The 115,046-nt window shown below is 43.0% G+C and overlaps 1 protein-coding gene and 65 non-coding genes across 66 annotated transcripts; all 66 read left to right on the forward strand.

The window, feature by feature from the left end:
* The first annotated feature begins 11,880 nt into the window (after positions 1-11,880).
* LOC133456295 (beta-1,3-galactosyltransferase 2) lies at positions 11,881-12,873 on the forward strand. Its single transcript, XM_061734765.1, has one exon. It carries the CDS (start codon positions 11,881-11,883, stop codon positions 12,736-12,738), a length of 858 nt encoding a protein of 285 aa, XP_061590749.1. The 3' UTR covers positions 12,739-12,873.
* Positions 12,874-51,904: 39,031 nt separating this feature from the next.
* Positions 51,905-51,977, forward strand: trnav-uac (transfer RNA valine (anticodon UAC)). The gene has a single exon. It is a non-coding gene; the product is annotated as a tRNA-Val (tRNA).
* Positions 51,978-52,217: 240 nt separating this feature from the next.
* On the forward strand, positions 52,218-52,290 carry trnav-uac (transfer RNA valine (anticodon UAC)). Its single transcript has one exon. It is a non-coding gene; the product is annotated as a tRNA-Val (tRNA).
* A 240-nt stretch (positions 52,291-52,530) lies between these two features.
* Positions 52,531-52,603, forward strand: trnav-uac (transfer RNA valine (anticodon UAC)). The gene has a single exon. It is a non-coding gene; the product is annotated as a tRNA-Val (tRNA).
* Positions 52,604-52,843: 240 nt separating this feature from the next.
* trnav-uac (transfer RNA valine (anticodon UAC)) lies at positions 52,844-52,916 on the forward strand. Its single transcript has one exon. It is a non-coding gene; the product is annotated as a tRNA-Val (tRNA).
* Positions 52,917-53,548: 632 nt separating this feature from the next.
* On the forward strand, positions 53,549-53,621 carry trnav-uac (transfer RNA valine (anticodon UAC)). Its single transcript has one exon. It is a non-coding gene; the product is annotated as a tRNA-Val (tRNA).
* A 240-nt stretch (positions 53,622-53,861) lies between these two features.
* On the forward strand, positions 53,862-53,934 carry trnav-uac (transfer RNA valine (anticodon UAC)). The gene has a single exon. It is a non-coding gene; the product is annotated as a tRNA-Val (tRNA).
* A 240-nt stretch (positions 53,935-54,174) lies between these two features.
* On the forward strand, positions 54,175-54,247 carry trnav-uac (transfer RNA valine (anticodon UAC)). The gene has a single exon. It is a non-coding gene; the product is annotated as a tRNA-Val (tRNA).
* Positions 54,248-54,957: 710 nt separating this feature from the next.
* Positions 54,958-55,030, forward strand: trnav-uac (transfer RNA valine (anticodon UAC)). The gene has a single exon. It is a non-coding gene; the product is annotated as a tRNA-Val (tRNA).
* A 318-nt stretch (positions 55,031-55,348) lies between these two features.
* trnav-uac (transfer RNA valine (anticodon UAC)) lies at positions 55,349-55,421 on the forward strand. Its single transcript has one exon. It is a non-coding gene; the product is annotated as a tRNA-Val (tRNA).
* A 318-nt stretch (positions 55,422-55,739) lies between these two features.
* On the forward strand, positions 55,740-55,812 carry trnav-uac (transfer RNA valine (anticodon UAC)). The gene has a single exon. It is a non-coding gene; the product is annotated as a tRNA-Val (tRNA).
* Positions 55,813-56,443: 631 nt separating this feature from the next.
* Positions 56,444-56,516, forward strand: trnav-uac (transfer RNA valine (anticodon UAC)). Its single transcript has one exon. It is a non-coding gene; the product is annotated as a tRNA-Val (tRNA).
* A 631-nt stretch (positions 56,517-57,147) lies between these two features.
* On the forward strand, positions 57,148-57,220 carry trnav-uac (transfer RNA valine (anticodon UAC)). Its single transcript has one exon. It is a non-coding gene; the product is annotated as a tRNA-Val (tRNA).
* Positions 57,221-57,460: 240 nt separating this feature from the next.
* trnav-uac (transfer RNA valine (anticodon UAC)) lies at positions 57,461-57,533 on the forward strand. The gene has a single exon. It is a non-coding gene; the product is annotated as a tRNA-Val (tRNA).
* A 240-nt stretch (positions 57,534-57,773) lies between these two features.
* trnav-uac (transfer RNA valine (anticodon UAC)) lies at positions 57,774-57,846 on the forward strand. Its single transcript has one exon. It is a non-coding gene; the product is annotated as a tRNA-Val (tRNA).
* A 631-nt stretch (positions 57,847-58,477) lies between these two features.
* Positions 58,478-58,550, forward strand: trnav-uac (transfer RNA valine (anticodon UAC)). The gene has a single exon. It is a non-coding gene; the product is annotated as a tRNA-Val (tRNA).
* Positions 58,551-59,181: 631 nt separating this feature from the next.
* On the forward strand, positions 59,182-59,254 carry trnav-uac (transfer RNA valine (anticodon UAC)). Its single transcript has one exon. It is a non-coding gene; the product is annotated as a tRNA-Val (tRNA).
* Positions 59,255-59,494: 240 nt separating this feature from the next.
* Positions 59,495-59,567, forward strand: trnav-uac (transfer RNA valine (anticodon UAC)). The gene has a single exon. It is a non-coding gene; the product is annotated as a tRNA-Val (tRNA).
* Positions 59,568-61,459: 1,892 nt separating this feature from the next.
* Positions 61,460-61,532, forward strand: trnav-uac (transfer RNA valine (anticodon UAC)). Its single transcript has one exon. It is a non-coding gene; the product is annotated as a tRNA-Val (tRNA).
* A 318-nt stretch (positions 61,533-61,850) lies between these two features.
* Positions 61,851-61,923, forward strand: trnav-uac (transfer RNA valine (anticodon UAC)). The gene has a single exon. It is a non-coding gene; the product is annotated as a tRNA-Val (tRNA).
* A 318-nt stretch (positions 61,924-62,241) lies between these two features.
* trnav-uac (transfer RNA valine (anticodon UAC)) lies at positions 62,242-62,314 on the forward strand. The gene has a single exon. It is a non-coding gene; the product is annotated as a tRNA-Val (tRNA).
* Positions 62,315-62,945: 631 nt separating this feature from the next.
* On the forward strand, positions 62,946-63,018 carry trnav-uac (transfer RNA valine (anticodon UAC)). The gene has a single exon. It is a non-coding gene; the product is annotated as a tRNA-Val (tRNA).
* A 631-nt stretch (positions 63,019-63,649) lies between these two features.
* Positions 63,650-63,722, forward strand: trnav-uac (transfer RNA valine (anticodon UAC)). Its single transcript has one exon. It is a non-coding gene; the product is annotated as a tRNA-Val (tRNA).
* Positions 63,723-64,353: 631 nt separating this feature from the next.
* Positions 64,354-64,426, forward strand: trnav-uac (transfer RNA valine (anticodon UAC)). Its single transcript has one exon. It is a non-coding gene; the product is annotated as a tRNA-Val (tRNA).
* A 631-nt stretch (positions 64,427-65,057) lies between these two features.
* On the forward strand, positions 65,058-65,130 carry trnav-uac (transfer RNA valine (anticodon UAC)). The gene has a single exon. It is a non-coding gene; the product is annotated as a tRNA-Val (tRNA).
* Positions 65,131-65,370: 240 nt separating this feature from the next.
* Positions 65,371-65,443, forward strand: trnav-uac (transfer RNA valine (anticodon UAC)). The gene has a single exon. It is a non-coding gene; the product is annotated as a tRNA-Val (tRNA).
* Positions 65,444-66,074: 631 nt separating this feature from the next.
* Positions 66,075-66,147, forward strand: trnav-uac (transfer RNA valine (anticodon UAC)). The gene has a single exon. It is a non-coding gene; the product is annotated as a tRNA-Val (tRNA).
* Positions 66,148-66,778: 631 nt separating this feature from the next.
* Positions 66,779-66,851, forward strand: trnav-uac (transfer RNA valine (anticodon UAC)). Its single transcript has one exon. It is a non-coding gene; the product is annotated as a tRNA-Val (tRNA).
* Positions 66,852-67,482: 631 nt separating this feature from the next.
* Positions 67,483-67,555, forward strand: trnav-uac (transfer RNA valine (anticodon UAC)). Its single transcript has one exon. It is a non-coding gene; the product is annotated as a tRNA-Val (tRNA).
* Positions 67,556-67,795: 240 nt separating this feature from the next.
* trnav-uac (transfer RNA valine (anticodon UAC)) lies at positions 67,796-67,868 on the forward strand. The gene has a single exon. It is a non-coding gene; the product is annotated as a tRNA-Val (tRNA).
* A 631-nt stretch (positions 67,869-68,499) lies between these two features.
* trnav-uac (transfer RNA valine (anticodon UAC)) lies at positions 68,500-68,572 on the forward strand. Its single transcript has one exon. It is a non-coding gene; the product is annotated as a tRNA-Val (tRNA).
* A 631-nt stretch (positions 68,573-69,203) lies between these two features.
* trnav-uac (transfer RNA valine (anticodon UAC)) lies at positions 69,204-69,276 on the forward strand. The gene has a single exon. It is a non-coding gene; the product is annotated as a tRNA-Val (tRNA).
* A 240-nt stretch (positions 69,277-69,516) lies between these two features.
* trnav-uac (transfer RNA valine (anticodon UAC)) lies at positions 69,517-69,589 on the forward strand. Its single transcript has one exon. It is a non-coding gene; the product is annotated as a tRNA-Val (tRNA).
* A 318-nt stretch (positions 69,590-69,907) lies between these two features.
* trnav-uac (transfer RNA valine (anticodon UAC)) lies at positions 69,908-69,980 on the forward strand. Its single transcript has one exon. It is a non-coding gene; the product is annotated as a tRNA-Val (tRNA).
* Positions 69,981-70,611: 631 nt separating this feature from the next.
* On the forward strand, positions 70,612-70,684 carry trnav-uac (transfer RNA valine (anticodon UAC)). The gene has a single exon. It is a non-coding gene; the product is annotated as a tRNA-Val (tRNA).
* Positions 70,685-70,924: 240 nt separating this feature from the next.
* Positions 70,925-70,997, forward strand: trnav-uac (transfer RNA valine (anticodon UAC)). The gene has a single exon. It is a non-coding gene; the product is annotated as a tRNA-Val (tRNA).
* A 240-nt stretch (positions 70,998-71,237) lies between these two features.
* Positions 71,238-71,310, forward strand: trnav-uac (transfer RNA valine (anticodon UAC)). The gene has a single exon. It is a non-coding gene; the product is annotated as a tRNA-Val (tRNA).
* Positions 71,311-71,941: 631 nt separating this feature from the next.
* Positions 71,942-72,014, forward strand: trnav-uac (transfer RNA valine (anticodon UAC)). Its single transcript has one exon. It is a non-coding gene; the product is annotated as a tRNA-Val (tRNA).
* Positions 72,015-72,645: 631 nt separating this feature from the next.
* Positions 72,646-72,718, forward strand: trnav-uac (transfer RNA valine (anticodon UAC)). The gene has a single exon. It is a non-coding gene; the product is annotated as a tRNA-Val (tRNA).
* Positions 72,719-73,033: 315 nt separating this feature from the next.
* Positions 73,034-73,106, forward strand: trnav-uac (transfer RNA valine (anticodon UAC)). Its single transcript has one exon. It is a non-coding gene; the product is annotated as a tRNA-Val (tRNA).
* A 633-nt stretch (positions 73,107-73,739) lies between these two features.
* On the forward strand, positions 73,740-73,812 carry trnav-uac (transfer RNA valine (anticodon UAC)). Its single transcript has one exon. It is a non-coding gene; the product is annotated as a tRNA-Val (tRNA).
* A 240-nt stretch (positions 73,813-74,052) lies between these two features.
* Positions 74,053-74,125, forward strand: trnav-uac (transfer RNA valine (anticodon UAC)). The gene has a single exon. It is a non-coding gene; the product is annotated as a tRNA-Val (tRNA).
* Positions 74,126-75,382: 1,257 nt separating this feature from the next.
* Positions 75,383-75,455, forward strand: trnav-uac (transfer RNA valine (anticodon UAC)). Its single transcript has one exon. It is a non-coding gene; the product is annotated as a tRNA-Val (tRNA).
* A 631-nt stretch (positions 75,456-76,086) lies between these two features.
* Positions 76,087-76,159, forward strand: trnav-uac (transfer RNA valine (anticodon UAC)). The gene has a single exon. It is a non-coding gene; the product is annotated as a tRNA-Val (tRNA).
* A 240-nt stretch (positions 76,160-76,399) lies between these two features.
* trnav-uac (transfer RNA valine (anticodon UAC)) lies at positions 76,400-76,472 on the forward strand. Its single transcript has one exon. It is a non-coding gene; the product is annotated as a tRNA-Val (tRNA).
* Positions 76,473-77,103: 631 nt separating this feature from the next.
* On the forward strand, positions 77,104-77,176 carry trnav-uac (transfer RNA valine (anticodon UAC)). Its single transcript has one exon. It is a non-coding gene; the product is annotated as a tRNA-Val (tRNA).
* Positions 77,177-77,491: 315 nt separating this feature from the next.
* trnav-uac (transfer RNA valine (anticodon UAC)) lies at positions 77,492-77,564 on the forward strand. The gene has a single exon. It is a non-coding gene; the product is annotated as a tRNA-Val (tRNA).
* A 633-nt stretch (positions 77,565-78,197) lies between these two features.
* trnav-uac (transfer RNA valine (anticodon UAC)) lies at positions 78,198-78,270 on the forward strand. The gene has a single exon. It is a non-coding gene; the product is annotated as a tRNA-Val (tRNA).
* A 240-nt stretch (positions 78,271-78,510) lies between these two features.
* trnav-uac (transfer RNA valine (anticodon UAC)) lies at positions 78,511-78,583 on the forward strand. The gene has a single exon. It is a non-coding gene; the product is annotated as a tRNA-Val (tRNA).
* Positions 78,584-79,527: 944 nt separating this feature from the next.
* trnav-uac (transfer RNA valine (anticodon UAC)) lies at positions 79,528-79,600 on the forward strand. The gene has a single exon. It is a non-coding gene; the product is annotated as a tRNA-Val (tRNA).
* A 631-nt stretch (positions 79,601-80,231) lies between these two features.
* Positions 80,232-80,304, forward strand: trnav-uac (transfer RNA valine (anticodon UAC)). The gene has a single exon. It is a non-coding gene; the product is annotated as a tRNA-Val (tRNA).
* Positions 80,305-80,935: 631 nt separating this feature from the next.
* trnav-uac (transfer RNA valine (anticodon UAC)) lies at positions 80,936-81,008 on the forward strand. The gene has a single exon. It is a non-coding gene; the product is annotated as a tRNA-Val (tRNA).
* A 240-nt stretch (positions 81,009-81,248) lies between these two features.
* On the forward strand, positions 81,249-81,321 carry trnav-uac (transfer RNA valine (anticodon UAC)). Its single transcript has one exon. It is a non-coding gene; the product is annotated as a tRNA-Val (tRNA).
* Positions 81,322-81,952: 631 nt separating this feature from the next.
* Positions 81,953-82,025, forward strand: trnav-uac (transfer RNA valine (anticodon UAC)). Its single transcript has one exon. It is a non-coding gene; the product is annotated as a tRNA-Val (tRNA).
* A 315-nt stretch (positions 82,026-82,340) lies between these two features.
* On the forward strand, positions 82,341-82,413 carry trnav-uac (transfer RNA valine (anticodon UAC)). Its single transcript has one exon. It is a non-coding gene; the product is annotated as a tRNA-Val (tRNA).
* Positions 82,414-83,046: 633 nt separating this feature from the next.
* On the forward strand, positions 83,047-83,119 carry trnav-uac (transfer RNA valine (anticodon UAC)). The gene has a single exon. It is a non-coding gene; the product is annotated as a tRNA-Val (tRNA).
* Positions 83,120-83,359: 240 nt separating this feature from the next.
* Positions 83,360-83,432, forward strand: trnav-uac (transfer RNA valine (anticodon UAC)). Its single transcript has one exon. It is a non-coding gene; the product is annotated as a tRNA-Val (tRNA).
* A 240-nt stretch (positions 83,433-83,672) lies between these two features.
* Positions 83,673-83,745, forward strand: trnav-uac (transfer RNA valine (anticodon UAC)). The gene has a single exon. It is a non-coding gene; the product is annotated as a tRNA-Val (tRNA).
* A 944-nt stretch (positions 83,746-84,689) lies between these two features.
* Positions 84,690-84,762, forward strand: trnav-uac (transfer RNA valine (anticodon UAC)). Its single transcript has one exon. It is a non-coding gene; the product is annotated as a tRNA-Val (tRNA).
* Positions 84,763-85,002: 240 nt separating this feature from the next.
* trnav-uac (transfer RNA valine (anticodon UAC)) lies at positions 85,003-85,075 on the forward strand. Its single transcript has one exon. It is a non-coding gene; the product is annotated as a tRNA-Val (tRNA).
* Positions 85,076-85,315: 240 nt separating this feature from the next.
* Positions 85,316-85,388, forward strand: trnav-uac (transfer RNA valine (anticodon UAC)). The gene has a single exon. It is a non-coding gene; the product is annotated as a tRNA-Val (tRNA).
* Positions 85,389-86,019: 631 nt separating this feature from the next.
* On the forward strand, positions 86,020-86,092 carry trnav-uac (transfer RNA valine (anticodon UAC)). The gene has a single exon. It is a non-coding gene; the product is annotated as a tRNA-Val (tRNA).
* Positions 86,093-86,332: 240 nt separating this feature from the next.
* trnav-uac (transfer RNA valine (anticodon UAC)) lies at positions 86,333-86,405 on the forward strand. The gene has a single exon. It is a non-coding gene; the product is annotated as a tRNA-Val (tRNA).
* A 240-nt stretch (positions 86,406-86,645) lies between these two features.
* Positions 86,646-86,718, forward strand: trnav-uac (transfer RNA valine (anticodon UAC)). The gene has a single exon. It is a non-coding gene; the product is annotated as a tRNA-Val (tRNA).
* Positions 86,719-88,694: 1,976 nt separating this feature from the next.
* On the forward strand, positions 88,695-88,767 carry trnav-uac (transfer RNA valine (anticodon UAC)). Its single transcript has one exon. It is a non-coding gene; the product is annotated as a tRNA-Val (tRNA).
* Positions 88,768-90,897: 2,130 nt separating this feature from the next.
* trnav-uac (transfer RNA valine (anticodon UAC)) lies at positions 90,898-90,970 on the forward strand. Its single transcript has one exon. It is a non-coding gene; the product is annotated as a tRNA-Val (tRNA).
* Positions 90,971-115,046: the final 24,076 nt, after the last annotated feature.

Here is a 115,046-nt window from a genome sequence, read left to right on the forward strand (position 1 = left end):
GGATGTATGGAAATTGGATAGGGATTTGAAATTATGTAGAACCTTAACCTTATTTAAAAAAACATTGAAAAGAAGGATGATTTCTTTATATCAAATTAATGAGTGGTGATGCTTGCTATGTTGATTTGGGTATTTATTTAATTGGTGATTTGATTTGATTTTTTAAGGATGAAGGTGACATGTAGACTGCACCTTTATTTTATTTATTTATTTTTTATTTCTTGAGGAATTTTTGTTATCCCCATGGAGGCAATTTGTTTTACTGACAGTCTTATCTCTTACTTCTTGCTTTTATTTCATGAATTTAATTAAACCTTTTGAGGGTAGGCAAATAATAAGCTTTGCTTCAGCCTACACCTTTTTCGGTCTAGATGTTATTTGTTTATTTGTATGTTGGAAACTTTTTTGTAATGTTTTCTTTGAACAGTGTATTCGTTTTCTTGTTGTCATTTTTATTCTTTTTTTTTGTGATGTCATGACCGAAATAAACTAAACTAAACTAAACTAAACTTCAAATAAATCCAGAAGGCAATCGATAAATCGACGACTCCTTACATTTTGATAAGTAACATAAAAATGTACATATACATATCTGTCTAAACAAACATACTTGTTACTTCAGTTATCTACCAAATGTAGGGTTGCCACCTTTCAGAAATAGAAATAAGGGACGCCCCGATTTCAGCATCGCAGGCGCCAAAAAAAAAGGACATCCCTAAAACTTCTAAAATGCATAGAAATGTATTTATTTTATATGAAAAAACAAAATGCTTTGATTTAAAGTTTAAAGTGCTTTAATAGCATTGAACTTGCATGACTGTACAGACAGCCAACCATACTAGCGTTTATTACTATTTATTTCAATAATTCAACTTAAAGGGTGAAACTAATATATTACATAGTCTCACAGTCTTACATGCAGGACAGGGGCCCACGAGGACCAGGATTGAAAAACACTGGTCTAATATAAAATGAAAACAAATGAAATTGAACCTCAAATTATGAATGAAAAAATGATGAAGAAAACAACATTTTGTCCTCCATCTTCCCACAAATGTCAATTAACTTAGATAACTGGTCATCCCTCTTCCTTTCCCTCTCCTCCTCCTTTTCATCCAGCTCCCTCAGCCTCTTTTCCTGTCTTTAGTGTTGAAGAAAGTCCAAAACGTCATTTGTCCTTTTTTTGGTTTTCTTATGTATGTATGTATATATATATATATATATATATATATATATATATATATATATATATATATATATATATATATATATATATATATATATTTAAACCAAAGAACAATAGTTAAATATGTTTGTTGGTCGCTCCTTGTTTGTAAAGGAAATAATAGGGCCGTTGAAAAATCATCACGGGACAAGAGTTTCTGAATTTAAATCACCAGTGGGCTATGTATTTATATTTACAGGTGAACTTTCTTCTCGCAGTCGCACATGTTCCTTTTCCTCCGCCCCCTGTTTTGTTTACATTCTCCCTGGTAACCTCCTTTCATGTCACAACGCAATGAACTGTGGGTAATTCCCTTTCCCAGAGTGTGCTGGGATGCTGACTTGCGGGAAGGGGGCATGGATGTATTATATAAGGGGGCAGTAAGGGCTCAAAATGTCTGCCGGGAGCCCTCGCGCACTTGACCACTTGAGGAATGGGACAGCCCTAAGCCCTTACGCAAGGTGCGGGAGCGCGCACGTAAGTCTACGAGTCTGCGAGGGTGGAGATTGGGATTGGGCCATTGTCTTTTTTTCTGATGAATAGTGGTGCTTGACATTTGGTCAGGGTTGCCACCCGTCCCTTAAAATAGGGAATCGTTACTTAATTGGGAATTAAAAGTTGCGTTCCGTATTGAACCAATACGGACATATATTATGCTATTATTTATTGATGTCATAATATACAGGTGAAGGTCGGAACATTTGAATATATTGAAAAACTTCATTTGTAGTAAATTCAACTAAAGGTGAAACAAATATATTATTTCCCACTACATTCAAAGTGAGATATTTCAAGCCTTTATTTGTTATCATTTTGGTGATTATGGCTCACAGTTTATGAAAACCCCAAATAAAAAATCTCAAAAAATGTGAATGTTTTATGAAGTCAATAAAGTAAACAATTCAATCATCAAAATTGTAACAAATAAAGGTTTAACATATCTTGCTTTGCATGTAAGACTGTGAGACTATGTAATATATTAGTTTCACCCTTTAAGTTGAATTATTGAAATAAATAGTAATAAACGCTAGTATGGTTGGCTGTCTGTACAGTCATGCAAGTTCAATGCTATTAAAGCACTTTAAACTTTAAATCAAAGCATTTTGTTTTTTCATATAAAATAAATACATTTCTATGCATTTTAGAAGTTTTAGGGATGTCCTTTTTTTTTGGCGCCTGCGATGCTGAAATCGGGGCGTCCCTTATTTCTATTTCTGAAAGGTGGCAACCCTACATTTGGTAGATAACTGAAGTAACAAGTATGTTTGTTTAGACAGATATGTATATGTACATTTTTATGTTACTTATCAAAATGTAAGGAGTCGTCGATTTATCGATTGCCTTCTGGATTTATTTGAAGTTTAGTTTAGTTTAGTTTAGTTTATTTCGGTCATGACATCACAAAAAAAAAGAATAAAAATGACAACAAGAAAACGAATACACTGTTCAAAGAAAACATTACAAAAAAGTTTCCAACATACAAATAAACAAATAACATCTAGACCGAAAAAGGTGTAGGCTGAAGCAAAGCTTATTATTTGCCTACCCTCAAAAGGTTTAATTAAATTCATGAAATAAAAGCAAGAAGTAAGAGATAAGACTGTCAGTAAAACAAATTGCCTCCATGGGGATAACAAAAATTCCTCAAGAAATAAAAAAATAAAAATAAAATAAAGGTGCAGTTTACATGTCACCTTCATCCTTAAAAAATCAAATCAAATCACCAATTAAATAAATACCCAAATCAACATAGCAAGCATCACCACTCATTAATTTGATATAAAGAAATCATCCTTCTTTTCAATGTTTTTTTAAATAAGGTTAAGGTTCTACATAATTTCAAATCCCTATCCAATTTCCATACATCCACCGCTGCCACTGTAGCATCTCAGTTTGGTGTTGGTTCTGATTGTTGATTTCCTGTATCTGCTCTCCCCTCTGAGGTTGTAATGGCTTTGTCTTAAATTTAACATATTTTGAATACAGTCTGGCAGCATGTTATTGTTGACTTTGAACATAATCTGTGCAGTTTTGAATTCCACCAGTTCATTGAATTTAAGCTCATTTGAATCTATAAATAATTGGTTGGTTGGGTGCTTGTATCCAACTTTGTTTATGAGTCGCATTGCTTTTTTTTTTGTAGTAAAAATATTTGTTTCGAGCTGGAAACATCCCATTTCAAATTTTAAATCCAATTTCAGTACAGTTAAACACCGGGAGCCACCCTTCACCAATGTTTTGTCGCTTTAATCTCAGAACATCTCTGGATGGTTGAGCAGCCATAGGGATGTCTCCCTACCAGTGAGAAATCTAAATCTAAATCTAAAATCAATGCTTTCCCCACAGAGTGTCCTTTCTGAGGAGCAAGAGCCAGAAGCTGCTCTGGTCTGCCTCCTCTGTGATGTCCACAATGGTCCTCTTCAAGTTGGTACCGCTGATGCCCAGGGACTTAAATAAGTGGTGAGCTGATCTTCCTTTGTAACCTCTGAACCCCGCCTCCAGCAGGAGTGAGAATGCCTTCCATCCTGCATGTAAGCATGCAGCTACCAACTCTGCATACTTGTCCTTCTTTCTCTCAAATGCAGCCTCCACCCCTTCCTTACATGGAATGGTCAACTTAACCATGATGACAGTCTTGGTAGCACTATGTCAGGTTGTAAGGAGCTTGGTGTGATCTCCTGAGGGAACCTGAGCAACTGGTTAAGGTCAGCCATTAAATTCCACTCGGCTCCCAGTGACAAGAGGGACTGCGCCCTAGTGGCATTGGATTACTTGGATTATTTGCTTCAGGCCTACAGGCCTACGTGCCTCCAGGATTTCCCCCAGGATGCAGGACCTGGTCACGCCACCACCTATACTGACCTTGTGTTAATGATGTCTTGTAACTGGAGAGGATGCATTGCAGGCTTGCAACAAAGATGACAGTTCACCTCAGTGCCATACCAATTGATGATGTTCTGGGGGATTGGAAGGCTGCCATAAATTGCCTTGATCAAAAAGCTAGGTTAGGCTTGGGGTATATGTTGGCCCAGGTGATTGTCCTGTTTATCATTGCCTCCCAGATTGTCCATCTCCCTTGCGGATGCAACCAAAAACATGTTTGTTAGGTTAATTGGTGAATCTAAATTGCGATAGACTGGTGAACGTCCATCTTGAAGAAGCCTTGGATAGGTTCTACCAAACACCCCCATGACCATGCTTTGGAATAAGTGGGTATAGATAATAGATAAATGGCTCATAGGTTAGCATGAGCCAACTCAGCCACGCTAAAATGGCTGTGATTGACACAAGGTAGGCATGTCCAGGTCTGTTTCTTCACTTGTCTGATTTACAGCATGGCGCTACACTTCTCTGCCAAAGAGCTTATTCTGCTATAAATTCTAACAATTCATAAATTTAAGAAACAGGGACATCAGTAGTATCTTCATGGGTGTTACCCACATATTCAACTCACAAATACGTATTCCTCACACTTGTGGCACAATTTAAAGGGATATAAACAGGCCTTCCAACTGTGTGAGTTACTGCCAAGAACAAATATGAAGTGACTCGTTCAGGTGCTCCAGCCTAACCTTAACCACCTTACAAAACATTTGATGTGTCATTGTTTGTATTTCTTATCTGGTTTTTACATATATCTGTTTTAAGCCACTGGTTACAGATAAGACCAGCGGTGTGAGGTTTAGCATAACTAATACTGTATTTTATTGCAACCGTAGCCTACTGTTAGCTCTTGTGTCTTCAATCTTCCAGACAATCTCTGTGGTTGACCACAGTGTTTACTTTCCATTCTTCACTGTCAGACATGCAAATACATTTAACCTGGTTATGCTAACAACACCAGACATTACTGCTTAAAGATGGAACTTTTGAAGTAGTGGATGCCTTGGTCAAAGAAAAAGCAGTCTTTTTTAACACTATCTAAAGATTTACTTTGTACCTTGAGAAAGAAAAGCAGCTGGATTAGGACACTAATACCATACTTTGAATTTGTTGAACAGTGTATTAAGGTAGAGAAACAGTTGAGAATCTGTTTCTCTACCTGTATGAAAACCTGTATGAAAACAAGAACGTATTCTACATCAAAGTAATCTCAACAAACAAGATCACATGTCTGTTTGTATCTCATGATTACACAAGGCTATCTCATAATGTAGAACAGGACTCTTCTGGGTTGAAGCCAATGCAGAAATAAGTAAACTTACAGGTCCTCAACTGAAATAACTAAAATAAACATACGTACAGAATAGGGCTGTGCGATTAATCGATTTTAAATCTAAATCGGATTTATTAATCAAAATCGATGTTAAAAAAGGAAAATCGGAAAATCGATTTTCCTTTTTTGCAGCTGGCTGCATTACAGACAGAGCCCATCTAGTCTTTGTTTGGTCAAGAAAATTGTAAATGTTGTGACTTTACTAAACTCAAGGGAGATTTACAGTATCTTTCAATTGCACTTCATTCCCAATAGGGAAATTTGTTTGCTATTTTTCTTTAAAAATAAAGATAAAATATTTGAAACAATTTATTCCATTGTCTTTTGTAGTTTTACCAAAAAAATCGAAATCGAAATCGAAAATCGGGTTTTCAGAGAAAAAAATCGGGATTTTATTTTTGTCCAAAATCGCCCAGCCCTAGTACAGAAATAAACATATTTACAACTTAGTTAAAAAAAAACAGTGGGTACATTTTTAAATGCCACATTGGGTAAATTCCTATAAAGCTATAGATTTATGCACAATTAGAAAACTGGACTTTCAGCCAATCGCTCTAAAAGGGGACACGCTGGAGATGGTGTCAGACTTCAGGTTCCTGGACATCCACATCAGTGAAGACCTAAGCTGGACTGCTAACTCCACAGCGATCCCAGAGAAGGCACAACAGAGTCTCTTCTTCCTGAGGATTCTCAGGAATAACAACTTAAAAACTGAGCTCTTTTTGTCCTTCTATGTTGCTCGGTGGAGTCGATGCTGAGCTGCAGCATCTCGCTGTGGTTCTCTGGCTACACTGTAGAGACTGTATGGCTCTCCCATCTCTGGAAGACATTTATAACACCAGTTCTCTCAGGAGAGACCACAACATAATCAGGCACTCCTCACACCCAGCTCACCACCTTTTTGAAGTCCTATTCTCAGGGACACATTTCAGAGCAATGAAGATAAACCAACTAAAAAACAGCTGTTGTTGCCCTGAACGCCTCAAACTCAACCAAAGCCTACTCCTGTCAACTTTCAATCTACACTATGCAATAATCAATCTGTTTCTTACATATCAAGTGCACTATTTTTTTCTCTTTTGTTTTGCATTTTTTTTATGAGAGCTATTTTTTTAAATATTTTTTAAAATTTCGTTTTGCTTCTGATGGGACAATGAAAATAAAAAGACTTCTGATTCTGATTTGCTCAGCACCACTGAATAATAATTAATGATTATAATAAACGTAATTAATATAATAATTATTAAAAAGTGCTGCACATATAGTCAGACTAGAGATGGGTTGGAATTGTGACATAAAAAAAAAAAGTCAAAATTTAATTTGTTGTACTAAACATATTTAGGGTTGTTTTTTTACTCCCGTTTTATGTCTCCCACAACATTATTCCTCTCTTCTACAGCATCAAATAAGGCGATGAGGTCATTTAGGGACTTCTAGCAACTTTTACGACAACTAGTAATTACTTTCATCACTGAGGACTGGAGTTGGCAAAACTGCAACCAACACGGCATCAGCGTCTGACCACAGACTGTAAAAACAATGGACGTAAGTCTAAAGTTAGCTGTGGCTACCAGATCCTTTCAGCTGATTCCTGCTGAAATAGCTGCAGAGTTAGTAGTCTCAGGGCGTTTTCTGGGAGCGAAACAGAAAAGTGCATGAAGAAGTGGGAAGAGATGTGTAATGGCACGATCAGTATGAAATCAGCTTTGGACTTTCTGGACAGAATCAAGTCCAGTTTTTTTTTAGCACCTTTGTGAGTTGGAGGACAGCAAACCAGTTTGATGGCAAATTAACTTGGGATGGACAGAAACTCCTCAGCATATGGTTTGTCTAAGTGGATGTCCATGTCACCAGTCTATATCTGGGATGGAATACAGTAGTATATCTAAGTCATCCATCAAAGTCACTATGTCACCATAATAGGATGATATTCAAGTATATGGAATATGTGCATTTGTTAAATGATAGTGCAGCTGGTCTAGCAGTATTCCAGGTTTTATCCAGGTTTTTGTGAGTGCCGGAAGATCTAATTTTAAGCTGTTGGCATGAGGAGCAATGAAATCAGCTTCGTTATCTGCAGAGTGGCAGGCCCACAACCTAACAGAGAAGGATGTATGCATGGATGTGGTCTCTCTTAACCACCTGAGATTAGACAGATTTCTTTTCCTTCTGGGGGAGAAATGTCAGTTGCTGGTGCCGGTGATGACATGTATTGACTGAATACACATTTTCTTAGAACAGTGGGTTTCGTGCTGTAATTGGACAGCTTGCTTTGCTGGTGTCCTTGCTCAGTGGACTTGCACAGGTAGACTCGCTGGTCTTTACCCACGTTGGTCATCACACAAGCATGGCCAAACGCGTTACTTCTCCATGCAAGGAAGTTTTTTTGTGTAGCACATTTTATGTACAAGAAAATTCAAAGTGCTTTACACACAAAAAAATACGTTAGAAAGTAAAAGATTTTAAAAGCAGAATTAAAGACAAACAAGAAAAAAAGCAGAATATGTGGGTGCTCCTGCCGGCGCCTCCTTCAGGCCTGGAGGAGAACTGCATAGACCTGAGGAGCCACAGCTCAACTGAATCCCCTATAATTATGTTTGGTTTTTGTCTCTTGTCTCCATACACCCTGAGGAAGGCGCAAGCCGACACGCGTTGGTGTTTTTTAGATGTAACCCAGTCTAAATAAAGGTTTTTTAACTTCTTTCAAGCTACCAGAGTGCCTGCATTTTTTCTTTTGTGTTCACTGTTGCACCCATTGCAAGAGCACCGGTGGTTGTGGGGACACCAGCAGCGCTCCTGTTATCATGTTTTTTGTGCACTGTTGGAAATAAGTCACTTATTTGAGACAGGTTCCCAAGTCTTTATTTTAGAGTGCTAGCATATTATTTCAGTTTTTTTCAGGTATTGCAGTCACCTTAATAATAATCTGACACAGCTCAGCTTGGAAACCAGGAACACGTTATTAGACGCTTCCTTAAAACTGCTTTTTTCACTACAAGCAACCACACAAACTATGAGCATTCTTTGCCAAACCACATCCTGCCTGAATGTACCAGCAGGCATGTAAACCAAGCCCGAGGGCTTATTAGCGTGTCTGCGGCCGGCAGCTGCCTGTCCTGCGAAAAATCACGATGTCCCCAAAGAAATATATTTAACTATACTGTACATGCAGTACATTACCATACAATTTATTACAAACAGAGCTACGTAAACGGTTCCTGCATGTAACACTTACTATTAAAATAACTATAATATTAACCATATATAGATTTTTTAAAATCTAATAATAATAATGATAATGAATTATCATCTTTTATAGTAATAAGATTTAAAGTAAAACTTTACTATTGAGATGATGCTGTGAGAAAGTGAGCAACCCCTCCCCTTTTCACCATCACAGGACCTTTTTTTAATGTGTGTGGCAGAGTGGAGGATTGGGCGTGGTCTGCGGGGGAGCAGCACACAGGTGTGCCTGGTTCTGCTGATTGTGGCACACCTGTGTCCAATCAACCTCTCCACCCTGCCTGGGTTTATAAACAGCAGCTGCATACCAGAAGAGGGGTCTGCTGAATGGAGGAAGCTTGTTGAGAGGCTATGCCCCATTGTGCCTTTTTTTTTTTTTTAGAATACTGATTTTGCCCTCCGCCTGTATGTGGTTTTTTTTTTTTACATAAAATAAAAAGCCTTATTTTTTTTTGGCATTCTATGCTCTGCGAGGTTTTTTTTTTTACACCTCATCTCCTATGGAGCAAAATCAAGGCCAAAAGTTTTGCTAATTTGAAAATAAAATTTGAACCTGAAAATTCTTTTTTACAGTTTCAATTTTATTTTTTTCAGTATCAGATCTTTTTTTCAGTTTCAAATCTTTTTTTTTCAGTTTCTCATTTTTTTTTTTTCACTTTCACTTCTTTTTTTTTCAGGTTCAGACTTTTGGCCCCGATCTGGCGTGGGGGGCGTGGCATCATGAGTGACAGCATAACAGAGAAGGCGGGGGACGTTCCTCAGTTATGTTGCCTTCAGGAATCGTAGGTTGCAGAAGTTATCAGTAGAATTATGATTCAACACTGTATATACACTATATTCAGGTGATTGGCAGTGGAAAAAACGTATAGTGACACATTTCTGTTTAAAAAGCTGTTTTAGACCGTACTTGGCACCAATCGCGAGAAGTCCTTGTTTTGCCAGATAGCTCTTTACTGACTTAATCCCCAGTCACGGTACCTGCAGGCGCGCAGGAAGACGTTTTTGCCAGGGGGTGCGGGGTGCGGGGGTTCTCCCTTAAGAAATCACTTGCCCCTCCCCTGCATGAAGAACAGCTGACAGTGCGCACAAGCTTTACCAAAACATAGCGAACCAACCATCTACAGTAAAAAAGGAACATGACTATAATTATTATCATAGTCACATAGGCGGCGGGTGACAGAAAATATTTGGTGAAGCTAGGGAGGAATCCTCGCGCGAAAATTTTGAAGTTTTTTTTCACCCAAAACAGTTGCATAACAAGGATTTGAGCATAATTTGACCAATATTACCGGCAGTGCAGTCTCCTCCTCCTCCCGGGTCATCGCTGCTCATATGGCCGGCTGCACCATCAGGTGAGCCGGTGTTAGACACTGGGGGGGTCGCTGACGCGGTGGCTGCAGGTGCAGTCGCTCTCCTCCGACTCATTGTCACATTGGCAGCAGCTTCGGCAATGTTTTGTGTCTGTTTCTCTTTTGGTTTAAAAAATGAACGTATATCCATCTTGGTCTTGACTTGGAGCTTTGTGTTGTGTTTTGAAAGGAGCGCTGCTGGCTCTGCATTTGTAATTGGCGGACAAAAATGCGGATGTTTAAAAACAAAATTTGCGGTTCTGATCACCTGAGCGGTCCGCAGACCAGGGGGGTGTGACTGGCTACTTTTCATTTTTTTAATTCAAATTACCCCTATATTCATCCTTCATCTCAAATGTGGCTTACAATGTTGTGGAACAGAAACAGCAACCACAAATATTTATATATTTATAATCTTTTATTGTCATTTCAATTTTTCCAGGGGGTGCTGCAGCCCCTGCCGCACCCCCACTTCCGGCGCCTATGGGTACCTGATTTTTCCTATCTGCATAACAAACTCTGCGCATTTGAGTTGTACACACACACACACCAAACAAGCTTAGTTTATATGTAAAGGCAATTTGAGATTACTCTATTTTCAAATATTGTAACAATCAGATTTCCTTTTAATTCATGTTTTTCCTCCGATTTTACTAAAGGAGCTTACTAAAGAGGGATTTTAGATTTGGTCATAAATGAAAATGTGTAAATGAAAAAGACAGACTTTCAGTTAATAGACAATAAATAACCAACTTTGTCAAATGAATGTCCAGAGCAAAACTAAGCTTCAACTAACCATTATCAGGAAGTTATTTACTGCTCACTGACTAGCTCAACTGCCAAGCCAAATCAGCTAAGTAAACGCCCCTGAAATAAGACAGCTGTGATAGCGAGAGGTGTTCCCAGACCCTCTCCGGGATTTAAAGCTAACAGAGGTGTGGCTGGCTTGCAGGTAAGAAAAACCTATCACAAATCCATGCTTACCTGATTGGAGAAGACACCAAAATCCAGGTCTAAGGTCTGGAATGATCATTTTACCTTTGCTGAGCAGACCTGAATCAACGGACTGACGAGGCTCACAGCTGTCTGCACCTGAGCACCCTGGGAGCTCTTCACCAGGACGACATTTTTTCCCTCCTGCTTCTAGTGGAAAAGGTCAAAATTCCACATTTATAGACACGGCAGAGCCAAGGCCAGACAACGGTATGATATTACGTTACTGTTTTTCTTTTACATGAGTCCCTTCATTTATTGCTGTTTCTGTCTCTGAGCAATGATTTAAGTAGGTAATCAATACTTTGTTTTATTTAGAAGAAATACGGAAACAGAGACGGGGAAGCGTGGTTGTCTGAAAGGTTAAAATGGGCATTTTTTTAAGTTGAATAGATGTGAAGATAAAAGCTGATCTTACTTGTGAAATAGTACCCACGGTGTCAGACCCGTATCAGCCACGACAATTTATGGCTAAAGTGATTTAAAAGTAAATATATTAAACTTCAATTAAATACTGGCCTGTTTCTCGTCTTAGACAGGACACGATGAGCAGCAGATGGTTGAGCCTCCTACATCGCCATCACCTCTTCTTGATTCTCATGTTTGGAGTGATGTTTTTTTTCTACTATTTAAACCTAAAGGAGATGCCACCTGACTTGAACTCTAAACTGAGGATACAAAATCATTCGACTATGCTGTTTACTCCAACCAGAAGACCAAACGTTGTTTCCCTGAACACATCTGCTACCCCCACTGCTGCTGTGAAGACCACTGAGGCTTATTTAGCTATGTTTGACCAAACTCAAACAACAGTAACCTCAGAGGTGACTCTGCAAACACAGAATACTAGTCAAATGCCAACTCCTTATGTATCAACTGCGCCGTATTTGGTGGAATACCCTTATGAGTATCACTTTGTGATAAACGAAGCTCAGAAATGTGAGCAGGACAAGCCATTCATGGTCCTTCTAGTTCACGTTGCGCCACTCAATAGACGTTACCGAGACGTCATCCGCAGCACATGGGGAAGTGAGGACCTGGTTCACGATAAGGTGGTAAAGGTGTTCTTCCTGCTGGGGGTGCAGACCGGAGAGGGAACGCAGGATCTCCACCAGCAGCTGCTACAGGAGAGCAAAGAGCATCGAGACCTGATCCAGAGCGACTTTGTGGACTGTTACAAGAATCTAACCATCAAAACCATGGTAATGCTGGAGTGGCTGAACTCGTACTGCAGCAATGTCTCTTATGCCATGAAAATCGACTCAGACACGTTTCTGAATATGCCCAATCTCATCAGTATACTCTTAGAAGCTCCAAGGACAAACTATATGACTGGTTTGTTGGTTCATGCAGCTGGAGCCATTAGAAATCCCACATCCAAGTGGTACATGCCGGAGCATGTTTACCCTCGGTCATCGTACCCCACGTATACTATGGGTCTGGGCTACATTTTCTCTCTGGACCTCCCTAAAAAGCTAATTGAGGCATCTAAACATGTCAAAGCTCTTTACATTGAAGATGTCTACTTAGGGTTGTGTATGCAGCACTTGGGCATTGCTCCCACTAATCCCCCAGGCAACGGTTACTTCCATGATCATCCTTTGGAATACAGTCGCTGTGGTTATTCCAAGATAGTAGTCACCACGATTCACCCGTATATTGATCGTGTGTGGCTTTGGGAAGACTTCAAAAGACCAGATCCATATTGCTGATATATCAAACAAAAAATAAAATGAAACACCAACTTGGGAAAATAATGTATTGAAAACTTTGTGAGGGACCTGTGGATATGTTAAGTGTATACCCAAGCTCCAACTTTTTAACTTCTGTGTGTAGGAAACGTTGCAGTTCTTTGACTGACCACTGGGGGCTGGCTCCAAAAGCGAATCCGTCTCCATGTTAAGATGGTGAACTTTGATTTGATTGGCAAACAGCACAGCCAAGGGCTGTGTGAGCAGGGTGGGGGGTGGTGTGGTGTGTGTCGTAGCGGGTAATATAGTACTTGTTTCAGCTCTGGCAGGGCCAATTTCAGATATTTCCACAGCTAAATTTGAAATTAGGATGTTTGGACAGTTTTGATGTAGAGTAATACTAAGTAGACTTAGACTTAGATTCAGTTTTATTGATCCCTTCGGGATGACTCTTTCTGGGAAATTACGTAAAAGTAAAATTAGCAAAGTTAGCTTGAGTTCAGTAAGCCAAGCTAAGATAGTTAACTTCAAGTGGGCGTGTCCCAGTCAACTTGCCAGTTGTGTCAGTTTTGCTCACCCATGGGTGACATCATGGGTTTTTTTCAAGTTCTACCTATGCAGACTATGACCCCGTCCACACGTAGCCGGATATCTGCGGATATCTGCTAAACCGGAGATATTTTCCTACGTTTTGACCTGTCACCAACACGAAAACGCAAATAAACGAAGCTTTAAAAAAACTCCGGGCAAAGTGAAGATTTTTGAAAACTCCGTTTATGTAGATGCGTGTAGACACACACAACCGGAGTTTTGCGTTTTCGAACGTCACATTATGCGCCAAAACAACAACAAATCTGCTCTGACGTGCGCCTTTTGTTTACTACAGAACTACAGATGATCCAGCATCTGTTCTCCAAGCTATTTATTAAATAAATGGTCTCTCGTCTTGACCACCGCTTACTGCGATACACCGACACAGAGCCTACAACCGTAGGGTACGCGGCGACGCGCACCCTACGGTGCCCGCGGAGCCGCGGAGGTGCTGCTTCCCGGGAGCCGCAGATGATCTACAGGTTAGAATGCTTATGAATGTGGTCGAAAACGCAGATTTCGGTTATGTGTGGATGCAAATTTTTTTTATAAATGGAGGGGGGAAATATTCGTTTTTAAAAATACCCGGCTACGTGTGGACGGGGTCTATGTATCCGCCTCCAGGGAATTCTCGGTATGCCGGATTACCAGTCCAACCCGGGATGAAGTTACATACTTTATACTGCTTTATACTGAGTATGTAACTTTGAGAAACAACCAACACATTTACATTATTATTTTATTATCTCAGGCCTGCTTTTACCATATCGGCCCTCGCGGTCCCTGAGATCCTCCCGTACTGGTCTTTTATCTGTTCCCAAAGTTAGAACCAAAACCTTTGGTGAAGCTTCATTTCACTTTTATGGCCCACGCCTGTGGAACAGCCTGCCGGAGGAATTCAGGACCGCAGAGTCTGTCGATGCTTTTAAAGGCTGGCTCAAGACTCACCTTTTTAAATGAGCTTTTAACTGAGTCTTCTTTTACTTGTTTAGCACTACTTACAAATTTTTTCCTTTATGTCATTTTATTCCTCTTAAGTTCCTCTTAAAGCTTTCATTAATTACTTATTTATTTTCTTACTTATTTACTTATTTATTTTTTAATGTTGCTTCTACTGCCTTAGTGCCCATAAGTTATCTTTTATATTAACATTCATTTATGCTGTTTTTAGTATGTTTTACACTTCTTTTAGTTCTGTTCATATCTTGTTTATTGTTTCTTAGTTCTCAGCTCCAGTGTTCTCCTCATGGGGTCCTCCACGGCGGGAGCTTGGTCTGATTACGGGGGGCTGTCCTGGATAGTTGGGGGTCCTGCTGTCCTGGCCTGGATAGTTGGGGGTCCTGGTGTCCTGGTCTGGATAGTTGGGGGTCCTGGTGTCCTGGTCTGGATAGTTGGGGGTCCTGGTGTCCTGGCCTAGATAGTTGGGGGTCCTGGTGTCCTGGTCTGGATAGTTGGGGGTCCTGCTGTCCTGGTCTGGATAGTTGGGGGTCCTGCTCCAGGCCTGGATAGTTGGGGGTCCTGCTGTCCAGGCCTGGATAGTTGGGGGTCCTGTTGTCCTGGCCTGGATAGTTGGGGGTCCTGCTCCAGGGCCTGGATAGTTGGGGGTCCTGCTGTCCTGGCCTGGATAGTTGGGGGTCCTGCTGTCCTGGCCTGGATAGTTGGGGGTCCTGCTGTCCAGGCCTGGATAGTTGGGGGTCCTGCTGTCCAGGCCTGGATAGTTGGGGGTCCTGCTCCAGGCCTGGATAGTTGGGGGTCCTGCTGTCCAGGCCTGGATAGTTGGGGTCCTGCTCCAGGGCCTGGATAGTTGGGGTCCTGCTCCAGGGCCTGGATAGTTGGGAGTCCTGCTGTCCTGGCCTGGATAGTTGGGGGTCCTGCTCCAGGGCCTGGATAGTTGGGGGTCCTGCTCCAGGGCCTGGATAGTTGGGGGTCCTGCTCCAGGCCTGGATAGTTGTGGGTCCTGCTCCAGGGCCTGGATAGTTGGGGGTCCTGCTCCAGGGCCTGGATAGTTGGGGGTCCTGCTCCAGGGCCTGGATAGTTGGGGGTCCTGCTCCAGGGCCTGGATAGTTGGGGGTCCTGCTCCAGGGCCTGGATAGTTGGGGGTCCTGCTCCAGGGCTTTATAGCCGTGGTGTGGGCCCCTCTCTGTCTGGGTCGGGGGGGTCTCTGCGGCGGCGTCCCCTGTAGTCGTGGGTTTGGACGGCTCTTGGTGTGGATGGCTCCCATAGGACGGTGTTTCCTCACCTGGTCTATCAGTGCTCAGTCATACTCCATTTTTATCACAAGGGTGGGGGGTGCCGGGTGTGTATGCATCTATATAGTATGCTGTGTGTGTATATGTGTGTATGTCGTATGAATGAGGGTACGGGGAGTGGGGGCGTTAAGGGAGATTGTTTTTTTTATGTATTAATGTAAAGCACTTTGTGTTGCACTCCAGCTGCATGAAAAGTGCTATATAAATAAATAAAGTTTAAATTTTAAAGTTAATTTCATTTTGTAGCGATTTTAAGGATAGATAAACCTGAAATTTATAGTGCAACCAAATTACTACTTCCTACGCAATACTTGAAGGCACTCTATGCTGTAATACCTCTGACCACGTGGTGGCCCACAGATCTGCGATATTAATTATTACAATAGTGCGCCAATGAGTGGGGATGGTGCATTGTTGTGTCTTCTAGGCTGACAGGAAGTTTCATGTGAGATTGCAACGTAGAGTGCTGAGCATTCAAGGCAATCTGTCCTGAAGGAGTGTCTTTGGAAACAAACACAAGATACTTCCAAGGTAACAAGGACACAAACATATTTATTTTCTTTTCATTTTTCTCATACAGTACTTTTGCCAGTAGATATCACTGAAAGCTTCAATGTGAGCTCGATAAAATTTCAGCAGTCAAAACTTTAGCTGACTGTCGTTCAGGACATGGAGTCAGTCAAAAGATCAGAACTTTGATGTCCAGGTTGCCCCGGTTTCATATTTTGAAGCACATTTAGTTACTGAGGTGTGAAACTTGCAAATCCGCTTGAATTAAAGATGAAATATAAACCAAAAGAACAGTTATTAAGCTAACTTTATCTATAAAGTCCTTTAAGACAGCAGGCAGCAAAGACTGGCCAAAGTGTTGAGCATGTATAAATACATTAGAGTGAAGCTAATATAAAGTAAATAAAATAAGTAACTAAAGGTAAATGTTTTCTATGTATTTATAGTTTTTTTCTTCAAAGCTGTATTTCCAAGTACTGCAAGTACAAAAACTGTGATATGTTTAACATGTTTTCATTAAATAAAAATATATTTGTAAGAAGTTTAATTCAACATAACATTTCTTTTAGTTGTGCTCTACATTCACCAAATATCTTTTGCAGCTACTGACCACTTGGATGTTACTCAAGGGAAAAGCTACAGCTTCATATCAGTTTTAATGATTCTTAGACACACACTACCTCTATAAGAACCACACTAAAGAAGCATTACCGCTCAGATGCAGGGTGTAAGTCTGAAGCAGGCAATCCACGGCACAGCTTGAACTTAAATCAGAACTGAAATTTAGTAGTTTCCAATCATTTTAAGTTGATGAACACTTTAAAAAACAGTTTTCAGACAGTGATTGACTCATGAAATGTGCAGGGAAGTGACAAGCCATCACCTCCTTTAAATAACGACTTGAGTCACATTTTCTCAAGTTAAAAAGAAAACAGCAGAAAACCTGAACCGAGTTCTTGGTCAGTTTTTTTTTCCCTTTCGGAAAACTTTACAAATGACTGAAGTCTTTATTTTAGGCTGAAGCAAACTTGAGTTGTGTCAAGTGTAGCTACACACTGACACCACGTGGACACTTTGTGCTCTGCAGTTGAACAACGGCTGAAAAAACCCCAGCTTTCAACAGATTCCTTTATTGCTAAATGGTAAGGTCTGCACTCGTCTACCACCAAGAACAAAATGAGGGAAGTAATTATTGCCCTTCATCATGTCACTGTTTTACAGAAGTACCTGTGTCGAGTTAATCCAGAATGACGTGCAGAGCTGCAGTCTGTTGCACTAGTTCCTAATAAATAGTTAATCATTCACATGGAAGTGTGAGCCCATTTAGTGTGAAAACTGGTTGTTTTTTACTGCTAGCTCCAGCTTGTTCCAATGAGTTTCAAAGGTTTGTTTTTTTGCTCAGGCTTTGATATCTAAGTTAATATTTAGGTTTTTCGCCCAGACAATCACAGCTGTAAAACAATAAATAACACTGATAGACTGTCCAGGTTAGCAACGGTAACTAAGGACTTACTGATGGGTCAAGTGATCCTCCGCAGCTGAGTGTTTGCAACGAAGGAGGGAACTAGGAGACCCCTACAGAGCTTGTATGGTCATAACGCACTGAAGGCACTCAAGAAGAATCCAGGAATCACCCCGAGAGGTCGGAGAGCCTTCAGAAGATCGGAACAAAAATCACTGGTTCGTTCTTATGAGGGTGAGCAGAACCAAGAACCGGCAACAACATCCAAGTTTATTCAGTTACAGGTAACATATGCCAGAGAAAGGTTCTTTTGAACTGCCTCGGCAGGCCAAAAGAACAGTTTCCAATGATATTACAGGTCATTACAGTGGACGTATGTGTCATTTACACTTTGAAATGTTTTAAAATCAACCAAATTAGTACATATTGTGAATAAAGCAACCTTGGTGTCATTTTAAACACATGTCCACTATGTTGATGAAAATACTGAAGATACTGTGCTGACAAGTGGAGACGGCCCACCAAGTGCCACTTTAGCCCACCGGGGAGGATATAAATGATTGAAGCCTTCAACACTGAAAAGAAGAAGAGTAGTGTATGCTGGCTGAGGTTCTCTCCAGCAGGGAAAAGCTCTGACTGCAGACTGTGGGCTAGTGGAGCTTGGGTCCAGACCAGAACCATGACTGCTCCAGTCTGTGGAGCACCTGATATCCCAACCACTCCAGAGGGGAGGTCACATGGCTTCTTAGGCTTCTCCTTTCGAAACAAAGCCTGCTTCTCCCATTGTGCTAGGAAGCATCTGGTAACATCAACATTCTTGCCTCTGCTGGATTATGGTGATGTGTTGTATATGAATGATCTGCTGGATTATGGTGATGTGTTGTATATGAATGCATCTGCCCAGTGTCTGCGGTCGCTCGACACTGTGTATCATTGTGCCTTGAGATTTGTCACTGGCTGTAAACATCTTACCCACCACTGTACCTTGTATGCCAAATCCGCTTGGCCATCTTTATATGTACGCAGGCGTATGCATTGGTTGCGCATTATTTATAAAACCCCTTCTTGGATTCGTCCCTGTTTACCTATGTACATATCTCCATAGAAGCCAAAGCCATTATGGCCTGCGCTCACGTGATGCTTTGCACTTCATTGTTCCGCGTGTTCGCACTGAGTTGAGAAAAAGAGCTTTTAAATTTGCTGCCCCCTTTTCTTGGAACACCTGTCAGAAAGACTTAAAACTGACGGACCTGATATCTTTCGATGACTTTGGTTCGATCCTGAAGGACCTAGAGCCTAAACGCATTGGACAGTGTCTCTGTACCTGATAGTAGTTATGTCTTCCTCAACATCTGCACTTTATATGATTGATGTGATTATGTATTGTTAACTGGATGTGACCTCCTATGCATCTGTACTTTATAAGATGTGGTTTTATCATTTTATTGCTACTTTGTTCCTCTGTTATTGTTTTGTATTCTGTCTTTTAACCTTGTGATTTTATTTGTTTTGACGTGTGCTGCTGCCTTCTTGGCCAGGTCACCCTTGTGAAAGAGATCCTTGATCTCAATGGGCTATTACCTGGTTAAATAAAGGTTAAATAAAAAAAAATAAAATAAAAACATGTTTCTGGTCTAGAGTGGAGTGCTATACTTTCTACACAGTCTGCAGCCGGATCCTCCTGTCCATCGGAGGGATCCCAATAAGAGCCGGCCTTTGTCTGGGGGCTCGGCTGTCATCGGATGTGTCCAGTGGTCCAGGTGAGGCACCGAGCCGGAGCACAGAGCCATCGAACTCCTCCAAAGCTACCGCGGCTTCTGCTCCAGTACCGTGGCTCTGTGCTCCAGCTTGGTGGGGACCTCGCCTGGACCATCGATTCTCATTTCGGCCCCGCCAGCCTTCCCTTGAGATGTTGTTTCATTAGATTAGGATTGATGTCAGGTAGCATTAGTTAGCTACGGTTGCTAGGCAGAGTCAGCTCCCATGGAGACGCCGCCCCCAATCAGTCCAAAACAACAGTCCTCCTTTGCACTTTTCAGGACCCTTAGGGGGACTTTAGAGGATTTGTCCTTCTCTGGCTTACAGCTCAATGTTTACTACTTGCTTTTGTTTATGAGACAAAACCGCCACCAAGACAATATGTTACTATTATATATATATATATATATATATATATATATATATATATATATATATATATATATATATGTATGTGTGTATATATATATATATATATATATATATATATATATATATATATATATATATATGTATGTATATATATATATATATATATATATATATATATATATATGTATATATATATATATATATATGTATGTATGTATATGTGTGTGTGTGTGTGTGTGTATATATATATATATACCGTATTTTCTGGACTATAAGCCGCACCTGTATATAAGCCGCACCCGCTCTATTTTTAAAAAAACAATAAAAAAATATATATGTGTGTATGTATGTATATATGTGTGTGTGTATGTATGTATGTATATATATATGTATGTATATATATATGTATGTATATATATATATATATATATATATATATATATATATATATATATATATATATATCCATCCATTATCTATACCCGCTTTATCCTTTGCAGGGTCACGGGGGTCTGCTGGAGCCTATCCCAGCTATTTTCAGGCGAGAGGCAGGGGTTACACCCTGGACAGGTCGCCAGTCCATCACAGGGCCACATATATACAAACAACCAGACACACTCACAGTCACACCTACGGGCAATTTAGAATCATCAATTAACCTAGTATGCATGTTTTTGGACTGTGGGAGGAAACCGGAGTAACCGGAGGAAACCCATGCAAGCACGGGGAGAACATGCAAACTCCACACAGAAAGACCCTGCTGGGCCTATATATATATATATATATATATATATATATATATATATATATATATATATATATATATATATATATTAAAATACAATTAAATTAAGAATAGTTCATCTTAGATCATTTCACTTTCTACATGTATTCATAGAAAAAATATACATAATTAATATTCATATAATAATTCTTACTTTAAAAATAAATATATACTAATACCACCACTGCTACTGCTACAAAAATGATAATAGTAATTAATAATAATACCCCCCAAGCATTATAGAATCTCTTAATCTAATTTTAATTAACTATAATTTTGAAATACTAAAATACATTCAAAAAAGTTTTCCATTACATTTTATTTTTATTTTTTGTACCTATCCAAAGAACACAGTCTCATATGTTTTACTTTTTAATATGTTTAATCACAGAAAACTTGACATGGCAGTGACACCTGGAAGCGGCGCTGTGGCATCTGGGGTTAATCTGAGACGCTGGCGCTGGGTTGAGCTGGATCAAGGGTCTCAGGACGGCGGGTCAGGGGGGTCAGATCTGCAGAGGAGACCACTCTGAAAATATTATTCCAAAAGTGAAAGTTTACTCTTCAAACTAAAATTGAGAAATTCTGGCATCAGTTTTGTATAAATCAGGGAGAGTCGGTGAATAACGTCAACGGAGCATTATTCTCCAGCAGAGCGGAGGGGATGTCACACAGCAGAGAAGAAAACAGCCCGCAGGCTGTAAACTGGAGGAAAATACAGGACTGTAAATGTCTTTAATCACATTTCTCTGACAGCAAATGAAAAAAAATGCTTAACAAAAGCAATCCTACTCTGTTTCTGATAAAAATGTGGGTGAAATACAGTTTTACTTCCTTTTTTTCCCTTCTTGCTCAGTTCTGAGAATCAGAATGGTAAAAGCGGCCTCTTCACAACTCTGTGCTGCTTACAGCTCATACAGAGTACCACCTACCTAGCACACGAAAACATCCGGGTTTGTCATGGTGAACTTACCCGGTCGCCTGCCAGCCCCGGTCCTCTTCATTTACTTCTAACCTGTAAACTTTATTTACACTTCTGTTGTCGTCTCATGTTACCTTTGATTTGATTGCATTTCTTTGTCCATTAGACCTTCGTTTCTATGATGTGTTCATTGTAAATAAGTTTAGTAGCAGGAATTTGAAAATAGATGGGTCGATGTTCTGTTAATCAGATGCATTTGAACTTCAACAAAGAGCTTTATCACCCGTCTCTGTTGCACAAACCTTTTTTTTAAATCACTTTTAATCACCTTTATTTTTACAATCATGCCTGGATGAGCTTATCAGCAGCTGGGATTCCTGCAGAATTCCCATTTCACCTTGTATCTACTTATTTAGAGGAATTTTCCATTATTTTATACTCATCATTATTAATTTGACAAATAAGATTCAAACAACTTCAGGAATGTTTGGGAGATATTGTGCTTGGAGGGTTTGAATGCTATGATTTATTTTCATTCTTTTTTTCAAGATCTTGGAAGACTCGTTCAACCAAATTCCTTTTGTCCTTGCATGATTTGATAGCTTCAGATAACAGTCTGAACTCAGGAAACAGGACCGATTGCAGCTGTAAAAATGATGAACGATAAAACCTTCCTGAAACGTGGCTCCCTTGGACGACCATGCGTAGTTGGCTGAAGATAGGATGCTTTCTGGTCATAAATGCGTCACACGTTCACTCTTAAAAAACAAAAGACTAAAGACTTAAGTATTTCTTTAAGGGTGCTCCTGCAGGTTGATCCTTCTGTCATTTTCAGATCTGCTGCTTCTTTGTTGTGGAGTCCACCGACAGCCTGAAGATAATGTCTCTCTCTTTCCTTTTATTATTTGCTCATTTTAACAACTCGGGTCAAAGGTCAGTGCTGATGTTTAATAATCACTAATGAAACAAAGTCCTTCTGCAAGCTCAGGGATTCAGATCTGTGAAGGTGAGAGGGTCCGACCCTGAGCTCAGACCGTTTTCATCTCAGTTAGAAAGAAACTGATCAATAAGATCCTGATAAATTAACAACAAAGAGCGTGAAGCCACACAAAAGTCTGGGTTTACTTTAAGCACAAGTGCAGATGATGAAGCCGAGACGTATTTCAGTGATCAGAAGAAAGAGACGCTGCTGTCAGAACAACAGTCAACGACAGACTAGCAGCTCAGTTCAATAATTCAGCGCTGCTCTGTACGTATGAATTATTGAGTCCTCAGACGACGTCTAGCGCCGTGAAACCACTCTGGTGAATATTTCTCTTCTCATCAGGACCAGCTGGCTCTTCTCAGATGGTCCACTTCTGGAGTCAAACAGGGTTTGGTCTTAAAGCTCAACTTCAGTGAGTTTTCAAACGTAGATACCGCTGTTCGTTTGCCAACCACGCTGAGGTTTTTGTTCCTATCATCAGGAGAAAACATGAGCGCGGTCGCGCTAAATTAGGAGGTTGGAGTTCAGTAGCGTTTCCTATCTCTCATCCCATCTCCAATACCATCCCAGGTCTCTAGAACTGGACGTCACCCGCAGGTTTACGTAAGCAGAGAGCTTTTGAAGCCTGCATTATGCCATGTTGTAAATGGGCGGAGCAAACAGGCCTGGAGGTGGGCTTACCTGTCACCTGTCATATGCCTGAACTTTATATACACGGCAGTGCTCATTCATTTGGGGTGGGGTTTGCTTTTTTTCCCCACTTTTGTGTGTTCTCTATGTTCTGTTTGTCATGAAATTATAATATGTATAAAAAGTCATCACCTTCAGTTGTGTCTTCTTAAAGCTACAGTTGTGTACCTAAGTTGGTTTCTCACCTGTCCCCCTGTTGTCCAGGAGTGACCTCGCCAGAATGTGCATCTGAGCTGTTGTGCGCGAGCACGAGGAACTTGTGTTGCGACAGAAACCAGTGGTGTCAGAGAACCAATACTTGAGCTTCTCAGTACTATAATTAGCTAAGATTGCAATCTTCGTCTTTTACAAAGAGCAGGCTGGGATGGTAAAAACTGAGTCTGTTTTCTAAATGCCAAAAAAATTAACCGGAGCCAAGCTAAAATTTGATGATTACCTGTCAAGAAGAAATAACTGAAACCATTTCACGTCCTGCAGCTCCCACCACCCCAATAGTCACCAGAGTTTCACTTTTGGAAAGGTCAGTTTTTTTCTTTTTTTTCTAAAGCTTCTGCAACTGTCTTTTTCTGCTTACTTTGCTTACATGTGTAAGCAGAAAGAAATCGGAAACTTTGCCTGCAGCGTTTGTTTGTCCTCAGCTTCAATAAAGCTCTTACAACCGCTTCATGGTTAGCTGTCCTCAAGCTGGCTGGCTGATGTTTACATGAAACAGGGGGCTGGAGGGGAGGGGGTTGTCCACGGCATGTGCAGGACTTTGTGATTGACATTTGGCAAACACACCTCCTGGCTGTCATTGGAGGAGCTGCAACAGGATTTGTTTCTTGTAATATTGTCAGAAAATTTTGGTAAGTAAAGCAAATATGATAAAAATAGACGTACAAACTGTAACTTTAAAAACCACACAAGCAGAAATGACGGACGGAGGTATGTGGGGTCGCAGCGTAAATACAATTTGGAACAGACAATTACAAAGAAACAAAATTAAACATACAAATATGGAGCATAAACTAGAATTTAGACCTGTTGCACTCGGGCGAGCTTCAAGTCATCTTGGGGTCAGTGAGTCCCAGCTGACTTCTACCGGAAAGCGAGACAAGTTTATTTGTAAAGCGCATTTAATGTACAAGACAATCCAAAGTGCAGTAAATAAAAACATTAAAAAGTGCATTAAAAAGTAAACATGCAAGTAAATTATGTCCATTTTTGCTATAAGCATTGTAATTAATGGACTGACTGTTGTAAAGCCACTTGCCATTCAAGGAACCACATTTCCTCCATTTGGTTAAAAAAAATTAATTCAAAGGTTTCCTCAAGTTTAAAAGATTCATGTTGTTGAAACAAGTTGCCTACAAACCTGTTGACTGTTTTTAGTTTTACAACAGCAGGAATTTATCAACAGCGAAGAAGTGCATCTGTAATACAGCTGGAGACAATCATTAACGCTCAGGGAGACTTTCAATAATGAGATAACACAAAGAAGCATTCATTTAAATCCTCAGTTTTTCCTGCTGATAACATTGCTATAATTTTGTTGACCGCCAACAAACCAGCGTTTCTTAGTCAGATATAAACCTCCTCTGATGCTACTGAAACTGAACCATCTGCGCAAGGTTTCGTTTCTACATGAATCACTAATAAAGTGTCACAACAGTTTCATCACACTCTGCACTGATGAAACACAAACTACAAAGGGAAATTTTTAAATTATAATGACGTGCATTAGTGCTCAAGGAGTGTCTCAATTTTTAGCCAGATGCATTTTAATAAGTCACACTGCATAAATTTGCATTTTCAACAAACTCCTTTTTTGCTCCAAGTATTGGAACGTGGACAGCAGGTGAAGAAAGAAGCAGAGGTTTTTAGATAATGATATTAAGGAGGGAAAACGTTCACTTTCCGGTGTCTGATAGAGCTGTTAAAAGTCAGCATGCTGGATGGCTAGGTTGTTTCAAACTCTTTGATATGAACTAAATACGAGTTGTACATATGTTGCAGTGATGATTCAACCACCTAAATGTGATTATTCCAAGTGTTGTCATTTTTGTCATGTTGCTGGAGCAGCTTCTGTCATGTCTGTGCGGATGTTAGGAAAAGCCGTTGAAAAGTTTCAATTCGAGCTGTTTAACCTTTAACATAACAGCTGAAGATCTGCTTCTTTCACCTCAGACTCTATCTGAAACCCTCTTCACGGTGTTTTCGTCATAGTTTGTATGAGACGAACTGGAAAAACCCCTCTATGATGTCACCTATATGTTTTATGAACAGTTTGAAGCTTGAATATTCAAATATTCTGGATAATGCCATATGGCCCAGTGCTTACTCCACCAAACCCTAGTTTATCCAAAAATTGGCTAATGAATGGAACAGCTATGATGCTAATCACTATTGCTTTACATCACGCTGAGGGTGTAGCAACAATAGTCTGGACCAAATGGCACGACTCAAACACAGCATTAGGCAAGGAAACAGAGAAAACAGGTTCGGTGCACAGGTAATCTGTCAGCGAGAGCAAACAAAACAGATAAGGATTCATTATACATAAAATGTTGCTTAGAATCATTTTACCTGAGAAATAACATAAAAATCTACAGTATCCTTGTACAGGTTTCATGGGCTTGAAGTCTAACTATAGAGACTAAAACCATTTTTTGAATCAGTACATTTTTATTTCTGCTGTAAAGTTGGACATTTTAACGTGGAGGTTAATGGTTGACTCACTGGTGGATACAGACTCTAGTGGTCAGTAGAGGACCTGCATGTTTTCTTCCTTCAATGTTGGCTTAAACCCAAAATTTTGACTTTTGGCACAAAAGTTCACAAAATGATCTCTTTTGCTTTGGAAACTTGGGAGAAGATTTTAATTTTACTCACAGACCCTAATGTCTTAAAACTTTCTAGCTCCGTGGGTGGTTTATAAGAAAAACGGGGCATTTTCTTTACAGTTCAACAAATTCGAAGCAAGTGAAACGTGAGCGCTCTTGAGGCTCTTTCCTGCAGGCGAGCGAGGAACTGCCAGCCCTTTCAGCCCTCTAAATAATCACAACATTCAGCTCTTTCATTTCATCTTAACTAATTAAGATGATGAAATGTGGAGCAATATTCTCCTCTTAAAATGATTCAGGCATTTTGAACCTTTTGGCAAAAAGAAAAAACTGGTGATAGAAGCAGCTGATGATGAAAAGGTGGAGAAGTACCCAGCAAGACAGCCAGCAGGCTTCACAGAGACGAAAAAGACTGGAGGAAAGTCTGCAAATGAGACGAAAGCAAGCCAGCGTCTGGTCGGTCACGACGGGGTCAGATCAAATCATCCTGTTTTTATTGTAGTGAAAAAGGTTCCTAGCTGAAGGAAATAACCCGGAAGCAAAGGTGAATGATGAGATCTGGCCAAACTGTCTAAATGTGAGCGATACAATCCTCTCTTTAGTAACCATTTTCACAAAAGGAAACTCTGGAGCATCCTTTATAAATAAAAAGATTTAACTCTACCCCAGAACAGTCAAAGTTGTTTTTATCCATCCGTGCTAACTATGCTAATTGGGATTCAAGTCACAAAACACAACAACAGAAAAGTTTAAAAATGTATTAAACAATTTATTTCTCTATGGTGGATTTTTCTTTATATCGTATAGTTTAATAATAAAGTTGTACAATAATTATGCTGTAAATAGTAAAGCGTTTGTGAAATGATTGGAGGAACTTCAGCACTCTGCTCAATGAGCAGCCTTACCTCCACACACCCATATCAGGGTTTCCTGTCCAACGAAGGGAGGTCATGATTGGAATAACAAACCATGGGTCATCGTTAAACGACCAAACATCCAAGGTCTGGCGGTTTCCTGAAAACTGTTGTATGCTGTAAGTTTCAAACCGCTAGAGTTGGCACGACGATGTTTCCAGATGTGTTTTATGGGACTTCTGAACTGAAACTTTTTAGCGTTGAAATGTTGTGTTTAAGACAGTTGAAACGGATGATAAGTTCAATTTAAAGTTATTCATACTGCATCCACAAACCTACCACATTCCATCCATCACTTTTCTTCTGCTTATCCGTTACCGAGTCGCGGGGGCAGCAGTCTTAGCAGAGATGCCCGGACTTCCCTCACCCCAGACACTTCTTCCAGCTCTTCTGAGGGGACTCCGAGATGTTCCCAGGCCAGCCGAGAGACATATGGCGCTTTTACACTAGTACCTACTCAGCCTGAGACGACTCGCCTCAGTTTTGCGCTTCTCCACTAGAGGTCGAGGCGGGTGGAGGCGAGTAGATACTTTTTCTGTATCTATTCTGCCGAGGTTCTAAGCGGGCTAAGTTCGGGCTGCATCTGGGGTCATCACACTACACGCCACCGATTGGTCAGGGGGCGGTGCCGTCAGACGTCTGTGTCAGGAGGCGGAAATCAGCGAAAGAGCGACTTTGACGGCGGCTTCTTGTTCATTTTATTCAACAGGCAATGGCAGCGCAAAAGTCTTTTTCATGATCCAACTCTGAGGTGCAGATGTTCATAAACCTGGTGGTTGAGGAGGGAATTAAAAAGGGATGTAGACGGGCGATAAGGAACGACAAGATCCACCAGGGGGACAGCACGGTGGCTTAGTGGTTAGCACTGTTTCCTCACAGCAAGAGGGTTCGACTCCCTGGCCCGGCGGGGGGTCTTTCTGTGTGGAGTTTGCATGTTCTCCCCGTGCTTGCGTGGGTTCCCTCCGGTTACTCCGGCTTCCTCCCACAGTCCAAAAACATGCGCATTAGGTCAATTAATGATTCTAAATTTGCCCGTAGGTTTAAGTGTGAGTATGACTGGTTGTGTGTATATATGTGGCCCTGCGATGGACTGGCGACCTGTCCAGGGTGTACCCCTGCCTTTTGCCTAAAATTGGCTGGGATAGGCTCCAGCAGACCCCCGTGACCCTGCAAAGGATAAAGTGGGTATAGAAAATGGATTGATGGATGGAAGATCTACCAGGAGCTCTGTCACTTCTCCCAGCTGACTTTTCAGCAGCGCCGAGACAAACAAAAAAAAAGCATCGCTGCTTGAAGCTTCTTTCACTCTCATTTTTAACTTGATATCGAACGCAAGTCACAGACCCAGCAGCACATACTGTATATATAATCTACTCCATTTTCTACATCTTTAGCGTTGTTGTCTTCTTCGTTTCTTCGCTCCGACCCGCCTACTTCTCATCTGGGTATTGAAAAGAAACGACGGTAAGGCGAGTCGAGTCCAGACGAGGCGTGGCGAGTCCAGTCAGGCTGAGTAGATACTAGTTTAAAAGTGCCAATAGTCTCTCCAGCGGTCTTCCCCGGGGTGTCCTCTCTCCCTCGACTCTGAGCTCCTCCCGATTGACTGAGCTTCTCACCTTAACTCTAAGGGAGGGTCCAGCCATCCGCAATCTTATCCTTTCGGTCATTACCCAAAGTTCATGACCATAGGTGAGGGTGGAGGCATTGATCGATTAAATCAAAGATTAAATCAAGAGCGTCACTTTTCGACTCAGCTCCTTCTTCACCACCATTGTGGTACACTGACTGCATAACTGCGGTCGCTGCACCAATCCGTCTGTCAATCTCACGCTCTATCTTTCCCTCACTCGTGAACAACACCCCGAGATATTTGAACTCCTCCACTTAAGGCAGGACCTCTCCACCCACCTGGAGAAGGCCTGCCACCCCTTTCCCGGTGGAGAACGATGGCCTCGGTCTTGGAGGTGCTGATTCTCATCCGCTTTGCACACGGCTTCAAACTGCCCCAGCACATGCTGAAGGTCCCAGTCCGAAGAAGCCAACAGGACTGTACCCTTCTTCCATGTAATGTTGCAGAGGCGTGTCAACCAAGACAGCCCTACGCCATCCAGAGACTTGAGGTACTTGGGGCGGATCTCATCCAACCCCGGTGCCCTGCCACTGAGGAGCTTACACACCACCTCAGTGACCTCGGCTTGGATGATAGACGAGTACATTCCAGAGCCCACAGTCTCTGCTTCCTCAATGGAAGGCACGTCGGTCGGGTTGAGGAGATCCTCGAAGTATTCCTTCCACCGTCCGACGATGTCCCCAGTCGAGGTCAACAGCTCCCCATCCAGACCATAAACGGTGCCGGCAGAGTACTGTTTACCCTTTCTGAGGCGCTGAACTGCCAGAATTTCTTCTTTACCTGAGTGTCCAAGACATACGGCCGAAGATCAGATGAAATGACAACAAAGTCGATTATTGACCTCCGGCTTAGGGTTTCCTGGTGCCACGTGCGCTGATGGACACCCTTATGCTTGTACATGGTGTACGTTATGGACAAACTGTGACTGGCACAGAAGTCTAATAACAGAGCACCACTCGGGTTCAGATTGGGGAAGCAGTTCCTCCCAATCACGCCTCTCCAGGTATCACTGTCATTGCCAACGTGAGCGTTGAAGTCCCCCAGTAGAACAATGGAGTCCCCAGTTGGAGCACTATCAAGTACTCCTCCCAGGGACTCCAAGAAGACTGGGTACTCGGTACTGCTGTTTGGCCCGTAGGCACAAACAAAAGTGAGAGACCTTTTCCCGACCCGAAGGCGCAGAGAAGCGACCCTCTCGTTCACCGGGGTGAACTCCAACACATGGCGACTGAGCTGAGGGGCTATAACCAAGCCCACACCAGCCCGCCGCCTCTCACCCTGGGCAACTCCAGAGTAGTGGAGGGTCCAGCCCCTTTCAAGGAGCTGGGTTCCAGAGCCCAAGCTATGTGTGGAGGTGAGCCCGACTATCTCTAGCCGGTATCTCTCAACACCCTGCACAAGCTCCGGCTCCTTCCCCCCCAGCGAGGTGACATTCCATGTCCCCACTGCAAGGGTTTTGGTCCAGGGATTGGGTGGTTGAGGCACCCCGCCACGACTGCTACCCAGACCACATTGCACCAGCCTGTCATGGTCCTTCCAGCGGGGGGTTGAGCCTACAGGAAGGTTGGCCCACGTCGCCGCTTTGGGCTGACCATGGGACCAAGCCACCAAGCCACCAGGTGCTCACATTAGAGCCCCAACCCCATGCCTGGCTCCAGGGAGGGTGACGCCAATCCGGGTGACGTAACGGTCCCTGATTTTTTCTTTTTCATGATTACCACCTTGTTATTATCAAATCACGGAGCAGATTTGATAATAATTAAATCACGTCTAACAAGGAAAATACAGTTAACGTCAAACATCGTCATCACATCCAGGAGGGCCCTGGACCTCTGTGGGAGCTCGGTCCCAGTGGAGGTCTGTCAACTGTTGTCCAGCAGTTTGGTTCGTCAGTCTGGAAGGATCCAGGAGGAGCTGGCTGCTCAGGCTGGGACCAGGTGGGACCAGCTGGTGGCTGTCCTCAGCCACGTTTGAAGGTCTGAACTTCATCTACCGACTCTTCAAGGTCCCACGCCTAAATGCTGCGGTAGCAGTAAGGGTGTTCTTTATGTTGCCCATGTTATGTTTTAATGTGTTTGCTTAAATTATCAGACTCATCCTGAATTCCAATATGCCCCCTCACAGACTCACAGACTTACGTGTGCGCTCCCGCGACTTGCGTAAGGGTTTAGGGCTGTCCCATTCTTAAAGTCGTTAAGTGCGTGAGGGCTCCCAGCAGACATTTTGAGCCCTTACTGCTCACTTACCGTAAGTCAGCATCTCCGCAGACTTTTGGAAAGGGAATTACCCACAGTTCATTGCGTTGTGACATGAAAGGAGGTTACCAGGGAGAATGTAAACAAAACAGGATGGTGGAGGAAAAGAATTCATGTGCGACTGCGAGACAAAAGAAGTTCACCTGTAAGTATAAATACATAGCCCACTGGTGATTTAAATTCAGAAACTGTTGTCCCGTGAGGATTTTTCAACGGCCCTACTATTTCCTTTACAAACAGGGAGCGACCAACAAACGGAGGGAAGAAAACCAAAAAAAGGACAAATGAAGTTTTGGACTTTATTCAAGACTAAAGACAAGAAAAGAGGCTGAGGGAGCTGGATGAAAAGGAGGAGGAGAGGGAAAAGAAGAGGGGTGACCAGTTATCTAAGTCAATTGACATTTTTGGGAAGATGGTGGACAGAATGTAGTTTTCTTCATCATTTTTTTCTTCATAATTTGAGGTTCAATTTCTTTTGTTTTCATTTTATATTAGACAAATCCTCAGTTGACCTGGTGTTGAATAAACCAGACTTGCTTTTCTTTAATCTGAGTACAGTGTTTTAATTAAGATTTCCTATGTTAACAGAAATGCATACATGTAAATACTAGCAAGATAGTTTTAGATCCAACACAAACAAGTCAGGGAGTAATTTGGTTATTCATTTATTTATGACCACAAAATTTAAACAATTTCAGCAAGTTGAACAAAAACGTTGCAGTAAATAGTGATAATATAACTGAAATATTTAGCTCAGGTTACCATCAATTTATACGCTCTCTTACAAAAATGAAATGACATCATGCTCAAAATGGAAAGTAATATTAGATGGTCATAACACAGCTGGAATATTTAACTCAGGATACCATCAGTTTACACGCTCTTACAAAAATGAAATTACTCGGCGATTGAGCCTGGCATACTGGATGCGCTGGTATGGGTAGATTGAAAGAAAGACACTACATTAACAAGGAAATACATATTGTACTGTGCGCATATTTAAATTGTGTTCTTTGTTGAATTTTATGCTCCTTTATATAGGCTACCACTTTGTTTTCAAACATCCATAGGATGATCATTCCCAAATTTATAATACCGGTACGTAACATTTTTATCTGACGTGTTTCCGGTTTCTGATAAGTGCTGTCCCATTCTTATTTCTACCATTTGGAGCCCTCACACCCTCTCACACTTGATCACATCCAACTGACGTCACTTAAGTCTGTGAGGGTTCAGGGCTTGAGGGTTTAGGACGGAGATTGGAATTTAGGGTCAGTGTGATCAGATGCTTTTTATTATGTTGGGGATTTTTTTAATCACAAAAAAATATAGGCTTTGGATGCTAACTTTGTATCTAACACTGTATTTAAAAACTGAGAATATTTGAGAATGAGTAATAAAGTTCAGATACACCCATCCATCGAAGGAAAAAGGGCTGTGTTCTGAAAGACGTCCGCCCTTTCACATTGTCTTAAAGTCACATGTTTCCTCCTGCATCACAAAAGCTTTTAAAATATCCTTTTAAACATGCTATTATACTGTCGGTGGTCACAAGGTCTTCTTTTCATGCAGAAAAGGATGTCACGTGAAGGCAGTTTTAACAGCTACAATCCACTGAGCATCTGCTAAACTTATTGTCTTTTAAATGCAACGCATCCTCCGCTGAGCAGCAGAGGCAGGACTGTAATTCATAACAGGGATTGTTGAATAATTTAGAATAAACTATAACATTTCACACCATGATATTTAATGATATGAAAAAGAAGACAAGCAGAGCCAGTTGGAATCTTTTTTTTTTTTTAAAGATAATCAAAGTTTATATGGATATTGTTTCTTTCATCTTCTGTTCATCATCCAAACATCAGATCGGTCCAGGTGAGGCTGCAGCTTCTCTTCTCTTCAACAAGAAGGAGTTTCTGATCCTTTACAATATAAAACATAAAAACTGCAGCAGTAGTGAACGTGTCTACAGACGCGCGGAACTCAAAGTTACAACTGAGGAACCTGTGGTGATGCATCTGAAACAAAAACCTGATATCAGTTTCACAGCAGATTGAAGTTATCAGGTTTGAGATCTAAAGTGTCGTCTGCTGACATGGTCACGTTGTTAGCATTAAAACATGATAGAAATCATGTGATTATAGCTGATCTTGGTCACTGGGTTTAATGACACAGAGCCATCATCATCATCATCATCATCATCATGATCATCATCATGATCATCATCATCATCATCATCGTCATCGTCATCGTCATAGTCAGCGCTTCAGAACAATAATACAGAGCTTTTTTTTCCCTCTTTCAGCAGTTGTTTGATGTAAATTAAGAAAAGCAGATATAATATAAATCATTTTTTTGGTGTAAAATAAAAAGATTAAAAATAATCTGGGCAATGCTAAGGACCTGTGGCTCTTCAGATCCAGTTTTATGGAGCTCCGTCGTGTCTCCATGTTCTGTTTAGACAGAAGTTTTCTCTGCAAAGTCCTTCCAAACAAACTGTACTTGTTGAGTCAGGTGTCACCATGGAGATTACTAGAGGGTATGCATTGACATCACTTTCCCACTGGACCACGCCCCCTTACTCCCACTGAGTGGGAGTAAAAATGGCTGCAACTTGTAGGGGAAACTGTGGAAAAGACGGGATAACAGCCGATTATCGGCTTAAATTAAAGGCAGTTGGACTTGACAGTGACCCGTGCAGTTACCCCAAGAACCAGTGGTCCATGGACGTTAATATTTGGCCACGAATCGAGTTTCCTGATATTTGTACTTCATTTCTACGCCGGGGAAATACACGAAGCAAAGCTTGAAGGCGTACAAAAGTCTTGACGCTTGGTCCTACTTCAAGACATAATTTGTTGTAGAAATTAAAGTGATGAGGACACTGAACTTTATGATTTGACCGTTTAACGTTAGCTACCCAAAAATCCAACATTACCTGATACAAAATGGGAACCGCAAATCCACGTTTCGGTGCCTGTAATCCAGTTGTTTCTGTGAATTGCAGCGATCCATTTGTCTCTCTTAAGCTTATTTTTCGGCAGTCTGTAAAACGATAACTCCGATTTCTTGCTAAATCTATGAGTACAGTCGATCCCACAACAGCTCTTTCCCATTTTAGATGTTTTTGAGTTGCTCAAATTGAAAGTTTACGCTGCCACTCAGTCTTTCTGCCACTCAGTCTTTCTGCCACTCAGTCGGCGTAACCCGCTGTGAAGTTGCATGTGTGACATCATGCACATTCCCTCTATTCACATGCTCACTGAACCTGTGCAGTCTCTGAGATGTAGCTGTTCTTTCCTCGCTGTACAATTTTGGGCTAAATTGAATGGACCGTCCAACCCTGAGAAGTGTCTTAGATGTTTTCTATATGTAAAAATCTTTATCACTGTAGAATATTGATTTCAAAATTAATTAAAAACTATTTTATACAAATATTGCTTCGGTAAGAATATTGCTTTGTTTATGTCTTTCCCTCGTGGCATCGTGTGAATACCCATATGAATGCTCCAGCAACCTGCCAAAACATCTCCTCTATGAAGGTGAACACATCTGCTGATGGAAATGAAGGACTGATGATGAGCAGCTTCTGGCTGCAACTATATCCAGTTGAAGGAGGTGCTTAGTATTGCCCATGAGATCCTTTTTCTTTTTGGCAAATTTTTTAACACACACTCACAGTAGGATATCAAATGTATAAACGTTAAATGTGTATGTATCTTGTTCTGCATTGTGCACCCTAACTATGAACTGGAACATGATCAGGACTAGGCCTGTTTTGAAGAAATCTATTTTCCGATTCTAAATCGGTTCTCGTATTAATTCCTAAAAATCGATTTGTACGTCTAAAGATCTTTTTTTTCTCTTCATTACATTTTCACCTTTAATTGCAGTAGTCACGTCATTTAATTCACACATGGGCATGGTGTGAAACTATCAAACAATGAACATGGCGTCGAAGAGTAGCTGCAGCGTTAACAAAGCGCTGGTTTTTAAAACGCTTGAAAGGCTTAAAAATGTGCGTAAACGTTTTTTTTTTTTCTTGGACTTAATGAATTAAGTTTTTTATATAACATTTTTAATAACAATAACCCAAATCAATATCGGATCGAATCAAATCCCGATAATCGATTCTGGATGTTAAGAATCGGAATCGATACCCAGCCCTAATCGAGAGCCTGCCGACCTATGCTGTGACAGTGTGGCACTCCAGCTGCACGGAAGCAGACAGGAAGAGGCTGCAGAGGGGGGCAAACAGAGCACAGAAGATCATCGGCTGCCCTCTCTGCCCTCTCTGTCTGATATCTACAGCTCCCGCTGCCTCAGCAGGGCAAGGAACATCTTAAAGGACAACACCCACCCCGGTTTCCATTTCTTTGGCCTGTTGCCCTCTGGGAGGCACTTCAGGTCCATACGGACCCGAACAAACAGACTCAGGGACAGCTTCTTCCCCAAAGCTGTGAACTTTCTGAACCAATAAGCTCCTCATACTGTGCAATATTCTTCATCCATTATGTGCAATATTCTTTACTCATTTATGTGCAATATTCGTCCATCCATTCAAGTGCAATATTCTTTCACTCATTCATGTGTATTATTATTATTCTCTCATTCACTAATTTTCATAGTGTATATATATTTATGTTTCCTGTTTTTTATTTTGTTGTTTACACAGTCTTTGTTTACATAGTCTTTGCATGTGTGCACTTTTACGGAGCCCCTGCCTAATCTCATTCATTGTACCAGCATAATGATAATAAAGGCTTTCTATTCTATTCTATTCTATTCTATTCTATTCTATTCTATTCTATTCAGGACTCTTCCAGGAGTTCTGGTTCCTTTGTCTCAGGTCAGGTGTGTTCATATCAGTTCACCACTACCTGAAGTTCATGGAGTTTTCATTTATCTGCCAGGCTGTGGTGGATCCAGTTGGGGCTCTCAGCCCCCGGGGGGGACGGATCCCTCCACAGATCCCTCCACAGATCCCTCCCTCCCCCCAGCCGGGCTTCCCCTCCTCCGGCGCGGTGCGCACATCAGCGACCTGTCGGCCGCCGCTCAGCCGCTCTCCTCCCGCTCTCCTCCCGCTCTCCTCCCGCTCCGGTCCAGCTCTGCTCCAGCTCTGCTCCAGTCCGCCGTCCTTTCATGAGAAGTAACCACGGGCCACCGAGGGGGAGATTTTGAGCGTCTCTTATTGTGAGGGGGGAGGGAGGGGGTCTTCTCTGTTTTCTGGATGGAGTCGTCCCCGCAGGATCCGGTGAGCGAGGCGCACGGCACGGGCTCTGAGTCCGCCTCAGCAGCCGCGGAGCCCCCGCATCGGGCTCCGGCCAGCCCCGGGTCCGCCTGCGCGTCCGGCTCCGGCTCCGGCTCCAGGTCCAGCTCCTCCGGGTCCTCCGGGTCCTCCGGGTCCGGGAGCGGTAAAGGTAAAGGTAAGGGGTCACTTCTGCTGATTTCTTAAATGGTTTTGATCTTACCAGCGCATCCAGTGCGTTTCTGTGCTGTCAACACTGCAGCAGCAACTTCAAACAGACCAACGTGAACTGCAGACTTTTACGCGTTTTATTTATTTATTTATTTTTGATTTATTTTAATTTTATTTTTTTTCAAATTGTATTTATTTATTCACACACACATGTGTGAATTGGTCTCCTGGAGAAGCTATCAAAAGCTTATGGTAGGAGCCAATGAATACATTAGACAGGAATACATGCACTTACACTTATATACACACTTAACAATACAACATGCACTTTACACTAGAATACCACTTAACATTACAACATATCGCATTACAACACTGATTGTCCACCAACAACTCCACAAACACTCTTGCACGGCTCCATACTGGACCGCATCACTTTCTAAAACCGTGTCGGACACACAGAGCGACTCTTACTTACTGTTTTGTGGGGGACTTATTGGGGAACACTCTCCTGGAGTCCTTTTTAACAACAATAACGTTTGGCAGGGCAGTCAAACCTTTTCTGATGCTTTCGTCTGTGACGTCAAATGTGAGTCCCACTGGGAGCAGAAGCAGGTCTGTTCCCACTGGGAGCAGAAGCAGGTCTGTTCCCACTGGGAGCAGAAGCAGGTCTGTTCCCACTGGGAGCAGAAGCAGGTCTGTTCCCACTGGGAGCAGAAGCAGGTCTGTTCCCACTGGGAGCAGAAGCAGGTCTGTTCCCACTGGGAGCAGAAGCAGGTCTGTTCCCACTGGGAGCAGAAGCAGGTCTGTTCCCAGTGAAACCTCAGACACCACAGTGTGAGGAGCTGCCTGCTTGGCCGGATTTGTGACATCACAAGTTTACCTGACTTCTACAATGAACCTGTCCTCCTATGTGGCTCAAGTCAGTTCTGTGACTGATTCATTTGATCTTACACTTGTTTTTGATAATCAACTGGATTCTTGTGTCTGCCAGTTGGATCATACGCTTTACGCCACGTATATATTGTAGAGATTAAAAGCTGACCCAAACAGCCACCAGTCTAAGATCTTAATTGCTTACAAACCTTGTTCAAAATAAAAAAGTTCACCCTCAAGTCAACTCGGTAACTCGCTTGCTGAGTTCAACGCTCATTTTTGTTCTTTTCGTGACTGAATTTGTTGGTGAACGACAAATTAGCTCTCACTAAACATCTCAGAAACGTAGTTTGCGTATATTTTCGAACAGCAAATGATACATCTGTCTCAACCTTTTACGGTCGTGGCGCCACACTGCCATTCCGCTTCAAGTCTCAGCGGCACCTCGGAGGGAAGAGAAAACTAGCTAAGTTTGTGCTAGATTAGTCCAAATTCACTTAATGAGAGAAAAATCAACCTGGCTGACAATCATACATTTTTCTGAGGCTAGCAGAGCTAGCACATATTAGGGAGAAAAGTACCATGAAAAAATAAATAAATACATAACACTCAGAATTTCTGACTTCATAAAGTCGAGTGTGAGAGAAAAGTTTGGACAGGGTGGGTTTGGATGTTTCTTTTTTCAGTGGCCTCTTGTTTTGGTAAGTTTTTATTTTATTTTATTTTGGGCTTATGTTTTGCAATTTTATTTTTCAGATTTATTTTGAAAGTGTTATTTGTGCTCATCAGGCTCCTTGTGCTGATTGTTCCCACCTGTGTCTCTTTACCCTCTGATGTTCTGCACTCCCGTACTAGTCCACTGTCTTTATGCCTGCCGTCATCGTGGCTGAGGTTGACCCTGTTGTTTTCCTCATGCTTGACCTGGTGGTTTCAGTTTTTAGTTTTTAGACACCCTGTCCTGGCAGTGTTTTTGGTTTTCTTTTGAATTACTTTTCTGTATCCCTTCTGCCTTAGTTGTCTCGTGTATTTGGGTCCTCCACAAACTCCATAACATCCAGATCATAACACAGATTGTACATAATTGATGCATAATTAAGTGCTTCATAATAAATCATTTAAACATTATGAATAAAGACGTCATTTTATTACTTCCCAAATACTGGCTGACCTTGTAGTTTTGGGGCTCCCATAGTTCATAGTCTCCATATGGAAAGAAACGGCTCTGACTTTTAAATTACTTAAAGTGTGAAAGTGAGTTATTGTGACAGTTATTTTAGCACTTTGATACCACTGAAGGAAACTCTTTACTGAAAGGCTTCTCCATACCATAGAGGAGTATTTTAAGGGGTCTTTTAATGTCTCAGTGGTTTGTCCTTCACCCCAAAACCTCAAATACAAAACTCCAGTAATATTCATTCTTGTCAGTGAGAAAGCATTGACTCAAGTGGAACTGTATTGGAAGTTATTGGCCAACGATACTGTAATACACCACCTTAACAGGTCTGAAAAACATCAACATGTGTCCACTGGGGTAGATTCTCAGTCATCCAGGTCATGTAATCTTCTAACACTTGAGTCTAAGAAACTGGACTCCCTTTTCATGGCTCTACAGCGATGTTTCACCTTCCACCCAGAAGGATTCATCAGTTCTGGAAGCCTGTCATGTTTTGGGGGTCATCCTGTTCCCACTCTGTTTATTTCGGGTGTTGAGAGTCAGAACTGTGTGTGAATACAGTGTTTTTTTTTAAATTCTTCATTGTAGAAGATGGTGAGAAGACAAAAAGTGTCCTGGCTTAGGAATCACATAGAATCGCTTACCCTACCTTTAATCTTGATGAACAGTAAAAGTAGGCGCCGTCATCTATGTCCTGTCTGCACCTTGGTCCTCTACAGAAATTCACAATACTCTCAAGGGAGACTGTAACCATACAAAAAGAGTCGTAGTAACATAACAATGTGGCTCTGTGTAAATAAAAACATTACCATACAGTAAAAGAGGGCGAATATGTAAATCTAAAACAAGGCAATTCAGCTCATTCAGTTTTTATGCATGGGTACCGTCTCCTGGGAGACCAAAACTGTTTTTTGTACCAGGCTGTAAATACGTATGTTTATCTTTGGTGTGAAGTTGGACTGTTTAACATGGGGGTCAATGTAAACCAACTCACACTTTGAATCAACTTCAAGTGCCCATTCGAGGAAGTGCACTTCCTGATTTGTTTTGAAAAAGAAAAATCCTCATGTAGGACCTGATAGGATCCACAGATGTAGCATGCTTCATGTTCGCCCATAAAATGGAAAAAATAGAAGTAATAGTGTAACAATGTTTTGATCCAGCCACTTAAATGATAAAATTAAAAGCTCCACAGTGGAACCACCTCAGAACTGGATCCAGGTCCAGTTTAGAACCAGCACCTGGGTCAAGTTGGTTAAAAAGAGAAACCAAATAATCCAAATATCATTCAAAATCACTGCAAGTCAACAAAAATAAAGCAAAACATCTTATAGATTAGATTAGATTAGATTCGATTAGATTAGATTAGATAAAACTTTATTGATCCCTTTGGGCAGGTTCCCTCAGGGACATTAGCAGTTCCAGCTGCAGTACAGCACCATAAATAAATATAAAGTAAAACCAAAAACACAATATACCAAAATATACAGTAAATACAACTTAAAAATATACTTAAAAGGTCTGCACAGGAGACGACTATTGCACATTATATGTGTTATTATATTGCACTCCAGTAGTCAGTCATGACTCTACCCGGTCCAGTTTGCGTTGTAAAATGCTCCCTTGTAGCCCTGGACTCTTACTGGAGCGTTGTTGTTTCATAATCAGACCTTGTGTCGGGGCAGCCTGGTAATTTCAGGGCTTCATTAATTAAAAAACATCTCTGGTTTAGTTGCAGTCCATTTTCTTTGCTACTTGACAGCAAATCTGTCTGGTTTTTTTAGTTTTTAAACGTTCACAACTTTTGTCTGCTTATTTTCTGCGATCATATGCTGCTTTTTACACCAGTGAAAATGTAAAGACAAGCACAGATTGTGTGATTTGATTATCAACAGCCAAATAGACAACAGACCAAACGCGTAATTAAAGCCACGTCTCCTGTGAGGAGCTCTAAGAACCTGACGGCAGATTTTCCTGCAGCCCGTTATTGGTATGCAAACTGAAAGTGCGGCGGTCAGATGGGGCTTCATTGAGTTTCTCAGGGCTGAGCTGGTTACGTAACAGCCGTTCAAGGAGAGGGAAGAAGAAAAAACACAACACACAGCGAGTGTTTGAGGTGTGAGAAACTGGAGACGAGCAGATTCTCTTTCTTTTTTTTTTATCCCCGATTTTTTCTCCTTTTTTTTTATCACCCAGTGCTCCTACCTAAGTAAGTCCCGGGCATTGCTCACCCTCTGCCAACCCAGGGAGGGCCCTACACTGAGCTCAAGTCTCCTTCTCTTTTCTCTTTTCTTCTCAGATTCTCTTTCTGAGACGTTCAGTAAAAACAGAGGCCGTTGAGAAACCCAACTAAAGTAAAGAGTGACAAATAAAGAAAACCAAACGGTCTGGGAGGGATCAGCGGGTCTGATGTTGTTGCAATCCGCTCCTGGGCTCCTTGCCTCGCGATAGCGTTGGAGGAGTGACAACCCAAGTGAATCCGGTCATCTGATGGAAAGTTTTGACTCTGAAAATAACACTTGGCAAGAGTGAGATTTAGCTTTAATCTGCATTAAATCTGCATGCTGCAGTGAGAACATGACTCTCCCCGGGCGGTCGGCAGTGCCGCTCTATTAATGAATACAAATTGATGTATGACTACAATAACATTTCATCAAATCAGGATCAGACTTAACAGGATGTGAGGGACTTTCTGTGCGGCCTCAAAGGCCCCTTCCCGCGTTGCTTCTGTCCATTGTCCAGCAGAGGCTTCTTTAAAACTGCTCGGTGGTAATGGAAATGAAAATAACCTGTTACCCACAAAACTGGAGAGGTGTTGGAGAAGAAGGCAGAGTTTTCAGGAATCCTGGAGTTTGTCATCGAGTTTAATAGTTGGCAGCTGACGGGAATGTTGGAGATCAAGTTGAAGTCTGGATGACCAGCTGAAGAGACGTGGCTGAAAAGAAGATCCAGTGGTTGCTCCACCTGCATGCATGGCCGTCACCCGGCACGGATCTGAGGGTGCGATAACTGGCGTCCCTAGATTTCTGTCTTTGTTAAATCAGTGCTATAGTGACATCATACGGTTGAACCCTTCAGCAGGAATATCACCACATCACGGTTATCAGGATGTTCCAACTGCAGTTGTGAAATGTAATATTTATGAACTGAGAGCAGTGTTGAGTTGGCCGTGGTGTTTCTGTTATTTTTTCCAACACACAGAGAGCCAGCAGGCTGTTCATGAATACGTAGTGAGCTTGAAGAGGAAAGAAAACTGGTGTAGACGTAATGTTGGAGGGAAACGAAGGGTTTTTAGCTAAATAATTAGCCATAATATTTGACTTTTGCAAGTGTGTGTGTGTGTGTGTGTGTGTGTGTGTGTGTGTGTGTGTGTCGGAGGTCCAAAACTGGCATGATGAAGGTTGGTTGAGATCAACAGGGAAGTTTTGAACTCTGCAGTGAGGCAGCTTTAGCTTTATGTGTGTTAATGCTATGCCAAGTGCATTAATAAGAAATCCACAGCCTTAATTATATATACATATATTACTTTATATGATTTAACTTGATGTGGCACAGTGGTCGTGGATGTGAAATCCAACTGATCAAAACGGTTTTCTTACCAGACTGTAATTATGTTTATTTCTGCTGCAAAGTTGGACATTTAAACATGGAGGTCAGTGGAGGCTCGTTTTTCTAAGTAGCTCCTTGTGGTCGTTGAAAACGATGCAGCTTGTGTAGGTCCTGGTAGGATCCACTGATGTAACGAGTCACCATGCATTACCACATGGTGGCAGTAATGTACCATGTTTGCTGTTCGTCAACCACTCATAAATAAATACATTAGAAGTAATGTGAGTGCAGTGTTTAGACCCAGCCAGCATTATATGAATAATAGAATAAAACAAATAAGCTTTCATTAAAAAATATCCTTTAATTACAACAGCAGTTAAAAGCAACATAGCTCAGTTTTCAGGAATGAATATATTTCTGACAGTTCTGAAATAAATATGAGATACCTCTTGGATTTCAAATTCCTGTGGAATATTCTTTCAAATGAATTTTTTAACAAAGTTTTACTAACTGTTAGAATTAATCATGATATTTTTCAGTCTTGCAGAACATGAAACATTGTAGAGAAATATTATTTTTTCCAGCCTGTGCTGCATGCAAACATGTTTTCTAGGAAGCAGAGCTGCCGCGCGGGCATGAACGCAGCTCCAGAAACTCCAGAGGGTCAAAGGGCACATGCCATTCACATGTTTGAACGCGGTGACCCCGATGAACCCGCCGCTCTCAAGCTCACAGGTTCAGCTTTTGCTCTTTTTTTAACTCTTGAAAAATCTTCACAAAACAGATTAAGATATTCATGTGTGTGGAGCTAGAACAGTCTCAAATGCACACGCCGATCCCCAAATGCACAGACAGAAGATTTGCAAATGCACAGACAGATTCACAAATGCACGGGATGATTTGCAAATGCACAGAACAATTCACACATGCGTAGGACAAGATACACAAATGTATTTCTGTTGCACACACAAATATAACCTGATTTACAAACGGTTTGTGATCTATGGGCTGCGCTGCATTTGTGTGTGACTTTTGAGACTCACGTGCTTCAATCCAACAATGCGTTTTTTAAACATGGAAGGATCTGCAACCAATCAGATATCTTCCTTTGTTTCAGCCAATCATAAGAGCGCACCCCACGTGGGGGATGATTTACTCATAAACCAGATTCGTTTGACGTGTCGACAGGCGCGTTCTCCAAAAGACAGTGAACGCGTACGCGACCTGCAGTTCTTGCTTTGCCCGCGAGTGGCGCTGCTCAGCTCAGAACACCAGCTGACCACAAGTGACTTGACGCGGTGGTTTGGATACTTGCAGACTGTTTTGAAGAGAGGCTGAGCAGCTGGGCATTAATATTATGTCTACCTGCGGAGCCTGTGGGTAAACAACTTCGAAGGTTTCATGAGATGTCTGAACCATGTGTGAGGAGCAATTTATTTTCATCCTTTTTATATGTGTGATTCTATAAAGAGGAAAACATGGTGAGATATAAGTCTTTAAACATGCAGACTACCGGGCAATGCTCAGTTAAACCTATAATCTCATGAACCTAGCTAAGGAGTTAGCACCTGGATGCACAAAACTGCTTCAACCTGGACCACGAAAGTTTCAGGCCCTGTGGGACTGAAACTCAAGGGTCATCTGATCTTGGGGTAAATTTGCCGGTATGTCCATTCCTGGGAAAATTGACAGCTTTTTTGTTGTTTCTTGTTGTGGTTTTCCACTTGTATAAATACTTACTTTTTCCTATGCAGGGACACAGAGTTCTGCTGGAGCCTATCCCAGCTAATTTCAGGAAAAGGTACACCCTGGACAGTCTAACGCAGGGCCACATATGTGCGCTTTTCCACTAGTACCTACTCAGCGCGCCCCGGCTCAGGACGGCTCGTCACGCCTCGTGCCGCATCGTGCCTCCTCTACCCGCTTTGTCCTCGTTTGTTTTTCCACACCCAGGTGAGAAGTGAAGTTGGGGTGAAGTTGCTGTGACGTACTCGATTGCGCAACCGCTTTGTTCGTGTCGCGCTGATCAGAAATCAGCTGGAGCCGCGAGCGGCTGAGAGTAAAACAGCCCGTCTACATCCCTTTTTTAATTTTTTCTCGTCAGTCACCAGGTTTATGAACATCTGCACCTCAGAGTTGGATCACCAAACAGACGTTTGCGCTGTATAATAAAATCGTCGCGAGCCGTGAGTGGTTCTCGCGCTAACTCCCGCTTCCTGATTCAGTCTGACGGCCCCGCCCCCCGACCAATCGGTGGGCTGTAGTGTGAAGATGTCAGATCCAGGGCCGACTCAGCCCGGTTAGAACCCTGGCAGCCTCGTTACAGAAAAAGTATCTGCTTGGCACGGCTCCACCTGCCTCGGCCCGTAGTGGAGAAGCGCAAGACGGGGGCGTGGCGAGTAGAAGCGAGCTGAGGAGGTATTAGTGGAAAAGGGCCAATAGATAAACAGACAACCAGACACACTCACACCTACGGGCAATTTAGAATCATCAATTTACCTACAACGCATGTTTTTGGACTGTGGGAGGAAGCCGGAGTACCAGGAGGGAACCCACGCAAGCACGGGGAGAACATGCAAACTCCACACAGAAAGACCCCGCTGGTCCGGGGAGCTGAACCTGGAACCTTCTCGCTGTGAGGCAACAGTGCTAACCACCAAGCCACCGTGCTGCCTACATTAAAGTCCAAATCTTTCCAATTAATGTCCAACAATAATTCCTTTTCTAAAATCCTTATTTATGTATTTCCTCCTTGACGTTATGTTAACACACCTGCATGCTTCAGATCTGCAAAATGCCAACATGTTTACCGTACTTGTATAGAGGTCTGCACACTCACTGATGAGCAGTTCAGGAGGGCTGATCATACCCTTCAGTATAAAATACAAACCGTCTCAAGGTGCTTTTCAGAGACCCTGAACAGACCCTTGAGCAAATTTCAAATAAACAGTGGAAAGAAAAACTCCCATTTAAGAGTGAAGAAACCTTGAACAGGACCTGGATCAATAAGGCAGGACCCTCCTGCCGTAGACCAGCCAGGTAGAGCAGGAAGAGGGAGACCAGAAAGAGAGGACGAAGAACTGAGAGAGGAGAGACACAGATATATTGTCAAAGGTACAAAAAAACAGATTTATTAGTATTAATTATTCGTTAACTGGAGAAATGACAGGTTTATGTTTATATGACTGATTCATGGTTAGTTGGTGAACTACAGAGACAACTATATAAACAAGTGTAGACATCGAGTTACTAAGAATTCCAAGATTTATTTTTAATTAGTTTTTTTATGAACACGAACAATGCATGTGCAGAAATACAGGGTGCTTATTATTTTGTGCACCTGAGACGTTGAGACAGATAATGAACCTGCTGATGTGAAGCTGCCTGACTATCAGTCACCAGCCCAGATACCGTCAACCTTTAACGATAAAATAACGAGGCTGATCTGTCTGAGTGACGGGCGGCTGACGGCTGATAAAGCCTGGGGATCAGAAACACATCACGCTGCCTGTTAATCCTGCCGTCGCTTCATCTGTCTGCTTCCTGCTGCTGTGCGTTGCTCATCTTTAATTGGTTAATCAATTGAGTTAAATAACATGTCAAAATTGGAAGAACACTTAAACCAAAACTTGTTACTATCCTCAAGTAAAAATATGCAGTTCCATCTTTTTGCCGTATAATTTGATTTATTACTAATACAAATGCTTTTAAAGCTTTAAAATAGCCAATAGATGTCGTGTGTTTTGCTGTTTGCCAAAGAAGTTTAGTAAATGATCCACAGGACAACTTTTAGGGTGCTTTCACACTTGTGGCCCATTTGTTTTGTTCCGATTCAGGTGCTAAATCGATACAGTTGTTTCGTTTCTCTTTTGTGGGGTTCGTGTTCACAAGGCAAACGTCTGTAGCGGTTCAAAGCTGTTAACAAATGCCATGCGCGAACCAACTGTTCTCTCATTGGTCAGAAATGAACGCGGAAGGAGTTTCCTCTTCCACAGCCCGGGATAAACAAGAAGCCCCTTTCACAGAGAGGGCGTAAAGCACAGACTGCCGCTGGCTTTCCCATTCATTTATGTGCTACCGGCGCAAGAGCGGACCGCTCTGCTGCCGAGCTCAGCGCCGGGCGAGAGGCCGCCTGCCGCAGGGTTTGCGCAGCGCAATTGAACATTTTTTAATTTCACCGTGCCGCGCTGTGACAACATCTCGGCATGTCCAATATGAGAGAGGTGGTGGCACCACCTCTACTAGGAGATCTCGGCTCGCTTGTTTTGTGCTGCATCCGAGCGCGATTGCTGTGTTCATATCACAAACCGATCTTTAGGGGGAAACGCTCCCTGTTCCGGAACAACTGCTCCAAATGGGACAGGTGTGAAAGCACCCTTAGATCATTTCAAAGCTGTTTGTTGAATTTTAAAACCAGTTGGAGTCAGATGGAGGCAGACCCCCGTGACCGGCAACTGCAATTAAAAGGAATAAAATTCAAATACTTGCAATGATGTAGGCATGTAACTTTGTCTTTTTACGCTATTTGGAAACCACAGATTATCTTATACCTTTCAATGGTCAGACTTGATGATTACAACTTTTATTGATTTGATCTTGCCTCTAAAGATTACAATTCTCCCTGGCGGGAGTCTTTAAAATTACCTCTAGACTCGCGGTAATCCTGTAATTACCGTGACGTACTGTAGATCCTGGAAGTGACGTTGAGGCCTTGCGTTTTATTAAACAATTACCTTTTATTTCACATTGAATTTAAATGAAAAGCATCTTATCGCACGCTCAAGAGTTAGATTTCAGTGACGAAATCGGAAAATGGCGTTTTGGTTTTAAGTTGCCATGGTAACAGTAAACTCGACGGTAACCGTAACCGGGTCCAGAGCTTTCGTCAAAGCTCGGAGAGTTTTGAGCTGTCAGAGGCTTTTAGCTTGAGGGATAAAACATTTATTACCGTGGAGACATATGGGGCTGTATCTTCATCTCTTTGTTGTTTTCCTACTGATTTACACGTCTTGTTTCATATTCTCAGACTTCATAAGTCTGGTGATCGTATGATGATGTCTTTTAAGACATATTTTTCTTGCTTAAAGGGACTTTTGTGTTGGGTGGGAAGGGAACACACAACACCCCCCCCCCCCTAAAAGAAAAAAATGCCCTTGCATTAGCATGGCAACACCTGTGTCCAACTGGACTCACAGCAGTCTGACCAGCACTTATCCAGCTGGACCCGCCTATTTGATTTCTTGCTTGTGTTTTTCTCTCAGATGTAAGTCACTTTGGATAAAAACGTCTGCTAAATGACAGTAGTAGTAGTAGTAGTCTCTGTGTGAAGCTTGATGTTGAATAATTTCTTTATATCAGCTAAAAATATCAGATCATTTCACTATATGGAGTTGATACAGGTTAATGTTGTAACATAATATCTCACCATGGACAGCAAGTGCCAAAATTACGCCGGCAAAGAAGCAGAAAAGGCAAAGAGAAGATTGGACAAACAGATTCCCGCCATTCATCATTGAATCACTGACGTGAATTTGGACAGGATTAAAATGATCTTGCTGGAATACGGTCGGTCATTAGCGATGTAGTTTTTACTTTACATATCTCAGAAATGGTGCATTCAGCAAGATTAAAATCAAAGACGTCCTCTGTGATTATTACAAATCAGCAGGTCCATCATAAATCACGTGAACGCTGCTCATGTGAACCATTTGGACCAGAAACATATTGCTCTAAGTACATTAGATGAAGATGGTGATTGCAAGAAACAACGATAGATGGACTGACGAGGAAGTTCAGGCCTCGTCTGGATTTTACGCTAATGTAGAGGTCCAGCAGCAGGTTTTCTTTTGATCTTGATTGCTATCACCACGTTTGTTAAAAAAGCAAACAAAAACGCAAGTAGCATCCCTTGTTGACTTGTTTCTTCTGCTCTTTTTTTTGGCTGCATTTTCCCTTTATGCAGCTGGCCGTTCACAAACAGACCAAAAAATGCACATTGCCGCCACCTCGTGGTCAGCTGTGTTATTTGTTCAATGGTTCTTGTGTGGTGCCACCGTGTGATGGAGACACGGCGGCTGAAGGGGCCGAAGCTCCTGTCCAACGGGTTTACCCTGAACCCCCGCTAGCGGAAACGCCCCGACTGATACAGCTGATCGAAGTTTCTATAGACGAAACTGAATCAGGCAAGTTGTAATCTGAAATACTGGATATCACAATTGACCGATAAAATCAGATACTTTTCAGATACAAACTCTTCATCTTTCCTGATTTTAGCAGCTTCTTTGTAGAATAAGGCTGCTGCGTAGTGGTTGCCAGAGATGATGGTCTCCAAGACTACACCATACGGGTTGTGAGTCCAACTGCAAAGATCTTTGCAGCTGGATTTCTAGTATATCAAATGGAGATTGGCTTTTTTCAATCCAGGTTAAATGCTTGCGGCTTTCTAATGTGAGCACTTAGCATGAAGCTCAGTTTCACCGAGCTTCCTTTTCTTAGCTTTCTTTTGTTTCTTTGAATCACTTTTTTGCAATGCACGAATGATACCACATGAATGCATTTGTTGTATTAATAATATTCAGATGTTTGTGATGTGCGTTGATGTTCAGGTGAAGTTTCCCTGCAGGATTAGAGGGAACCATCGCTTAACTAATCAGCCTTTTTCTGCGCACTTGGAGGCATGTCAGCCACTGCCTTTGATGTCAGTATGTTTTTTCCAGCGTTGGTGGAGTAGGCGTGGGGGTTGATTTGCATACAAAGCTATTCTCGCCTCCTCTTTGTTCTTGCACGTAGCGCAGAGAGAGCAATTGTCTTCATCAGTCAGAAGTGTTTATCTCTTTCATTCGATGCAGATTCAGCGTGACGGTTGGCGACGGCAAAGAATGCTGGGTGGAAGTAATAGTTACGCGGGATTAGTACTGAAGACGGTCGTATTGTTGTGTCAGCGAAGTGCTGAATGTGTCTGTATGTGACGTGAAGGAGATGGTAACGAGGCTGATTGAGATGATAAACTCCATAAAAGTCAGTCTCAGCTCTTCATAATTCACCAAATATGTCGCACTGCGGGGACAGTTTAAACATTACTCACCCAAAAATCCTGCATCTCCAAATAATTTGATTTAACAAAGAGGCCGAAACTCTTTCAAATATGTATTATATGTAATATTGAACTTCTGCAGCTTGTTAAATATCTTCCCCCCAAAAAACGAACACAACCACAACTGAAGGCGCCATCGGAGTCATTTCCAGATGTTCAAAAGCGTCCTCTGTAATGGAGTTAAAAATCATCTGAAGCTCCTTACGTGCTGGCTGTTCTTTACGGAATATTTCTACCATTTCCCTGTTTCTGTATGTGTACATACAGACGTGGACAAATATGTTGGTACCTTCAATTAAACAAAAAACCCAGATTGTCTCTGAAATAACTTAAAACTGACAAAAGTAATAAATCATTTAATGGAAATTGGCTCGTGAAAATCACTTTTGAATTGTGGTGCAAAATAATTATTTAATGAATGGAATTAATGAAGCTGATCTGGACATTAATGATGGAACTATCAACTTATCGATATTTAGTTTCACAACCTTTTGAGTTGATCACTTCAGTCCAGTGATGGGTGTAACTGTCAGTGAAACTTGTCCACCTGTGGACAGGTGTTCTGGTCCTCATAAACAAATGTCTCCAGATGTCTCAGGTTTGGGTTTCTTCTCCAGTTGTTCCAGATTTTTCCACAGACGTTTAAATCAGGACTCATTGGAGGACACAAGTCCAGTGTTTGGTTCTGAGTTGTTCCTGACGGGTTTTAGTTGTGTGTTTTTGGTCATTGTCTTGTTGGAGGATCTAAGACCTGCAACTGAGACCAAGCTTTCTGACACTGGGCAGCACATTTGTCTCCAGAATGTCCTGATGGTCTTGAGATTTCATTATAGCTGCACAGATTCAAGACACCCGGTACCAGACGCAGTAAAGCAGCTCCAGAACAGAACCGAGCCTCCTCCATGTTTCACAGTAGATGCAGTCTTCTTTTCTTTGAAGACTTTGAAGGAAGATGTGACTTGTCAAAAAGCTCCAGTTTTGTCTCATGTGTCTGAAGGACATTCTTCAAGAAGATTTGTGGTTTGTCTATATGGTATTTGTCTGATGTTCTTCCAACAGTGGAGTCCTCCTTGGTCGTCCACACTATGGATGGTGTGATATGCTGGTCTTGAGTAAATATGGCTGTGTGTAATTTCACTCCTTTTCTTGCTCCAGTATGTTAAAGCAAGGGTAACAAAGCCGATGTCATATCTTCAGGTAAATATTACAGAATGTCCGTGTACAGGCGCCGTTATTGAACCTGTGCAGGACTGGATCAGGACTGGATCTTGGTACTTTTCCTGTTGATCTCAACTCTGAAAACTTGGACTAGGTGAAGCGATCAGTGCTGATTTCCAGCTGCAGCACCGATGAACCTGCTGAACCTCTGCAGCATCGTTTCATCTCTCTCTGGGCTGCAGAGACGTTCACACAGAGGCAGCCTGCAGCTCTTTAAAATGTAAAACTGAACCGCTCAGCTGAGATCAAAGCAGGTATTTCCTGATGTCCTGATCTCATGTCAGCCTTCAGCTCGCCCTGCTGCTGCTGCTGCTCGAGTGCTGAGGCTTCGTCAGGCTCCTGACACCTCCTCTGCAGATCAGAGTGGAGCATCTGCTGCAGGAGGAGATGACAGCAAATCGCTGCGATCTCTTCTCTGCAGGAGCCGTCACAGGACTGACATGAAAATCCCTTCTTTAATAAACACTGCTCTCTAGGGTGACTTCATTTACTCATATTTTGAAATCAATGATAGTTTTACTTCCTTAAAGCCACTGTTGACTGAAGGTAAGAAATATGTCCACAAATTGTTACTACAAAATGTACATTGTTAGTTGTATATTTGGAATTTAGGGACTCCTTTTCTTCAGGTCCGCCTCTGAAGCCACACCTCCAACGAACATGAACTGGTAATTCCTGTTCGCTTGAGAAAAAGTGTTTGAAGACAGAAAGGGTATGTCCATGCTGTCAAACTGTAGGATAATACATTAACTCCCATACATGCTGAGTGTGAAGAATACTGTTCGGATCACCAGCTGATCACCAGCAGATCAATCCGTGTATCTGTAACATAAAAATCAATTTTCAAGTTCTGTTAATTAATGAGTTTGGCTGTTAGGTCCAACAGTTTTATAAATTACTTCCTGAGTTTTATGGCTTTCTTCTAGAGTGCCCATTGAAGCTTCCAGAGGTTTTGGAGTGTGGTTGTCATCATGTCTGCTTTACATGCAGAAGGTCCTGGGATCAAACCCCCAGCAGAACCAAATCCTTGGTCATGCAAAGCACAAGTTCTGCATTAGCAGTCCTGAACCTAACCTTGTTTTTATACCACATGGTTGCTAAGATAACCTACCATAGAACCGATGTAATCAAAACAGAGTGAAGAGTTGACTTAGCTACTGTCTTGTATGAGGAAGCCCTCAAGGGTTGGAGGTCCAACAGTTTTATGAATGACTTCTTGAGTTTTATGGCTTACTTCTTTAGTTCCTATTTAAGCTTCCAGAGGTCTTGGAGTGTGGATTTCATCATGTCTGCTTTACACGCCGAAGGTCCTGGGATCAAGTCTGAAGCTAACCTTGTTTTTATACCACATGGTTGCTAAGATAAGCTACCATATAACTGATGTAACCAAAACTGAGTGAAGAGTTGACTTAGCTACTGTCTTGTATGAGGAAGCCCTCAAGGGTTGGAGGGCCAACAGTTTTATGAATGACTTCTTGAGTTTTATGGCTTACTTTCTGAGCTCCCATTTAAGCTTCCAGAGGTTTTGGAGTGTGGTTGTCATCATGTCTGCTTTACATGCAGAAGGTCCTGGGATCAAACCCCAGCTGAACCAAATTCTTGGTCATGCAGTGGTGGTCTTCATGTCTGCTTTACACGCAGAAGGTCCTGGGATCAAACCCCAGCAGAACCAAATCCTTGGCCATGCAAAGCATAAGTTCTGAAGTAGCAGTCCTGAAGCTCACCTTGTTTTTATACCACATGGTTGCTAAGATAACCTACCATAGAACTGATGTAACCAAAACAGAGTGAAGAGTTGACTTAGCTACTGTCTTGTATGAGGAAGCCCTCAAAGGGTTGGAGGGCCAACAGTGTTATGAATGACTTCTTGAGTTTTATGGCTTACCTCTTTTAGCTCCCATTTAAGCTTCCAGAGGTTCTGTAGTGTAGTGGTCATCACGTCTGCTTTACACGCAGAAGGTCCTGGGATCAACCCCCAGCAGAACCAAATCCATGGTCATGCAAAGCATAAGTTCTGCAGTAGCAGTCCTGAAGCTCACCTTGCTTTTATACCACATGGTTGCTAAGATAACCTACCATAGAACCGATGTAATCAAAACTGAGTGAAGATTTGGCTTAGCTACTGTCTTGTATGAGGAAGCCCTCAAGGGTTGGACGGCCAACAGTTTAATGAATTACTTCTTGAGTTTTATGGCTTACTTCTTGAGCTCCCATTTAAGCTTCCAGAGGTTCTGTAGTGTAGTGGTCATCACGTCTGCTTTACACGCAGAAGGTCCTGGGCTCAACCCCCAGCAGAACCAAATCCATGGTCATGCAAAGCATAAGTTCTGCAGTAGCAGTCCTGAAGTGCGCTTTGCTTTTATACCACACGGTTGCTAAGATAACCTACCATAGAACCGATGTAATCAAAACAGAGTGCAGAGTTGACTTAGCTACTGTCTTGTATGAGGAAGCCCTCAAGGGTTGGAGGGCCAACAGTGTTATGAATGACTTCTTGAGTTTTCTGGTTTACTTCCTGAGCTCAAATTTAGGCTTCCAGAGGTTCTGTAGTGTAGTGGTCATCACGTCTGCTTTACACGCAGAAGGTCCTGGGATCAACCCCCAGCAGAACCAAATCCATGGTCATGTAAAGCATAAGTTCTGCAGTAGCAGTCCTGAAGCTCACCTTGCTTTTATACCACATGGTTGCTAAGATAACCTACCATAGAACCGATGTAATCAAAACTGAGTGAAGATTTGACTTAGCTACTGTCTTGTATGAGGAAGCCCTCAAGGGTTGGACGGCCAACAGTTTAATGAATTACTTCTTGAGTTTTATGGCTTACTTCTTGAGCTCCCATTTAAGCTTCCAGAGGTTCTGTAGTGTAGTGGTCATCACGTCTGCTTTACACGCAGAAGGTCCTGGGATCAACCCCCAGCAGAACCAAATCCATGGTGATGCAAAGCATGAGTTCTTCAGTAGCAGTCCTGAAGCACACTTTGCTTTTATACCACATGGTTGCTAAGATAACCTACCATAGAACCGATGTAATCAAAACAGAGTGAAGAGTTGACTTAGCTACTGTCTTGTATGAGGAAGCCCTCAAGGGTTGGACGGCCGACAGTTTTATGAATGATTTCTTGAGTTTTATGGCTTACTTTCTGAGCTCCCATTTAAGCTTCCAGAGGTTTTGGAGTGTGGTTGTCATCATGTCTGCTTTACATGCAGAAGGTCCTGGGATCAAACCCCAGCTGAACCAAATTCTTGGTCATGCAGTGGTGGTCTTCATGTCTGCTTAACACGCAGAAGGTCCTGGGATCAAACCCCAGCAGAACCAAATCCTTGGCCATGCACAGCATAAGTTCTGAAGTAGCAGTCCTGAAGCTCACCTTGTTTTTATACCACATGGTTGCTAAGATAACCTACCATAGAACTGATGTAACCAAAACTGAGTGAAGAGTTGACTTAGCTACTGTCTTGTATGAGGAAGCCCTCAAGGGTTGGAGGGCCAACAGTGTTATGAATGACTTCTTGAGTTTTATGGCTTACCTCTTTTAGCTCCCATTTAAGCTTCCAGAGGTTCTGTAGTGTAGTGGTCATCACGTCTGCTTTACACGCAGAAGGTCCTGGGATCAACCCCCAGCAGAACCAAATCCATGGTCATGCAAAGCATAAGTTCTGCAGTAGCAGTCCTGAAGCTCACCTTGCTTTTATACCACATGGTTGCTAAGATAACCTACCATAGAACCGATGTAATCAAAACTGAGTGAAGATTTGACTTAGCTACTGTCTTGTATGAGGAAGCCCTCAAGGGTTGGACGGCCAACAGTTTAATGAATTACTTCTTGAGTTTTATGGCTTACTTCTTGAGCTCCCATTTAAGCTTCCTGAGGTTCTGTAGTGTAGTGGTCATCACGTCTGCTTTACACGCAGAAGGTCCTGGGCTCAACCCCCAGCAGAACCAAATCCATGGTCATGCAAAGCATAAGTTCTGCAGTAGCAGTCCTGAAGTGCGCTTCGCTTTTATACCACACGGTTGCTAAGATAACCTACCATAGAACCGATGTAATCAAAACAGAGTGAAGAGTTGACTTAGCTACTGTCTTGTATGAGGAAGCCCTCAAGGGTTGGAGGGCCAACAGTTTCATGAATGACTTCTTGAGTTTTATGGTTTACTTCCTGAGCTCAAATTTAGGCTTCCAGAGGTTCTGTAGTGTAGTGGTCATCACGTCTGCTTTACACGCAGAAGGTCCTGGGATCAACCCCCAGCAGAACCAAATTCTTGGTCATGCAGTGGTGGTCTTCATGTCTGCTTTACACGCAGAAGGTCCTGGGCTCAACCCCCAGCAGAACCAAATCCATGGTCATGCAAAGCATAAGTTCTGCAGTAGCAGTCCTGAAGTGCGCTTTGCTTTTATACCACACGGTTGCTAAGATAACCTACCATAGAACCGATGTAATCAAAACAGAGTGAAGAGTTGACTTAGCTACTGTCTTGTATGAGGAAGCCCTCAAGGGTTGGACGGCCAACAGTTTTATGAATGATTTCTTGAGTTTTATGGCTTACTTTCTGAGCTCCCATTTAAGCTTCCAGAGGTTTTGGAGTGTGGTTGTCATCATGTCTGCTTTACATGCAGAAGGTCCTGGGATCAAACCCCAGCTGAACCAAATTCTTGGTCATGCAGTGGTGGTCTTCATGTCTGCTTTACACGCAGAAGGTCCTGGGATCAAACCCCAGCAGAACCAAATCCTTGGCCATGCACAGCATAAGTTCTGAAGTAGCAGTCCTGAAGCTCACCTTGTTTTTATACCACATGGTTGCTAAGATAACCTACCATAGAACTGATGTAACCAAAACTGAGTGAAGAGTTGACTTAGCTACTGTCTTGTATGAGGAAGCCCTCAAGGGTTGGAGGGCCAACAGTGTTATGAATGACTTCTTGAGTTTTATGGCTTACCTCTTTTAGCTCCCATTTAAGCTTCCAGAGGTTCTGTAGTGTAGTGGTCATCACGTCTGCTTTACACGCAGAAGGTCCTGGGATCAACCCCCAGCAGAACCAAATTCTTGGTCATGCAGTGGTGGTCTTCATGTCTGCTTTACACGCAGAAGGTCCTGGGCTCAACCCCCAGCAGAACCAAATCCATGGTCATGCAAAGCATAAGTTCTGCAGTAGCAGTCCTGAAGTGCGCTTTGCTTTTATACCACACGGTTGCTAAGATAACCTACCATAGAACCGATGTAATCAAAACAGAGTGAAGAGTTGACTTAGCTACTGTCTTGTATGAGGAAGCCCTCAAGGGTTGGAGGGCCAACAGTGTTATGAATGACTTCTTGAGTTTTCTGGTTTACTTCCTGAGCTCAAATTTAGTCTTCCAGAGGTTCTGTAGTGTAGTGGTCATCACGTCTGCTTTACACGCAGAAGGTCCTGGGATCAACCCCCAGCAGAACCAAATCCATGGTCATGCAGTGGTGGTCATCATGTCTGCTTTACACGCAGAAGGTCCTGGGATCAAACCCCAGCAGAACCAAATCCATGGTCATGTAAAGCACAAGTTCTGCAGTAGCAGTCCTGAAGCTCACCTTGCTTTCATACCACATGGTTGCTAAGATAACCTACCATAGAACCGATGTAATCAAAACTGAGTGAAGATTTGACTTAGCTACTGTCTTGTATGAGGAAGCCCTCAAGGGTTGGACGGCCAACAGTTTAATGAATTACTTCTTGAGTTTTATGGCTTACTTCTTGAGCTCCCATTTAAGCTTCCAGAGGTTCTGTAGTGTAGTGGTCATCACGTCTGCTTTACACGCAGAAGGTCCTGGGCTCAACCCCCAGCAGAACCAAATCCATGGTCATGCAAAGCATAAGTTCTGCAGTAGCAGTCCTGAAGTGCGCTTTGATTTTATACCACACGGTTGCTAAGATAACCTACCATAGAACCGATGTAATCAAAACAGAGTGAAGAGTTGACTTAGCTACTGTCTTGTATGAGGAAGCCTTCAAGGGTTGGAGGGCCAACAGTTTTATGAATGACTTCTTGAGTTTTATGGCTTACTTTCTGAGCTCCCATTTAAGCTTCCAGAGGTTTTGGAGTGTGGTTGTCATCATGTCTGCTTTACATGCAGAAGGTCCTGGGATCAAACCCCAGCTGAACCAAATTCTTGGTCATGCAGTGGTGGTCTTCATGTCTGCTTTACACGCAGAAGTTCCTGGGATCAAACCCCAGCAGAACCAAATCCTTGGCCATGCAAAGCATAAGTTCTGAAGTAGCAGTCCTGAAGCTCACCTTGTTTTTATACCACATGGTTGCTAAGATAACCTACCATAGAACTGATGTAACCAAAACTGAGTGAAGAGTTGACTTAGCTACTGTCTTGTATGAGGAAGCCCTCAAGGGTTGGAGGGCCAACAGTTTTATGAATGACTTCTTGAGTTTTATGGCTTACTTCTTGAGCTCCCATTTAAGCTTCCAGAGGTTCTGTAGTGTAGTGGTCATCACGTCTGCTTTACACGCAGAAGGTCCTGGGCTCAACCCCCAGCAGAACCAAATCCATGGTCATGCAAAGCATAAGTTCTGAAGTAGCAGTCCTGAAGCTCACCTTGTTTTTATACCACATGGTTGCTAAGATAACCTACCATAGAACTGATGTAACCAAAACTGAGTGAAGAGTTGACTTAGCTACTGTCTTCTATGAGGAAGCCCTCAAGGGTTGGAGGGCCAACCGTTTTATGAATGACTTCTTGAGTTTTATGGCTGACTTTCTGAGCTCCTATTTAAGCTTCCAGAGGTTTTGGAGTGTGGTTGTCATCATGTCTGCTTTACATGCAGAAGGTCCTGGGATCAAACCCCAGCTGAACCAAATTCTTGGTCATGCAGTGGTGGTCTTCATGTCTGCTTTACACGCAGAAGGTCCTGGGATCAAACCCCAGCAGAACCAAATCCTTGGCCATGCAAAGCATAAGTTCTGAAGTAGCAGTCCTGAAGCTCACCTTGTTTTTATACCACATGGTTGCTAAGATAACCTACCATAGAACTGATGTAACCAAAACTGAGTGAAGAGTTGACTTAGCTACTGTCTTGTATGAGGAAGCCCTCAAGGGTTGGACGGCCAACAGTTTAATGAATTACTTCTTGAGTTCTATGGCTTACTTCTTGAGCTCCCATTTAAGCTTCCAGAGGTTCTGTAGTGTAGTGGTCATCACGTCTGCTTTACACGCAGAAGGTCCTGGGCTCAACCCCCAGCAGAACCAAATCCATGGTCATGCAAAGCATAAGTTCTGCAGTAGCAGTCCTGAAGTGCGCTTTGCTTTTATACCACACGGTTGCTAAGATAACCTACCATAGAACCGATGTAATCAAAACAGAGTGCAGAGTTGACTTAGCTACTGTCTTGTATGAGGAAGCCCTCAAGGGTTGGAGGGCCAACAGTGTTATGAATGACTTCTTGAGTTTTCTGGTTTACTTCCTGAGCTCAAATTTAGGCTTCCAGAGGTTCTGTAGTGTAGTGGTCATCACGTCTGCTTTACACGCAGAAGGTCCTGGGATCAACCCCCAGCAGAACCAAATCCATGGTCATGTAAAGCATAAGTTCTGCAGTAGCAGTCCTGAAGCTCACCTTGCTTTTATACCACATGGTTGCTAAGATAACCTACCATAGAACCGATGTAATCAAAACTGAGTGAAGATTTGACTTAGCTACTGTCTTGTATGAGGAAGCCCTCAAGGGTTGGACGGCCAACAGTTTAATGAATTACTTCTTGAGTTTTATGGCTTACTTCTTGAGCTCCCATTTAAGCTTCCAGAGGTTCTGTAGTGTAGTGGTCATCACGTCTGCTTTACACGCAGAAGGTCCTGGGCTCAACCCCCAGCAGAACTAAATCCATGGTCATGCAAAGCATAAGTTCTGCAGTAGCAGTCCTGAAGTGCGCTTTGCTTTTATACCACATGGTTGTTAAGATAACCTACCATAAAACCGATGTAATCAAAACAGAGTGAAGAGTTGACTTAGCTACTGTCTTGTATGTGGAAGCCCTCAAGGGTTGGAGGGCCAACAGTTTTATGAATGACTTCTTGAGTTTTATGGCTTACTTTCTGAGCTCCCATTTAAGCTTCCAGAGGTTTTGGAGTGTGGTTGTCATCATGTCTGCTTTACATGCAGAAGGTCCTGGGATCAAACCCCAGCTGAACCAAATTCTTGGTCATGCAGTGGTGGTCTTCATGTCTGCTTTACACGCAGAAGTTCCTGGGATCAAACCCCAGCAGAACCAAATCCTTGGCCATGCAAAGCATAAGTTCTGAAGTAGCAGTCCTGAAGCTCACCTTGTTTTTATACCACATGGTTGCTAAGATAACCTACCATAGAACTGATGTAACCAAAACTGAGTGAAGAGTTGACTTAGCTACTGTCTTGTATGAGGAAGCCCTCAAGGGTTGGAGGGCCAACAGTTTTATGAATGACTTCTTGAGTTTTATGGCTTACTTCTTGAGCTCCCATTTAAGCTTCCAGAGGTTCTGTAGTGTAGTGGTCATCACGTCTGCTTTACACGCAGAAGGTCCTGGGCTCAACCCCCAGCAGAACCAAATCCATGGTCATGCAAAGCATAAGTTCAGAAGTAGCAGTCCTGAAGCTCACCTTGTTTTTATACCACATGGTTGCTAAGATAACCTACCATAGAACTGATGTAACCAAAACTGAGTGAAGAGTTGACTTAGCTACTGTCTTCTATGAGGAAGCCCTCAAGGGTTGGAGGGCCAACCGTTTTATGAATGACTTCTTGAGTTTTATGGCTGACTTTCTGAGCTCCTATTTAAGCTTCCAGAGGTTTTGGAGTGTGGTTGTCATCATGTCTGCTTTACACGCAGAAGGTCCTGGGATCAACCCCCAGCAGAACCAAATCCATGGTCATGCAGTGGTGGTCATCATGTCTGCTTTACACGCAGAAGGTCCTGGGATCAAACCCCAGCAGAACCAAATCCATGGTCATGTAAAGCACAAGTTCTGCAGTAGCAGTCCTGAAGCTCACCTTGCTTTTATACCACATGGTTGCTAAGATAACCTACCATAGAACCGATGTAATCAAAACTGAGTGAAGATTTGACTTAGCTACTGTCTTGTATGAGGAAGCCCTCAAGGGTTGGACGGCCAACAGTTTAATGAATTACTTCTTGAGTTTTATGGCTTACTTCTTGAGCTCCCATTTAAGCTTCCAGAGGTTCTGTAGTGTAGTGGTCATCACGTCTGCTTTACACGCAGAAGGTCCTGGGCTCAACCCCCAGCAGAACTAAATCCATGGTCATGCAAAGCATAAGTTCTGCAGTAGCAGTCCTGAAGTGCGCTTTGCTTTTATACCACATGGTTGTTAAGATAACCTACCATAAAACCGATGTAATCAAAACAGAGTGAAGAGTTGACTTAGCTACTGTCTTGTATGTGGAAGCCCTCAAGGGTTGGAGGGCCAACAGTTTTATGAATGACTTCTTGAGTTTTATGGTTTACTTCCAGAGCTCAAATTTAAGCTTCCATAGGTTCTGTAGTGTAGTGGTCATCACGTCTGCTTTACACGCAGAAGGTCCTGGGATCAACCCCCAGCAGAACCAAATCCATGGTGATGCAAAGCATAAGTTCTTCAGTAGCAGTCCTGAAGCACACTTTGCTTTTATACCACATGGTTGCTAAGATAACCTACCATAGAACCGATGTAATCAAAACAGAGTGAAGAGTTGACTTAGCTACTGTCTTGTATGAGGAAGCCCTCAAGGGTTGGACGGCCAACAGTTTTATGAATGATTTCTTGAGTTTTATGGCTTACTTTCTGAGCTCCCATTTAAGCTTCCAGAGGTTTTGGAGTGTGGTTGTCATCATGTCTGCTTTACATGCAGAAGGTCCTGGGATCAAACCCCAGCTGAACCAAATTCTTGGTCATGCAGTGGTGGTCTTCATGTCTGCTTTACACGCAGAAGGTCCTGGGATCAAACCCCAGCAGAACCAAATCCTTGGCCATGCACAGCATAAGTTCTGAAGTAGCAGTCCAGGGGCCTGTACTACGAAGCGGGATTTGGGGTTAGCGAGGTAACTTCAGGTTTAACCCTGGGTTTTCAGGACTACGACGGTGGTTCACTTCTCACCGGGGTACATCGCCATGGTAACTTATGCTGAACCGCTAACCTGCTCCGGAGCAGGTTATGTTCGAGATACAGATCGCCGGGTATAAAAGCACCGCCCACTGACCAATCAGCTCTCTTGGAAAATGACATGCCCTTTCGAAGCGGATCGTGAGAGGATCCCTCCGAAGAGAACGCGTATTCAGGGACCACCAAAACCCCTTTGCTTTCCCTGAAGAGTACCTGTATGAACGATCCAAAAAAAAAGGAAAAAAAGAAAAAAGAGGTGGAGGAGAAAATAAAAAATAAATCAATCAATGAATAAATAAAACAAATCATCACCCAAAATCCGATGTACAGTCAATCCAAAACTAATACCAATTAAATAAATAAATCAAGAAGAAATGAAAAAGAAGATGCATTTGTAAGGGGATAGCAAAAAAGGGATTTTCAATTTCGTCCCTCGAACATTCTGAGAAGTCACTTTAAAATACTAAATACCCCCCTCCTGAAAAAATAAAAAATTAAATAAAATAAATAAAAAAACCCAATTCTTTGGTACAGCATCAGCACAAGTTATCGGTCAACAACAATAGTTATAGAACCAATATATACAGACTGTCTCAGAAAATTAGAATATTGTGATTTTCTGTAATGCAAACACAAAAATAAAAAAAATGTCATACATTCTGGATTCATTACAAATCAACTGAAATATTGCAAGCCTTTTATTATTTTAATATTGCTGATCATGGTTTACAGTTTAAGATTAAGATTCCCAGAATATTCAAATATATGTTTATATCCCAATGAATTTACGCATTTATACAGTCAGCGATCTTTTCCCAGCTGTCTTTCCTGCATTTTGCAGCTGCAACTGTGTTGCTTTTTGCCTGTATTATATGCCTATACTCATCATATTTCCGTAAAATTATTGTTTGCTCTTCGCTACTGAAATAAGCGGCTCTGACAGCGGACTTCTCCATGCTTGCGATTGGTCATGCGCTGAAAACACTGCCCCTTTTATGTGCACGCGCTCATATCCAGATTGGAGAAACCTGGGTTGATATAACGAGTTGATAACCGCCGTCGTGTGACCGCTTAGCGTGATTGCAATTGTCCCGCTTAGTGAATCTGGATAAGGAAAAGATATCCTGGATATGTTGAACTTGCTTCGTAGTACAGGCCCCTGAAGCTCACCTTGTTTTTATACCACATGGTTGCTAAGATAACCTACCATAGAACTGATGTAACCAAAACTGAGTGAAGAGTTGACTTAGCTTCTGTCTTGTATGAGGAAGCCCTCAAGGGTTGGAGGGCCAACAGTTTCATGAATGACTTCTTGAGTTTTATGGTTTACTTCCTGAGCTCAAATTTAGGCTTCCAGAGGTTCTGTAGTGTAGTGGTCATCACGTCTGCTTTACACGCAGAAGGTCCTGGGATCAACCCCCAGCAGAACCAAATTCTTGGTCATGCAGTGGTGGTCCTCATTTCTGCTTTACACGCAGAAGGTCCTGGGCTCAACCCCCAGCAGAACCAAATCCATGGTCATGCAAAGCATAAGTTCTGCAGTAGCAGTCCTGAAGTGCGCTTTGCTTTTATACCACACGGTTGCTAAGATAACCTACCATAGAACCGATGTAATCAAAACAGAGTGAAGAGTTGACTTAGCTACTGTCTTGTATGAGGAAGCCCTCAAGGGTTGGAGGGCCAACAGTGTTATGAATGACTTCTTGAGTTTTCTGGTTTACTTCCTGAGCTCAAATTTAGTCTTCCAGAGGTTCTGTAGTGTAGTGGTCATCACGTCTGCTTTACACGCAGAAGGTCCTGGGATCAACCCCCAGCAGAACCAAATCCATGGTCATGCAGTGGTGGTCATCATGTCTGCTTTACACGCAGAAGGTCCTGGGATCAAACCCCAGCAGAACCAAATCCATGGTCATGTAAAGCACAAGTTCTGCAGTAGCAGTCCTGAAGCTCACCTTGCTTTTATACCACATGGTTGCTAAGATAACCTACCATAGAACCGATGTAATCAAAACTGAGTGAAGATTTGACTTAGCTACTGTCTTGTATGAGGAAGCCCTCAAGGGTTGGACGGCCAACAGTTTAATGAATTACTTCTTGAGTTTTATGGCTTACTTCTTGAGCTCCCATTTAAGCTTCCAGAGGTTCTGTAGTGTAGTGGTCATCACGTCTGCTTTACACGCAGAAGGTCCTGGGCTCAACCCCCAGCAGAACCAAATCCATGGTCATGCAAAGCATAAGTTCTGCAGTAGCAGTCCTGAAGTGCGCTTTGATTTTATACCACACGGTTGCTAAGATAACCTACCATAGAACCGATGTAATCAAAACAGAGTGAAGAGTTGACTTAGCTACTGTCTTGTATGAGGAAGCCTTCAAGGGTTGGAGGGCCAACAGTTTTATGAATGACTTCTTGAGTTTTATGGCTTACTTTCTGAGCTCCCATTTAAGCTTCCAGAGGTTTTGGAGTGTGGTTGTCATCATGTCTGCTTTACATGCAGAAGGTCCTGGGATCAAACCCCAGCTGAACCAAATTCTTGGTCATGCAGTGGTGGTCTTCATGTCTGCTTTACACGCAGAAGTTCCTGGGATCAAACCCCAGCAGAACCAAATCCTTGGCCATGCAAAGCATAAGTTCTGAAGTAGCAGTCCTGAAGCTCACCTTGTTTTTATACCACATGGTTGCTAAGATAACCTACCATAGAACTGATGTAACCAAAACTGAGTGAAGAGTTGACTTAGCTACTGTCTTGTATGAGGAAGCCCTCAAGGGTTGGAGGGCCAACAGTTTTATGAATGACTTCTTGAGTTTTATGGCTTACTTCTTGAGCTCCCATTTAAGCTTCCAGAGGTTCTGTAGTGTAGTGGTCATCACGTCTGCTTTACACGCAGAAGGTCCTGGGCTCAACCCCCAGCAGAACCAAATCCATGGTCATGCAAAGCATAAGTTCTGAAGTAGCAGTCCTGAAGCTCACCTTGTTTTTATACCACATGGTTGCTAAGATAACCTACCATAGAACTGATGTAACCAAAACTGAGTGAAGAGTTGACTTAGCTACTGTCTTCTATGAGGAAGCCCTCAAGGGTTGGAGGGCCAACCGTTTTATGAATGACTTCTTGAGTTTTATGGCTGACTTTCTGAGCTCCTATTTAAGCTTCCAGAGGTTTTGGAGTGTGGTTGTCATCATGTCTGCTTTACACGCAGAAGGTCCTGGGATCAACCCCCAGCAGAACCAAATCCATGGTCATGCAGTGGTGGTCATCATGTCTGCTTTACACGCAGAAGGTCCTGGGATCAAACCCCAGCAGAACCAAATCCATGGTCATGTAAAGCACAAGTTCTGCAGTAGCAGTCCTGAAGCTCACCTTGCTTTTATACCACATGGTTGCTAAGATAACCTACCATAGAACCGATGTAATCAAAACTGAGTGAAGATTTGACTTAGCTACTGTCTTGTATGAGGAAGCCCTCAAGGGTTGGACGGCCAACAGTTTAATGAATTACTTCTTGAGTTTTATGGCTTACTTCTTGAGCTCCCATTTAAGCTTCCAGAGGTTCTGTAGTGTAGTGGTCATCACGTCTGCTTTACACGCAGAAGGTCCTGGGCTCAACCCCCAGCAGAACCAAATCCATGGTCATGCAAAGCATAAGTTCTGCAGTAGCAGTCCTGATGTGCGCTTTGATTTTATACCACACGGTTGCTAAGATAACCTACCATAGAACCGATGTAATCAAAACAGAGTGAAGAGTTGACTTAGCTACTGTCTTGTATGAGGAAGCCTTCAAGGGTTGGAGGGCCAACAGTTTTATGAATGACTTCTTGAGTTTTATGGCTTACTTTCTGAGCTCCCATTTAAGCTTCCAGAGGTTTTGGAGTGTGGTTGTCATCATGTCTGCTTTACATGCAGAAGGTCCTGGGATCAAACCCCAGCTGAACCAAATTCTTGGTCATGCAGTGGTGGTCTTCATGTCTGCTTTACACGCAGAAGTTCCTGGGATCAAACCCCAGCAGAACCAAATCCTTGGCCATGCAAAGCATAAGTTCTGAAGTAGCAGTCCTGAAGCTCACCTTGTTTTTATACCACATGGTTGCTCAGATAACCTACCATAGAACTGATGTAACCAAAACTGAGTGAAGAGTTGACTTAGCTACTGTCTTGTATGAGGAAGCCCTCAAGGGTTGGAGGGCCAACAGTTTTATGAATGACTTCTTGAGTTTTATGGCTTACTTCTTGAGCTCCCATTTAAGCTTCCAGAGGTTCTGTAGTGTAGTGGTCATCACGTCTGCTTTACACGCAGAAGGTCCTGGGCTCAACCCCCAGCAGAACCAAATCCATGGTCATGCAAAGCATAAGTTCTGAAGTAGCAGTCCTGAAGCTCACCTTGTTTTTATACCACATGGTTGCTAAGATAACCTACCATAGAACTGATGTAACCAAAACTGAGTGAAGAGTTGACTTAGCTACTGTCTTCTATGAGGAAGCCCTCAAGGGTTGGAGGGCCAACCGTTTTATGAATGACTTCTTGAGTTTTATGGCTGACTTTCTGAGCTCCTATTTAAGCTTCCAGAGGTTTTGGAGTGTGGTTGTCATCATGTCTGCTTTACATGCAGAAGGTCCTGGGATCAAACCCCAGCTGAACCAAATTCTTGGTCATGCAGTGGTGGTCTTCATGTCTGCTTTACACGCAGAAGGTCCTGGGATCAAACCCCAGCAGAATCAAATCCTTGGCCATGCAAAGCATAAGTTCTGAAGTAGCAGTCCTGAAGCTCACCTTGTTTTTATACCACATGGTTGCTAAGATAACCTACCATAGAACTGATGTAACCAAAACTGAGTGAAGAGTTGACTTAGCTACTGTCTTGTATGAGGAAGCCCTCAAGGGTTGGACGGCCAACAGTTTAATGAATTACTTCTTGAGTTCTATGGCTTACTTCTTGAGCTCCCATTTAAGCTTCCAGAGGTTCTGTAGTGTAGTGGTCATCACGTCTGCTTTACACGCAGAAGGTCCTGGGCTCAACCCCCAGCAGAACCAAATCCATGGTCATGCAAAGCATAAGTTCTGCAGTAGCAGTCCTGAAGTGCGCTTTGCTTTTATACCACACGGTTGCTAAGATAACCTACCATAGAACCGATGTAATCAAAACAGAGTGCAGAGTTGACTTAGCTACTGTCTTGTATGAGGAAGCCCTCAAGGGTTGGAGGGCCAACAGTTTTATGAATGACTTCTTGAGTTTTATGGCTTACTTCTTGAGCTCCCATTTAAGCTTCCAGAGGTTCTGTAGTGTAGTGGTCATCACGTCTGCTTTACACGCAGAAGGTCCTGGGCTCAACCCCCAGCAGAACCAAATCCATGGTCATGCAAAGCATAAGTTCTGAAGTAGCAGTCCTGAAGCTCACCTTGTTTTTATACCACATGGTTGCTAAGATAACCTACCATAGAACTGATGTAACCAAAACTGAGTGAAGAGTTGACTTAGCTACTGTCTTCTATGAGGAAGCCCTCAAGGGTTGGAGGGCCAACCGTTTTATGAATGACTTCTTGAGTTTTATGGCTGACTTTCTGAGCTCCTATTTAAGCTTCCAGAGGTTTTGGAGTGTGGTTGTCATCATGTCTGCTTTACATGCAGAAGGTCCTGGGATCAAACCCCAGCTGAACCAAATTCTTGGTCATGCAGTGGTGGTCTTCATGTCTGCTTTACACGCAGAAGGTCCTGGGATCAAACCCCAGCAGAACCAAATCCTTGGCCATGCAAAGCATAAGTTCTGAAGTAGCAGTCCTGAAGCTCACCTTGTTTTTATACCACATGGTTGCTAAGATAACCTACCATAGAACTGATGTAACCAAAACTGAGTGAAGAGTTGACTTAGCTACTGTCTTGTATGAGGAAGCCCTCAAGGGTTGGACGGCCAACAGTTTAATGAATTACTTCTTGAGTTCTATGGCTTACTTCTTGAGCTCCCATTTAAGCTTCCAGAGGTTCTGTAGTGTAGTGGTCATCACGTCTGCTTTACACGCAGAAGGTCCTGGGCTCAACCCCCAGCAGAACCAAATCCATGGTCATGCAAAGCATAAGTTCTGCAGTAGCAGTCCTGAAGTGCGCTTTGCTTTTATACCACACGGTTGCTAAGATAACCTACCATAGAACCGATGTAATCAAAACAGAGTGCAGAGTTGACTTAGCTACTGTCTTGTATGAGGAAGCCCTCAAGGGTTGGACGGCCAACAGTTTTATGAATGACTTCTTGAGTTTTATGGCTTACTTTCTGAGCTCCCATTTAAGCTTCCAGAGGTTTTGGAGTGTGGTTGTCATCATGTCTGCTTTACATGCAGAAGGTCCTGGGATCAAACCCTAGCTGAACCAAATTCTTGGTCATGCAGTGGTGGTCTTCATGTCTGCTTTACACGCAGAAGGTCCTGGGATCAAACCCCAGCAGAACCAAATCCTTGGCCATGCACAGCATAAGTTCTGAAGTAGCAGTCCTGAAGCTCACCTTGTTTTTATACCACATGGTTGCTAAGATAACCTACCATAGAACTGATGTAACCAAAACTGAGTGAAGAGTTGACTTAGCTTCTGTCTTGTATGAGGAAGCCCTCAAGGGTTGGACGGCCAACAGTTTAATGAATTACTTCTTGAGTTTTATGGCTTACTTCTTGAGCTCCCATTTAAGCTTCCAGAGGTTCTGTAGTGTAGTGGTCATCACGTCTGCTTTACACGCAGAAGGTCCTGGGATCAACCCCCAGCAGAACCAAATCCATGGTCATGCAAAGCATAAGTTCATCAGTAGCAGTCCTGAAGCTCACCTTGTTTTTATACCACATGGTTGCTAAGATAACCTACCATAGAACTGATGTAACCAAAACTGAGTGAAGAGTTGACTTAGCTACTGTCTTCTATGAGGAAGCCCTCAAGGGTTGGAGGGCCAACCGTTTTATGAATGACTTCTTGAGTTTTATGGCTGACTTTCTGAGCTCCTATTTAAGCTTCCAGAGGTTTTGGAGTGTGGTTGTCATCATGTCTGCTTTACATGCAGAAGGTCCTGGGATCAAACCCCAGCTGAACCAAATTCTTGGTCATGCAGTGGTGGTCTTCATGTCTGCTTTACACGCAGAAGGTCCTGGGATCAAACCCCAGCAGAATCAAATCCTTGGCCATGCAAAGCATAAGTTCTGAAGTAGCAGTCCTGAAGCTCACCTTGTTTTTATACCACATGGTTGCTAAGATAACCTACCATAGAACTGATGTAACCAAAACTGAGTGAAGAGTTGACTTAGCTACTGTCTTGTATGAGGAAGCCCTCAAGGGTTGGACGGCCAACAGTTTAATGAATTACTTCTTGAGTTCTATGGCTTACTTCTTGAGCTCCCATTTAAGCTTCCAGAGGTTCTGTAGTGTAGTGGTCATCACGTCTGCTTTACACGCAGAAGGTCCTGGGCTCAACCCCCAGCAGAACCAAATCCATGGTCATGCAAAGCATAAGTTCTGCAGTAGCAGTCCTGAAGTGCGCTTTGCTTTTATACCACACGGTTGCTAAGATAACCTACCATAGAACCGATGTAATCAAAACAGAGTGCAGAGTTGACTTAGCTACTGTCTTGTATGAGGAAGCCCTCAAGGGTTGGAGGGCCAACAGTTTTATGAATGACTTCTTGAGTTTTATGGCTTACTTCTTGAGCTCCCATTTAAGCTTCCAGAGGTTCTGTAGTGTAGTGGTCATCACGTCTGCTTTACACGCAGAAGGTCCTGGGCTCAACCCCCAGCAGAACCAAATCCATGGTCATGCAAAGCATAAGTTCTGAAGTAGCAGTCCTGAAGCTCACCTTGTTTTTATACCACATGGTTGCTAAGATAACCTACCATAGAACTGATGTAACCAAAACTGAGTGAAGAGTTGACTTAGCTACTGTCTTCTATGAGGAAGCCCTCAAGGGTTGGAGGGCCAACCGTTTTATGAATGACTTCTTGAGTTTTATGGCTGACTTTCTGAGCTCCTATTTAAGCTTCCAGAGGTTTTGGAGTGTGGTTGTCATCATGTCTGCTTTACATGCAGAAGGTCCTGGGATCAAACCCCAGCTGAACCAAATTCTTGGTCATGCAGTGGTGGTCTTCATGTCTGCTTTACACGCAGAAGGTCCTGGGATCAAACCCCAGCAGAACCAAATCCTTGGCCATGCAAAGCATAAGTTCTGAAGTAGCAGTCCTGAAGCTCACCTTGTTTTTATACCACATGGTTGCTAAGATAACCTACCATAGAACTGATGTAACCAAAACTGAGTGAAGAGTTGACTTAGCTACTGTCTTGTATGAGGAAGCCCTCAAGGGTTGGACGGCCAACAGTTTAATGAATTACTTCTTGAGTTCTATGGCTTACTTCTTGAGCTCCCATTTAAGCTTCCAGAGGTTCTGTAGTGTAGTGGTCATCACGTCTGCTTTACACGCAGAAGGTCCTGGGCTCAACCCCCAGCAGAACCAAATCCATGGTCATGCAAAGCATAAGTTCTGCAGTAGCAGTCCTGAAGTGCGCTTTGCTTTTATACCACACGGTTGCTAAGATAACCTACCATAGAACCGATGTAATCAAAACAGAGTGCAGAGTTGACTTAGCTACTGTCTTGTATGAGGAAGCCCTCAAGGGTTGGACGGCCAACAGTTTTATGAATGACTTCTTGAGTTTTATGGCTTACTTTCTGAGCTCCCATTTAAGCTTCCAGAGGTTTTGGAGTGTGGTTGTCATCATGTCTGCTTTACATGCAGAAGGTCCTGGGATCAAACCCTAGCTGAACCAAATTCTTGGTCATGCAGTGGTGGTCTTCATGTCTGCTTTACACGCAGAAGGTCCTGGGATCAAACCCCAGCAGAACCAAATCCTTGGCCATGCACAGCATAAGTTCTGAAGTAGCAGTCCTGAAGCTCACCTTGTTTTTATACCACATGGTTGCTAAGATAACCTACCATAGAACTGATGTAACCAAAACTGAGTGAAGAGTTGACTTAGCTTCTGTCTTGTATGAGGAAGCCCTCAAGGGTTGGACGGCCAACAGTTTAATGAATTACTTCTTGAGTTTTATGGCTTACTTCTTGAGCTCCCATTTAAGCTTCCAGAGGTTCTGTAGTGTAGTGGTCATCACGTCTGCTTTACACGCAGAAGGTCCTGGGATCAACCCCCAGCAGAACCAAATCCATGGTCATGCAAAGCATAAGTTCATCAGTAGCAGTCCTGAAGCGCACTTTCCTTTTATACCACATGGTTGCTAAGATAACCTACCATAGAACCGATGTAATCAAAACAGAGTGAAGAGTTGACTTAGCTACTGTCTTGTATGAGGAAGCCCTCAAGGGTTGGAGGGCCAACCGTTTTATGAATGACTTCTTGAGTTTTCTGGTTTACTTCCTGAGCTCAAATTTAGGCTTCCAGAGGTTCTGTAGTGTAGTGGTCATCACGTCTGCTTTACACGCAGAAGGTCCTGGGATCAACCCCCAGCAGAACCAAATCCATGGTCATGCAGTGGTGGTCATCATGTCTGCTTTACACGCAGAAGGTCCTGGGATCAACCCCCAGCAGAACCAAATCCATGGTCATGCAAAGCATAAGTTCTGCAGTAGCAGTTCTGGAGCTCACCTTGCTTTTATACCACATGGTTGCTAAGATAACCTACCATAGAACTGATGTAACCAAAACTGAGTGAAGAGTTGACTTAGCTACTGTCTTGTATGAGGAAGCCCTCAAGGGTTGGAGGGCCAACAGTTTCATGAATGACTTCTTGAGTTTTATGGTTTACTTCCAGAGCTCAAATTTAAGCTTCCAGAGGTTCTGTAGTGTAGTGGTCATCACGTCTGCTTTACACGCGGAAGGTCCTGGGATCAACCCCCAGCAGAACCAAATCCATGGTCATGCAAAGCATAAGTTCTTCAGTAGCAGTCCTGAAGCGCACTTTGCTTTTATACCACATGGTTGCTAAGATAACCTACCATAGAACCGATGTAATCAAAACAGAGTGAAGAGTTGACTTAGCTACTGTCTTGTATGAGGAAGCCCTCAAGGGTTGGAGGGCCAACAGTTTTATGAATGACTTCTTGAGTTTTATGGCTTACTTTCTGAGCTCCCATTTAAGCTTCCAGAGGTTTTGGAGTGTGGTTGTCATCATGTCTGCTTTACATGCAGAAGGTCCTGGGATCAAACCCCAGCTGAACCAAACACTTGGTCATGCAGTGGTGGTCTTCATGTCTGCTTTACACGCAGAAGGTCCTGGGATCAAACCCCAGCAGAACCAAATCCTTGGCCATGCAAAGCATAAGTTCTGAAATAGCAGTCCTGAAGCTCACCTTGTTTTTATACCACATGGTTGCTAAGATAACCTACCATAGAACTGATGTAACCAAAACTGAGTGAAGAGTTGACTTAGCTACTGTCTTGTATGAGGAAGCCCTCAAGGGTTGGAGGGCCAACAGTGTTATGAATGACTTCTTGAGTTTTATGGCTTACTTCTTGAGCTCCCATTTAAGCTTCCAGAGGTTCTGTAGTGTAGTGGTCATCACGTCTGCTTTACACGCTGAAGGTCCTGGGCTCAACCCCCAGCAGAACCAAATCCATGGTCATGCAAAGCATAAGTTCTGCAGTAGCAGTCCTGAAGTGCGCTTTGCTTTTATACCACATGGTTGCTAAGATAACCTACCATAAAACCGATGTAATCAAAACAGAGTGAAGAGTTGACTTAGCTACTGTCTTGTATGAGGAAGCCCTCAAGGGTTGGACGGCCAACAGTTTAATGAATTACTTCTTGAGTTTTATGGCTTACTTCTTGAGCTCCCATTTAAGCTTCCAGAGGTTCTGTAGTGTAGTGGTCATCACGTCTGCTTTACACGCAGAAGGTCCTGGGCTCAACCCCCAGCAGAACCAAATCCATGGTCATGCAAAGCATAAGTTCTGCAGTAGCAGTCCTGAAGTGCGCTTTGCTTTTATACCACACGGTTGCTAAGATAACCTACCATAGAACCGATGTAATCAAAACAGAGTGCAGAGTTGACTTAGCTACTGTCTTGTATGAGGAAGCCCTCAAGGGTTGGAGGGCCAACAGTGTTATGAATGACTTCTTGAGTTTTCTGGTTTACTTCCTGAGCTCAAATTTAGGCTTCCAGAGGTTCTGTAGTGTAGTGGTCATCACGTCTGCTTTACACGCAGAAGGTCCTGGGATCAACCCCCAGCAGAACCAAATCCATGGTCATGCAGTGGTGGTCATCATGTCTGCTTTACACGCAGAAGGTCCTGGGATCAACCCCCAGCAGAACCAAATCCATGGTCATGCAAAGCATAAGTTCTGCAGTAGCAGTTCTGGAGCTCACCTTGCTTTTATACCACATGGTTGCTAAGATAACTTACCATAGAACCGATATAATCAAAACTGAGTGAAGATTTGACTTAGCTATTGTCTTGTATGAGGAAGCCCTCAAGGGTTGGACGGCCAACAGTTTAATGAATTACTTCTTGAGTTTTATGGCTTACTTCTTGAGCTCCCATTTAAGCTTCCAGACGTTCTGTAGAGTAGTGGTCATCACGTCTGCTTTACACGCAGAAGGTCCTGGGCTCAACCCCCAGCAGAACCAAATCCATGGTCATGCAAAGCATAAGTTCTGCAGTAGCAGTCCTGAAGTGCGCTTTGCTTTTATACCACACGGTTGCTAAGATAACCTACCATAGAACCGATGTAATCAAAACAGAGTGAAGAGTTGACTTAGCTACTGTCTTGTATGAGGAAGCCCTCAAGGGTTGGAGGGCCAACAGTGTTATGAATGACTTCTTGAGTTTTCTGGTTTACTTCCTGAGCTCAAATTTAGGCTTCCAGAGGTTCTGTAGTGTAGTGGTCATCACGTCTGCTTTACACGCAGAAGGTCCTGGGATCAACCCCCAGCAGAACCAAATCCATGGTCATGCAGTGGTGGTCATCATGTCTGCTTTACACGCAGAAGGTCCTGGGATCAACCCCCAGCAGAACCAAATCCATGGTCATGCAAAGCATAAGTTCTGCAGTAGCAGTTCTGGAGCTCACCTTGCTTTTATACCACATGGTTGCTAAGATAACCTACCATAGAACCGATGTAATCAAAACTGAGTGAAGATTTGACTTAGCTATTGTCTTGTATGAGGAAGCCCTCAAGGGTTGGACGGCCAACAGTTTAATGAATTACTTCTTGAGTTTTATTGCTTACTTCTTGAGCTCCCATTTAAGCTTCCAGACGTTCTGTAGAGTAGTGGTCATCACGTCTGCTTTACACGCAGAAGGTCCTGGGCTCAACCCCCAGCAGAACCAAATCCATGGTCATGCAAAGCATAAGTTCTGCAGTAGCAGTCCTGAAGTGCGCTTTGCTTTTATACCACACGGTTGCTAAGATAACCTACCATAGAACCGATGTAATCAAAACAGAGTGAAGAGTTGACTTAGCTACTGTCTTGTATGAGGAAGCCCTCAAGGGTTGGAGGGCCAACAGTGTTATGAATGACTTCTTGAGTTTTATGGTTTACTTCCTGAGCTCAAATTTAGGCTTCCAGAGGTTCTGTAGTGTAGTGGTCATCACGTCTGCTTTACACGCAGAAGGTCCTGAGATCAACCCCCAGCAGAACCAAATCCATGGTCATGCAGTGGTGGTCATCATGTCTGCTTTACATGCAGAAGGTCCTGGGATCGAACCCCAGCAGAACCAAATACTTGGCCATGCAAAGCATAAGTTCTGCATTAGCAGTCCTGAAGCTCACATTTTTATACCACATGGTTGCTAAGATAACCTACCATAGAACCCATGTAATCAAAACAGAGTGTAGAGTTGACTTAGCTACTGTCTTGTATGAGGAAGCCCTCAAGGGTTGGAGGGCCAACAGTTTTATGGATGACTTCTTGAGTTTTATGGTTTACTTCCAGAGCTCAAATTAAAGCTTCCAGAGGTTCTGTAGTGTAGTGGTCATCACGTCTGCTTTACACGCAGAAGGTCCTGGGATCAACCCCCAGCAGAACCAAATCCATGGTCATGCAAAGCATAAATTCTTCAGTAGCAGTCCTGAAGCGCACTTTGCTTTTATACCACACGGTTGCTAAGATAACCTACCATAGAACCGATGTAATCAAAACAGAGTGAAGAGTTGACTTAGCTACTGTCTTGTATGAGGAAGCCCTCAAGGGTTGGAGGGCTAACAGTTTTATGAATGACTTCTTGAGTTTTATGGCTTACTTTCTGAGCTCCCATTTAAGCTTCCAGAGGTTTTGGAGTGTGGTTGTCATCATGTCTGCTTTACATGCAGAAGGTCCTGGGATCAAACCCCAGCTTAACCAAATTCTTGGTCATGCAGTGGTGGTCTTCATGTCTGCTTTACACGCAGAAGGTCCTGGGATCAAACCCCAGCAGAACCAAATCCTTGGCCATGCAAAGCATAAGTTCTGAAATAGCAGTCCTGAAGCGTCACCTTGTTTTTATACCACATGGTTGCTAGGATAACCTACCATAGAACTGATGTAACCAAAACTGAGTGAAGAGTTGACTTAGCTACTGTCTTGTATGAGGAAGCCCTCAAGGGTTGGAGGGCCAACAGTGTTATGAATGACTTCTTGAGTTTTATGGCTTACCTCTTTTAGCTCCCATTCAAGCTTCCAGAGGTTCTGTAGTGTAGTGGTCATCACGTCTGCTTTACACGCAGAAGGTCCTGGGATCAACCCCCAGCAGAACCAAATCCATGGTCATGCAAAGCATAAGTTCTGCAGTAGCAGTCCTGAAGCTCACCTTGCTTTTATACCACATGGTTGCTAAGATAACCTACCATAGAACCGATGTAATCAAAACTGAGTGAAGATTTGACTTAGCTACTGTCTTGTATGAGGAAGCCCTCAAGGGTTGGACGGCCAACAGTTTAATGAATTACTTCTTGAGTTTTATGGCTTACTTCTTGAGCTCCCATTTAAGCTTCCAGAGGTTCTGTAGTGTAGTGGTCATCACGTCTGCTTTACACGCAGAAGGTCCTGGGATCAACCCCCAGCAGAACCAAATCCATGGTCATGCAAAGCATATGTTCTTCAGTAGCAGTCCTGAAGTGCGCTTTGCTTTTATACCAAACGGTTGCTAAGATAACCTACCATAGAACCGATGTAATCAAAACAGAGTGAAGAGTTGACTTAGCTACTGTCTTGTATGAGGAAGCCCTCAAGGGTTGGAGGGCCAACAGTTTTATGAATGACTTCTTGAATTTTATGGCTTACTTTCTGAGCTCCCATTTAAGCTTCCAGAGGTTTTGGAGTGTGGTTGTCATCATGTCTGCTTTACATGCAGAAGGTCCTGGGATCAACCCCCAGCAGAACCAAATCCATGGTCATGCAAAGCATATGTTCTTCAGTAGCAGTCCTGAAGTGCGCTTTGCTTTTATACCAAACGGTTGCTAAGATAACCTACCATAGAACCGATGTAATCAAAACAGAGTGAAGAGTTGACTTAGCTACTGTCTTGTATGAGGAAGCCCTCAAGGGTTGGAGGGCCAACAGTTTTATGAATGACTTCTTGAATTTTATGGCTTACTTTCTGAGCTCCCATTTAAGCTTCCAGAGGTTTTGGAGTGTGGTTGTCATCATGTCTGCTTTACATGCAGAAGGTCCTGGGATCAACCCCCAGCAGAACCAAATCCATGGTCATGCAAAGCATATGTTCTTCAGTAGCAGTCCTGAAGTGCGCTTTGCTTTTATACCAAACGGTTGCTAAGATAACCTACCATAGAACCGATGTAATCAAAACAGAGTGAAGAGTTGACTTAGCTACTGTCTTGTATGGGGAAGCCCTCAAGGGTTGGAGGGCCAACAGTTTTATGAATGACTTCTTGAGTTTTATGGCTTACTTTCTGAGCTCCCATTTAAGCTTCCAGAGGTTTTGGAGTGTGGTTGTCATCATGTCTGCTTTACATGCAGAAGGTCCTGGGATCAAACCCCAATTGAACCAAATTCTTGGTCATGCAGTGGTGGTCTTCATGTCTGCTTTACACGCAGAAGGTCCTGGGATCAAACCCCAGCAGAACCAAATCCTTGGCCATGCAAAGCGTAAGTTCTGAAGTAGCAGTCCTGAAGCTCACCTTGTTTTTATACCACATGGTTGCTAAGATAACCTACCATAAAACCGATGTAATCAAAACAGAGTGAAGAGTTGACTTAGCTACTGTCTTGTATGAGGAAGCCCTCAAGGGTTGGACGGCCAACAGTTTAATGAATTACTTCTTGAGTTTTATGGCTTACTTCTTGAGCTCCCATTTAAGCTTCCAGAGGTTCTGTAGTGTAGTGGTCATCACGTCTGCTTTACACGCAGAAGGTCCTGGGCTCAACCCCCAGCAGAACCAAATCCATGGTCATGCAAAGCATAAGTTCTGCAGTAGCAGTCCTGAAGTGCGCTTTGCTTTTATACCACATGGTTGCTAAGATAACCTACCATAGAACCGATGTAATCAAAACAGAGTGCAGAGTTGACTTAGCTACTGTCTTGTATGAGGAAGCCGTCAAGGGTTGGAGGGCCAACCGTTTTATGAATGACTTCTTGAGTTTTATGGCTTACTTTCTGAGCTCCTATTTAAGCTTCCAGAGGTTTTGGAGTGTGGTTGTCATATTGTCTGCTTTACATGCAGAAGGTCCTGAGATCAAACCCCAGCTGAACCAAATTCTTGGTCATGCAGTGGTGGTCTTCATGTCTGCTTTACACGCAGAAGGTCCTGGGATCAAACCCCAGCAGAACCAAATCCTTGGCCATGCAAAGCATAAGTTCTGAAGTAGCAGTCCTGAAGCTCACCTTGTTTTTATACCACATGGTTGCTAAGATAACCTACCATAAAACCGATGTAATCAAAACAGAGTGAAGAGTTGACTTAGCTACTGTCTTGTATGAGGAAGCCCTCAAGGGTTGGACGGCCAACAGTTTAATGAATTACTTCTTGAGTTTTATGGCTTACTTCTTGAGCTCCCATTTAAGCTTCCAGAGGTTCTGTAGTGTAGTGGTCATCACGTCTGCTTTACACGCAGAAGGTCCTGGGCTCAACCCCCAGCAGAACCAAATCCATGGTCATGCAAAGCATAAGTTCTGCAGTAGCAGTCCTGAAGTGCGCTTTGCTTTTATACCACATGGTTGCTAAGATAACCTACCATAGAACCGATGTAATCAAAACAGAGTGCAGAGTTGACTTAGCTACTGTCTTGTATGAGGAAGCCGTCAAGGGTTGGAGGGCCAACAGTGTTATGAATGACTTCTTGAGTTTTCTGCTTTAATTCCTGAGCTCAAATTTAGGCTTCCAGAGGTTCTGTAGTGTAGTGGTCATCACGTCTGCTTTACACGCAGAAGGTCCTGGGATCAACCCCCAGCAGAACCAAATCCATGGTCATGCAGTGGTGGTCATCATGTCTGCTTTACACTCAGAAGGTCCTGGGATCAACCCCCAGCAGAACCAAATCCATGGTCATGCAAAGCATAAGTTCTGCAGTAGCAGTTCTGGAGCTCACCTTGCTTTTATACCACATGGTTGCTAAGATAACCTACCATAGAACCGATGTAATCAAAACTGAGTTAAGATTTGACTTAGCTATTGTCTTGTATGAGGAAGCCCTCAAGGGTTGGACGGCCAACAGTTTAATGAATTACTTCTTGAGTTTTATTGCTTACTTCTTGAGCTCCCATTTAAGCTTCCAGACGTTCTGTAGAGTAGTGGTCATCACGTCTGCTTTACACGCAGAAGGTCCTGGGCTCAACCCCCAGCAGAACCAAATCCATGGTCATGCAAAGCATAAGTTCTGCAGTAGCAGTCCTGAAGTGCGCTTTGCTTTTATACCACACGGTTGCTAAGATAACCTACCATAGAACCGATGTAATCAAAACAGAGTGAAGAGTTGACTTAGCTACTGTCTTGTATGAGGAAGCCCTCAAGGGTTGGAGGGCCAACAGTGTTATGAATGACTTCTTGAGTTTTATGGTTTACTTCCTGAGCTCAAATTTAGGCTTCCAGAGGTTCTGTAGTGTAGTGGTCATCACGTCTGCTTTACACGCAGAAGGTCCTGGGATCAACCCCCAGCAGAACCAAATCCATGGTCATGCAGTGGTGGTCATCATGTCTGCTTTACATGCAGAAGGTCCTGGGATCGAACCCCAGCAGAAACAAATACTTGGCCATGCAAAGCATAAGTTCTGCATTAGCAGTCCTGAAGCTCACATTTTTATACCACATGGTTGCTAAGATAACCTACCATAGAACCCATGTAATCAAAACAGAGTGTAGAGTTGACTTAGCTACTGTCTTGTATGAGGAAGCCCTCAAGGGTTGGAGGGCCAACAGTTTTATGGATGACTTCTTGAGTTTTATGGTTTACTTCCAGAGCTCAAATTAAAGCTTCCAGAGGTTCTGTAGTGTAGTGGTCATCACGTCTGCTTTACACGCAGAAGGTCCTGGGATCAACCCCCAGCAGAACCAAATCCATGGTCATGCAAAGCATAAATTCTTCAGTAGCAGTCCTGAAGCGCACTTTGCTTTTATACCACACGGTTGCTAAGATAACCTACCATAGAACCGATGTAATCAAAACAGAGTGAAGAGTTGACTTAGCTACTGTCTTGTATGAGGAAGCCCTCAAGGGTTGGAGGGCCAACAGTTTTATGAATGACTTCTTGAGTTTTATGGCTTACTTTCTGAGCTCCCATTTAAGCTTCCAGAGGTTTTGGAGTGTGGTTGTCATCATGTCTGCTTTACATGCAGAAGGTCCTGGGATCAAACCCCAGCTTAACCAAATTCTTGGTCATGCAGTGGTGGTCTTCATGTCTGCTTTACACGCAGAAGGTCCTGGGATCAAACCCCAGCAGAACCAAATCCTTGGCCATGCAAAGCATAAGTTCTGAAATAGCAGTCCTGAAGCGTCACCTTGTTTTTATACCACATGGTTGCTAGGATAACCTACCATAGAACTGATGTAACCAAAACTGAGTGAAGAGTTGACTTAGCTACTGTCTTGTATGAGGAAGCCCTCAAGGGTTGGAGGGCCAACAGTGTTATGAATGACTTCTTGAGTTTTATGGCTTACCTCTTTTAGCTCCCATTTAAGCTTCCAGAGGTTCTGTAGTGTAGTGGTCATCACGTCTGCTTTACACGCAGAAGGTCCTGGGATCAACCCCCAGCAGAACCAAATCCATGGTCATGCAAAGCATAAGTTCTGCAGTAGCAGTCCTGAAGCTCACCTTGCTTTTATACCACATGGTTGCTAAGATAACCTACCATAGAACCGATGTAATCAAAACTGAGTGAAGATTTGACTTAGCTACTGTCTTGTATGAGGAAGCCCTCAAGGGTTGGACGGCCAACAGTTTAATGAATTACTTCTTGAGTTTTATGGCTTACTTCTTGAGCTCCCATTTAAGCTTCCAGAGGTTCTGTAGTGTAGTGGTCATCACGTCTGCTTTACACGCAGAAGGTCCTGGGATCAACCCCCAGCAGAACCAAATCCATGGTCATGCAAAGCATATGTTCTTCAGTAGCAGTCCTGAAGTGCGCTTTGCTTTTATACCAAACGGTTGCTAAGATAACCTACCATAGAACCGATGTAATCAAAACAGAGTGAAGAGTTGACTTAGCTACTGTCTTGTATGAGGAAGCCCTCAAGGGTTGGAGGGCCAACAGTTTTATGAATGACTTCTTGAATTTTATGGCTTACTTTCTGAGCTCCCATTTAAGCTTCCAGAGGTTTTGGAGTGTGGTTGTCATCATGTCTGCTTTACATGCAGAAGGTCCTGGGATCAACCCCCAGCAGAACCAAATCCATGGTCATGCAAAGCATATGTTCTTCAGTAGCAGTCCTGAAGTGCGCTTTGCTTTTATACCAAACGGTTGCTAAGATAACCTACCATAGAACCGATGTAATCAAAACAGAGTGAAGAGTTGACTTAGCTACTGTCTTGTATGGGGAAGCCCTCAAGGGTTGGAGGGCCAACAGTTTTATGAATGACTTCTTGAGTTTTATGGCTTACTTTCTGAGCTCCCATTTAAGCTTCCAGAGGTTTTGGAGTGTGGTTGTCATCATGTCTGCTTTACATGCAGAAGGTCCTGGGATCAAACCCCAATTGAACCAAATTCTTGGTCATGCAGTGGTGGTCTTCATGTCTGCTTTACACGCAGAAGGTCCTGGGATCAAACCCCAGCAGAACCAAATCCTTGGCCATGCAAAGCGTAAGTTCTGAAGTAGCAGTCCTGAAGCTCACCTTGTTTTTATACCACATGGTTGCTAAGATAACCTACCATAAAACCGATGTAATCAAAACAGAGTGAAGAGTTGACTTAGCTACTGTCTTGTATGAGGAAGCCCTCAAGGGTTGGACGGCCAACAGTTTAATGAATTACTTCTTGAGTTTTATGGCTTACTTCTTGAGCTCCCATTTAAGCTTCCAGAGGTTCTGTAGTGTAGTGGTCATCACGTCTGCTTTACACGCAGAAGGTCCTGGGCTCAACCCCCAGCAGAACCAAATCCATGGTCATGCAAAGCATAAGTTCTGCAGTAGCAGTCCTGAAGTGCGCTTTGCTTTTATACCACATGGTTGCTAAGATAACCTACCATAGAACCGATGTAATCAAAACAGAGTGCAGAGTTGACTTAGCTACTGTCTTGTATGAGGAAGCCGTCAAGGGTTGGAGGGCCAACCGTTTTATGAATGACTTCTTGAGTTTTATGGCTTACTTTCTGAGCTCCTATTTAAGCTTCCAGAGGTTTTGGAGTGTGGTTGTCATATTGTCTGCTTTACATGCAGAAGGTCCTGAGATCAAACCCCAGCTGAACCAAATTCTTGGTCATGCAGTGGTGGTCTTCATGTCTGCTTTACACGCAGAAGGTCCTGGGATCAAACCCCAGCAGAACCAAATCCTTGGCCATGCAAAGCGTAAGTTCTGAAGTAGCAGTCCTGAAGCTCACCTTGTTTTTATACCACATGGTTGCTAAGATAACCTACCATAAAACCGATGTAATCAAAACAGAGTGAAGAGTTGACTTAGCTACTGTCTTGTATGAGGAAGCCCTCAAGGGTTGGACGGCCAACAGTTTAATGAATTACTTCTTGAGTTTTATGGCTTACTTCTTGAGCTCCCATTTAAGCTTCCAGAGGTTCTGTAGTGTAGTGGTCATCACGTCTGCTTTACACGCAGAAGGTCCTGGGCTCAACCCCCAGCAGAACCAAATCCATGGTCATGCAAAGCATAAGTTCTGCAGTAGCAGTCCTGAAGTGCGCTTTGCTTTTATACCACATGGTTGCTAAGATAACCTACCATAGAACCGATGTAATCAAAACAGAGTGCAGAGTTGACTTAGCTACTGTCTTGTATGAGGAAGCCGTCAAGGGTTGGAGGGCCAACCGTTTTATGAATGACTTCTTGAGTTTTATGGCTTACTTTCTGAGCTCCTATTTAAGCTTCCAGAGGTTTTGGAGTGTGGTTGTCATATTGTCTGCTTTACATGCAGAAGGTCCTGAGATCAAACCCCAGCTGAACCAAATTCTTGGTCATGCAGTGGTGGTCTTCATGTCTGCTTTACACGCAGAAGGTCCTGGGATCAAACCCCAGCAGAACCAAATCCTTGGCCATGCAAAGCATAAGTTCTGAAGTAGCAGTCCTGAAGCTCACCTTGTTTTTATACCACATGGTTGCTAAGATAACCTACCATAAAACCGATGTAATCAAAACAGAGTGAAGAGTTGACTTAGCTACTGTCTTGTATGAGGAAGCCCTCAAGGGTTGGACGGCCAACAGTTTAATGAATTACTTCTTGAGTTTTATGGCTTACTTCTTGAGCTCCCATTTAAGCTTCCAGAGGTTCTGTAGTGTAGTGGTCATCACGTCTGCTTTACACGCAGAAGGTCCTGGGCTCAACCCCCAGCAGAACCAAATCCATGGTCATGCAAAGCATAAGTTCTGCAGTAGCAGTCCTGAAGTGCGCTTTGCTTTTATACCACATGGTTGCTAAGATAACCTACCATAGAACCGATGTAATCAAAACAGAGTGCAGAGTTGACTTAGCTACTGTCTTGTATGAGGAAGCCGTCAAGGGTTGGAGGGCCAACAGTGTTATGAATGACTTCTTGAGTTTTCTGCTTTAATTCCTGAGCTCAAATTTAGGCTTCCAGAGGTTCTGTAGTGTAGTGGTCATCACGTCTGCTTTACACGCAGAAGGTCCTGGGATCAACCCCCAGCAGAACCAAATCCATGGTCATGCAGTGGTGGTCATCATGTCTGCTTTACACGCAGAAGGTCCTGGGATCAACCCCCAGCAGAACCAAATCCATGGTCATGCAAAGCATAAGTTCTGCAGTAGCAGTTCTGGAGCTCACCTTGCTTTTATACCACATGGTTGCTAAGATAACCTACCATAGAACCGATGTAATCAAAACTGAGTGAAGATTTGACTTAGCTATTGTCTTGTATGAGGAAGCCCTCAAGGGTTGGACGGCCAACAGTTTAATGAATTACTTCTTGAGTTTTATTGCTTACTTCTTGAGCTCCCATTTAAGCTTCCAGACGTTCTGTAGAGTAGTGGTCATCACGTCTGCTTTACACGCAGAAGGTCCTGGGCTCAACCCCCAGCAGAACCAAATCCATGGTCATGCAAAGCATAAGTTCTGCAGTAGCAGTCCTGAAGTGCGCTTTGCTTTTATACCACACGGTTGCTAAGATAACCTACCATAGAACCGATGTAATCAAAACAGAGTGAAGAGTTGACTTAGCTACTGTCTTGTATGAGGAAGCCCTCAAGGGTTGGAGGGCCAACAGTGTTATGAATGACTTCTTGAGTTTTATGGTTTACTTCCTGAGCTCAAATTTAGGCTTCCAGAGGTTCTGTAGTGTAGTGGTCATCACGTCTGCTTTACACGCAGAAGGTCCTGGGATCAACCCCCAGCAGAACCAAATCCATGGTCATGCAGTGGTGGTCATCATGTCTGCTTTACATGCAGAAGGTCCTGGGATCGAACCCCAGCAGAAACAAATACTTGGCCATGCAAAGCATAAGTTCTGCATTAGCAGTCCTGAAGCTCACATTTTTATACCACATGGTTGCTAAGATAACCTACCATAGAACCCATGTAATCAAAACAGAGTGTAGAGTTGACTTAGCTACTGTCTTGTATGAGGAAGCCCTCAAGGGTTGGAGGGCCAACAGTTTTATGGATGACTTCTTGAGTTTTATGGTTTACTTCCAGAGCTCAAATTAAAGCTTCCAGAGGTTCTGTAGTGTAGTGGTCATCACGTCTGCTTTACACGCAGAAGGTCCTGGGATCAACCCCCAGCAGAACCAAATCCATGGTCATGCAAAGCATAAATTCTTCAGTAGCAGTCCTGAAGCGCACTTTGCTTTTATACCACACGGTTGCTAAGATAACCTACCATAGAACCGATGTAATCAAAACAGAGTGAAGAGTTGACTTAGCTACTGTCTTGTATGAGGAAGCCCTCAAGGGTTGGAGGGCCAACAGTTTTATGAATGACTTCTTGAGTTTTATGGCTTACTTTCTGAGCTCCCATTTAAGCTTCCAGAGGTTTTGGAGTGTGGTTGTCATCATGTCTGCTTTACATGCAGAAGGTCCTGGGATCAAACCCCAGCTTAACCAAATTCTTGGTCATGCAGTGGTGGTCTTCATGTCTGCTTTACACGCAGAAGGTCCTGGGATCAAACCCCAGCAGAACCAAATCCTTGGCCATGCAAAGCATAAGTTCTGAAATAGCAGTCCTGAAGCGTCACCTTGTTTTTATACCACATGGTTGCTAGGATAACCTACCATAGAACTGATGTAACCAAAACTGAGTGAAGAGTTGACTTAGCTACTGTCTTGTATGAGGAAGCCCTCAAGGGTTGGAGGGCCAACAGTGTTATGAATGACTTCTTGAGTTTTATGGCTTACCTCTTTTAGCTCCCATTTAAGCTTCCAGAGGTTCTGTAGTGTAGTGGTCATCACGTCTGCTTTACACGCAGAAGGTCCTGGGCTCGACCCCCAGCAGAACCAAATCCATGGTCATGCAAAGCATAAGTTCTGCAGTAGCAGTTCTGAAGTGCGTTTTGCTTTTATACCACATGGTTGATAAGATAACCTACCATAGAACCGATGTAATCAAAACAGAGTGAAGAGTTGACTTAGCTACTGTCTTGTATGAGGAAGCCCTCAAGGGTTGGAGGGCCAACAGTTTTATGAATGACTTCTTGAGTTTTATGGATTACTTCCAGAGCTCCCATTTAAGCTTCCAGAGGTTCTGTAGTGTAGTGGTCATCACGTCTGCTTTACACGCAGAAGGTCCTGGGATCAACCCCCAGCAGAACCAAATCCATGGTCATGCAAAGCATAAGTTCTGCAGTAGCAGTCCTGAAGCTCACCTTGCTTTTATACCACATGGTTGATAAGATAACCTACCATAGAACCGATGTAATCAAAACAGAGTGAAGAGTTGACTTAGCTACTGTCTTGTATGAGGAAGCCCTCAAGGGTTGGAGGGCCAACAGTTTTATGAATGACTTCTTGAGTTTTATGGATTACTTCCAGAGCTCCCATTTAAGCTTCCAGAGGTTCTGTAGTGTAGTGGTCATCACGTCTGCTTTACACGCAGAAGGTCCTGGGATCAACCCCCAGCAGAACCAAATCCATGGTCATGCAAAGCATATGTTCTTCAGTAGCAGTCCTGAAGTGCGCTTTGCTTTTATACCAAACGGTTGCTAAGATAACCTACCATAGAACCGATGTAATCAAAACAGAGTGAAGAGTTGACTTAGCTACTGTCTTGTATGAGGAAGCCCTCAAGGGTTGGAGGGCCAACAGTTTTATGAATGACTTCTTGAATTTTATGGCTTACTTTCTGAGCTCCCATTTAAGCTTCCAGAGGTTTTGGAGTGTGGTTGTCATCATGTCTGCTTTACATGCAGAAGGTCCTGGGATCAACCCCCAGCAGAACCAAATCCATGGTCATGCAAAGCATATGTTCTTCAGTAGCAGTCCTGAAGTGCGCTTTGCTTTTATACCAAACGGTTGCTAAGATAACCTACCATAGAACCGATGTAATCAAAACAGAGTGAAGAGTTGACTTAGCTACTGTCTTGTATGGGGAAGCCCTCAAGGGTTGGAGGGCCAACAGTTTTATGAATGACTTCTTGAGTTTTATGGCTTACTTTCTGAGCTCCCATTTAAGCTTCCAGAGGTTTTGGAGTGTGGTTGTCATCATGTCTGCTTTACATGCAGAAGGTCCTGGGATCAAACCCCAATTGAACCAAATTCTTGGTCATGCAGTGGTGGTCTTCATGTCTGCTTTACACGCAGAAGGTCCTGGGATCAAACCCCAGCAGAACCAAATCCTTGGCCATGCAAAGCATAAGTTCTGAAGTAGCAGTCCTGAAGCTCACCTTGTTTTTATACCACATGGTTGCTAAGATAACCTACCATAGAACTGATGTAACCAAAACTGAGTGAAGAGTTGACTTAGCTACTGTCTTGTATGAGGAAGCCCTCAAGGGTTGGAGGGCCAACAGTGTTATGAATGACTTCTTGAGTTTTATGGCTTACTTCTTGAGCTCCCATTTAAGCTTCCAGAGGTTCTGTAGTGTAGTGGTCATCACGTCTGCTTTACACGCAGAAGGTCCTGGGCTCGACCCCCAGCAGAACCAAATCCATGGTCATGCAAAGCATAAGTTCTGCAGTAGCAGTTCTGAAGTGCGTTTTGCTTTTATACCACATGGTTGATAAGATAACCTACCATAGAACCGATGTAATCAAAACAGAGTGAAGAGTTGACTTAGCTACTGTCTTGTATGAGGAAGCCCTCAAGGGTTGGAGGGCCAACAGTTTTATGAATGACTTCTTGAGTTTTATGGATTACTTCCAGAGCTCCCATTTAAGCTTCCAGAGGTTCTGTAGTGTAGTGGTCATCACGTCTGCTTTACACGCAGAAGGTCCTGGGATCAACCCCCAGCAGAACCAAATCCTTGGTCATGCAAAGCACAAGTTCTGCATTAGCAGTCCTGAAGTTCACCCTGTTTTTATACCACATGGTTGCTAAGATAACCTACCATAGAACCGATGTAATCAAAACAGAGTGAAGAGTTGACTTAGCTACTGTCTTGTATGAGGAAGCCCTCAAGGGTTGGAGGGCCAACAGTTTTATGAATGACTTCTTGAGTTTTATGGTTTACTTCCTGAGCTCAAATTTAGGATTTCAGAGGTTCTGTAGTGTAGTGGTCATCACGTCTGCTTTACACGCAGAAGGTCCTGGGATCAACCCCCAGCAGAACCAAATCCTTGGGCATGCAAAGCACAAGTTCTTCAGTAGCAGTCCTGAAGTGCACTTTGCTTTTATACCACATGGTTGCTAAGATAACCTACCATAGACCCGATGTAATCAAAACAGAGTGTAGAGTTGACTTAGCTAATGTCTTGTATGAGGAAGCCCTCAAGGGTTGAAGGTCCAACAGTTTTATGAATGACTTCTTGAGTTTTATGGCTTACTTCTTGAGTTCCTATTTAAGCTTCCAGAGGTTTTGGAGTGTGGTTGTCATCATGTCTGCTTTACACGCAGAAGGTCCTGGGATCAACCCCCAGCAGAACCAAATCCTTGGTCATGCAGTGGTGGTCATCATGTCTGCTTTACACACAGAAGGTCCTGAGGTCAACCCCCAGCAGAACCAAATCCTTTGTCATGCAAAGCACAAGTTCTGCATTAGCATTCCTGAAGCTCACCTTGTTTTTATACCACATGGTTGCTAAGATAACCTACCATAGAACTGATGTAACCAAAACTGAGTGAAGAGTTGACTTAGCTACTGTCTTGTATGAGGAAGCCCTCAAGGGTTGGAGGGCCAACAGTGTTATGAATGACTTCTTGAGTTTTATGGCTTACTTCTTGAGCTCCCATTTAAGCTTCCAGAGGTTCTGTAGTGTAGTGGTCATCACGTCTGCTTTACACGCAGAAGGTCCTGGGCTCGACCCCCAGCAGAACCAAATCCATGGTCATGCAAAGCATAAGTTCTGCAGTAGCAGTTCTGAAGTGCGTTTTGCTTTTATACCACATGGTTGATAAGATAACCTACCATAGAACCGATGTAATCAAAACAGAGTGAAGAGTTGACTTAGCTACTGTCTTGTATGAGGAAGCCCTCAAGGGTTGGAGGGCCAACAGTTTTATGAATGACTTCTTGAGTTTTATGGATTACTTCCAGAGCTCCCATTTAAGCTTCCAGAGGTTCTGTAGTGTAGTGGTCATCACGTCTGCTTTACACGCAGAAGGTCCTGGGATCAACCCCCAGCAGAACCAAATCCTTGGTCATGCAAAGCACAAGTTCTGCATTAGCAGTCCTGAAGTTCACCCTGTTTTTATACCACATGGTTGCTAAGATAACCTACCATAGAACCGATGTAATCAAAACAGAGTGAAGAGTTGACTTAGCTACTGTCTTGTATGAGGAAGCCCTCAAGGGTTGGAGGGCCAACAGTTTTATGAATGACTTCTTGAGTTTTATGGTTTACTTCCTGAGCTCAAATTTAGGATTCCAGAGGTTCTGTAGTGTAGTGGTCATCACGTCTGCTTTACACGCAGAAGGTCCTGGGATCAACCCCCAGCAGAACCAAATCCTTGGGCATGCAAAGCACAAGTTCTTCAGTAGCAGTCCTGAAGTGCACTTTGCTTTTATACCACATGGTTGCTAAGATAACCTACCATAGACCCGATGTAATCAAAACAGAGTGTAGAGTTGACTTAGCTAATGTCTTGTATGAGGAAGCCCTCAAGGGTTGAAGGTCCAACAGTTTTATGAATGACTTCTTGAGTTTTATGGCTTACTTCTTGAGTTCCTATTTAAGCTTCCAGAGGTTTTGGAGTGTGGTTGTCATCATGTCTGCTTTACACGCAGAAGGTCCTGGGATCAACCCCCAGCAGAACCAAATCCTTGGTCATGCAGTGGTGGTCATCATGTCTGCTTTACACACAGAAGGTCCTGAGGTCAACCCCCAGCAGAACCAAATCCTTTGTCATGCAAAGCACAAGTTCTGCATTAGCATTCCTGAAGCTCACCTTGTTTTTATACCACATGGTTGCTAAGATAATAGGGGTGTAACAATATATCGTACCACGAAATTTCGCGATACAAAAACGTCACAATACGTGTCGTGGAGGTGAAAAAGTGTATCGCGATATTGGGTTATTAATATTAATCTATTGTGTTGATGAGTAACGCGCATCCGACCACGCGTGCCGACCAAAATCTTACTCTGCTCAGAAGAAACTAGTACCGTTTTGCGGTCCCGTTCACGGGACTCTTGCAGGGTTTTGAGCTCTGAACTTTTAAGTCTGGTGTAGAGTTAAGCCTTACCTTATTAAATTAAACCTTTTTCAGGTCGTGAGTAGGATAAACACGGGGACAACTTCTGCTGAGTTCGAGTGTACTTTAATGTCCGCTCAACAGTGTAGGATTTTATAACATCAACAACAGCACCTAGTGCTCTATCACTCCGCCCAATCTAAAACATACTAAGCACTACAGATAAACTGACTAGTGTCATTATAGTCCCTGATTTACATCAAAATATAAAGAATATATTTATAAAATAATGAACCCTGAATTACCAAAATAACCTTCTTAACAAAAATAAATCTCCTCTAACACTTATAAGGTGAGCAAGAATCAATCTTTTTTATGATGTAAAATTGTATGTATTTATTTACTTTTTACTTATTTATTTAATTTTAGTTGTTAAATTTCTGGAAAAGAAAAAAGTCAAATCATACATGAGAGAAACTATTCAGTTTGTGGCAAAATATTTGTACTTGTATGAAACTGAAGATGCATAATGCAAACCTGACATTTACTTTTAGTTCAGTTTGTGAAAAATGGTTGGCCTGGCTTTCTCTTTAAAACTTAAACAGTTATAAAACATTACAAACTGTAACAATAGGGCAAATGCACAGCATTGTTTGGTATTTTATGTCTTTCAAATAAAAGACCATTTTTTCCAGTCATATGTTCCTCATGCAAGGTTGTTAAAAAAATACTGCTATAATATCGTATCGTTATCGTGACCTCAATATCGTGTATCGTACCGTATCGTGAGATTAGTGTATCGTTACACCCCTATAAGATAACCTACCATAGAACTGATGTAACCAAAACAGAATCAAGAGTTGACTTAGCTCCTGTCTTGTATGAGGAAGCCCTCAACGGTTGGAGGGCCAACAGTTTTATGAATGACTTCTTGAGTTTCATGGCTTACTTCTTGAGCTCCCATTTAAGCTTCCAGAGGTTTTGGAGTGTGGTTGTCATCATGTCTGCTTTACACGCAGAAGGTCCTGGGATCAAACCCCAGCAGAACCAAATCCTTGGCCATGCAAAGCATAAGTTCTGCATTAGCAGTCCTGAAGCTCACATTTTTATACCACATGGTTGCTAAGATAACCTACCATAGAACCCATGTAATCAAAACAGAGTGTAGAGTTGACTTAGCTACTGTCTTGTATGAGGACGCCCTCAAGGGTTGAAGGGCCAACAGTTTTATGAATGACTTCTTGAGTTTATGGCTTACTTTCTGAGCTCTCATTTTAGCTTCCAGAGGTTCTGTAGTGTAGTGGTCATCATGTCTGCTTTACACGCAGAAGGTCCTGGGATCAACCCCCAGCAGAATCAAATCCTTGGTCATGCAAAGCACAAGTTCTGCATTAGCAGTCCTGAAGCTCACCTTGTTTTTATACCACATGGTTGCTAAGATAACCTACCATAGAACTGATGTAACCAAAACTGAGTGAAGAGTTGACTTAGCTACTGTCTTGTATGAGGAAGCCCTCAAGAGTTGGAGGGCCAACAGTTTTATGAATGACTTCTTGAGTTTTATGGCTTACTTCTTGAGTTCCTATTTAAGCTTCCAGAGGTTTTGGAGTGTGGTTGTCATCATGTCTGCTTTACACGCAGAAAGTCCTGGGATCAACCCCCAGCAGAACCAAATCTTTGGTCATGCAGTGGTGGTCTTCATGTCTGCTTTACACGCAGAAGGTCCTGGGATCAACCCCCAGCAGAACCAAATCCTTGGTCATGCAAAGCACAAGTTCTGCATTAGCAGTCCTGAAGCTCACCTTGTGTTTATACCACGTGGTTGCTAAGATAACCAACCATATAACTGATGTAACCAAAACAGAGTGAAGAGTTGACTTAGCTACTGTCTTGTATGAGGAAGCCCTCAAGGGTTGGAGGGCCAACAGTTTTATGAATAACTTCTTGAGTTTCTGGCTTACTTCTTGAGTTCCTATTTAAGCTTCCAGAGGTTTTGGAGTTTGGTTGTCATCATGTCTGCTTTACACGCAGAAGGTCCTCGGATTAACCCCCAGCAGAACCAAATCCTTGGTCATGCAGTGGTGGTCTTCATGTCTGCTGCTTCCACCTGCCTGCTGTGTGCTGTTGACGTCCCTGACTCCCCCAGTCTGGCCTTCGGCAGGAGGGTCCCCTCTTATGAGCCAGGTCCTGCTCAAGGTTTCTTCCCTCCTAAAGGGGAGTTCTTCCTTGCCGCTGTTTGGCTTAAGGCTTTTCTCCCACTATGGGAGTTTTTACCTGCCATTGTTTATATAATAATTGCTCGGGGGTTTATGTTTATGTTTATGTTCATGTTCTGGATCTCTGGAAAGCGTCTAGAGACAACATCTGTTGTATTAGACGCTATATCAAATCAAATCAAATCAGATTTATTTATATAGCACATTTCATATGACAAGCATAAACTCAATGTGCTAACACACATAAAAACACATAGAAAGTACAATAAAACACATAAAACACAAAAACATAAAACATGATAAAAGAGATGATGGAAATTAAAAGATATTAAAATTAAAATTATAGTACTGATTCCAACAAACTAGCTAAAAGCTTGTGAAAAAAGATATGTTTTTAATTTACTTTTAAAAGAGGCCAGTGATGAAGCAGAGCGTAGTTCATGTGGTACAGAGTTCCAGAGTGTGGGACCGTAATGACTGAATGAACCATATGCTGATTGAGAATTTATCCTGGGTATGATTAGGAGATCTTTGTTCAGAGATCTAAGGGATCTTTTCGGTACATATAAACTGAGCATGTCAGAGACATAAGAGGGGGCCAGACCATTAAAACATTTATAAACTATAAGAAGAATTTTAAAATCAATTCTTTGTTTTATTGGGAGCCAGTGGAGTTTTGATAAAATAGGAGTGATATGGTCAGATTTCTTGGTTCTGGTCAGTACTCTAGCGGCCGCATTCTGGATGAGCTGTAGCTTATTGAGTGACTGCTTTGGCAGTGCCAAAGTATCTGATTAGTATTCTCTGCTGGCCAATACTCAAAATCAAATGATTCGGACTTCAAATGTATCCGGAAATGATCTGGATAGGTGACATTTTTTGTAACACATCATGATTTAAATTTTGTTGTTCCTCTGGGAGTTAACTCTACCTTGTAGGTTGAGAAAACTTCCCTTCCTTCACAGCAAGATTTTACTTGACTGTCATGTGCTTAATGTGTGCAAAAAAAATAAAGTAAACTAAAATAAAGAAAGAAATAAAGGTTTCTCAGAATTCTGAGCTGATGTATTGGATGGATATTGACTGATTGAGTGATTGACTGAATATTGATTCTGATCCCTAGCCAATCACTTGCTGCATCTGTAATTCAACATTTAGTAATTAATTGCCATTATTCATTGACCTTTGACCAATTGGACTTCTCCGTCACCAAGTTAAGCTGCGGATGAAGGATAGTTTTATGTTCAGGGACAGAAGTGAGGAGGCCACCAGAGGTTCTGTATCGTAGTGGTCCTCATGTCTGCTTTACATGCAGAAGGTCCTGGGTTCAAGTCCCAGCAGAATCACTATTTTAGAAGCAGATTCCCTCTCACTTGATCCAATTCAGGTGCGGTAAAGGTGAAATGTATTCACACTCAAGAAGGTTGTCCTGCATCAGACTTTCACATGAACACGAAAACTCCTTGAAATTCCACCTGTAATGTTTATCACCACGTTTCACTCCATGAACATTTCTTTCACTGAAACACAACCTGCTGACAACACGAACTGAACCGAGAGATCTCAAAATGCAACCCATCAAATCCTGATCTAAAGAAATGGAGAACTGATGAGAAACAAAGCCATCGATATTGACCAGGCTGATCAAGGGTTACAAAGCCAACTCCAATCCAACGATAAGAACGAGACAAAAATGTGTCCATGGTGGCGTTCCAAGACCAAAACTAACGGCTAAAAGCAACACAAAGGCCCATCTCAGATTTCCCAGCAAACACCTTGGTGATCTGGCACTTCTGCGACATTCTGTTACCCAACAAGATTAAAGTGGAACTTTTTTGGGAGGTCATCATCATACCAACATTAAAAACGGTGGTGGTAGTTTCAATTCAATATATTTGTATAGCGTCTAATACAACAAAAGTTGTCTCTAGGCGCTTTCCAGAGACCCAGAACATGACTCCTGAGCAATTATTACATAAACAATGGCAGGTAAAAACTCCCCTAGTGGAAGAAAAACCTTAAGCCAAACAGTGGCAAGGAAAAACTCCCCTTTAGGAGGGAAGAAACCTTCAACAGGACCAGGCTCATAAGGGGGGACCTTCCTGCCGAAGGCCAGACTGGGGGGTCGGGGACGTCAGCAGCACACAGCAGGCAGGTGGAAGCAGCAGCGGGATGACCAGAGGTGGGGGGGTGGGGGGGCGTCAGCAGCACACAACAGTCATGTGGAAGCAGCAGCGGGATGACGAGAGCGGGGATGGGCCAGCACGCAGCTCCTGAAGCTCTGGCCTGCAAACATGCACAGAAGAGAAAAAAGGGAGCCAGCACAAGAAACTACAGGAACGATGGACAAAAATTGGCTATGAGATACTTATAATAAATAAAAATGGAAAAGGAGAAGAGAGGAAGGGAAGAGGAGAAGAGAAGAAGGGTGAGAGGCACCGCCCAGTGGATCATGTCGGTGCCCCCCTGCAGCATAGGCCTATAGCAGCATATCTACCACCAAGCTATGTTTGAGACTAACTATTATAGTCTTGTTCTATAGCCGCAACTATGACTACTGACTCTAACACACTAGAGTTTACACTAACTAGAGATTTATTAACAACAACTAGAGGTTTACTAAACACTAACTATAGGCTTTACTAAACAGAAAGGTTTTAAGTTTTGTTTTAAAGGTGGAGGTGGTGTCAGCCTCCTTAACACAGATTGGAAGTTGGTTCCATAGTAATGGTGCCTGATAGCAGAACGCCCGCCCTCCCCCCGTAGTGTGATGGTCTGGGGCTGTGATGCTGCTTCAGGATCTAGAGGACTTGACTTGACTTGATTTATGGAACCATGTCCTGGAGGACGATGTCCAGCCGTAGGTTCCTGACCTTAAGTCCAAGCACGCTTGAGTTATTCAGCAGGACAGTGATCCGGAGCACACCAGCAAGTCCACCTCTGAATGACTCAACAGACACCAAAGGAAGTTGATGGAGTGGCCCAGTCAAAGTCTGGACTCACATCTGATAAGGATGCTGTGAAGTGACCGTTCAGGCTCAATAATCCCCCGATGCAGCGATAGTCCTCCAGAGCGATGGGAAAGTGTCAGTTATCAAACAAATCGTAGCAAGCAGAAGAACTATGTGAGAGGGCAAATATGTTTTTACAGTACTGCATGTCCATCCAGTGTATGTCCGGAGGCGGTTCCTACTGCGTCTCCTGGAAGAGTCGACTCCAGAGGAATCAGAGCATTTCTTTGTCTCTTGGAGGAAAAGCAGGCTGGCCAGACTCTCTGTCCTTCACTGGTGCTTCGTAACTGAAGCGTACGAGTCCTGCTGAGGACTCGGATGAACTTTTCTCATCTTTATCAAGTCACATTTTAGAAAGTCCAGAAAGTAGAGCGATGAGGCGGAGGGTATTTTGTCCCATAAAAGTGGGACAAAGTGGGAGCTGGTGATAGATGAATGAAGTTTCCCTGTCAAGTCTGAGCTTGGACTGAGCTGTCACACACACACACACACACACACACACACACACACACACACACACACACACACACACACACACACACACACACACCCTTCCCTGCCTCTTCATAATTATTTTTCTGAAGGTGGTCGGTGTGGCTTTTTGCTCATGATGGATCCACTTTTATTGTTTCGTCTTTGTAACTTTGAGCAAAGTTAAGCGAGCTGTGAGTGAAGGCGATGTGTCACTTTGCTGGAGGACTCATCTTCATTTCCGTCTCGTGTTCACCTTCACGCACTCAGCAGCTCCTCATAATGATTCCCTCCTGCTTCCCAGAAAAGACATCTGGAGAGAGAAGCTGCCGCTCTCAAAGTGAAAAGGACAGCGGGTTTGAAAGATGTTTCTCAGGTGACGAAACTTCACAAAACACTCATTTTAGGAGCATGTAGGTTTTTCCAAAAGCAGAAACGTGTCTTCGCATTTTGAGACAATTTGAAAAAACAAATACAATTGAAAAGATGTTGCTCTATTTTCTGCATTTTCTAAAATGTGACCTGATAAAGTTGAAAAATCCAAAACTTAAATCTGTATTAAAAGAAATACGGTATAAATAAATCTCGACTTTGATGCCAGTAAAACACGATAAAAAAGTTGGGAGAAAGGAAGAAAAGTTAAGTTGATAGGCTATATACAAGTAACACTGTTGTGGGAGATTCATTGGTAACCGGTGAGAGAGTTGGATATAAGAGGAGCTTTCACCAAACATGTGATCTCACCCTGTAAAAACACGGGTCTTGGCTGATCACTTTCACTCGATTTAAAGAGAAGTCATTAATGAAAGTTTGGTCTTTAACTTTGGTCTTTCAGCATCAATGGCGTGCATTAAAAGAATCACAAGCAGGAACTAAACATCAGCAGAAACAGCCAGGTTCTCTGGACAAGAACATCTCTGATGGACAAATTGGCAAGACATAAAAAAACATCCTAATAGCCTCAATAAATGACTAAAATCTGCCACATGACATGAGTTTAACACAAACCTATGAGTCACATCGTACACTGATATAATTGGTCAAATGAACATAACAAAGACTCAAAAGCTGCACAAGATTTTAAACTGACGTGTATGAAATCGAACATAAGACGATAAATAGGTAGAGTTGTCAGAGCAGGGGGATACCAGCAGGTGCAGCTTCATTGACGGACGCATGTATCAATCTTGGAAAGAGAGTATTTTTGTTCAAGTTTGCCGGAGCTGCAAACCACAACAATGCCCACAAGAAACTTTACATTCACACGAAAACACTCACAAAGACCTCGCCTCCGATGGATCAATGCAATGGCAGCGTCCCGGAGCACGAACCCAGCAAACAACGTGAAGACCTTCTAGATGCGTATGAAGGCCAACAGCGCTCAAAGCTCTGCTTCTGGCTTACCAAACAATTACCCAAACGGTTCCTGCCTTTCTTCACTCCTTCATCCAGAGCTCCACTCCCTCTCGACAGCTCGGCTCAGCCAGTGAAAGACGCCTGCTGCTTCCACCGCAACGTGAAATTAGTAGCCAGACTCTTCTCCTCCATTGTTCCCCGATGGTGGAATGACCTACCAAACTCTGTCCAATCTGCAGGGTCCGTACCTACTTTTAAGAGCAAGCTAAAGACTCAGCTCTTTAAGGAGCACTTCTGCATCTAGTAAACTTCTCTGCTCATCAGAATTAGTTGGAAGATCCAGCTCTTTGCATGACTCATCACTGAGTTAGCTGCATGCACTTATGACAAGATGATGAGATGATGGTGTTTTTTAAGACCCCGTTTTCCTATATAAAGGGACTGTTATGTTGGGTGGGAAGGAAACACACAAAAAAACAACAAAACAACCCTGCATTAGCATGGCAGCACCAGTGTGCCCAACTGGACTCTTAGCAGTCTGAGCAGCACCTATCCATGCTGGACCCTCTTATGTGATTTCTTGCTTGTGTTGTTCTCTCAGATGTAAGATAAAAGCGTCTGCTAGATGACAGGTAGTAGTAGTAGTAGTAGTAGTAGTAGTAGACGACATTAAACCTCTGCAAAGTGAGTGACCCGGATGTCCAGATGTTCCCTGAACAAAAGAGGACTTGGGTCCAGTCTTAGTCGTCCCATATGGACGCCATTCAATGAAAACCCAAAATATGAGAACAAATCAAATCAAATCAATAATCTTTGACCGAGAGCACAATCGTCTTTCTCAGTTACACCTTTCTCATCACTTGTAAAACCGTCTCAGTTTTCAAGTGTCAAATCAGTGCCACATCAATCTGCAGCAGGGAGGTGGTGCATATTTGAGAGCTAGTATCTCATTGGCGAATGACTCAACGTCGACGTCTGAGCACCAAAACCTTGCCAGTCGTTGTCATGGGGAACCAACAAAAGGAGGTATATTCCACTTTTTCATCATATCTGTTAATGTTATTAATGTCATCAATGACATTGTAGTGATCCAAGGTTTGCGACACATCAACTCACAGACACATTCTTCCCAAATCCAGGGAGAGTGAAACTCACAACCTTTTTTCAATAGGTCACACCCGGAGAGGAATGTCTGGCTGGCGCCCCATAAAAATCCTCATCTTATCCACAAACAAACCAAAGAAGAATTTGAGAGAATCCTTAAAAGCAGGATGAGTAGAATCCACATCAACCTCTCCAGGAATAAGTTACACTTTAGTAACTGCCTGTCAAAAGCATCAGGCGAAGACTTCGGGGGAGACCCAGCAGGGCCTGCCACAACCAGGAACAAAGGACTCTATAGTCGTAAAAATCTTCACTTTGAGAAAAAAACTGAACCATTCACATCATCTCAGGCCTTTCACAACTCTGAGAGAAAACTTTAAGAATGGAATGTGTGAATTAACTGAACAAACCTTCAAAGTGATTTCCCATTCTTTCAAATTAAAGTGTATGTCTCCAGTTCACCACAATGGGTGAACTATTCTGTTGTTGTTCGTACTATGCCTTTTTAAATGTTATCTGGTCCTTTATTAAGTCACATAAACCAGATGCTTTATGTGTATTCTTTAAGATATAGTATGCATGAAAACCATAATAATACTATATATATATATATATATATATATAAATCTTACGTCACTGTTGTCATTTGTACTGGTCCAATCCTGCGTGTGTCGCTCTGTAAATACACCCCTCAATGCCAGGTGGCGTAGCGGTTCCCTGCTGCAGCTTGAATGCCGAGCTTCGTTTGTTTACTTTCTTTACGTAGATCTGATGTAGCGACGGAGCAAATAAAGCAGATGCTACGTGAGTTTGAGTATCAGTCTTTTCTACCGACGTTTCAGCAGTTTCTACCTGCCTTGAAAACGATAAAGAAGTACGTCCAAGGACATAAATCCAACACGTAATCACACGTCATCGGTTTAGAGCCTTAAATCATGCATGAGTCCAGACTAAAGGAGGTTGGATGTAAACCGTTTGATTGTTTAAACACGTGGACGTCCCAACGGCACAAGTCTGCAAGTGCAAACACATGGTTGCAGACTGTTTCTGACCTCATTTAAATTCCAACATCGGTTTATAGCTTATCATTGACAGCACAGCCAGGTGTTTACTACAAGATGTTGATGTGTGGACGGTCTCATCGATCCAAGCTGGTTAGTCACAGGAAAAAGCTCATGGAGCGTCATCACCACACCACAGAGATGGGTGTGTGTGTCCTGTAGGTGATTTCCGGGACGTTTAAATTAGTAACCTTTCTTAAACAGATGTTTTATGAAATGGAATCATGTCCTTGTTGATATTCTCGGTGTCACCTCTACATCCTGCACAAATTAAACTCAGTCTGGCTGCGTGCCTCCCTGCCTGGAGAAGCGAATTAACTTGGGTAAATTGAATTTTTTAGCTCTGTAATATTTCTGTCCGATCAGCAGACGATTTGTGGGCAGTGTGGCAGGAAGGTTGCTGGAGGCGCATCAGGTCTCCAGCTTCAGCCGCGCAGGGCGCCGACAATCCTTTGATTTTTAACCAGCTCTGAATCACTGAGACTTTTGGTTGTGTTGGACAAATCTGCAGATAGTGATTAATATTTAATGGAGATTACTCAGATTTTTTTTTTTTTTTTATGAGCAACCACATTGTTTTAAATATATCAGCTCATATCAGCTTAATTCTTTCATCCAAATAACTGTCTTGTCCTGCTGGAACATAATTGCGTACTTTGAATAGACTGAGATGTATTTGTACTTCACACAATTATTTTTGTTGCTTAACTGGGAGTATTTTAAGTTATTTTTAAATAAGATATTCACTCCACAATTTAGCTGCAAACAGTACACACAATTTAACAGCTGCTTTTCCGTTTAATTATTTTAAAGAACACATATTCTACTCTTTTTTTTTCAAAATAAGACACAAACTAGTGAGTTTTTGATCAAATGAAAAGAGGCTTCAAATACATTTGTCAGAAAAGCAACGGGTGACATCACAGGGGCTTTGTCCAGATCTTATAGTGTTTAGTTACCTCAGCATAGCTTTTTTAGCTTACCTTAGCTCATGTTAGCCTATGATGTTAAAGGAGCATGAGGCTCCTTTTAAGAAATGAGACTCACCCTTCGCCACAACGGCCGTTGGGGGTACTGCAGCCAACAGCGAAGCCGGCACGGGAGAACGGGGAGAACGTGCATGCAGCGTCATTTGACGTCACATCCGCAGGACAGCGCGGGAAATTCCGGTCACAATTGCAGCACATTTTGCAGCACACAGCCTGTTCAAGGCAACGGAGAGATACGTTAGAGGGCTCATTATTTTTGGTTTGGAACGCTTCATATGACATTATTACTAGAAAACTTAAAACGTATACGAATTTTTTTCATAAATCCTGCCTCAATCCTGCCTCATGCTCCTTTAACTAAAAATATCCTCATTGAATCAGTCCCTCCATTCACATTTCAGATGCCACTACTAAAACGACATCTGAAATGAGGACTGCGGTAGCTCCGTGATCCATGGCTAGCCAGTCATCTGAGGCTAGCTCCGGTCCAGCTAGCTGGTTCTGCTGCAGCAGATGGCGGCTGGCCTTCATCCCCCTTCGAGGGCTGGAAATGAAGACCGTAGTGAACGTATACGTCCGTTAGCTGCTCCAGGCGAGCCATTGCATCCCCGGACCCTGTCAGACCAGCCCAGAGACGGCCACCACCTGTTAGTACATGACATTACATCATCACCTTTAACATAAACGTGATTAGGCCCTCTCAGCTTTCAACTCACAGCTCACATGTCAAGATCAGTGAAGATACTAAGTGCAGCTGAATTGATGAAGGCAAATTATTTGACTCTAGAGAGTAACGCAGCTGTAACTCAGAAACGCACGTCCCTGATTATGCATACATTTGGGGTTTAATATAACCGTACCTGATGCGGTATTCACCCCTCGTACATTTATCATGGATGTGGAATCTGGAGGCCAAAAGAGTTTTTTTTAACTGTAAAGTCAAACATTTTAACGTAAAGGTCAAAGGAGATTGATTTGCTTTTGGAGCTTTTTGTCATCAAGGCTAAGTTCATTTTAATCTAACTGTTGTTAGAAACAAAAAAAAAGAGTGGAAGCTTTCTGTGTTTCGGCATCAGGAACAAATGATCAGCCATCAAATTCCCATGTAGAGAGTCCTAAAATGCGACAGCTTCATCCATGGATATCATGGATAAGATACCTTTAAAACACTGCGGAAGCTTGAGATTTTTATAGTTTAAAACTATCTTTTTCCATTGCTTCCAAACATGGATGTTTCCTTCTGTCATGCTCTTTCTTCTTCGATATGAACTTTTATTCGGTCTTGTTCTGCAACAAAAAAGCCTCCTTTTTTTCTTTTCGCAGCTGCAAAGTTCTCACATAAAGCTGTTCTGCTCTCTGCTGTGCTATAAATCTCCAGACTTTGAGAAAAATAACACACATGCAGGTGGTGTTTGAACACACTCTCCTCTGTAGTTCCCTATGAATGTGAAGACCACGTTGCAGAACAGCCTGCAGGGTTATATCACCTTTCTTCCCAATCTTTAACGAGGACAATCCATTTCCTCTGACATCACGTTTGCTCCCGTGAGGTTTCTGCTCAGAATCACCTCTGCAGGTCTTTTAAGGGTACAGACTCAATACTACGTGTTTTAAATTTCCAAGATGGTAAGAACATACTTGATATCAATGTTATATTGCCCTTCAAGCTTAATAGACATCAAGGCCATTGTCTCAGTCTGATTGTAGCAGGAAAACTCTAATTATTTCTGAAAAAGTCTCATTCATGGCAGTGGGTTTAAAAAAAACAAAAAAAAAAACAGCCAAAGTAAAGCCTATGGAGCCAAATCAAGGCCAAAAGTTTTGCTAATTTGAAAATAAAATTTGAACCTGAAAATTCTTTTTTACAGTTTCAATTTTATTTTTTTCAGTATCAGATCTTTTTTTCAGTTTCAAATCTTTTTATTTCAGTTTCAAATCTTTTTTTCAGTTTCAAATCTTTTTTTTTCAGTTTCACGTCTTTTTTTTCAGTTTCACATCTTTTTTTTTCAGTTTCACTTCTTTTTTTTCAGTTTCAAATTTTTTTTTCAGGTTCAGACTTTTGGCCCTGATCTGGCGTGGGGGGCGTGGCATCAACTGAGAGGGGCGTGGCATCATGAGTGACAGCATAAGAGAGAAGGCGGGGGACATTCCTCAGTCATGTTGCCTTCAGGAAACTGATATTAGTTAGCTGTTTTAGACTGTACTTGGTAGTATGTGGAAGTGGGAAATGTCAAACTTTAAAGTGTGGCTGTTGAACTGTACAGTCTGGCATAGTTTATTGCTTTTATACTGCGATTGGTGCCAAGTACGGTCTAAAACAGCTTTTTAAACAGAAATGTGTCACTAATATCAGTTTTTTCCACTGCCAATCACGTGAATATGGTGTATATACAGTGTTGAATCAAACTTCTACTGATAACTTCTGCAACCTACGTTTCCTGAAGGCAACATGACTGAGGAACGTCCCCCGCCTTCTCTGTTCTGCTGTCACTCATGATGCCACGCCCCTCTCCGTTGATGCCACGCCCCCCACGCCAGATCGGGGCCAAAAGTCTGAAGTGAAAGTGAAACTGAAAAAAAAGATGTGAAACTGAAAAAAAAGACGTGAAACTGAAAAAAAAAGATTTGAAACTGAAAAAAAGATTTGAAACTGAAATAAAAAGATTTGAAACTGAAAAAAATAAAATTGAAACTGTAAAAAAGAATTTTCAGGTTCAAATTTTATTTTCAAATTAGCAAAACTTTTGGCCTTGATTTGGCTCCATAAAAGCCCTCCATGCTGAACTGATGTCGTAGTGGGTGAAACTGGTGACATTGGCGCTGCTAATGGGATACATGGGTCACGATGAGTGTGACTGGCCCATCTCCCAGCATTGCATTTCCTTCTGAGTATTTCCTACTACTTCTTCATTGTTTCCAATAAGGGTAGAAAGATAGATGGACTCAAAGTCTATCAGCTCCAACCTAAGTAAGACTTGCGTAATTTCCTCAGTTGCCATGTCTGAGCTACATGAGGGAAGTAAACAAAAGGAAGCTCAGTGTTGCTAGCTACGCCTCTGAAGAAATTAGACTGCGTCGCCCCCTGGTGGTTGATGGTGTCAGCAACAGAAACAGCAACAGACGGGTGTAAATGCTCTGAGTTCAGTGCGTAGGCTGCATTCAAAGGTGATCTGTAGTACCATAAATCTTAACTTACGACAACTGTGTATCTGTTTATGACGTCACAGGGACCGATAACTTACGTGACCAGAATTTGCGGTTACACGTTGATGTAACCGCAAATTCTACATGATGTTTCAGGTCCCCTGATCCATCAGGAGGCAGAGCCAGAGTTCTTCTTTATGATCCAGACCATGAAGGGACTCGTGTCTGTAGTGATCTGATTGTGTAAGAGAAGATGTATGACGGTGTGCACCATCTTGGCTCTCATCCTCTGACAGCAATTTGGGCAGAAAATGTGTCACCTTTCACCTCCTCTCTCTGCTGGGAACAGATGGAGGATGAGACGGTTCATCAGCGAGGTGACAAAAACACCCCCAGAGTCCATCTGAAATCCCCTTTCAGATGCTGAACATGTAATCTTGGTGTTATTTTGTGCTGTAAATACAACTTGGTTTCTCTACAAGCAACAGCTGAATAAATAAAAATCTTTTAAAATTAATTTTTGGTGGAAAACAGGACAAATACAAGATTTCAGATGAGATGGATTAGATAGATCCAACCTTAGTGTCAAATCAGCAGGCTCAGCCACAAAAGGTAGTAGATAGATTTAGATAAAACAAAAAGAAAACAGTTCTCAGTAAAATAAAACATTGTCCACAGGTTCTGTAGTGTAGAGGTCATCACACCTGCTTTTCACACAGAAGGTCCTGGGTTCAAGCCCCATCAAAACCAGGTTTTCTGACACAAATGGCCTCTCTTTTAACCAATCCAAGATTTAGTGAAGAACGTATATCACAGTTCACCTTTGTGACTTCTGTCTTGTTGATGACATTCATCTTAACGTGACAACCTCCTAAATGTCTCGTCCGTCACTGATGAAGGACGCTTCTGTCTTTCATCAAGCGTTGGGTTTCAAAGTGTTTTTGTCATCATTAAAACAATCTTCAGCTGTGAAAGCGATGTTGTCCATAGCCAGGCCAGCCTCCCTCACAAAATGTATTTCGTGAAATCGGTCCAGTTCCCCTCCTCTTAACACCCGTTTCCACCGGTACAGAAAGTACCAAACCACTTGTAATGGGGTGGGGGGGGGGGGGGCTTTGTGGAGAGACTAAGGCAGGACCATTCTGGGTTCTGTTGAGCCCTGACCCGACCGTTTCTAAAGACAGCTCTCTCGTAAAAAAAGGAAAATTGGTAAAATCGATTTTTTACTTTGTTTGGTCAAGAAGATTGTTAATGTTGTCACTTTACTAAACTTTTAGGTTTGAGGATTTACAGTATCTTTCAGTTGCACTTCATTCCCAATAGGGACATTTGTTTATTTTTCTTTCAAAATAAAGATAAAATATTTGAAACAATTTATTCCATTGTCTTTTGTAGTTTTACCAAAAAAATCGAAATCGAAATCGAAATCGAAATCGAAAATCGGGTTTACAGGAAAACAAATCGGGATTTTATTTTTGTCCAAAATCGCCCAGCCCTATTCTCTCGTTTAGGCATCAGGTGGACCAAGAGTTCGTGGTTTTATTGTGACTCTGATCTCAGGAATCAAGCCTGGAGAACAACCAACAGCACCGAGGTCCGCTACAGCAGCGGTGGTGGTCAGAAAACAGAGAGCTGGTTCTGTGTTTGGTATCTGAACTAGTACTGGAACCGCTTAGGTGAAAGGGGCCTAACAGAGGAGAGCTCAAGAGAGTCACTCAGACCAGACATCCTACGGATGTGTCCTAGCTGAAGCCGTTCTGGAAGCAGGACCGGTCAAAGATTCCTCCTGAATGACTCTGGTCAGCTTAAAGACAGTACGTTTGTCAATGATCATGACTTAGATGAAAATAAGGTTGCATTTTATGGCAAATTAATGCAGATAATTAAAAATGGTTTGCATACTTTGCTGTCGTTTACTTGGTGCTGAAGAGGAACGTTCTGGCGTTTGATTTCTCTCTGACAGTGTTTGGCTGCAGCAGTGGACGAAGCCGAAGCTTTGTTCAGGCTCCCGGAGGAGCTTTGTGTTGTTGATCTGTGGCGTCGAGCTGATGAAACCTTGAAGTAACAGGAATCTGCAGAGCTGTCTGTAAACTATACAACCATCATCAGTCTACAGCATGTACGACGAGATCTGCAGGGCTGAGAGCATCAGCATCTGTTTTAAACTGTGACTTCCATTTATGAGAGTATTTCAGCTTGCCTCGTTTCTGATTAAAGACGAGCTCCACTCGAGCTGAGTGGACCTCAGTTCAGACATGACAGCTCGTCAGTTTTCTAAAGAGGTTCCTGCCGCATCACAGATGTTTGATGTTTGAATGTTCACTGGGGGTTGAGTTCAGGTGGTGATGGAGAAACGTCTATGATTGTCAGCACTTTTTCGGTCATCACAGTGTGTTTGGACTCATTTTCCTGCTGCAGTGCATCCATAAAGACGGAGACCAGAGGCTCATGCATCATTCTCTCTGCTGTTTGCCTCCTCATGTACACTCTTCTGTGACGGCACCACATCTCAAACTGGGATTCATCACTAAGTAGGATGTTTGTCCTCATTTCCCCTCCCGAGAAGTGTTTTTCAGACGGCATTCGCGAGAAGAAAGATGTCCTCGCAAACTTCAGATGATTGAAAAGCATTTATCAAAGGACTGAATCTTCGACCTCTGAAGCAAAAGTTCTACCTCAAACACAGCCTCATCTTGTGGCTTCTTTGAGAAGCCCGGAACAATGACATCCATCATGTGCAGAAATTTCAGTGTAAGGGTTTACTTTGTAAAGTCAAAAAAATCCACTTTCCTTTTCCCAACTTCCCCCCGTGTTTGTTAAATGACTCTCGTCCTTGACTGACACCTGCCTCGTCTCTCTCCTGCCTCCATCGTCGACCCCCTGTGGTGGCAGAGCAAACAGCGCCCCTCCCTCCTGCCATCTGAGCTTCAACTGAGGACGGGAGCAGAGCAGGAGTCAGTCAAGCTGTTTGGCAGCAGGAACTTGCATGTTTAATGCTGTAAACTTTGATTCATGTTCGGCTGCTCAGCTTGGAGAGACATTGGTATAAAATCTTGGATAAACACTACTAAAACAGCCCAAATAAAGAAGACTCAGAGTTGTATACCCATGAATAAGTTCATAAGCACAAAGCATCCTGCATAAGATGCATTGTCATGTTTTAAATCAGTCTTTACAACCACATAAAGGGACTTTTACAACATTTAGCCCAGATGTCCTGTGTACAGCTTTGGACGTTAGGTCGCTTTAATATGGCGTTGTTCTTGCCACAATGTCAACTGGTTTGTGGAGAGGAGACCATGAGATCTAGGCAATACTTCTCAAAGATTGGTAAATATTCTTTCAATTGAAATTGAATCGGATGTTGTCGAGTTCAACGGTTGACTACATGGAAGCAGTACAATGGCCACTGGCCAGTGAACAAGGAGGCCTAAAGTGTAGACCATCCAGGTGTTTATTCCCCAAAAGTGTCATTTGTGACATTTGCCATGAGGTCCTCACAACCTTATCCTCAACCTTTAACCTGAACACCCTGGAAAGAAGGCAACACGAGAGGTTCTTACACAATCAAACAGTTCCAATCTCCAATTAAAGCTGCAAGCAGCGATGATCGGGCCCTCGCACTCACGGCTACTGCCCCCCATAAGCATATAAGAAATGACACCACCCACGACTTCCTATGTTAAACCATTCAAAAGTTATAGCAGAAAAAAGGGACAACCAATCAGAAGAAGGGGCGGGGCTAATTCAGGCCAATGAAGGTCAAGGACTCCATACAGAATCTGATGACACCACCCACGACTCTCTATGTCAAACCATTCAAAAGTTATAGCAGAAAAAAGGGACAACCAATCAGAAGAAGGGGCGGTGCTAATTAAGGCCAACGAAGCTTAAGAACTCATTACAGAGTCCCATGACGTCACCCACGACTTCCTATGTCAAACCATTAAAAAGTTATAGTGGAAAAAAGGGACAACCAATCAGAAGAAGAGGCGGGGCTAATTCTGGCCAATCAAGGTCAAGGACTCCATAAAGAATCTGATGACACCACCCAGGACTCTCTATGTCAAACCATTCAAAAGTTATAGCAGAAAAAAGGGACAACCAATCAGAAGAAGAGGCGGGGCTAATTCTGGCCAATGAACGTCAAGGACTCCATAAAGAATCTGATGACACCACCCACGACTCTCTATGTCAAACCATTCAAAAGTTATAGCAGAAAAAAGGGACAACCAATCAGAAGAAGAGGCGGGGCTAATTCTGGCCAATGAAGGTCAAGGACTCCATAAAGAATCTGATGACACCACCCAGTACTCTCTATGTCAAACCATTCCAATGTTATAGCAGAAAATCGGGACAACCAATCAGAAGAAGGGGCGGGGCTTATTAAGGCCAACGAAGCTTAAGGACTCATTACAGAGTCCCATGACACCACCCACAACTTCCTATGTCAAACCATTCAAAAGTTACGGCAGATAAAAGTCATCTAGGGGGCGCTGTTGAGCCATTTTGCCACATCCATTAATGCAAACCATGAAATATTAAATTTATCGCCAGGCCTGGCTTGCGTGCCAAATTTGGTGCCTTTTGGGGAACTATCAAATATGGACCAATCAGATGAAGGGGGGGTGCGCTTGTTGGCGTCTAGCGTCGCCACGGTAACACTTTTGAAAGAGAAAAGTAATGCGTGTAGTCGCAGGATGGAGACGCACATTTTGATGTATAACACACCTGGGTTCACGATACGGTTCGGGCCGTATTAATTCTCGAAGGAATGGCTCATATTGCTCCAAAATTACGCGATTAATTCAGAATGTTTAAAATGGCCGACTTCCTGTTCGGTTTCGGCCATGGCGCCAAGAGACTTTTCTTTAAGTTGCAACATGATACAGGTGTGTACCGATTTTCGTTCATGTATGTCACACCGTATTCTGGGGCTTGAGGCGCAAAGTTTTTTCGGTCTGAACCAACCAGATGAAGGGTGGGCGCGCTTTTTGGCGTCTAGCGTCGCCACGGTAACGCTTTTGAAAGAGAAAAGTAATGCGTGTTGTCGCAGGATGGAGACGCACATTTTGATGTATAACACACCTGGATGCACATTACGGTTCGGGCCGTATTAACTGCCGAAGGAATGGCATAAATTTCGCCAAAATGACACGATTAATTCAAAATGGCCGACTTCCTGTTCGGTTTCTCGACATGACGCCCAGAGACTTTTCTTTAAGTTGTGACATGATACAGGTGTGTACCGATTTTCGTGCATGTACGACAAACCGCATTGTGGGGCTTGAGGCACAAAGTTTTCAAGGGGGCGCTGTTGAGCCATTTTGCCACGCCCATTAATGTAAACCATTAAATATCAAATTTTTCGCCAGGCCTGACTTGCGTGCAAAATTTGGTGACTTTTTGGGCACGTTTAGGGGGGCAAAAAGGCCTTCCTTTTGTCAGAAAAATAATAATAATTAAAGCTGCAAGCAGCGATGAACGGGCCCTCGCACTCACGGCCGCCGCCCCCCATAAGCATATCAGAAATGACACCACCCACGACTTCCTATGTCAAACCATTCAAAAGTTATAGCAGAAAAAAGGGACAACCAATCACAAGAAGGGGCGGGGCTAATTCAGGCCAATGAAGGTCAAGGACTCCATACAGAGTCGTATGACACCACGCACGACTCTCCATGTCAAACCATTCAAAAGTTATAGCAGGAAATAGGGACAACCAATCAAAAGAAGGGGCGGGGCTAATTTTAACCAATTATGGTCAAGGACTCAATACCGAGTCCCATGACACCACCCATGACTCTTTATGTCAAACCATTCAAAAGTTATGGCAGAGAAAAGTTTTCCGGGGGGTGCTGTTGAGCCATTTTGCCACGCCCATTAATGCAAACCATGAAATATCAAATTTATCACCAGGCCTGGCTTGCATGCAAAATTTGGTGACTTTTGGAGAACTATCAAATATGGACCAATCAGATTAAGGGGGCACGCTTTTTGGCGTCTAGCATCGCCACGGTAACACTTTTGAAAGAGAAAAGTAATGCGCGTAGTCGCAAGATGGAGACGCACATTTTGAGGTATAAGTCACCTGGATGCACGTTACGGTTCGGGCCGTATTAATTGCCGAAGGAATGGCATTAATTGCGCCAAAATTACACAATTAATTCAAAATGGCCGACTTCCAGTTCAACTTCGGCCATGGCGCCAAGAGACTTTTCTTTAAGTTGCGACATGATACAGGTGTGTACCGATTTTCGTTCATGTACGTCAAACCGTATTATGGGGCTTGAGGCTCAAATTTTTTCCCTCTGAACCAATCAGATGAAGGGTGGGCGCACTTTTTGGTGTCTAGCGTTACCGCGGTAACGCTTTTAAATGAGAAAAGTAATGTGCGTCGTTGCAGGACAGGGACGCACATATTGATGTAGAAAAAAAAAATTGCTGACAAAAAAGTCTGGATACTGCGGGAATCGAACTCTGATCTCTGACTCCAAAGACGGAAACGCTCTGGCTGAGCTAAGACTCAGCTTCTCATCTCTATTTGACCTACTGACTTAGGAGAGGCCAACATATCGATATTTAGTAATGTAAGTCTGGAGCTGTTTTTTCTAATTTTTTTAAATATTTGTAAGTTATAAATATTAGTAAAACTCTACTATTTTAATTATTACTTTACTGTAACCATTCTGCCAAGGTTGTAACCGGGCTGAGCTGGGAATATTTCTGACGTCACCACATTACAGGGAGCTGATTGGTCGGGGGGCGGGGCCGTCATCACCCTACTCGCCACTGATTGGTCGGGGGGCGGGGCCGTCATCACCCTACTCGCCACCGATTGGTTGGGGGGCGGGGCCGTCATCACCCTCCGCGCCACTGATTGGTCGGGAGGCGGGGCCGTCATCACCCTACTCGCCACCGATTGGTCGGGGGGCGGGGCCGGCAGACGTTTGAATCAGGAAGCGGGAGTCAGCGCGAGAGCGACTGGCGGCTCGTGGCGATTTTATTATAAAAAAGGGACAACCAATCAGAAGAAGGGGCGGGGCTAATTCAGGCCAAAGAAGCTCAAGGACTCATTGCAGAGTCCCTTGACACCACCTACGACTTCCTATGTCAAACCATTCAAAGTTTATAGCAGAAAAAAGAGACAACCAATCAGAAGAAGGGGCGGGGCTAATTCAGGCCAATGAAGGTCAAGGACTCCATACAGAATCTGATGACACCACCCACGACTCTCTATGTCAAACCATTCAAAAGTTATGGCAGAGAAAAGTATTCAAGGTGGCGCTGTTGAGCCGTTAGGCGACGCCCATTAATGCAAACCATGAAATATAAAATTTATCACCAGGCCTGGCTTGCATGCAAAATTTGGTGACTTTTGGAGAACTATCAAATATGGACCAATCACATGAAGGGGGGGCGCGCCTTTTGGCGTCTAGCGTCGCCACGGTAACACTTTTGAAAGAAAAAAGTAATGCGTGGTGTCGCAGGATGTAGACGCACATTTTGATGTATAACACACCTGGGTGCACGATACGGTTCGGGCTGAATTAACTCTCGAAGGAATGGCATAAATTTCGCCAAAATGACACAATTTATTCAAAATGGCCGACATCCTGTTCGGTTTTGGCCATGGCTCCAAGAGACTTTTCTTTAAGTTGTGCCATGATACAGGTGTGTAGCGATTTTCGTGCATGTACGTCAAACCGTATTGTGAGGCTTGAGGCACAAAGTTTTCCGGGGGGCGCTGTTGAGCCATTTTGCCACGCCCATTAATGCAAACCATGAAATATCAAATTTATCACCAGGCCTGGCTTGCATGCCAAATTCGGTGCCTTTTGGGGAACTATCAAATATGGAACAATCAGATGAAGGGGGGGTGCGCTTGTTGGCGTCTAGCGTCGCCACGGTAACACTTTCGAAAGAGAAAAGTAATGCGTGTAGTCGCAGGATGGAGACGCACATTTTGATGTATAACACATCTGGGTTCACGATACGGTTCGGGCTGAATTAACTCTCGAAGGAATGGCATAAATTTCGCCAAAATGACACAATTTATTCAAAATGGCCGACATCCTGTTCGGTTTTGGCCATGGCTCCAAGAGACTTTTCTTTAAGTTGTGCCATGATACAGGTGTGTAGCGATTTTCGTGCATGTACGTCAAACCGTATTGTGGGGCTTGAGGCACAAAGTTTTCCGGGGGGCGCTGTTGAGCCATTTTGCCACGCCCATTAATGCAAACCATGAAATATCAAATTCATCACCAGGCCTGGCTTGCATGCCAAATTCGGTGCCTTTTGGGGAACTATCAAATATGGAACAATCAGATGAAGGGGGGGTGCGCTTGTTGGCGTCTAGCGTCGCCACGGTAACACTTTCGAAAGAGAAAAGTAATGCGTGTAGTCGCAGGATGGAGACGCACATTTTGATGTATAACACATCTGGGTTCACGATACGGTTCGGGCTGAATTAACTCTCGAAGAATGGCATATATTGCTCCAAAATTACGCAATTAATTCAGAATGTTCAAAATGGCCGACTTCCTGTTCGGTTTCGGCCATGGCGCCAAGAGACTTTTCTTTTAGTTGCGACATGATACAGGAGTGTACCAATTTTCGTTCATGTACGTCAAACCGTATCGTGGGGCTTGAGGCGCAAAGTTTTTTCTGTCTGAACCAACCAGATGAAGGGTGGGCGCGCTTTTTGGCGTCTAGCGTCGCCACGGTAACACTTTTGAAAGAGAAAAGTAATGCGTGGTGTCGCACGATGGAGACGCACATTTTGGTGTATAACACACCTGGGTGCACGTTACGGTTCGGGCTGAATTAACTGCCGAAGGAATGGCATAAATTGCGCCAAAATTACACAATTAATTCAAAATGGCTGACTTCCTGTTCGGTTTCGGCCATGGCTCCAAGAGACTTTTCTTTAAGTTGCGACATGATACAGGTGTGTATCGATTTTCGTGCATGTACGTCAAACCGTATTGTGGGGCTTGAGGCACAAAGTTTTCCGGGGGGCGCTGTTGAGCCATTTTGCCACGCCCATTAATGCAAACCATGAAATATCAAATTTATCGCCAGGCCTGGCTTGCATGCCAAATTTGGTGCCTTTTGGGGAACTATCAAATATGGACCAATCAGATGAAGGGGGGGTGCGCTTGTTGGCGTCTAGCGTCGCCACGGTAACACTTTCGAAAGAGAAAAGTAATGCGTGTAGTCGCAGGATGGAGACGCACATTTTGATGTATAACACATCTGGGTTCACGATACCGTTCAGGCTGAATTAACTCTCGAAGGAATGGCATATATTGCTCCAAAATTACACAATTAATTCAGAATGTTCAAAATGGCCGACTTCCTGGTCGGTTTCGGCCATGGCGCCAAGAGACTTTTCTTTTAGTTGCGACATGATACAGGAGTGTACTGATTTTCGTTCATGTACGTCAAACCGTATTATGGGGCTTGAGGCACAAAGTTTTTTCTGTCTGAACCAATCAGATGAAGGGTGGGCGCGCTTTTTGGCGTCTAGCGCCGCCACGGTAACGCTTTTGAAAGAGAAAAGTAATGCGTGTTGTCGCAGGATGGAGACGCACATTTTGATGTATAACACACTTGGGGGCACGTTACGGTTCGGGCTGAATTAACTTTCGAAGGAATGGCATAAATTTAGCCAAAATGACACGACTAATTCAAAATGGCCGACTTCCTGTTCGGTTTCGGGCATGACGCCAAGAGACTTTTCTTTCAGTTGCGCCATGATACAGGTGTGTACCGATTTTCGGTCATGTACGTCAAACCGTATCGTGGGGCTTGAGGCACAAAGTTTTCAAGGGGGCGCTGTTGAGCCATTTTGCCACGCCCATTAATGCAAACCATTAAATATCAAATTTTTCGCCAGGCCTGACTAGGGTGCAAAATTTGGTGACTTTTTGGGCATGTTAAGGGGGGCAAAAAGGCCTTCACTTTGTCAGGAAAATAATAATAATAATAATTAAAGCTGCAAGCAGCGATGAACGGGCCCTCGCACTCACGGCCACCCCCCCCATAAGCATATCAGACATGACACCACCCACGACTTCCTATGTCAAACCATTCAAAAGTTATAGCAGAAAAAAGGGACAACCAATCAGAAGAAGGGGCGGGGCTAATTAAGGCCAACGAAGCTTAAGAACTCATTACAGAGTCCCATGACACCACCCACGACTTCCTATGTCAAACCATTCCAATGTTATAGCAGAAAATCGTGACAACCAATCAGAAGAAGGGGCGGGGCTAATTAAGGCCATCGAAGCTTAAGGACTCATTACAGAGTCCCATGACACCACCCACAACTTCCTATGTCAAACCATTCAAAAGTTATGGCAGATAAAAGTATTCTAGGGGGCGCTGTTGACGCCCATTAATGCAAACCATGAAATATCAAATTTATTGCCAAGCCTGGCTTGCATGCAAAATTTGGTGACTTTTGGAGAACTATCAAATATGGACCAATCACATGAAGGGGGGGCCCGCCTTTTGGCGTCTAGCGTCGCCACGGTAACACATTTGAAAGAGAAAAGTAATGCGTGTTGTCACAGGACGGAGACGCACATTTTGATGTATAACACACCTGGGTGCACATTACGGTTCGGGCTGAATTAACTGCCGAAGGAATGGCATAAATTTCGCCAAAATGACACAATTTATTTAAAATGGCCGACATCCTGTTCGGTTTCGGCCATGGCTCCAAGAGACTTTTCTTTAAGTTGTGCCATGATACAGGTGTGTAGCGATTTTCGTGCATGTACGTCAAACCGTATTGTGGGGCTTGAGGCACAAAGTTTTCTGGGGGGCGCTGTTGAGCCATTTTGCCACGCCCATTAATGCAAACCATGAAATATCAAATTTATCGCCAGGCCTGGCTTGCATGCCAAATTTGGTGCCTTTTGGGGAACTATCAAATATGGACCAATCAGATGAAGGGGGGGTACGCTTGTTGGCGTCTAGCGTCGCCACAGTAACACTTTTGAAAGAGAAAAGTAATGCGTGTAGTCGCAGGACGGAGACGCACATTTTGATGTATAACACACCTGGGTGCACATTACGGTTCGGGCTGAATTAACTGCCGAAGGAATGGCATAAATTTCGCCAAAATGACACAATTTATTCAAAATGGCCGACATCCTGTTCGGTTTCGGCCATGGCTCCAAGAGACTTTTCTTTAAGTTGTGCCATGATACAGGTGTGTAGCGATTTTCGTGCATGTACGTCAAACCGTATTGTGGGGCTTGAGGCACAAAGTTTTCTGGGGGGCGCTGTTGAGCCATTTTGCCACGCCCATTAATGCAAACCATGAAATATCAAATTTATCGCCAGGCCTGGCTTGCATGCCAAATTTGGTGCCTTTTGGGGAACTATCAAATATGGACCAATCAGATGAAGGGGGGGTGCGCTTGTTGGCGTCTAGCGTCGCCACGGTAACACTTTTGAAAGAGAAAAGTAATGCGTGTAGTCGCAGGATGGAGACGCACATTTTGATGTATAACACACCTGGGTGCACGTTACGGTTCAGGCTGAATTAACTGCCGAAGGAATGGCATAAATTGCGCCAAAGTGACACGATTAATTCAAAATGGCCGACTTCCTGTTCGGTTTCGGGCATGACGCCAAGAGACTTTTCTTTAAGTTGTCCCATGATACAGGTGTGTACCGATTTTCGTGCATGTACGTCAAACCGTATCGTGGGGCTTGAGGCACAAAGTTTTCAAGGGGGCGCTGTTGAGCCATTTTACCACGCCCATTAATGCAAACCATTAAATATCAAATTTTTCGCCAGGCCAGACTTGGGTGCAAAATTTGGTGACTTTTTGGGCATGTTAAGGGGTGCAAAAAGGCCATCACTTTGTCAGAAGAAAAAAAAAAATAATAATAATAATAATAATAAAAATTCCTGCAAATACAATAGGGCCTTCGCACTGCAAGTGCTCGGGCCCTAATTAAAGCTGCAAGCAGCAATGAACGGGCCCTCGCACTCACGTCAACCGCCCCCCATAAGCATATCAGAAATGACACCACCCACGACTTCCTATGTCAAACCATTCAAAAGTTATAGCAGAAAAAAGGGACGACCAGTCAGAAGAAGGGGCGGGGCTAATTCAGGGCAAAGAAGATCAAGGACTCATTACAGAGTCCCATGACACCACCCACGACTCTCTATGTCAAAACATTCAAAAGTTATAGCAGAAAATAGGGACAACCAATCAGAAAAAGGGACTGGGCTAATTGTCACCAATTATGGTCAAGGACTCAATGCCGAGTCCCATGACACCACCCACGACTCTCTATGTCAAACCTTTCAAAAGTTATGGCAGAAAAAAGTATTCTAAGGGGCGCTGTTGAGCCGTGAGGACACGCCCATTAATGCAAACCATGAAAAAAAAAATCAGATCACTCAAATGAACGACGATCATACAGTACAGCTGTATCTCATGGTCCAGAATGTATGATATTATATTAATCTATTATACCATATTATATTACATGTTGTTATTTCATATTAGCGTACCCAGTAATATAGCATATTGTATTATTGCATTGTATGTTGCTTCATTTCATATATTTTTGACTGTATTATATTGTAAAATTATATATCATAGCGATTGCATTATTATATAATTTCAATTTATAACACTAATATACAATTCCTCACACACACACTCCTTCCAAATGTTTCTTTTTTTCTCCATTATGACAATTGTATGCTGTCATCCGTTATGTTTTTTGTTTTTAAGCTTGTTATGTCTGTTATTCAAATATATTAATACATTCATTAATATGCTATACTGTATTTTGTATTGTGTATATTGTGTGTGTGTGTGTGTGTGTGTGTGTGTATATATATATATATATATATATATATATATATATATATATATATATATATATATATATATATATATATATATATATATATATATATATATATATATATATATATGTGTGTGTGTGTGTGTGTGTGTGTGTATACCTGAAGTGTGACTACCTGCAGAACGTATTTTAGCATGAAAGCTTGCATATTTAACGTACATCAAGCATCCTGTATCATAGCTACATGTCTGCCGTTTGTAACAAAGCAAACCGCATGAAAATCGGTTGAAAATCAAGTGAGTTATAGTTATTTTACTTATGCAGACACCTCCTTCCACAATAGAAGTGAACGCTCTAGAGTTAAAGCGATACCGATCCAAGATGGCGGCCACGCCCGACGTTCTCAGGCAGTCAATGCGGCGCCTCGACCAAGATGGCGGCCGCGCTGAACATCAGCCTCTCCCCCCGCGGGAGCTGCGCGCGCAAACTCCACTCAAATTCAAAAGTTATGGCAGAAAATCGGGACAACCAATCAGAAGAAGGGGAAAGAGAAAAGTAATGTGCGTCGTCACAGGACAGAGACGAACATTTTGATGTAAAAAAAACACAAAAATTGCTGACAAAAATTTTGGCATATCAAGCCAGGCTTGAACTCTCGACCTCTGGCAGCAAAGACCGCAATAATCTGGCTGAGCTAAGTCTCAGCTATTCCGTTCAATTGACCTACTGGCTTAGGACAGACCAACATAGCGATAAAATGTCTGGAACTTTTTTTTCCTAATTTTTTAAATATTTGTAAGTTATAAATATTAGTAAAACCCTACTATTTAAATTATTACTTTTTCTGTAACCATTCTGCCAAGGTTGTAACCGGGCTGAGCCGGGAATATTTCTGAAGTCACCACATTACAGGGAGCTGATTGGTCGGGGGGCGGGGCCGTCATCACCCTACTCGCCACCGATTGGTCGGGGGGCGGGGCCGTCATCACCCTCCGCGCCACTGATTGGTCGGGGGGCGGGGCCGCCATCACCCTACTCGCCACTGATTGGTCAGGGGGCGGGGCCGGCAGACGTTTGAATCAGGAAGCGGGAGTCAGCGCGAGAGCGACTGGCGGCTCGCGGCAATTTTATTATAAAAAAAGGACAACCAATCAGAAGAAGGGGCGGGGCTAATTCAGGCCAATGAAGTTCAAGGACTCCATAAAGAATCTGATGACACCACCCACGACTCTCTATGTCAAACCATTCATAAGTTATAGCAGAAAATCGGGACAACCAATCAGAAGAAGGGGCGGGGCTAATTAAGGCCAACGAAGCTTAAGGACTCATTACAGAGTCCCATGACACCACCCACGACTCTCTATGTGAAACCATTCAAAAGTTATGGCAGAGAAAAGTATTCTAGGGGGCGCTGTTGAGCCGTTAGGCCACGCCCAT

This window comes from Cololabis saira, chromosome 2 (genome assembly GCF_033807715.1).
Source record: "Cololabis saira isolate AMF1-May2022 chromosome 2, fColSai1.1, whole genome shotgun sequence".
Classification (NCBI taxonomy): Eukaryota; Metazoa; Chordata; class Actinopteri; order Beloniformes; family Belonidae; genus Cololabis; species Cololabis saira.

Coding starts and splice junctions, on each gene's coding strand:
- LOC133456295 (XM_061734765.1), top strand. CDS start 11,881: ATGCCAACTCCTTATGTATCAACTGCGCCGTATTTGGTGGAATACCCT.